The 144179-nt window shown below is 37.9% G+C and overlaps 4 protein-coding genes and 1 long non-coding RNA gene across 9 annotated transcripts; 1 reads left to right on the top strand and 4 right to left on the bottom strand.

The window, feature by feature from the left end:
- Nucleotides 1-4123: 4123 nt before the first annotated feature.
- hoxc12a (homeobox C12a) lies at nt 4124-7117 on the bottom strand. The gene is made up of 2 exons (XM_077219062.1): nt 6493-7117; nt 4124-5737 (listed from the first exon to the last, which is right to left on the bottom strand). Exons 1-2 carry the CDS (start codon nt 7073-7075, stop codon nt 5499-5501), a joined length of 822 nt encoding a protein of 273 aa, XP_077075177.1. The 5' UTR covers nt 7076-7117; the 3' UTR covers nt 4124-5498.
- A 6647-nt stretch (nt 7118-13764) lies between these two features.
- On the bottom strand, nt 13765-17559 carry hoxc13a (homeobox C13a). Its single transcript, XM_077218345.1, has 2 exons — nt 16694-17559; nt 13765-15010 (listed from the first exon to the last, which is right to left on the bottom strand). The coding sequence occupies exons 1-2, from the start codon at nt 17355-17357 to the stop codon at nt 14754-14756; spliced, it is 921 nt and encodes a 306-aa protein (XP_077074460.1). The 5' UTR covers nt 17358-17559; the 3' UTR covers nt 13765-14753.
- A 23128-nt stretch (nt 17560-40687) lies between these two features.
- On the bottom strand, nt 40688-83338 carry LOC143725715 (uncharacterized). The gene is made up of 3 exons (XR_013198312.1): nt 83250-83338; nt 83044-83131; nt 40688-41058 (listed from the first exon to the last, which is right to left on the bottom strand). It is a non-coding gene; the product is annotated as an uncharacterized LOC143725715 (long non-coding RNA).
- calcoco1a (calcium binding and coiled-coil domain 1a) lies at nt 54506-74590 on the top strand. 2 transcript variants are annotated; one of them, XM_077218343.1, is made up of 15 exons: nt 54506-54786; nt 56071-56223; nt 56310-56412; nt 57778-57980; nt 63680-63892; nt 64085-64233; nt 66168-66237; nt 66323-66478; nt 67206-67460; nt 67544-67669; nt 68005-68100; nt 69459-69546; nt 70478-70731; nt 71942-72033; nt 72666-74590. In XM_077218343.1, the coding sequence occupies exons 2-15, from the start codon at nt 56092-56094 to the stop codon at nt 72691-72693; spliced, it is 1965 nt and encodes a 654-aa protein (XP_077074458.1). In that variant the 5' UTR covers nt 54506-54786; nt 56071-56091; the 3' UTR covers nt 72694-74590. The 2 variants fall into 2 exon arrangements, with proteins under 2 accessions (XP_077074458.1, XP_077074459.1); XM_077218344.1 differs by lacking the exon at nt 66323-66478 and having other exon boundaries at nt 54600-54786.
- A 1343-nt stretch (nt 83339-84681) lies between the features above and the next one.
- Nucleotides 84682-136924, bottom strand: rarga (retinoic acid receptor gamma a). 4 transcript variants are annotated; one of them, XM_077218087.1, is made up of 10 exons: nt 136697-136924; nt 124414-124706; nt 93725-93873; nt 92731-92872; nt 91521-91580; nt 89100-89263; nt 88348-88524; nt 88029-88233; nt 87704-87862; nt 84682-86855 (listed from the first exon to the last, which is right to left on the bottom strand). In XM_077218087.1, exons 2-10 carry the CDS (start codon nt 124580-124582, stop codon nt 86500-86502), a joined length of 1581 nt encoding a protein of 526 aa, XP_077074202.1. In that variant the 5' UTR covers nt 124583-124706; nt 136697-136924; the 3' UTR covers nt 84682-86499. The 4 variants fall into 4 exon arrangements, with proteins under 4 accessions (XP_077074202.1, XP_077074204.1, XP_077074203.1 ...); XM_077218089.1 differs by lacking the exon at nt 91521-91580 and having other exon boundaries at nt 136697-136887; XM_077218088.1 differs by lacking the exons at nt 124414-124706; nt 136697-136924 and adding an exon at nt 107154-107851.
- Nucleotides 136925-144179: the final 7255 nt, after the last annotated feature.

Genomic DNA, 144179 nt, shown 5'->3' with positions numbered 1-144179 from the left:
AACGTTCCTTGTAATCTATATTTATATTTATCAAATAGGCTATTGTTAAATATCACGGGTGGATAATGCGAAGAACCTTGCTAAATATGCATCGAATGTTCTTCAGAACCTTATTACTCCACTGATAATAATTGTCATTATTTGCGTTGTGTTCCATAACATTTTTTTTAAACTGGACTGAAATGCAAATGCCACTTCAGTTACACTGCTTACACAATCTACCAAGATGTTTACTTCAAATTTGTTGGTCAAAATGATTCGATGACAGTAAACAGAATGGCATTTATTGCGGAAACCAGATTTCCGACACATGGCTTGTTGATGACAAGATAAAGGTATGTTCTCAAAACAAAACTACTAATATGACACCGAATGTCTACGGCACGACTTTGTTTATAAGCGACATAGCGTTTTTACATGACAAAAGGCCAGTAGCCTACCTTAACTCTCCTTTTTTTTTAGTTTTTTTTTTTAGATATGGCCTTACTAAAACCATTACATATTAGGCTACTCTGCTACATTGGTAAAAACAAAGTAAATATTTCCAGGACCTTACTCCACAAAGCTGATTCACTTACACAATTAATATCCAGATATTCGTTTAATATCGCTTTGAGGTTGGATCCAAGATTAGCAAGAACAAACGTTTGTAGACGAACATCGAAAATGTTTTTGTTCGCCCCGTCCAACAAATAATTTTAATTTAGTTAAAGGCTTCGAGTATAGATAATCTCTTAAGATGGGTGGTTGTGTTAAATAAATGTGTAATATGAATTGTTGTTTGCATTGCTGAAATGAGTTGTAATGTTTATGCATAGGCTACTCAACGCATTATTACAAAAATAATTGGTGGATTCGATTAAATATCTGTTGTACGTTAACTTCATATTAATGATTGAATTTCGTCTACACCAAAGGTATTGGATACTTGGTTCCTATATATGGGACACACTAACTTGACCTTCAATTTGTAAGTTGCTCCCGCCCACTAAGACAGGGCTAACGCGAGGGGTGGGATCGGAAAGAAGGCCCCAACATTCCATAAACAGTCAAAACAATAGTTTGCAAAAAAAAAAAGAGCTTATTTTCTTTAAAAGTGAATAGTTATAACAAGCAGATCACACATTAGCATTTTTCTTTAGTATTAATTAACGTATTCAAAACGCATTCATTAGTTTCGCGCTGTTCTGCATATACGATAAGCATGATGCATTATTTTCAGTTTATGTCTCGTTTCTCCATAGAGTTGTGCCATTACGCTGCATAATATTCCCCATATAATATTTTCTAATCTCTTAAAAATAACTGCAAGGGAATGCGTTCTAGTCAAAGCTAGTCAAAACTAGTCAAAGCTAATATGTTTAAAAAAAGAAACATTCATACAATAATTATGCATGCTGTAGTTATTTTTATATTATATATTTTTAGTTTTAACGTCGTGCTGAAGCTTTAAAGTAACAGAAAAATGTCCCATGGCTTAGGCAAACTGCATTTAAAGACTTGTTGATATGTTAAATGCTTGAAATGTTTTATAATCCAAAAGCAACACGTCAACATCCTTAAATACATATTATTATGAACACTCTGAAAAGAAGGATTTTATAGGCTATTTATAAATAAATAAGAAAATAATGAAGCTTTAATTGTCAAATTTCTTGTTTTGAAGTCAATAATAACAAAAAAAACGGCAGTAACTGGCAGACGAAGAAAATAATATAATAAGGAACTATTCACCCACGTCATTATTGCCCAATATGTATCGTTGCAACAGAAGATACGGCCCAATTAAAAATGTTATGCAGAAGGTTTATAAGACATTTACAACGACAATTCAAACAAAGAACATTATTAAAGTAATTTTAAGCCAGATAAATTACAAATTAGAACACACTACACTACAATTTGCATTAAATTGATACGATTCGTATTCGGCACATTCGGTTTGCCAATAACTTTTTTTAAGATGACCTTTTTTTAAAATCAGATGAAATAAACGTGAAAGGAGGTATTTTGTCCAGTGCGGTGTCAGTGATTGTAATTTAAACTATAGGCCTATTCAACGCTACCAAGCAAATGTTGACACTGCTTAAATACAGAAGTAACCAAACCGCTGAATAAACTGTACTAAAGTAGCCAACATACTAGCACGTTAAGACGGGCATATACACGTTTAAAGAGAGTGTGTATAAAACTACCCATTGTCAAGAAATATTGATCTCTCTCTCACCGATCTCATGAAAGTGCGTATCTATACCACGAATGTTATTTCTCGTGCGATTTAAAGGCAAAAAATAGTTTTTGTGTGCATATAGGTACGCACTTTTATGGCGTGTAATACGCACGCACTCCACACCACACCACTAATCCTACCCAAGGGGTTTTCAGTGCGTAGCATATGCACGCAAAAAAATGTTTTGGTGTATAAATGGCACGAGAAATAAAATTCGTGGTATAGATACGCACTTTCATGAGATTGTGTTGCTCATTTACATTCAAGCCTCCCTTTAACAGACATATAGACACTCTAACAATCTGTGTGCAGTATAAGCGACGCCAGAATCGACTTCTCCCGTCTCCGCACTTCTGTGATAGGAGCAGAGCACTTAGTGAACCACATGACTACACAAGTTTTGTGTGAAGGGCACTGAGGTGCTCAATGACCTCTGAGCCGGGGAGACGAGTCGTCATAAACAGATTTGGCCAGTCTCAAAGTCAAAAGCGCCGCAAGCACATAAAATGCTATTGTTACGATTGCAGCGCATTTGCTTTAAAGGAAGCCAATAGACTTGACACTAGCCATTCCTAAGACCCACTTTATTTGCATTCTAAAGAACCATCAGTGATTCTCCATTCATAGAATGTAGTTTTAAAAAGAAGTTACAACAAATTCATGTTACATCGTTTGGTTGAACAAGGTAACCTCATGATGATCAATCTTAGATTACAAATTGATCCTAAAATTCAGTACAAGAAATTCTAATTCCTTTTCTTGAGCAATTAAAAGCAATTAATACTATGATTATAATCGCCTATCAAAATCCTAACAATCAAAAAGAAAACGCAATCCTCTCACACTAGATATTTCAGTAATGAGCAATGAACTAAAACGCCGAAACACGGTCCAAAACGTCTTTAACCATCCAGAGTTCCAAAATAGGCAAGCAAAGTATTGCATGTCCAGCAGTTAGTCCTCATGGGGCCCTGTTTCGGCGTCTGTTCCATTTATCCACTAGGTGGATGTCTTTAACATTTCCAACCACTTGATAAACCATATCAATATTGGTGCACATGTGGCCATGTTGGCAAACATTCAGATTGCATTTTCAGTTTTCTCCTGAGTGTTAGAAACAGCAAAAGCTTTTTTTTGTCTTAACCATATAGCTACTGAAATAAAGAAGAGCCAATATGGTCAAAATAAGGATAATGCGATGAAATGTTCCTGAAAACGGTCGTTTGAGCGCCTGAAGTCGGCTCTCCTGCTATAGTGCATAGCAAAATGTGTTAAGGTAACACATTTATCAATTCAGATAACACTCATAGGCCTTCCACATCACGAAATAAGTAAATAAAATGAAGTTTAAAGACTTTATTAATCAGAAACTGTAGGTTACACATATATGGATACATTCATGAACATTATTTACAAGACATTTTGATCGCAAGGTACAAAGGAATGCGACAGTGGAGCATTCACAAAATCACACAGAACAACACAGAAAAATTATACATCGGAGACAATTTCACAAAACATTTCAAAGAGGGGGAAATGTGACGATCCTTTTTATATAGTTGTTGATGTCATTCATATAATTGTATTTTCTATAGATTCACAAAAATAGGGTTTAAAGCAAATGACAGTCGTCAATCTGTCAGACCACCAACAACAACAACAAAAGAAAACAAAAACGTAGCACCGACTTCTGCCAAATTCCTTTATAATATAATAATAATACTTAATAATAATAATAATTATAATAATATAATAATACATAATAATACTAATACTTACAAACGAATAAACTACTTTAGATTATACAAACTTTTAACCAGTTACGTGTCCATATTAAAACGTTATTTTCAGTTTAAGGTGTTTTAAAATAATACATGCGCCTTTTGAAAAAAAAATATAGCCGGAAACATTTGCTTTTTTACCTTCTAACTACAGTCATTATCATCATGCAGCAAATATTAACTATTTCACTGTCATATAATCCATGATCTGAGTAAATAATGCTTCTAATAACACAATGTTTCCCGCTAATTGGCAAAGCGGGCTCGTGAATATTGGGATATAAATCTAATCTCTTCTGTTCTGTATGATTTCTAGTTTCATTACAGTTATAAATTGATGCATCTTTTTTGTTTTAATTTATCATTGCGCGTCTTAATATTACTTAACCATGCATTTCTCTCCCAGAAGCATTGTTGTTGAGAATTAATTGAGTAGACCTATAAGCGAATATGTCCAAATAACGCAGATCAAGGGACGAGCTATCCTTAATGGGAAATTTGTGCCGGTAAAAATGCAAATATAATGGAGACAAGTTTATCGTTTTTCACTAGGTAGGCTATATCAAGAATAAATATTTTATTAGCAGGAAGTCGCGTTTGTGCGGCTTAGCTGCAGGCCTACTAAATTATACTTTGGCCAATATCTAGTTGTTGAAGTAGGTAATCTTCTCACATTTGTCAGAATGACATTTCACAAGCTAGATCAAAGTCTATTCATAAAAGCTGTTCTGTAATTGCAGTTTAGTTCTCAAGGGCCCAAGATATGAGTTGGGTCACAAACTTTGTGCCCGTGACCGTGAACGTGCCATAGAACACGTGGCGATGACTGCGGACCGGAGATAAGACGTTGATGGCTTAACGCGTCTTATTGTTGAGGACTGAGTTTGAAAGGCTCTTTCTTAGCGATAACTGGCTATATAAAAAAAACATAGTTGGAAGTTTTACGAACAGTTAAGGATTCTCGTTGAGACAACATTTGGAGTTTCAGTCATTTTTTTAAGCTTAGAACACTGATCATGGCACGAGTGTGTTATAATTTGAAAAGATCTTTTAACACTCCGACAATAAATATTTAGCGATCATTTCAATATCATTAAGACTGATAAGAAAACATTTTACTGTCCGAAATTCTATCTCACAGCTTATGTTTGTCTGAATTTCTAACTAGCAGTTTATTACTCAAAGTAAGTAAAGTGAGAGATGACTTAGACAGCTTTTTACTTTCAAAACTTAGACTAAAACATTACCATGTACATGCCCACAATTGCTGGGCACAGACCCTCTTAAATAAACACTAGACCACATAGTATAAGTAGACTTTTGGAACTATCATTTGGTCGCGTACCCATAAATGTTTGAAATTCTTATTCGCGTTTCTGAATGCGTCATGGGGCAAGACTTTCAGAGTAAAATGGGCCAATGGCAGATTCCCATTGACTAAATACTGCTGTTGGACTAGCATTGAACAATGTATATTTTGTGCCTCTTTAGAAGAAGGACAACGCCTGCTCCCTTAGTAACAGTCTCTTTTTCTTCATCCGCCGATTTTGGAACCAAATTTTAACCTGTTGGTCGCTGAGATTGAGCCTGTCAGACAGCTCCCTGCGTCGCTGCCGGGTGATGAACTCGTTCAGCATGAACTCTCCTTCAAGCTCGGCCAGCTGCAGTTTGGAATAGGGCTTTCGCTTCTTGCGGGTCCGGGTGTGCATCGGGTACCACGGGGCACCTAGAGGAGCATAGCACGGGTTCATGAGAGAGCTTCAGAACATCTTAGGCCAACACATCAAAAACATCAAGCCAAGTAAAATACAAATTTCTGGTGCATTTTATTTTGTGAGGTTGTTAATATAACCATTAGACGATTCAATCACAATCTGAAGTGTGATGCAAGCTGTCGATATGACGAATTTATCTGTTTACACAGAAATAATGTCTTAGAACGTTTTACTGTTCTAGTTAAATGTACATTAACGCGGTAATTGTCCTTTTTGTGAGGACCCTACTTATTTAGCGGTTTCAATGCATATTAAATGCACGGCAGCTGATATTATTTCAGTTTACGAGTCATTCAAACACACGTCCTCTTTTCTCTGAACAGAGCAATTGTCATTGTCCAAATCTTTTCTTCTTACTAAAATAACGTGAAAGCTTTAGCAAAACCTACATATATCAACAATAACTATGCTATTTTAAACTACGCCAAACATTGGCAACGGGATTGTCGAATTTTATGATGTTGTGTTTACTGGTTGTATAAATGACTGAGCGCTTAAACTGGTGAACGTGGAGCATTTTAGGGCAACCCCTAGTGGCCTTGAACAACCACGCAAGATCCATGCAGGAAAATCATAACAGTCGCCAGTGAATGCCTAAATAAACAGTCATGCAAAATAAATAAATAAATAAATAAGCTCGAGCAAGACATGTGTACTGTGTGCTTCTGTTGCCTTTTTCAGTTGTGATTAAGAGCGAGGGACAAACCTCCACTGGCGATATTGCTTGCGTGGTTTCCTTGCGATATCAGGGTTTGTGGATCGCCTGCTGAAGTCTTTCCTCCTTCGTTTAGCAATGAAGAACTGGAGTCGGACTCCAACGACTGACAGGATGGCGGGTCTTGGGTCAGATGTTCGGTGCCATAATCATACTTTGAGAAGGTGCCACTGTTGCCCATCCCATTGTGTATCCCGTGATCAGACGATACTGATGTATCTCTCGCTCGCTCCTCTCGTTTGAGATTGCTGCTCTCTGAACACGGCTCTCTGGTGTTGCTGGAATTGCCATAATAACATTTGCTTTCCTCCAGTCGGGTTATTTCACAAGATCGATTAAAAGAGGGGTTAATGGATACGGGACTGCTAAAGTAAGACTGAGGATATCCATTGCACGACTCCGATGGATTCCACGGGAGAGAGCAAACATTGTCCCTTCTAGGGTACGAGAGAGACGGTAGCCCCGCCAGCTGTCCCCCTGAGGCTCTAAAATTCGGGAAGTAAAACCTGTCTCCAGTATGGATGTTTACCAAAGGTCCCACAAACCCAGGATTAAGAAGATTATGCTCGCCCATTTCCGCGGGCCAGACCAACAGCTTCTAGTTTATTGCAATCTGACATTTAACGTAGTTAAACCTGGAGGTGCACCTGATTGGTCATCTCCACGTCACGTGCCGGAGCTTACTCGAATACTAGAAGGTACCACCCACTTGGTCCATTTCAGACAAAACAAAACATTAACTTCTGTATAACGGGTTTTATATGCTTTTTAAAAATACTATAAAATATCTTATTAAAAATGTAAAATCTTGTTTTTCTTTTCCCCTAGCTCAAAGGTTCTTGACTGATCATCTTTCCCTTTCCTGTTTAGAAATATATAGAAGTGTCCCTAGCCTCGTTTAATCTTTATTACGTGGGAAAAATAAATAAATAAATAAATAAACAGAATAAATAAAATAAAACACATTTTCCCAACAAGGAAAAAGCTCTTTTCCCCCTTAAAGCAGACGGTGATTTTCGCCATTATTTTCAAACAAATTACGGTTGAATTCAGTGTCATATAAAGATGTGATGTTCATCTTTTACAGGCTTGTTTTAAAGAAATACTGATGCTCAGTGCTAAACTCCACTCATATTTACTGTAGTGGGGTCAGCAGGTTGAAACCATTGGCTCCGTAAAAGAAGATGATATTCTATAAGATTTTTTTAAAAGACCGTAGCCTATATTTGAGATAATATGCTCTAGTACACCTCACATGAACAACTTTAACAGATACATCCTATAAATACTCGCAGTGAAACTCATGCAGAGTTGTAACACATCTCGCAATTCTTTTATTTGAATTTTACAAGCTGGCAGAGGGCATTAAAATGATTCTGCCGCTCCAAATACACCACACTGGATCACATTAATTGATTTTTGATTGTAAATATATAAAATACAAGCACATTTTCCTTATATCAACTGCAACGCCGCGTTATTGTCACGTGTATTATTTGAGAACATAATGAAGCGAAAATAAAGATTAAGATGACAAAAAGACAATAATAACAGATTAAACCCTCTGTCTCACATTGGTGTGTTTAGGTAACGCAAAGTTGATAGAAGTGCTATTCAGTGTTTGCCCAATCTTTCAAGCCTTTTGTTTGGTTTTGTACTGTATTTTATTTTCCAAGTTAATAATTATAAATAAATACTCTGAGATTTTCAGTCTAATTGTATTTAGTGTCAAAAACACCGTTTTGAATTATATAAATTTGTATCTCTGCTTTGGAAGTGTAATGCAAGTAACCAAAGGTTGTCAGATGTGGATACAGCTGTCATATTTAAAATATTTAAAAACTAAGTAATAAATACATTTATTTTTTATAATATTCGGATTGATAGCCTATATACCGCCATAACATTTTTTTTGTTTATGCGTTTGCTTAGCCTCTCGCGCACATGCTCATGCTGACATATATTTATGAAGGTGCAAATTATATTTGCCTTCGTTCACTTTAAATCATTTGTATTTTCCTTGTTTATTGCACGAGTCTTTGAGAAACGGTAACTTTGCGTCTGCTGGCAATCTAAAGCTTGTGTCAATGTATCTGATTCTGTGTGGGGGCGTGTTTGTAATTATGATTAGAGCAACTTGTGTATTTATTCATTTACTTTTTGTGTAGTCTACTTTCAAATAAAGCGACAAAGGCAAAATAACCACAAACAATGTTAATCTTAATGGCGAAGAATATCTAGGCTAAATGCAAAGGAAATCCGATGTTCACCTCATTACAAATATAACAGAGATCAAAAAGAACCAAAATACTACAAATGTTGTCCTCTAAATTGCCCAAGGATTATTACTTCCAAATTTGAGGAGAGACACGTGCATGTTTTACGGCTAGACTACTCCAGGTTCATGTAACTAATTAACATGCTTATGTATTATACACCACATACATATACATTTTAAATGCTATCAGATATTTCACTAAAATGTCAGGACTTTTTTGTTACTATAAATTGAATCACCAAATATGAAGCTATAGAGACATTTAGTCACTATACTTCGAGAGAACACTCATGCTAATTATTCGACTATTCAGTTGTGACATCTTCTTAGTTACTTCTTATCAGTTTTTAGTAACAATGTTTCATTATTTCCACCCAAGAATAAAACAGAGTACAACAAGGTGTTCAAAGAGTAACTTCTTACACTGGAAATGAATGACATTTCAGCAACTTAATGTAGTCCAAAATAAAAATAAAAAATTCGCCCCAACCTGACTGTCTCAAATAATACCGCTTAGACGTAACACTTAAAAGATTATATTTTCTTACCAGAAGGATGGCCAAAGTTGATATCTCCAAAATCTCTGGAAAATGACTAAAATAGTTGTTAGTTCAAGGTCAGTGTCTAGTGCACTGTCTGCGCCGCTGTGAGATTGCTGTCTTGGAATCTCTTTCCCGTCCAGACAGGGCCATAGCGTAAACAAAGGCCTTTTTATTGTCTTTGATTTTGGAAGACAGGTTGGCTCAGTAAATGTCCTCCGAGGCCAATTTCTTGAGGAAACAAAAACGTATACATTAAAATTTGAATTAAATGCAAAATTCCTGCTCAAGTACTTTAACTCAATTTGGAGAAAGGATAAATGTTTGATGATATAATTGGGTATTCTAATAGACTTTAAAATCTAATAGGCCTACTAATAATAACGCTAACTACAATAGTAGATTAAAATTATGACCATAACAATAAAAACACAGCTTTATAAAACAACGTAGAGAATTAAAGACACAACTTTCAGAAAAAGTGTGTAATCACACAAACTTAACTAATGCGTCTGCACTATTGCATGTAAGCCTATTATTATTATTTTTTAAATAACAGGTAGAATTGTTGTTTAAATTAAGTGATTATAAACTGAGCTTAAATAAGACAATAGTATCTTAAGTTATTAAACAGAAATCAGAATGTTCGTTGCACCACTTTCCGGCGTTTAAAAATCGCAAACCTGACCTAAGATTCTGTTTATATTTATTTATATTCTATATTTATTTATTATTTTGCTTTCATGGACTGTGCACCTGGTAATATTCTACGTTTATAAAGTACAAATAGAAAAAAAAAAAAAAAACATTACAGACACAAATCTGGTTCAAATTGGAAGAGATGCAATGCATCTTAAATATTATACATATCATAGGCCTATAATATTCAGCACATATAAAATAATAAATATATATAATATACATGCGGGAATTTAATCAGCCGCACTAACTAAGCAAGACTAACTTGCTTTCTAATATACAGTTTTCAAATAAACCTGGCGTTGTGTATTATAAATATTGATGGATCTTTGAAGAATTGCTTTTGTTCCTCTCGTGTAAGGCGCTTTGGATAAAAACATCTGCTAAATGCATAAATGTAAAGGTCGATATAGTTTACTCAACAGAACCCATAATCATACAATTCAATGTGTCCTGTATGCGTAGCATGCCTTTTCGTAAACACAAGCAAATTCATCAAATATGTAGGCCTACTACAAATTTCTAGTTTGTTAGCTAGGCTACCTTATTCTTAAATTAAACACACATACTCAGTAAGAGTACGTGTGCCAGAGAAAAATGTAAAGACCTGTGCAAAGCATGTGTCTTCGTGTTGAGTCTACACACTGCTCACTTCCTGATATTTCCACCATACGCCACCAGAGGTTATCAGCCCCCTTTCTGCTCAACCCACTGATCTCTCTCTTCACATTCCAGCTGCTCAGTTTAGAAGCGGCGAATAAAAGAAAACCCTACGTGAGCGCATATGTTTTGCTGAACAGGCCTTTTGCACGGAACATAATTTGAGTAACATATCCCTTGAAACCATATAGTTGTGAAAATAGTTTATTTACACATTTATTTCTCTCAAATTCGGTATGAGTGCCTGCTTTAAAAATTGATATGTATGCATTTAAAAAAATATACATACGTTAAATTTACGTGTGTTTAAATAAATTTGAACAGTAATATAAGACAATGGGCATATAAGTGCAACATCGTTTATTGTTGTGTTTACAATTAATAAACCAATGCAATGGTGAGAGTAAGACCAATAATTCTAGATCGATCCATAACATAAATAATCAAATTATCCGATTTCTATATTAGAATAACACCTTTTGTCCTATGCAAAACCTGCAAGTATTATTGTAATTCTAGTCAAAAAATGCAACTCTTTCTATAATTTTTAATAGCAAGAAATAGTGCCCAAAACCAACAGGTTTGAACTAGCCTGCAAATAATTATGAGAAATACAGTTGTTTAATCAAGTTAATAATTTGTATTCTAACTTTAGAAATCTAACAATTTAATAAATTAATTGTAGGCTACTTTTTTTGTTTTGTTTTTTTTGCCGAGAACATAAATGATCAAATAACTACATTCGGCATTAAATGAAAGAAAACTAAATTGTAAAGCGTGCTGTGACGCTCACGTGAGTTGTAAGAAATATATATTTCAAAAAAGTAATCTTTCCCCCCCATTGCTCATAATAGTTTTGCGTATTTTGAATAGGCCTTGCGCCTAACCAGACAGAAAATGGTAGCTTGACAGAACAAGTGCATCAATAAAAGACGATAAAATAAATTCATAACGTTCTATATTTATAAATGACCTACTCATTTCCATATTTAAAACACCAAGGCAATGCGCATACTCACTACAAATAAACAAACTAGCCGTACCTTTCGACGTGACCCTGTGGAGGATGCATCTCTCGATATTTGGTAAGAAGTACCCATCATTCCTCGGCGCGCCTATGGAAATAACACAAGATGACATCTCTGAGCACTGTCTTTTGCAGACGTAAATGCACTACCTGCCTTCGTGGTCAATATAAACTACACCTCATGATGAGAGAATACATCCATTGGTGGTTTAAAACTTATACGGGAAAGGGATCGCGGAAGAGAAAAATGGTCAAGTAAAACGGGGTACTGAAAATGTACTCAGTGTACATTTTCACAATGACAAGGATATTGGATAATCAGAGCATTTTCCTTTTTTTATGTATTTATGGTATGTCATTAACTCTCGCCGTCTAGACAGGGAAATAACACCTTGTTTGCCTGAAAACAAACCACGGGCAGTGGTGTCCAGCCCCTCTGTTTATTATTCACAAGACTCTGTGATGTCAAGGTCAAAGCGACTGCATAGTCATGGTCAAGGGTAACGCGCGATCACGTGACGTTAAAACACACGGCTTAACTATCATGCAGTTAACATTAAATTTCTCGGTTTTCAAAGTAACCAACTTCAACAAAATATACAAATTATGCTGATAGTTGAATGATGACAAGAAAGTTTTACCAGTTACAGGGTGTGTGCTTCATACGTGCTATGAGGGCTTTTTCTTATAATGCTTCTTATATTTAAATAACTCATATATACAAATCTACAATATAACTCTGATATACATTTAATAGAATTCCTTAATTTAGACAAAAGGGGGTTAGCGACGCCTTGTTGTAAAAAAACTAACTTTAAAAACAGATATTTGCATAAAGAACGTCCAATTATTTCTTAATTATACAATTGAATTAAAAAATAACACTGATCAATGCGTTATAACAACGTGTTTTTACATTGCTTTAACTCAAAATAAGAGGCAATTTTTATAAGTTATACAAGATTCAACAAATTTTTAAAGTCAATTTAATATAATTTAAGTTGTGACTCAATTTAAAAAATGACCTAAACATCCAAGTTTATTGTCTTAGAAGTTTATGGCAATTTTTGTTTTTACTGTGAATAGGATGTTGAAGCATTTAAATATGCGTTAAATACACTGCCACCAGCATTACATTTTTATGGCGTGTCATGACAAATAGTATTTAAATGTACACATTTTACATTGTTTCAGGCAGCTTTATTTACCAACTATTGAAAAATGTATATAATATTACTAAAATACTAATGTTATTTTAAAATTAAATTCTTTTAAGCAATGAATGAATGTTGTACCTCCGAACATACCGCCAGAGCCGAACGGGATAGTCCTCATGAACCAGTACCAAACTGTGAAGAACAAACTTATCTGAATGTTGTCGTGGCATATTCAGTGTCATTTCATTGAAGATTAGCCTTCTTTCACCTTTATTCTTCAAAATTAATTAAACTGTATAAAATTGTAGTCCGAGTAAGACATACGGACCCTTGCTTAAATTGAATGATATAATACTGAATATAATTATAGCGAAGAATTGCATTATGAGCCCTGTAATAAAGTAAATAAACACTATATGTCTATATCGTTACAAATAGGCTAAGTGCGTTGTTTGCTTTATGAATAAGCATAGTGGAAGCCCGCTGCGCGAGCATTCTGATTCAAAAGATATTCAGCACTTAATTTTAGAGATTAATGTTTTTCCAAATATAACATGTAAGAGTCAAAAGTTATCTAATCATACTAGACCTTTTCTCAATTTCATTATCTTGTCGTGTAACCAACATCTATGAAGGTTGTGCATATTTCTTACGTATTTTAAGCAAGCCCGAGTATCCTGTTGATTAAGAAAATTCATCCTCGCAACGGAAATACAGGCACTGCGCTTGTTCAACAACCCTCACTCTATACTGACACACAAACATTTAATCTAAGAGCTCATTTGAAAACTCTCACTTATAAGGGACAGGCAGATATGCATCTGAGGCGACCATAAATGGGCCATGCACCGTTGTCATTGATAATGCATTGATTCACAATAAATATGTAGGCTACTCAACAAATTCCATTGTCATTTTTATTTACGAAATATGTCTCAATTCATTATTTTAGGAATTGAACACCACAATACAGTTCACATACTGCACGAAAAGAGATACAGACAAGTTGTGTGAACAGCTCCAATGCTTTACGATACACATTTCTATATAAAAACAAAACGGCTGTGCATTAATGTTTAATACTAAATGATTTTTTAAAAGATTACAATCATTCCAGTTGCATGGCAGAGTCAAATCCTTCACTGCTAATAGGGGCACATACAAATGATCTTGAAACATTCCTTTTTTTTTTACAGTCCTGTCATACGCAAAATCTAAATTAAATAATAGAAGCATTAAACTGTACAGTTAACATTAGCAGCCATGGTTTACCCTCGGCATTAAAAAGCAATGTATCCCACAGTGAACCATTTAGCTTTTGAAGTCTCGCAGGCTCATTCTAGCAAAATCTTTTGTCATCTCCACGAAAAACAAATTACGGTTTCTATTCGTGACTCAGTTCAACTTTTGCTTTAGCCTTTTGAGAGTTTATACAAGTCTTGATTCATCCAAAGTGTCCGATTGATTTTTTTTCTCTTCTCGTGCGTGTTGAGCCTCTCGAGTGTTTTCTGCTGGCTGGCTTTGACGCACATGAAGAGATGCAGAAGGGTCGCGTCTCCTTTCATTTTCAGATGCACGTAACCCATGTGTCTCTTTGATATTTGTGTAATTTTAAATATTTATTATTTATATATGTACATTCATAGAAAAGGACGAAGTTGAAATGTTTTTTTTTCTTTATTTTCACAGTTTTGTATCATATACCCAAAAAGCCAAAGAGTGAGCGGTTATGGTACTGTGTGCATGTTTTAAATTAAATAAAGTGAAAGAAGACAGGTTAGGCTTGAGACTGCCCGGATGTTCTTCATTCATGATTTCTAAACAGAGGTAAATATCAGACTTTCTGGACGGAAGAATATAAGCTGGCGGGGGAAAAAAGTACGAAACATGCATCAAGTATGCATGTGATTATTAGTCTTGGATTTACTGACAAACTTTTTCTCCTTCACTCTGCGGTTCTGAAACCAAATAGTAACTTGGCGTTCTGAGAGGTTGGTTGTCGCAGAGATGCGTCGTCTCTTGTCTTTGGTGATAAACTTGCTTGCTGCATACTCCTTTTCCAGTTCCTTCAGTTGTAGCTTGGTGTAGGGAACACGCTTTTTGCGCCCTCGCCGATAACTGCTGACTTCCGGCTGCAACGGAACAACATCTGAAAAACAAAAAGTGAATAGAAGCATTATTATACTAGTGGTACTGGTGAAAGTTTTGCTCAATTTGACACCATGGGGAAACACTGAGTTATGTATTTAATAAAGTATTTAATTGTTCCGTCAAATGATTTAAATATATGGGGCAAATAGGCATTTATGTTCCTATGTGAGTTTATCGAATCAAAAATGATATAAAAAAATAATATTAGCTACTAATATATATATATGTATGCTGGTGAAAAGACGAAATCATCCTCAATTTAAAGTATTTTTAAAATTGAAGGTTTATGACAGGTGCTTGTCAAACAAATAGGCTACTCAGTTACAATACAATATACTGTTATGTACAATCACGTGCATTTTAATTATAATGTAACTTCACTGACGCTCAGCAACATTCATTTCCCAAAATCACTACCTCACTGTGGCATAAAGGTAAAATAAGGTGAAGGATATTATAGGCTCACCTGGCAGCTGAAGCACAGACACATTCAGATGTATTCTATGATTTTCTCTGTCATTACTAACATTTAGGCTACACAAGAAAGAGGCATGTCAACTGCCCTTCTATCAGAAACGTATTATTGTCTAACGGATCCAAACAGACTTTAACTGTAAATAACTGGTTTGGACTATGTATAAAAACAGAATGAGCACAAGTACTGCATTAAAAAGCCGATTTTTTAATTTGGTCTCTATAGCCTTATTTGTGGTTATTTCAAAATAGGCTACCTGTGTGTTACTGTGACGACCTCGGGGGTGGGGGGAGGGGGGGGGGTAGCTAAACCGGTCAGGGGCGTGTTGGTGGTGACAAATATTCACTATAGCCACTATAATGCGACAGTAGCCTATATTGAGTTCTACCAACATAGTATTGGAATTTTGTAAATTTTGATTTGCCACAGCTGAGTAACAATAGCCTACTGAATGATCGAGTCATATGCAATATTTTTGCCCACAGCTAAAATCAATAACTTGACTACAGAACGTCAGCTGCTCTTAGAAAAAAATGCTGCCCCATGGAATTCGCTAAATGTCCATAACAGATTGCGGGTCACCACTCCCGATCACTGCTGACAAAGATTTATATGCGTGGTACAAATAAGACCTTTTATTATCATATTATTATATTATTATACGGGAGGAGCAAAGGTAGGTAATATTGCCATACCCCAGTTCCAAATTGCGTGACTTTCCTGCCTTTAGAATCCCGTGACTCAATAATATCCGAGTTAATATATGACTATCCTCTGTAACCAGATACGTCACTCAAACATTGTACTATTTTATGTGAGATGGATTAAATAAAACATATAGGCAATTCTAAACTCATTCTTCTTACTTGTGTTTAGGATTTGCTAAGCCAATTGAGCATTTCCGAACTGTCACTTGTCAAAAATGAATAGAACAAAAATTGCACATTTGACAGGTTCATGCAGACTTTGTGGGTGCGCAATCGTAATGCAATATGTAGAGGTTTAAGTTCAAATCTCTTATCAACTGATGACTTTTATTCAAGAATATATATCGGAACATTTCATTAAGGTGAATACTCTGCATGTTTAGTTTACAGTTGGAGAAAAAAGGTATAGCTATCATAACAGGAAGTCGTATTACCCCTGTTATGCATGTTCTTAGATTTTTTCATTTTTGAATGATTTCACAGGTGTGGTAAGACATACCTGGAAACGGAGATTTCCAAAGATGAGAAGACTGTGTTTGCTCCTTTGAACAGTACACCTGCCCATCCCAGCCATTCGACAGAGCCCAGTGTTGATAGCCCTCCATGGGGATCAATGCATCGTGACGTGGCTCGGGATGCGCGCTAATACTGGGAACCACCGACATATCTAAATATCCTGGAACCGCCTGGTACGAGCTGGCAAAACTCGGGTAGAAAGCAAACTCTTTTGCCCTGCTGGAGAGCTCCTCCGTGGGCAAAGCGCTGCTCGTTTCTGCATATTTTTCTGCTGGATGGTATGAACATGGTTTCTGCTGCAAGTTCACGTTGTGCGAGTGAGATAATCTGCAACCGTAGTAAGGGTTTCCAAAGGGGTAGCCATAACTCAGAGAGGCGCTAGATGACGTCTGAGGAGCGGGACACTGTCGCCCGGAATCTGGGGAAGATATATCCGAGTACACGGATCCCTGGTGAGTCGCTATGGTGCCGGAATGCCGCCCCAGCGCAGGGTGTGAAATCAGTTCCCTGCAATGAGTCGCAGGGCAATTCCCGCTCAATCCTTCCATAATTTGGCTTTTATTTTGATTATTTTCATTCGGGCTTTTTTCATACACGTACATCAAGGTGTCCGCCCAGCGTGGATGCAGGACCAGCGAAGTCGTCATATCACGGGCTGCCGATGCTTTTTAAAAGTCGCCTACTCCAAGACTGATACCTCATTTCCAACTACATTTTACGCACACGCATGCGCACGACTATATCCATGTGTCCAGTTCATTAAAGCGCAGGCACGTGATATGCTAACTAGCCCGAAGAGACTGGATTGTGGGTGGGAAGAATAATCCCTTTAAACAACTACTGGCTCACGTTTCACGCCTGGCTTCTAAGGTTTTCTGTGCCCAGGCATTGGCTAAGAGAGTTGGAGACAGCCATTCTTAAAGGGGAAGGCTTCAAGCTAAGTGGAACGAAAACAACCTCAACATTTCTGCCGACAAACGTCTGGACACTTAGCAGTATGCACTGTTTCATTATTTAACCTCCTCCAGTATCAACATTCTGAAACGTCGCATATCTGTATACAACATATAAATACATACATGGGCTACATAAAAAAAAAGCATACATATATTCTGTAAAACTCTTTATTTATGAATTAGAGTAGCACCGCACACGATTAAATTCGTATTAATTCAGAAATTTGTCAGTTATTTTATTGCAATAAAAGCAGCTGATCGTCATTAACCTGTATGAGTGGAATCGCGTAAGTTGCATTTTCATAGAGGGAAAATAGGCCACTTGCGTTATTTGCTATAGGCTACGTATGAATTAATCTTCTGTAAAATCTTTTTTTTTTAGAAACAAATAAAATAGATAAACAACATTATAACTAATAATAAAAATAAACAACCTGCAAATAAAAAAAAGCCAGACAGAATCAAACACATTCTACATAGAGGGAAAAGGGTATTTGTCATTTCATGTAATTTTCATTTTGAAACTAATGGCTCATTTGCGAATTGTTTTTCATCACTGTGTATGTTTTTGTCGAACTTATGAAATAATTTACCAAAAGTATATTCAGTTACACAATTGCACTTTTAATTATTTCCATACCGTCCAACATTTAGGGCCGCAAGTTGATGTGCAGATGTGAATAAACGAATGACAATCAGCATAATATGCCTAAAAAGGTTAGAAATTAAAGTATGGATACATTTTTACATTCTTTAATAATACCTTTCCCTCCCACTGACTTGTGTTACAAACTGTTCTCCGTCATGATTACACAATGCACACACACACACACACACACACACACACACACACACACACACACACACACACACACACACACACACACACACACACACACACACACAAAGAGATTTGCGTTTTCCCAATATGGTAGTAATTTACTCTGTTATGCCTAATTTTTATTCTTATTTAAATAGGTTGTAGAATATAACAGAATATTTAATTAAACCCAGCTAGTTGTCATGACAAGAATAAATGCATCGCCCTGGATCAGAAGATTTTCTTCCGGTCTGATGTTGCACATTTACAATGCAACGTTTCAAGAGCAATGAATAAGAGTGCCATTCCCTGTTAAAACATTCCTCTGCTATTAGTTTCAAAAGTGTAGCGACGAGGCAGAGAGAGAGAGAGACGGTTCTTGTGTATTACAGGTATAATTTGAACAGTTTTTACTTTTCAGACAGTGTTGTGTGTTGTGCGTAAGATATAATGTTTATGAGTTAGTTCATTGATTACTCCTATTTGCAAAGATAAATCCACCGCTGTCTTCACAGACTGAAGAATGGACAATTCTTACAAATGGCAGCTGCATGGAAGTCCAAGGTCAAGGTAAAAAACGCAGACAAACAAGGTCGTAATCAGAGTCTAGACAGACAAGAATGAACTTCACACTCGTATGCATGCAAACTCGCTGTAGTTTGAAAGGCTTTGAGATACAACTTGGGAAAACGGAAAAGAAACTAGCAAACAATCCAAAGTAATTCCTACGTTTTAAAGTGCATCGGCAACTGTTACGAATAGGAAGACAAATACGACTAACAATGCAGAAATCCCCTTCCGGTGAATCTGCTTTCTTCCTCTCATGTTTCTGTGAAGAGTTCCTCTATATGACATGTTAATTATGGAGCTTCTAGCTATTATCCAGATTTGTTGACATTCAGTGAGCTCGCTACAAGAACCATGTTTTTTACAAAACACAGAACAATGTTTAGGCGAATGCAGGGACTTCTTTACATTTGCTTCATCAGAGCAACAAATTACGAATGTGAAAACAGAAAAATGTAAAAGGAAGAATCTGAATGCAAGAGATTTTGGTTGAACACGTGTTACCTTATTTTTTATATTTGATGTGAAGTTGGAATCGCTTGTGTAGTAAACTAATTTTCCCTGGATTACCTTTTAGATAATTTCTCTCTCAAGTGTATTTTGATCAATTTTCCACCAATTGCAATATCAGATTTCAGCTATTTAAAAAGTAGATTTCAACAATCAAATCGGAGCTCGTGTACAATCTTAACTACCACCGTTATAACCAATTTAAGAAAACATACCTCCTCTTATAATAAAACAAAATTCCAAGTGTCATGAAACGTAATTCTATTCATCAATGAAAATAAATTTCTATTATTTACAGCACAGCTGCAGCTAAAATGTGTTTGAATCATTTCAAATTCAACATCGCATTCCATGCGGATCAACGTTTTGCTCCGATGTTATTGCTTCCTGTACAAGTTGAAAATATTTAAAAACACATGAATCTGTTTGAATAAAACAAGTTGGAATAACCCAATATTAATGAATATATTTTAAATAGCACTATATCTAAAAAGCTCTGTTGACTATTTGTGCTGTTCCTGTCTGTTGATAGTCCGAAACATGCATTTTTAAAGCGACTTGTGTAGTTTACAACTACACATTAAAGGCGTCCCCTCTCTAACACACCTATTAATAACTCTGCGTATTGTAATCTCGGGCTTTGTATACTTCACTGACCAGTTTTTTTATTTATTATTAAATGTTTGAAAAGTAGCCTACTCGTCACCCTCTCTTTAAAATATTATGCACATTTTCATGGTTAAATATATAAGTCTCAATATAGCTACCTTACAGTTCCGTATAGCAAGTATACAATCAAATTAATGAGCATTGTTTGAATAGCAGTAAGAGCGCTAAAATGGCATAAAGGTTCCATCGAGTCTCAACACACGGCGCCTTTAAAACGGTGACCACAGTGTCAAACTGGAAGAGGATTTAGTGAGTGTCCCTGTGTCTGCTGAGAGTGAGTTTGTGTCTGTAAACTAGCGCCTGTGATGAAGCACCTTTCTTTCTTGCATTTTTTATTTGAATGGCATTTTTTTTCCTTTTAATAACACTGATGAATAAGACAAAACAATTAGGCTATACTGAAAATGCAATAGAGATCTAGCAAGTTTGTTTTATAAAGTAACTATAAAACTTTAGTCTAATTTCATTGCTCTGTTTTGATGTATTGGTATGGTACGTGCATATGATACGCATGGGTAGGATTAGTCGTGTGGGGTGCGTGTGTAATACACACAATTAATGATGTATCAAATGCACGCAAAAACTGCGTATCATATGCACGTAAAAACTCATTTTCGCGTATAAATTACACGATAATACACAATGCGTGCTATAGAGACGCATTTACGTGAGAACAGGCTGATGTATTAAATACCAATCTTTCAGCTACTGGCATACTTAGACCTGTCGTGCTCTCTTATCCATCTCTCTATCCACATTGTGCCCAAATCTTCATTCAGATTTATACATGAGCATGTCACATAACAGAAAAATGAAGAACGGAAAAGCATGAACATTTTAACTAATTTTCTGACATTAAAACAGGATATTTATATAGGCTACTAGAGCTCAGACTTGAGTTGATCTGTATATTCATCATTCATGTAAAAGAAATAGTTCTGGTTGTCTGAGGTAAAGACAAGGAAATCTGTCATTCAGGGATTTGGGAGCAGCATTGTTGTGTCTGTGCGTCTTACGTTGTCATGGAGTGGGTGAAAGATCGATTGCAACATCAGTTAAAGCTCGCTAGACACAGCCCTATTAAAATGTGGCTTCTATTCTGGTTTCTAATGCATACAGAGACCATCCAAATATTCACGTTCTGTAGTTTAGTCAGATAAATATTACATTACGATGGGTAGATAAATCATAGCATCACAAATTAGATTCAATCACTCTTTTAAAAAAGTGTTTTCTGAAATTGATATAGGCCTATAACGTCTAAATACTATTTCCACCCTTTTTAATTATTAATAAAAACTTGTCAAATTGCAAAGACGTGAGTTAAAAGTACGTACCTGCTCTACAATACCTGGTCTACAAGTGAAATCGATGGAGATAACTTTACGCTAAATATGGTTCAAACACAGCAGATTTTCTGTATTAACCAAGAAAGAATGAATTTCCCACCAAAATACTCGATGTTTGCATAAGACAGTAGCTATATGTATTTTGAACGAATGTGTTCAAAAACGCAAACGCAACCTGTTCAATGTGCCAATAAGCACTGCATCAAAAAATGTAATGTGCTCAAGGCGCTTAAAAGCTACACCTTTGTCTCTGCATGCACATTCTTGCGAGGCTGCTGCAGGCCTTGTTCAGGAATTGATTCTCCTATGAAAAAAGTCATCCTGCAGAGTGCAGTGCCAACGTTCATGAATATGCATCAATGTCACTGCAGTGCCACAGTGCTCCTATAGTATGCGACTATACCAATAGCATTCGATTTAAAGTTTAATCTAAAAAAAGTGGGTTGATAGGCTAGTTGAGTAGGAAGTATTAAAAGAAAAAATAGTAGTTCGAAACTAAACATCTCAAACGCTGTTTCGTAATGACCTTTTTTCTTATTCCAGAAAGCAATAGCGTCCCCTTGAAGGAACAAATCCGTATTAAATCTCGCATAGTTCAGCAGAATATGACTTGCGTCGATTCAGCCTCGGTGCAATGCGGTACAATTTGTGGTTTATATGAAGAACAGCACGAGCAAGTGAGATGACAATTTAAATCTGCGGTCAGGCATAATGAGAATGGTAGGCTATAGTAAGAAATGGGAAGGTAATAGGCCTACAGACCAGCATCTTCGTTTTTAACAGAGGTGCACGATCAGATTTCTTTGTTACATATCACCCGCGTTGCAATTATGTATCACTATATAGGTTACACTGAAGTGAGAATGCAAAATCTTATCAAAACCAAAAAAACAAACAAAAAAAAAAAAACGAAAAAAACTGATTATGTAGACTGTGGACTCAAAGCATGTTTTCTGTTTTGCCGGTCCATTTATGTCGGTGTAGTAAAACTGGGAATAACATTACAATCCAAAAGCACTGACTCAGAGGATCTCATGCACGTTTTGACAACTCGTACTTGTGTAGCTTCGGAATTTCTACGTTACTCATTTTACCATGTCAAGTCCTTTAGATTCAGAGGGCTCCATTACAATGGCAACTAAAAGTCCGTTTGTCAGAGCGTCTCACAAAATGTCTCCCCCACTTTCAGGCACGTCTAGTCGGAAGTCCAAGTTCAAGTTAAAGGAGGCGGTCAGTTCCTCTGCAGACATGTTAATTGCGACAGTATGTAAGTGCAACTTTCTCGGTTTCTGACATCTTTTTTATTAAAATATATTGTTAAGATGGTCAAATAGACTGCCCCCCCTTCATAAAGGCCCTACGGAATATAGGCTAACATTGGGAGAAGGCCCATGCCAGAAGTGGGATATGAAAATTAACCTGAAATATGAGCTAGAATATGGACCAATTTCATTATAATTTCATTTTTATCGGTTTTGTGGTAATTTGTAGCTTAAAGAGGAAAAAATTATGTAGCCTATAGGCCAAGTAACGCTGCGAGATCTTGCTTTATGCGTTTTTAAATGTTGGCTATTGTTTCAGAATATTTTATATTTTATCTGTAAAAGAAAAAAAACCAAAACACTCCAGCAACGGAAAAACACCACTTTACTTAAAGTTCTTACTTTTTACAAATAAACGGGCCTTATTATATTATGTATAAAATAGTATCTGATATAGCCTACGCATATACCACGCAGGCTAATCTACTAATATGGAATGAATTAAACATATGCTAAAAAAAATAGGCGTTTGTCATGGCTCGTTGTTTTTCACCAGGAAAAAGTAACAGACGTTTGTTTAGGCTAAGCTACTAAAATATATATTTATTTTACAACAAATATATTGAGCTTTATTTTAAACGACCAAAACTATAGTGCATATTGCGGTTTAAACACTGTGGGTGAATAGTCGTCTTTTCAACTAAATTCAACAATTAATTAGAACAGCTGCGAGTTATTTTACGTTTCACTATGTTTTTTTCTCCCGTAGCAACAGCTACAAACAGCAAAAGAGCTTGCATTTCCACAATAACTTGCTAAAATTAACATCAGTTATTTTGTGTTATATTTCACATGTGTTCAGTCATCATTGGAAAAATATCCTTTTTGATTTACAAACCGTTATCAAATTATAAATGTTTCATAAACGTATAAAATAACCAGCCTACCTAGATAAGAACCATATAGTCGGAAAATCTCTTTAAACACTGTTTTGCTGTTTATCTAAAATCTGCCATCTATATGCATGCGATGATTTCGCCTACGTAGTGCTGTTGAGTGCGTACGTTTTCACACCTTTCTCTACTAAATTTATAACCCCCTTGCAGAATTTAAATAAATAAGTAGCACGTTATTTTTAAAGCTATAAGGTACACTCTTAAAAATAAAGTTTCTTTATTGGCATCGATGCTTTACACAACCTTTGCACAAAAGGATCCTTAGATGATTAAATTGTACTTCATACATAAGAGAGAAAAATGGTTATTTTAAGAACTGATCACTGAAATGTTTTTGGGGAACCAAATATGATTCTTCTATGGCATCATGGCGAAACTCGGTTTTTGGAAGCTTTAGGTTTAAGAGTGTGCATAAGATATCATACATATTTCCCACAAGACAAATTTTACACCGATCATCCTGAACAAACGTTTAATATTGTTTTCTAATATGAATGTATGCACCTTTTATAGTTGACTATGAGTCCCTCAGTTGTGAAAAGCTGGATCTCAGCCACTGTTGGGAAGAGCTCAAAAGTACAGAAAATAGTGGAAAACCAACGTAATAGCTTACGTTGTGCAGTTCTAAAAATAAAAAAGATCCCCCTTTTTATACACTCAATGTGTGTACAGACTTGCAAAGAGCTGAACGATGGAATGTTAAAAACATTGATGAGAACAAAAATCAGGCATATTCTGACAGTACTGAAAATCTCTGGAAAAACAGCCCAAAAATCATCTATTGTTCAGTTACATCTCAGATTTACAATTATCCCTATGACGCTTCAGAGAGTAAAGGAAATTATGTGGACACATAGTGAAAAGTGGTGGTCATTCTGGCCTCAAATTCTTCACTGGACACAATTATTTTCGCTATAGGAGTAGGCTACAGCTTCCATTGTATAATTTTTATTTTTTAGTATTCTCATAGGCCTACTGTGACGCGCAACTTATTCTTTGTATTCATTTTCTATATTTTAAGTATCTGTACAGTTAATTCTAGCTTTAAGGACAAGGACAAAATAGACGTTTTTATACTAAGAAACGCTGGGTTACAAAACATTATTTGAAGATGCATGCTAACGGCATCAAACCCGTTCAGAAGTCATACTTTCACCACTGTGCGGCCACCTCTGACATAAGTAGCCAACATATTATTTATCCTATATTTTGTTACTTTATAGTACATGTAAACTATAAAGGGAAGCGAAATTGGATGGTTTGTTAGGCTATTGTTATTATTCACCGCTGTAATGAAGTGTACCTTCGAACTAGGTTTAAAACATGTACCTCAGACAAAAATAACGCAGCTTCTGAAATCACCATAAAAATACGGACAAAAGTATGTTTTAATCGTCTTAATATAGGCAAATGAATCCAAACAGACAATTTGTTCTCCCTCTGCATTTTACATCGTTTAACAAAATATGATGAAGGTCAAGGCACAAGTATTGCCAACAAAAAAGCATGAAAAACGTGGTTGAGTATTTGCATTTGACTTGGAGTATAGTTTAATTGATCTTCGAGTAGCTACAGAAGTAAAATTACTTTTCTCAAAATCTAAAAAAGTAAATGATATAGGCCTAGCCTAATTTTCACTAGACAATACTAAAACAATACATGCCGTTTTCACGACCATATGATGATGTTGATATTCCATCCACATAATTACGAATATACAGTTGTTAATAAGGAAGAGGAGGATCACAATCAAATCTCCGGCATATATGTATAATTGAGCACTAATGAGCACTTAAGTTGTAGCTCTTTGGACATCTAAATTGGTGTATAAAATGAAAATAAAGTTAAAATCGCACTAGAACACTAAAATTATACCACATTTCAAACTGACATCAGACAGAAATAGTCAATAATTCGCACGCACCACACTAGTTACCTAAACGCATGTTTATGCAAGGACAAATTACGCATTTTTGCAAAAAATAGCATTTTTGAACAATTAAAAATACAGTCGGTTATTATATTAAATGTATGTATTACACATACAAAATCGATACGCCCTTTCACAATCGATTTATATTCGGCTGGACAGGGACAACAAGTAAAGTTCAAGTTCAAAGTCTCTCACAGCAGACAGCCAAGGAGAACGCGCAAGGAGACCCCTTCACCTCTAACAAAATAAATCACAGTAGGAATGCACAACTTTTGTCTTGAAGTTTTAAAACACGTTTCTAAGTGCAATATTGTTTTCTTAAACTCTAGTAGTTCAGTTGATAAATTAGAATTCCAGTCGTACCTAGAAAAACATTTTAAAAATACGCGTTTGCAATTTAATAACAATATTTACAAAAAACGTTCAGTCACGTTCAGTGGTGCATTAGACAAATTTCTCTCACCGTGATCCAAACAACAACTTTGGATGTGTTATTTTTGGCCCGTGCATGCTACCTAAAATTGCAGCTTCACAAACCAAATAACGGTCTATTAAACTTAAAACAGTAAGTGATACTCATCACCTCTCCAAGTTTAACAACATTTTATCATTCAAAATTCAGTGTTTAAGTGTTCCCCGTTTTCTCATTTATAACCAATATTTTCAAACGTTATAGGTCTTGTAAAAACATATCTCAATAAAAAGTGTACTTATTTTCTTTTGTTTCCTTGCATTAGATTCGATATCAGCATAAAGAGACCACAATTTGGAAGTTACAGTTCAAAATCTTTACACTTTAGTGATATCATGGGGAGCCACGAACGTGAAAAAGTCGTGCATAAATCCGACTGATTTTTCAAATAAAATTAGAAATAAAATAAATAACTTAAATATTTTTTAACCCATCATGTTGAACAAGATTATTCATGATTATCCATCCAATTCGGCTGTTCCACTAAACTTCTTCTGAATAAACTTCGCTAAACAGCAATAAAAAATAAATAAAAAAAAGGTTTGACAAGTTTGATCAATTTGCACCCGAGAACATTCAAAGTGTTTCTTGAATATTTCTACAACACCAGAATTCGCATTCGCAAATTAGAACCTGTTACAAATATTTTAAATGATGGAAGATAATCACATGCAAAAACATATCTTGATATTATTCAGTTTGTAGCTATACAAAGGCGTGGAACGGTCATCAGATAAAGCCATTCTACCCCGAGTTCCAAATAAACATTTTAACTATGCTTAAATGTGTGTGCTTCCAGTACTCCGATTGGTTTTATTGATTTAATTGGTATGTTTAAAGACCTATTCTTGTTTGGATAAAAGTTGTTTTTCTCAGTCAAGCCGTCCATAAATGCAAAGTAAATACAAACCAAATGTAATTTGAAATTAAAGCTTTTTTATTAACATATCCAGAGTGGTTATGGGGCATTGAAAAACCGCATTTTGCAACATTTCATCCTGCGTGGGATTTTATGAAGAGCCCTGCAGAAGTGAGGAGCAGTGATTTTAAATTCGCCTATATCAACAGAGCGCGCACTCAGGGTCCATGATTAATTCGGTCCTTAATTAGATAATTAACGCATCCTGCTGCCGTAAAATAATATGCATGAGTGAGATATTAAATGCTTGAAAGGCTTAACACGACTGTCGACGGCATGTACAGTCTCTGAACGCTGGACAATATAATGCACCCTACGTGACTTATTGTCATATAAAGAGCTCGGATGCTAGTGTACAATCACGTGATGGTCTGCAAAGTACAGACACCTAGAGGATGGAGACGAATCAAACACATTCTTTTAAACGTTCATGTTACTTGGCAAAACATATCGCAATATGGCCTCGTTATATTATAAGAAGGCTTGCAGATTACAGATGTGAAATGTCTTGGTATGTCCCAGTTCCTTATTTGACTCAACTATGTGGCATACTGGACGACTTTCAGAGAAAAATTTGAATACATTTTTTTCCAAAAAAAATGTACTCACTCAGTATGCTTCACCACTAAATACTGAGATGACAGTAAATGTAAGTGAACACTTCATAAGAGATGGAGCTGCAGGGCTCAGTGAAGGTTCATTTGGGTCAGCAATGAAATCAGAGAATCAGTTGGTGGTGTTTAGTGTATGTTGGATGAAACACACAACACAGACATCTTGCAGTGATCTTAGGTCGCGGGTGTTCAAGATCATTGTTGATTCGGATATGCAGTCTGAATGACTAGATGAGAGAGAACCACAAGAAGATGTACCTGCCATGAGCAATGGTTTACATGATGGTCATTAATATGGTTATTAATATATACTTTTAGCAAGCTACACCAGTTATACTTAGTTTGGGGTGGAGGTGGGCGATGGGTGCAAAATGAATGGACACCATCAGTTTCAAAGAATGGTCATCAAAATGTGACTTTGTGCAGCTTTCATCTTTCTAATTTCTAACAAATCGCCAGTTTAATAGATGCTTAAAATCCAATAAATGCTTATTTATTGGATACCCAAGCCAGTGTTCAATCTGTGGCATCACACATGAATGAAGATGCGTAACTTTACCCTCGAACCTTCCAACAGAAAATCATTTTTGAATCAATAAAAATCAGGATAAATTCATTTTCTTTTACTTAATTCAAATGGGGGGTCAGGATCCCCAAACCCCTTCAATTTGAAGACTGCACTAGAATCACACAGATAGAATTATCCCAAACATTCATCAAACATTTGCAAAAAAATAAAAATAAAAATAAAAGTAAGTAGTAAAGCTTGAGTAGAAGCTTGCACTTTTACGTATTGGTTTGAATACCATAAACTTCTGATAATAAGTCTGGGCAAAGTCAAAGTACAAACAAAATCACTAACTACACTGTAAAATAAAAAATTATATGATCAATAAGTAATGACAAAATATGTTTTACATTGCTTTAACTTAACAAAATAAGTTAAGCAATTGTTCTACTTTTTATAAGTTTTACAAGATTCAACTAATTTTTTAAAGTCAGTTTAATGCATTTTAATTTGAAATGACTCAAACTTCCTAGTTGATTGTACTTAATTTAAGGCAGCAACAGTGTAATAACTTCTTTAGTGAGAATTAGCCTTTTCCAAGCAGTAAAAATAGTTCCAATAACGCTATTCTTCATATTATTGTGGCTCTTAACCAGTGTATATTACTTTATTGTGATGGATGGTTTTGACATGGAATATATTATAATGAAAATAAAAGTATTTTTAAATGCTTTGCAACATTATAGGATCAAAGCACCATGAATGTTGGATGGCAAAGTGTGATAACCTAGGGGTGTGTTTCCCAAAATCATCCTTACGTTGAATTGTTTTGGTAACTTGCGACATAGTTGGCTTTGGGAAACACACCCCTGGTTGGTAGTGCACAAGAAGGTTCTTTATAAAACCTGGAGAATCTGTTAACATTCGTATACACTTCACTTCACTCTAAATGCCATGAGACCAAACACTTTGAGCTGCAAGGAAATGATGTCATATTTTTTTATATATAATTGAAAAAAAAGAAAAAAAGAAAAAAAAGAAAAGAGTTTTAACCATTGATCAGGCAAACTCATTGCTATTGTCATTGGTTAAATTAATGTTGCAGTGTCAGGTAGGGTGGATGCTCAAACAAACCGATGTTTTGATAGGGCTACAGAGTCACAATGTTTGTACTTTGACGGCAGAAATAAACCTTCAAATGCATTACTTAATGTTGACTTTGTATTTTGAGATGGGAGAACATGTTTTAATTATTTTTTTTAAATACACTCTTCAGTTAAGAAAATGAGCAACTCATGCAATCATGTTATTGTTATGAAAAATGAGCACCATTTACAAAGAAAGAATCAACACCGCCACAGCAGCAAATGCTGAAGAGGACTGCTGTGAAAAAAGGCTGAATATAGTTTTCAGCTCCGAATTTCAACCTATAACATGTTCAAAAGAAAAAGAATAAAATAAGAATGCATCTTAACTCAGTTCCATTGCTGTACAAGCCTTTGGCCACTTTGTGTGTCGCTGAATAATTTTAACCAGTACACTGATCCTGGAGCTGAACTGTCAAAAAATTAGACACTTAAAATATGGGAAGATGGTATACATTAGGAAAGAACCTATTTTGTTCTTTATTTCTAGCAACATAATGAGCAATAATTATTTAGTGTACAAAATGTGATCTCATAATGAAATAGTCTATGATTATATCATCTCTGTCTGCTGAGTGGTCCATGTGGAACAGGGAGGTACTCGCATTTTGGTCTCAAGCACATTTTTTCTGATAGTAGCTTTACTGTGAAGCGATCATTTTAATGGCATTGTATTAATGCACCTTACTAGCAATTTTATAGGATTTATATTTTTATAGATATTTTATATCTATAAAAAGCAAGATAAATGACCAGGGAACACAATAAAAGTCCCTTTAAACAAAAAGTGTGATAACCAAACAGCTTTTACAGAGGTTCTTGGCATCAATGCATACAGATATGTATCACAAAGAAACACGAAGTAATAATACACTTTTTAATGTGTTGTTCAAAATGGTGACAAAGATACAAGACACCATCTGCCAAAAGATGTGTCTCTCAAATTGTCATTTTTGTTGATTTCGATGATTCTTTCCCAGTGACATGCACTTGAAATTAGAGCTAGAGGGGAGATTTCATGCAATGGGGAAGTTTAAAAGTATTCAGTTGCTCCACAACCCTTTATACTAACCAGACTACTATTCATTTGCATGATAATAGATAAAGGTGGTCTAGTTATGATGACATGTCATCTAAGAATCTATATCCTGTTGTAAAGAAAAACAAAAACCCCAACCCAACAAATCTGTTACGATGGCTTTTATTGAGTATCCAAACAATACCTTTTTTCAGTTTGTAGAGCACCTGAATCAAAACAGCACAGATTCTTCTTGTTCACGCCACAATTTCTGTGCTTCAGTTAGAAAATGCATTGAGAGATTAAAGCTACATTTAATGTCATTAAAAATGTGAGATGGAGATAGTGAAAATCGTTACGCAGCACGTTTGAGCTTAAGCAAGAACCAATGAGGTTCATTCTCATTTATTTTGCAGCACATTTGAGCTTTTGCAAGATCCAATGCGGCCACGTCCACACGAAGCCAGAGCTTTCCCGATCTGATCTTTTTTTACCTCGTTCTAAAAAAAAATCCGTAAACACGGCGCCGTCTCAAGAAATATCTGCGTACAAACGAAACCACTGAAACCGACTGAAACCGATGTAGTATACATGCCAGACCAGTATGAGGCGCTGTATTTCTGACACAGATACACTAAAATCAGAGAAGAAGACTTGCGCATAAACCTTGCACGCTGTATACAATAATATTAGGAACACTAGCTTCTTTTTTTCTTTCTTTTTAACCAAGAACTTTATTGAACAATATGAAAAACCATAAATGGCCTGGTACAAGATAGGAATGAGTCACGATATTCGATTAGTTAGCATGACGCATAAAGCTTGCCACAAAGAACCAGCAAATAGCCAAATCATTATGAATGTGTCAAATATAGCAAGGAGACATTTTAATTATTTATTAATAAACTAGTGTTTTCTGTGACGATGCTGACTCGCCACCTTCGCAGTAGGTGAAGGTGCTTATAGAGATAAATGCACACTTCATACGGATTATAAGAGAGTTTTCTGTTTCTTTTCGTTTTGAATTGTTTTGATTAAAAGTAGACATTTCAAGCTTAGATATATTTCTGAATTTCTGTTCATTTATGAGACAAGCTCCAGTTCACGTGGGATGCAAGTTATATCGCGTCGGCGCCTCCGTGTCCTGATGGCAATTGTCTGCTATATTTGCTTCTTATTTATTAAATCGAGGCAATTGGTTGATGAAACATTGATTAAAATTAAGATACAATTTATACAAAACGAAATTCACTTTAAAGAAAGGCTTCATATAAAACAAAACTTAATGAAGTGGTCAAAATGATGCGTCTCATTAATGCGCATCTTATGATTAGGCTACTCACGCTGTTCACTCTTCATATAATCAACATTTATGAAATGAAAAAAATAAAATATTATTTAAACATAAATATGAAACTAACTTTTCTTTAATGGCTACAACATGTAGGCCTACAGTACAGAGAAATTTGGGTTGGGTGAGCATGAGGGGGCAGAGGTGCGTTTTTTGAATAATAATAAAATAATTCCCAGCGATCGTCGTATATTAGGGTTAGGTTAGGCTTGAAATGCCCATCCCTACAAAATACGAAATGTCTTAATCAGACAAAATACAAGCATCATAGCATAAGAAAGAAATATAAACAAACAAAGAAGTAAAATAAAGAAATAAAATACATTAAAGTAGGCCTAAATAATAAATAAAGAAATAAAAGAGGCTCAGTAGCTACTGAAGCATGAACTCAAGCAAGTAGTCGCAGTTGTTGTTGCTGTTAGCCTACTGATTTAGCGCGTATGACTAGTCGACACGTGGGGTGATGAATCATCGTTTCACAAAATATACGGATTGGCCATACACACGAAGACGCAAGGGTGTTGTTTTCAGATTTATCCACCCTGGGACCCGGTTTCAAAAAACAGCGTTTTCAGTCTCCCAAAACGCCGGATCCGCCTGGACGAAACGCCGATCCGATAAAAAATTTGTACGTATACAGCTAAACACGTCTCCGTGTGGACAGGGCCTGAGGTTCATTCTCGTGTGCTACGCAGCGCAATTGAGCTTCAGCAAGAACCAATGAGGTTCATTCTCATTTATTTTGCAGCACGTTTGAGCTTCAGCAAGAACCAATGAGGTTCATTCTCGTGTTATGCAGCACGTTTGAGCTTTTGCAAGAACCAATGAGGTTCATTCTCGTGTTACGCAGCACGTTTGAGCTTCAGCAAGGACGAGTGAGATTCATACTCGTGTTACACAGCACTTTTGAGCTTCAGAAAGAACCAATGAGATTCATTCTAAAAGTTACGCAGCACGTTTGAGCTTCCTCAAAAGAGGTTTGTTGTCCTGCATCAAGCAGGTTCGGTTGAGTTTCTGTTTCTGTTCCCTGATCAATGTTTATATGTTAATAAAAGCCTAAATCAAATCAGTTTATCATATAAAACGATCGAGTCTCTTCGACTAAACCACTTCGATTCGCTAGATTAGTTTTATGATCCCTTTATGAACTTTTTGAAGTGTCAAATGGCGCTTTCCATTACCAATATCAGCTCAGCTCAACCCGACTCGCCCGGCTCGGCTCGCTTTTCGCTCCGTTTTCCATTACAGAAAGTACCTCCACAATAGTACCTGGTCGTCATAGAGACGCCACAGGAACTACGCGACACACACCCGCTACCTACACACACACAGGACAATGGAGGAAATCGAGTGTATGCTGTTTGATCCTCGGGATGTGCCTATTTCTCACAGCAAGAAGACAAACGTTGTTTCAGGAGAGGCTGAGGGCAGCAAAACGAAACACTGCTGAAAAAAATAACTCCGTCTGGCGCGTGCAATGATGACGCAGTGATTAGTGACGATTCTCTCTGACCAATCAGCAGTCTGCAGTGTTTTCATGTCACATTTTAGTATCGCCTCAGCCCGCTCAGAACCTCGCCAGAGGTGATACGAAAAAAAGTACCCGAAAGCAGGTACAACTTTTACACAGTGGAAAACCAAACAAAGGCGAGTCGAGCTGGTACTGTGTAGTGGAAAAGCGCCAAAAGTGGTAGTTGCATAGCTGCCAATGGAGTGACAGAAATCTCTCAGATTTCATCAAAAATATCTTCATTTGTGTTCCGAAAATGAATGAAAGTCTTACGAGTTTGGGACGACATAAGGTTGAGTAAATGATGACAGATTTTAAAATTTTGGGTGAACTAACCCTTTAAAGATGTGTATCAGTATTTTACACTAATAGACAGCAATTATCCAAGCATTTTATATGACAATATTGCATCTGACTGCAGCAATCAACCCAACATCACACTGTAGTGTTAATCAGTCTACACTTATCACACTTCCCAGAAACCTCTAGTTTAGAAACTAGTCTAGAAACCCCACGCAACCATGTCTGACCCACTCCTTTATAGTCTCCTGTCATGTCTATACCAAGCATCATTTGTTATTCCACTCAAAATAAAATACTAATAACAAAAGACTTCGTTGTCATGCAAAACAGTACACAATAAGCTTTTGGAAAATTTTGCTTGGTTTGTGCCTTAAGTAGTAAAGGCCAGGCCTCAAACCCAAGCCAGACTGCTGAAGTACTCAAGCTAAACCTCTGGTTTCCAGCTATGACCCAATGAAGGAAAAATGTCTGTTTGAAACAGCTCCATGAGAGGCAACCTGGTGTGATTTCTCCTGTTTCCTTTAGAAATGACTCTGTATTGTACCTCTATCTTTTTTGACACCTGTATGTGAGCACTGATTCAGTTTCCATTACAGCATTGCCCTTTTGTTAATTAGTCTCCATCTGGTTCCAGTTAAAGTCACTGATGTCACCGCTCCCCATCCCTATACACCAGTCACTCCAGAGAAACATGGAAAACATTAGAGCCGCCTCTAATTAAATAACCAGGGAGCGTTTGTCACTATCTGTGTCTCTTGGCTAAGCTTGGACTCCCACTTATAGACTAAAACATTTGGATTAGTTGCAAAGCCACATGCAATAGCTTGCATTTATTGGCTTTCCACTCCCACACAAACAGAGGAAGAGAACAGACAAAATATGGCTATGTATATGCATTACATTTATTTATGGATCATGGATCAATATCTGTGGTGGTGATCTGGCTATTTTATGTTTCATACATCTTCTATATCTGGATGGTACTTGTACCATATATAATGGGATCATGAAGCACTTTAATATATATAAAAATTTCACAGGGCTGACAGGGCTTTACCAGTTAAATGAACAAATAATGAATTTGTGGAATGCAACAGTGAATTTAATTTAGTAGTCAAATTGTTAAGTGTAACAAATACCACATCATTAGAATAGACTTGACTATAATTTTGCATGCATGACATTGAAGACATTAAAGTAAAGACAAAACAATGCAAACAATGGATAATAATGTAATTGCTACAATTCGCTTGGCTTCTCAGTGCATACAATTTTAAATCTGTCAAACTGTTTCAATAAAGATTAGCTGATAGTTCACCCAAAAAAAAGAAAATTCTGTCATAATTTACTCACCTTAGTGTTTTCCCAAACCCGTAAGGCTTCCGTTCATCTTCAGAGCACAAATGAAGATATTTTTAACAAAATCTGAGCGATTTCTGTCCCTCCATTGAAAACTACGCAAGTAACGCAACTACCACTTTGTCACGTCAAAAAGTTCATAAAGAGATCGTTTAACTAATCCATATAAATCGAGCGGTTCAGACCAAATTTTCTGAAGAGACACGATTGGTTTATTTGATGAACAGATTGAATTTAGGCTTTTATTCACAAATTTTCACATTCACATTAATCCGCCAACATAAACAGAAGCTCAGCCGAATCTGCTTGACACACGAGAATGAACCTCATTGGTTCTTGCGGAAGCTTAAAACGTGCTGCGAAAAATGAAAATTCTGTCAGTATTTACTCACCCTCATGTTGTTCCAGCCCCGTAAGACCTTCGTTCCTCTTCGGAACACGAATTAAGATATTTTTGATTAAATCTGAGAGCTGGATCACGCCTCCATATTCTTTAGGGATTGACACTTGTTCCCCGAAAAGTTATTAAAGACATTGTTAAAATAGTCCAAGTGACTACAGTGGCTCAATCTTAAGTTTATTAAACGACGAGAATGCTTTTGTGCGCAAAAATAACGACTTTATTTAATCTTTTAAATTATTTAAATTTCCTTCGCTGTGGGCCTCGAGTCAGTTCACTAGTGTAATAGCGTAAGCTTCTGTTGTTATACGTCACACGCATCACACACGACCAGTGTCGGCCAATAGTGAGCCTACGTATGACGTAGCTCTACGCTATCACACTACGTTAACTGACTACAGGCCCACAGAGAAGGAAATGAATAGTTGAAATAAAGTCATTATTTTTGCGCACAAAAAGTATTCTCGTCGCTTGATAAATTTAAGATTGAGCCACTGAAGTCACTTGGACAATTTTAACGATGTCTTTAATAACTTTTCGGGGCTGGTAAGTGTCAATCCCCTTAAGCAGCCTATGGAGGAGTGATCAAGCTCTCAGATTTAATCAAAAATATCTTAATTCGTGTTTCGAAGATGAAAGAAGGTCTTACGGGGTTGGAACAACATCAGGGTGAGTAAATACTGACATAATTTTCTTTTTTGGGTTAACTATCCCTTTAACACGATGGAGTGGACATGCGCTTAGCTTTCATTTACCATAACTAATGTGCATGTTGATGAATGTTTATGTGTGATTTAAAGTCTAAATTAAATCTGTTAAGAAAAGGGATCGTGCCTCTACAGAAAATTTGAAATAAACCACTCAATTCATCTGGATTATTTTTACGATCACTTAATGAAGTCAAAGTGGTAGTTGTGTAGCTGTCAACGGAGGGACAGAAATTTCTTAGATATCCTTAAAATATATTTATTTGTCGAAGATGAACGAAAGTTTACGGGTTTGGAACAACAAGAGGGTGAGTAATTAATGACAGAATATACATTTTTGGGCGAACTATCCCTTTAAGGTCAGAATTACTTCCTAACGTCCAGAGGGTGAACCATTACAAGTAATGGCTGATATCAGAACCAGTGTCAATACATAAAACTGCTCTTACATTATAGGTCAAGACACATTAACTTTTATGTGCTGCTCATAAGAAACAACATAAAATAATTTTAATTTTAAAACAATTAAATGTAATTGTAAAATTAAGAGTTCAAGCCCAACATGTGTAGCCTCTATTCTTTTAAGTAGCCGATTAGAATTACTAGAAATTTAACAATATAAGTGCAATAACTAACAACATTAGTGACTGAATTGTAAAGATACATTCATCTTAACGCACACGATTTGTTCTGGAAATAATTCCAACAATGATCATCTCCAGTGAAAAGAATGAGGACATAACTTGGGGATCAAACAGTTGAAAGTCTCAATATATGAGAAAGTCTAAATTCACAATTTTGTCAGAGCGGCCAAGGATATAAACATTTAGCTTACCGTTTAAGTTGCAAAGTCGTTTGTTGACTCTCCTGCAAGGCGGCTAATTCCACATAGAATCCATTAAGTTCACATGTTTCTAGGCCGCTGTAATTATCGCTAATGATTAGTCTCTAGATTACCAGATTTCATGCCATCGAATCTTATTTTCGTAACAATCAGAGTGACCTATAATCATAGTGTGCATATACGTAAATAATTACTTTTACTCTCGGACGAACGGAAAAATAGGAAAACAAAGCCAACACACATTTTCACTAATTTCTTCAAAATTTGATCAGAGACATTTAGGCTGTTTTTTTATTGCATTATAACTTTACCTAATGCAGGTCTATCAAAGAATTCATAAACTCGATCTTACAATGCTTATTTGTAATTGTGCGTTTTGTAGTTTTATTCAATGAACGCATCTCTTGTGCGCATGTGTCTTGTCATTTTAATACAGTGAAACCCCAATCATTTTAATATTTTATGTAAACACTGTTTTCTTTTCTTTTTGTAAATTAGCAGTTTTTGTTGTACCTATTAACTCCATTAAGCCCCACAGTAGATATAAGTAATTATTTTTTCATGTCATTTCAGAATTATCACCGTTTTTTGTGAATTTAGTGACTGATCTTAACAAATCAGTTTTGTTCAAGGCTTAAGCACTTTTTATTGTTTAATTTCTTGAAATGCCAGAAGAGAAAATGAATGCTTGCTTATGATATCGTATGAGCTGGCTAATACAAAAGCTTATACATCTTCAATCCCATGTAGACAAACCAATGGACCACCACAATTTCAAAGCAACAGAATACAGAAAATCATTTTAGCTCGTATAGAATTGGGCCTGTATTATTATACATTTCAATAACATGTAAATAATTACTGTAAATAAAACTTATTTTAAAGCTGTTACTGATGATTTTTTTTTTTATTGTTTGCAACAGACCAATTTGTCATGAACGTGTTTCTTTGAAGAGGTATTCTAAATATACAAAGGGTTTTTGGTCCAAATGTAACCACTCAAAAGCGTGATTTAATCCAGTTCCACCACATATAGTCGTCTGTCGGTCCATGCGGTACAGTCCACTTGTCTTAATGGCTTTTCCTGATGGCTTGCTGTTCTCAGGTAATGACATCTGGGTGTTTACTGTGCTGACTGGCTGAGACCCGCCGCAGGCTGAATGAGTACCTGAGGGGTGGCTGGATGGCGCGGCAGGCCGGTTTATGAGGAGGGATGGTAAACAGACAGCAGCGATGGCCAAAACCAAGGTCCTGCCCTTTGGATCGAGCAAGTCTGAAACCGGAGGAAAGAGCCAGCCAAGCAGGAAGCAAACGCAAACTCATTCCAGCCAAATCTGAGTATAATTTACATCTAGTCCTTAATAATCCATTATTCAGGAATGTGGATTTCCACAGCAACCTTCCAGTGAAAGCACTATAGTTGAGATGTTCATTAATATCATCATTGCCGCATTCTGATGTTTTTTTTCCCCACAGATGGATTTGGTCTAAAATATGAGGGCATTCAAAATCCCACAAGACTCAAAACTGGATCAGATCCAGTTTCACTTCATACCTCCTCTCTCATCCTTGTGATGTTAATCATTGTCCCACAGTTACCAGTGTTCTTTTATCACACAACACTTTTATAGGAAGACATAATGTTTGGCAGTAAACATGTCTCAAACAACATGCTGCTACGTTTGTATGCCAACAGTTCCTGAAACCCACATGAAACTAATTACATCATCCACCATTCTTAAAAAAATGTTATGCCGTCAGAAAGAAAGATCAACGGAGAGACAGACAGATAAAGAGAGGCAGAAAGACAGGTTTGCGACGTTAAGCTTAGATCTTCTTGTTTGGTATATTCTCCTTGGCACTAAAAGTCATAAAAGGCCTTCAGGTTTTACAATGTCATGTCCAAACGCAGCATCCCCCACGGCTTCTCTTTCCCCTTCTCTTTCTCTCTCCCTCCCTCTGAGCTACCATCACCTCCCCCCATGCTTTCTTCCTTCATCAGTCGAAAAGACAAGCAAATTCTTACTGCTGAAAAGCACTGAATATTGTTGAAAAGTACAGACTGGAAGGAATTTAGTGGTCTCGTGTTTGTGTTCCATTGACTTTGTTGACAGTGGTCAGAATGTTCTAATGCATGTGGCACAGATCGAACGATCTCAAAACCGCTTTTGCTACTGATGCCTTTCCAAGAACACATCAGAAGTGCCGCTTATGGTGCCAGTGCGAGTCCCTTTTAGTGTTTCTTGCTGCTTTTGAACACTTATTGTTTTAAAAATGGCAAACAGAACAGCTAAAAAAAATCTTCAATGTTGACAAAAATGTACTTTTCAAAAGAAAAAAATTAGTGTCAAACATTGTCAAAGTCATTCTTTAAAGCTGACATTCTGATTTATTGTCTGCCTTTCAAAACAAAAGACTCAGAGGTGACCAATAAATCCGTCCGTACTTTGCTTCCTCAAGCTATTTGTCCTCTTGAGTTGTAAAACACTCTAAGGCAAGCCCTACTTGAACCAGAGCTGAGAACATATAGCATCCACCAATTATCCTGTCTGTCTGCTTCTCTGCTAATTATGGCTTGCCTGCTGTGTTTGCGCGAGTGTGCGTGTGTGTCTCTTATGGACAGACGGGGGCTAATAACACCATATTTTTTGAAAAGACAGAAGGCCTCTGGCCATCGCTTTCAACACACATGCCACACAGGCAGTCCCACCCACAGCACTCAGACCTGTCATTGATGGCCATCCCCTTTCCCACTCTTAGACTCTCCGCAGCTGTGGCCTAGCGTGACAGAAAAGTGCAACAAATTACTTTGCTACCGCTTCTAGGGGCAAATGTCAAATATCACTCCATATTTACCAGAATGGAGTCATGCACAGACACTTACACAAGGATGGGTATTTTCTGTGCAGGGTGTGGATGACATGTCAGCGAGAGAGAGAGAGAGAGAGAGAGAGAGAGAGAGAGAGAGAGAGAGAGAGAGAGAGAGAGAGAGAGAGAGAGAGAGAGAAAAACTGGTTTCCTTTTCTGGATGCCATCCAGGTCTGTGCAGAGTACCAGGCAGCTGTCAGTAGGATTGATGAGCCCAGCTGGTGAAGATGTGCTGGGTGTCAGCAGGGCAGCAGATTTTAGCGAGGCCAGAGAGCACTCGCCGCATGAGTTAGGTGTGATCTGAAGAGGACGTGATTTAGAGTGCTACGACGGGGCAGGTGAGATGACTGTGCGGCGGATACTTTGCTGGTGAATCAGCTGAAAGTCATTTCAAGAAGAGGGGGGTGTGTGCAACGGTGAGCAGAGGTCAGGTTGTGCGCTTGTGCGTAAATACGCGACATTGCTGGAGGTGCAAAAGCTCTGTGCAGAAGTCCAAATGTGACCCTGGATCACAAAACCAGTCTTAAGTAGCACGGGTATATTTGTGGGAATAGCCAACAGTACATTGTATGGGTCAAAATTATCAATTTTTCTTTTATGCCAAAAAATCATTAGGATATTAACAAAAGATCATGTTCCATGAAGATATTTTGTAAATTTCCTACCGTAAATATATAAAACATTTATTTTAGTGAGTGAATGCAGCACGATCGCGAACATAAATGGACAACTTTAAAGGCGATTTTCTCAATGTTTCGATTTTTCTGCACCCTCAGATTCCAGATTTTCAAATAGTTGTATCTCGGTCAAATATTGTCCTATCCTAACAAACCATACATCAATGGAAAGCTTATTTATTCAGCTTTCATGATGTATAAATCTCAATTTAAAAAAAAATGACCCATAAGACTGGTTTTGTCATCCAGGGTCACAAATAAATGGTAAATCATTGTGGATGGTGAAATGCTTTTTGCACTGAACGTGTCTGCCAGCCCAGGGGCTAGCGAATGACTAAAACATTAGCAGGAATCCTCAGGGCTCTCACGTGCTCTCCCATCCCCCTCTGTGCTAGGCCTGTGCAAACACACATACACACACTGAGCCAAAATGGTGCCCATTCACATGCACACTTTAAAACATCATGGCCTCTCTCCGGCTGGGGAATGCGTATCCGTGCGTTGCTTCGCTCGTATACACAAAGTGTCTATTTAGGTGTGTGTCCTCATTCCAAGAGCTGTAAAGATGCCATTGGCATCTCGGCCCAGAACACTGAACCGAGTTACAGGTGTTCCTTTTAACACAGTTGCCCTAAAAAATAAAAAAAAACATTTTATGACTAAGCTTGTATGGAGGCCTGGGGAACCAGAAGTGACACAGACCCACAAAACAAGTTAAAACCACGTACCCAAGATCATAGACACCAAACACACACACACACACACACACACACACACACACACACACACACACACACACACACACACACACACACACACACACACACACACAGAGAGAGAGAGAGTACAATTATATGAGAGTAAAAATCTCTCATATAATTCACAACATATCATCATTCTCTTGAAATGTTGGTCAGAAATTTTTATGTGAATAAATGGTGTGTGTAAATCATCTTGTTTAATGAGGTAAACATTGTTTTTTTCTTCATACTGCATAACTAGTCTTTCACTAGTTAAAGTGAGCCGTTCACTCTACTTACTCTTCTTTTTACAGCGTGGTTGAAAATGAAAATAAAGCCACAATGAATCTCTTTGTATTTTTAACACAGACATTTGCATTTTAAAGGGCATCGTGATGAGTTAACTTAACAGTTTCTATGTACTGTTAAATTATTGCCTCTAATAATTATCAGTGATAAACTGCCTGAACATTAAAAAGAAATACAAATCCATTCACATTTTTATGACTGGAAAAATTATAGTGTGACATTTCAGAGTCATTGAGCTGCAGCTTACGGGCTTATTTTGGAAAGTCAAAGACATCTCAAATGCTTTGGCAGTTTGTAATTCGGCCGCGGTTTGGGATAGCTACAGTAAGATGGCCTCGACAAAGTCCTTTTTATTTAACACAAACTCTTAAATGAAAAATGTTGCGAGTAATACCTTGTTAAAGGCCTATAAGTTGACATGAACCATGGGTATAGTCTCAAAGAGTTGAGAGACAAAAGAGTATTATTTGCAACATGGCTCATTTCATTCACAAATGTCGGTGTCCAGCTAGGAATTCAAAACTTTAAGACTCATAAACAGAAGAAATAAATATTTTATATTACCATTATTACTACCACCCCCCCTTCTACTACAACAACTTCTGCATTTATTACAACTATTACTTTCACTACTACAACTATTAATAATAATAATTACAATTTAACAACTGTAAAATATACGTCTCAAAATACATTCCTGTAGATATACACACACTGAAAGAGTTGCACTGGAACTGTATTCTGCAGAATTGATGTGTTCATATGGTTTGTGAATGTTTCACCGCCCTCTGGCGGCATAATGAAGTATCGCAGTACGCTGCCCTTGCCCAAAACCTCCACTGCAGTTGTTCAACAACCCTGTTCTAGAAATACCCCCAGCAATACACATTTTGTATGTCTTCCTATAGTCAAACATAACTGAACGGACTCATCAGCTTGCTAGCAGAGACTCAAAGACCCAAATACGGTGTGTTAGAGAAAGCAGACATTCAAAGTGTGTAATGTTGGGAGGTGTCCCATTGCTCTACAGCAATGTTGACATGTCAGCTGTTTGACAATCTTTTATTTTACTCCACAGTTATAATTAAATCAAATTAGTTTGCATGCAAAATGTTCAGCATTTCATGCTTCAGCCTTTCATGTTCCTGCATGTCAGAAATGCTGTTGCATTCATTTCTTTTAAACATTTTAAAAGTTTGTGATTACTTTTTTTAAGCAATTCAGTCCATTATTGATACAGTTTGCTTATTTGTGCTAGCCATGTGCTAATAAAGCTAATGTATTAACTCATAAATAATAAATATTTAATCAATTAGAGGTGATGGATATTAGTTATATTTATGTGTGTATAGTTTGATTCAATCGTTAGTGGCACAAAGGATGTATGTGAAGTGACACTTTCGGGGACTACTCTTTCACATCACTACTCCTCAAGAACAAACACCATTAATGCAAAGACAAATGAATGTATCAAATTTAATAAATGTATTTTGGCCTAATAAAAGCACCATACCAATAACATTATAGCTCACAATACATTCACTTTCAGCGAGAATCTGTTCACTTTTAATTAAGTAACACTGTTTTTCATAATTCATCATTTAGAATATTCAGGCAACTGATTTCAGCCTGCAGTCCTATAGTGAGACTATAGGTGGCAGCACAACACCTGAGACATCAAGTACTTTTCTCATCTGACTGAGGAAACTAGAACAGGACGAAAATGTGTGCTTCCCTGCTACACAGTATTTCAAATTAGTAATATGTCTGAATACTAAGAACTCATGACAAACAATACAAAAAATTACCCTGATGATGTGATATTCTGAGATCCTGAATTGTTTGCAAATGGTGAAAAGTCTTGTATTACTGTTGCAGCACCTTTTAAAATCGATTACTGACTGATTTTAGATTCCTACTATCACTTTTTTGAAAAGTTTTTAATACTCTTCTTATGCCAACCCCAGCATTGTTTCTTATGCCAACCCCCAAAAAGTATGCCTATTTGCCTTTTTGAGGTTCAAATGGTGCAAAACGTAAATGTGTCTCATATGTCTTTAATGTTTGTGTCTTTTTTGAAGGGGCATCACTCACCTTGTAAGCACTCTGGAGCCATTTCAAATTAATTAACAAAATTACCTTCAATTAAAAAACGGCGCCGCAGATCTGACAATTTGGGCATTCATCAAGTCAGTGAGTGGCGCTCTGCCTAACAGGCTAGCAATGAGAAAAATGAGCAGTGAGGAACGAACAGGAAACGCTGGAAAGACCGGGGTGCTTTTTACCCCGCATCTGTCAATCTATCTATGCTGTTACAATTCAGTGGCAATAAATGAACATGCAATCCCGAGCCCCATCACAAATGCCACCTTGTGACAGAATACATAATAAATGGTACCTAAGAGGAAATATTCTTACTCACACACACACACACACGCACACACACACACACGCACACGCACGCACACACACGCACACGCACGCGCGCGCGCGCACGCACGCACACACACACACACACACACACCAAAGGAGGCATCAAAACAGCCAAAATATGGAACAAGGAAGGAAACGAATCTCAGTGGAGATGAAAATAACTGATAGATAGAGAAAATGATAAAGAGATTAGATGTAGGGAGAACCGGTAAAGAAAAGGGGAGGAGGAGTGCAAATGAGGTGAGAGAGGAAGGGAAAGATGCGATGAAGTGGGAGATAGAGAGATGATGATGAGAGAGGCCGTGTATGTGTGTGTGTGTGTTGGGCTGGGAGACTGTAGAGGAGATTTATGCTAGTTGTATAATTTCTTTCTCCCCATCTCCAACTCCACCTCAGGCACCGGCCCACCCTCCCTGAGTCTCCTGCACCACACACACACACACACACACACACACACACACACACACACACACACACACACACACACACACACACACACTCACACACACACACACCTCTCCTACCCACCCGCACCGGAGCCCGTGATTAAGATTCAGGCGGGATACGACTGCAGCACTTTGCAAATGGAAGACTAGACATAATTTCCCTAAAATGCTGTTTTTTATCACCGATTTCCCCTCCACCAGCCTCCCACCGCACGATTGATAGCTGATGGCACCTCTGACAACTTAACATTTTTATGACCAGATTTATGGCCTATCTGCTCCTGCCTTTTTATAGCTAAAACTCTGTAAAAATGCTTATTTCTGTGATAAGGAGAGGGAGGGTGAGTGTGTCTGTATATATGCATCTGAGAGAAGGCACCAGGCTAACGTATATTTGTCTGTGACAAGCGGAGCCACCGCATTGCAGGCTGAGGAGCGAGAATTGGTGTCGTCCTGGTTCCTTCAGGCTCTGAGCTCCACTGAACCCGAACTAGAACATTCTGTGAGGTGGCCAGGCTGCAGCTCTTTGACAATGGCGGGGTGTGTTCAGAGCAAAGGAATGCCTTCAAAGGGAGGGTCTTTCGCTCTGCATGAATTACATGGCGTATTCACTGAAATCTCACAGAAATTAAGTGGACGCCTGGCCAAACTGACTTTGATTTTGCTGATATAAATCACTTTTACATTCATTGGACTCCTCAGGGAGATTTACAGTTCAATCAACATAGTTTTATAGTGAAATTTAGGGGACTTAAACTTATACCGAAATACTTGCTGCTGAATATGGAATAGTGGCTTGAGTGTCATCCTTGATTCTTGGATTTAATCATCAGTGAATCTCTTCTGTCTTATTGTTTAATGCATAGCATTATTTTGATTAATTTTGCAATACTATTAAATTCTTAGGTTCTGAAAAAAACATGAATTTGTCCTATTATGGTTTCAACACTATAATTCTTTTCAGTTATTGTAACGACTGGTGTTTGTTTTTAATTGTCCATTTAAGCATTCTTCACCAGTAGAACATCATCAAAAAAACACAGATTACCCAAATGTGGCATTCATTTGGACACTCTTTTAATTGTGACAATGAATTTGATGAAATGTCCGATTTCACCGTAAACACGACAGACATTAAGTGCAGAGTTTATGTGGCTAAATCTTTATGTGCTCACTGTTTATGTCTCCATGGCAAACTGCTCTTTTTATGTGTCAGTGGAACCAACATTTCTTCCTGAATTGGTGAGGTATTGTTTATGTGTTGGCAGTGCCTTACTGAATGCCGCTGGAGAATTTCCATTTCTCCTACAAATCATTCACGTGCACAAGTTGGTGCTTTTTTATCCCTTCTTTTTTTTCTCTCTCCAAATTTTTATGAATGCAGATGTCCACATATATTTGTTTATATTATATCACCATGCTGAATTCCAACAGTCATGGCACTGCAGAAGCAGTGTTAGATTTACCCGCAGTAAAGCACCTCTCACATTCAGTTTCCATTCTTTCACTTACATTCATTTCTCTCTGCATACATACCTTCCTACTTATTTTTTACATTTATAATTTATTACATTTCCAAAATGACATTCCCTGGGAATAGAACCCATAACCTTTTCGTTGCTAGCACCATGCTCTACTGCTTGAGCTACAAGAACGTTACACGAATGTTAATGCTCCTCTCTTCTCTACTCAACTCCATCCCTATTTTCTTTGCCACAGTGACTGTTTGAGGACCTCAGTGTAGAATGATGCTTCCTTACCTCATCATAACCAGAAATCATACACTGAGGTTTTACAGAGGATTGAGGTCCAGTCACACTCATTTTCCACACGACTCTTCCAATCTATCTATCTATCTATCTATCTATCTATCTATCTATCTATCTATCTATCTATCTATCTATCTATCTATCTATCTATCTATCTATCTATCTATCTATCTATCTATCTATCTATCTATCTATGTTTATTTTCCCAGGGGCTCCTTTATTAGTCTAGGTCTATGAGTACATTTAGCTTTAGCATGATGAAAATGCGCTCAGTGTAATTGTAGTAGCCTAAATGCTTTCAAAACCCTGCAGGGTTGGTCTTTTTCTTTTCTTTTTTACGTTTTGTAATTGCAGAATCAACACCTTTCTGTTTTCATCTCTTTCCTAGGCTCAAACTCCCTGAAATTTTCCATCACTCTTTTTCCGTTCTGGGTGTCTAGAGAGGTGGTGGGAATTTTACGAGAAGGAATCTGAAAACGGAAAATGTGTGCTTTTAAAGTGCTCAAACCCAACAATCTTCCTAATGCAGTAAAGTGGAGTGTTAATGTCTTCCAGAGCAAAACTCTCAACACTGATGTTGTACATGGTGGCCATTGCTTCGTTGCTGACCAGCAACAGTTAACAGTGCATTGAAATGCAGTTCAGTTATTAAATCAGTTTAATGTCCTTGATGTACATTTAAACATGTGGGATATGTTGAAAGTCATTACTTGGAGGATCAACTTAACCTGGATAACACAGGTGTGCATGTGTGAGAAACAAGCTTGTTTGTTTGTATTTAGCCACACAAACACTGCAAGCAGCTATGTGTGTGTTCACTCTGTACATCAAGTAGATCTGTAAGTGTGCCCTGCTGATTACCTGGCTCCCATTAGGAACCCCACTGATCTCTGTCGGGTGTAAAACTGAATCCTGGAGTTCACCCAAGGCATTCACAAATGTGTTTGGCCTCCATGCTTGCTCTCATTTTCCTTAAAATCTGGACAAGTACTTGCTGGTCTTAATGCCGTAACAAACAGGAGTGCTGTTCATACTCACGATGATTGCTTTGTGTATAGCAGAATTAATAAGGCATCGTTCTGTTGGCAGTGAAATGTGCCTGACTGAAATGCTTCTAAACTTCCACTTCTCCAAAGACAGAAACATATGAAGTATAATGCACTATATCAGTTATACCATGGTTGTCAGCCGATATTAGAGATTTAAATGTATCGGTATCTGTTGAAATTGGATATTTAATTGATAATGTGCATGCTCATTTCACTTTTCTAAGTTAATCTTTAATCATTCACTTAGCTTAATCTTTAAAAATTAATAAGACTGTTAAATAATATCTATTTTTAATTCTGTACATTATAATGTTTAATTGTACAATTGAAAATTTTATCAGAATTAAAAGTATTTTAAGTATTAAGTATTAGTATAGCCATTTATTGGTTAACAAACATGACATTAAAAATAATTCATAAAAATCTTGATTAAATTTTACAGGAGTCATATCGTAAGAAATGTGCTCACACTCTGGTTCTATTATCTAGGTGTGTTAACATTATATTGTACTGGCGGGGCATCTTCACACCATACCACAAATACAGTTTGTTAACATCAGAAATGCAAATGCATTAACATGTCAATGCTGCTTTTTCTCCGTCCAAGACCACCTGGTAGCAGTTGCAGTAAACTTTCAATTTGTTTTAAACTCATTTCACAAACAAATTCTGTGTTTACATAAAAGTCTAAAAGGCAAAGAAGCCTCATTATAGATCATCAAAACCAAGAAAAAATGAAAAAAATTGAAATATAATGTTATAAAATATTTAATATTATAGAAATAGTATATTTTTATTTAAAAGAATATAGCACAAATAATACACAATAAAAGTATAACAGTTCAATCTGTCTTTCCCCATGTTTCAAATCTGTCTTACGATACATGATGAATAGTTAGTACACAGAACTTAAAGCAGAAGGCTCAAACTGCTTCCATGTTATTCCAAACACAGCCCATGTCTTGGATAAAAGGAATATTTTCCATTTTGCCAATGTATGCATTTAAAATAAAGCCTTAATGATTGACCCTTATAGAGGGTAAAGGGTGATTAAATGGGGGAAAAAACAGTTATATCCTTGGCAAACATAATCATAAATCAGGCTCTCCGAATTCCTATAAATCATTTGACATTTGTTTCAAATCCATCATTAATGAGGATTCACTGTATTAGTATGTTTCGTGCATGTTGCGTGTATGTGTAGTTGCTTATTTGTGTGTACAAATACCTATTTAAGGCCTGTTTTGTCTGGCTGAGATTTTCCAAAGCTTGCTCTTTAGGATGTTCCTCATTAGTGTGAATATTAATGCGGACAGAAAAAAAGGGGAAGGCAGTAGGACAGGGAGGAAAAATGTAAAAGGAATTTGGAAGAGCTTTTTAAAGGGGCCATTTCATCTGAATCGTTATTTTTTTGCGGTCCTCCCAAGGCTCGTAACTGGCGGTCTATGAAGAGAGACAAGCCGCAGAGGGGCTTCATTTAAAACCTAAAGGTCACAGCACAGAGAAAGGTCTCCAGCTCAGCCAAAAATATAAAAAAGTGGAGGTGGAGAAAGAAACTGAAAGAAAGAGAGAGAGAGAGAGAGAGAGAGAGAGAGAGAGAGAGAGAAGGGTACTGAGGGTGGGTGCATGTGTAAACTTATACAAGGGGTAAATGACAACTACTGAATGCAAATGTATTCAGAAAAAAGCATACAGATATCAAGCCAAATCAAACACAAATCAAGCCAAATGTAATGACATAAAAACAGAAGAAAAAAAAGACACATTTTGAAAACATGATGAAGTCATTAAAGCAAACAGAACAATGTATTTTTCTAACGAGCTTATGTGAATCAATTCCATCCAACCACATGAAAAAAATTCTCTTATCCCTATTTTGTCGATCTTCGTTTCTTTCACATGCAATTATTTTTCTGGACAGCACTTCGGAAATCGAAACGTTGTTAGGAAAATCTGCGCTGGAGCCATCGCTTAAAAGTGCATTGGCACTCTGCCTTTAATGCAGGTACCTGGCAGTCATGCTTTTCCAGCTTGGTTGAAACCCAGAGTCTTTGTCAGATGGGAAATTAATTTTGCTGTGTTCCATCCCGTGAAAAAACTTTTCCATTCAGCAATTATACGCCAAGAACAAAAGCCACCTTTACATTTTCAAAGCAAATTGCTTACACTCTTACTGCCATCACTTTTGAGGCATTTAGTTTGCTCAACAGTTGGTGTTCAAGCATAGGGCATTAGCAATGGTTGTCTGTTGCAGTGCAATCTGTGCCGTTTCTCCAACCACCATGGCAGCTAGTCCTTTACACACCGCCGTAATCAATCACTTGTTTATCTGTGGGCTTACTTAAATTACCCAGTGAGTACACCACACAACACCACAAACCCAGAAGAGCAGTGTGAGCCAGACGACAGACCTTGATCTAAAGCCCTGCACTCTGCACTGATAACACTCCGGCTTCCCCTTTAATGTCCCCAGCACAGAGAGATGCACCAGGCCCCCTAGTAAACGGAATGCCCCTGCTCGCTTGTAAAAGTAGGGTCCCTGGAAGACAGAGAGAGAGAGAGTGGGGGATGGGTAGGATCAGGAACGAAAGGGAAGGAGGAAAATCACACATCCAGGAATTAACTCCCTCTATCCATTGCCTGGATCAATCCCCTCTGCAATTCCCAATCCGCCCCCATCTCTCTTAAACTCATACCCAATTCCAATCATGGCCACAGTAAAGCTCTCTTGTAAAATACCACAATGCGACCTCAGACTTCAGTAAATTAGATGCCGGTTGGACCCCTTTGCTTTGAAATACAGCGCAGGTCTGCCTGGAGCAGCATTAAAACTGAGGTCAGCCCAGCCACTGCACACAAGAGATATTCCTCCTGCCATAGCGGTGTGTTTGTACGGAAGTATGTTTGCAAACCTCATTTAAAGGAGCCGAATGAGAGGCTAAAGCCTGCCAGTTTGGCATCGGCTTTGTGCATGTTTGTCAGTGGGTCTGTGCGTGCGGGTCCCTGGCGAGGGTGTACCCAGTATGCGTCAACGTGCTGCTTGGGCCAGGCATGGCCACCGATCAGATGGATGATCAAACTCTAATCATTCCCTCACGACCCATCCCGGGTAAAGCTGTCATTAATTTTGCGGAATTACATCAAATTGGAGACATTCTTTATGCGGCCCACGGCCTACAGACAGTTATACGATGGGGACTGCTGTGCTAAGCAGATGGGGCAGCTTGGCCGTGCATACTAAATACTGCTGCCCCCCTTCATGTTTCTCCCTTTCTCTCTGGCACACCAGCTCTCTCTCTCTCTCTCTCCCCGTCTCTTCATCTCTGTCACTTACACACTTCCCTCTCTCTTTGTCTTTTACCCTTCTGGGGTCTTTGATTGACTTTAAGATTTTACTTTACCTGTCTTCTCCCTGTCCTTCTATAATTCACTTTAGATATTTTTCATCAGTAGTATCCACATGCTCTCTTTCCAACAGGAAGGACTATATGTTCAGGGTGTGGTGGGTATTTGTTACTTACGTTTACACCTACCCTCCCAAGAAAAATGGCCCGCCCCAGAAAGCCCGTTGTCAGCTCACTCATGTTGCAACCAAATGCAAGCTACTGCATGTCATCTGCATTCACTGCACTCATTCAGACGCTAGTCTGTCACACAAGACAGAAGATGTCACTTCTCTTTCTGAGAAACATATTTTATCATGCATCTATTTTTTAATCAATAAAGGAATTTTTAAAGCAGAACACCATCATAACATTGTATCAAACTCATTTGTGCAAAATCGATTAATCGCATCTAACATGAAAGTTTTTGTTCACATAATATGTGCGTGTATATTATTATATTTATATATATTTTTATATATCTCTCTGTGTGTGTATACAAATATACACAGACATGCGCACACACACACAAATATATAATATATATAATAATATATATACACGCATATATTGTGTAAACAAAAACTTTCATGTTAGATGCGATTAATCGTGATTAATTGATTTGACAACACTAAAATAAATCTTTCGAAAATTTTGGGTGTGTGAGATTAGAGTTTAAAATGTTCTTAAATGTAAATGTCTCTTACACTCATCAGGGCTGCATTTATTTGATGAGAAATACAGTAAAATCAGTAATATTGTGAAATATTCTTACAATTTAAAATCTGAAGGAATTTAATTTTTTATTTTAATATATTTTAAAATGCAATATATATAAATATTATAGCTGTGATGGCAAAACTGAATTTTCAGCATCATTACCCCAGTCTTTAGTGTCACATGATCCTTCAGAAATCATTCTAATGTGCTGATTTGCTGCTTAAGAAACATTTATTGTTATCAAAGTTGAAAACAGGTGTGCTTAATATTTTTGTGTGGAACTGTGACACATTTTTTCAGGATTCTTTGATGAGCAGAACGCATTTTAATGATTATTATTATAATGAATTTGCACTATAAGCATCATAAAGTTACGATAAATTCTGTTCGGTTCAGAGATTGAGTACACCAAACATGTTCACTGACTTGCCAGCTGATAGTAGCCTACCCATCAAAACATGGTAGATTCATGTTAAAACAGGTTACAAAGGGCTGATTGGTAGAAAACAATTCAAATTACCACAAAAACTCAATAGGCGTCATTCTTCAGGTTTTGCACTGCAGTATCTATACAACAAGCATGAGGAATCCCTGACCAGGTTAGTAATGAGATGATGAAATGACTGGCCAACATAAGTCTGGCCTGCACCAGATCTTCTCATTGATCTCCTCAGAAACACTTGACATGAAGCGCCTGGGAGGAGGAGAGAGGTTAGGAGTGTCATGGGCCTGAGGGAGACTCGTCATCAAGCAAGGTCGGTAACACACTGTCTGTGTGCCATCAATCACACGCCTCTGCCCTTCCCCCCTTCCTGCCTGCCTCTCACGCAGCCTTCCACGCATTTCAGCCAGGCTCACTCTGTTAAAACAATCTCAGCACCTTTATTGGGCTGCCTCATTTACTGCCTGCATGCAATTACAGGCTGAGGGTGGCCATCTTGTTTGCAGTGCATGGCTACGACTACCTTCCTTGCAGGGCAAACTGGTTCTAATGTCATTATACATGCACAATCAAAGTGACAATGCAAGCTTTATTTCGTTTTCTAACACTTTCTAACAAATGTGGGGTCCAAAAAAGGGGAAAAACAGTATGGTACGATAGAATATACAGAAATAGATGGAAACGTTTTACATGATATGTTAACAAATTAAAATACATTTACAAAAACACAAAACAGCGCACAAGCCAGTATGAAGTGATCATATTCCCCAGGTGGTTAAATAGGCTTTCAATTTTTTTTTTAAATCAATCAATCAATCATTGTTTGTAATAAATTACATTGTCTTCTCTCTATATGTAATGTTCACCAGCTCGCTTAACCACACATCAAATGTTAAAACCACGTCCAGTTTCCACCTCTGAAGAAACCATCTCTTTGCAAGAACTATAAATAAGGAGATAGACTGGCGTTCATTCAAGGAGGGTTCTGAAATAACCTCCAAAATGCAATCGTGTTTGAAACAATCTCCTTTTTCAGTCAAAATGATCAGTCCAGTACCTGTGAAGTTTACAGCATGTCCATTCAAGGTGATGTTTTATCAGTGGTTAAATCATTTGATAATTTTGAAGCTGATTTAGAGGACTCCAAAATGTGCCGGCAGTGCAATGGACAGTGTAAAGATATTAAAATAGTGAAATATTCACTTAAGCCCTAAATCCTTAACATCAAAGGCATGTGAGTCAGCACTTCATTTAGAATGTATTACTTTGACTTCTGACCTCCTAATATCACCATGAGACCAGCTCAGTTTCTATGTGTTGTATGTGCCAAATTCCTCGAGAAACTTCTGCGATAAATATTCATGCATTTAATAATGCCTCGAATATGAAAAATAACATGCCTGGCTGATCCAAGCTATTACTCAGGCTATATAGAAAAATAAAGTGAGTTTTACTTGTGTATCAGTGTCTTTACAATTTACATCAGAAAGATAGTGACATGTTACAAAACTCTATTTGAAAATGTATGGGCATTCACTTTATAGTGTCAATAAAGAAATGTTTTTTTTTTTAAAAGGTTTGTGTGATTAAACCTAACTGTACTATCATTCAATAATAAAAAAGAACATTATATTTTTATAAGTAGTAATATTCAAAGAAAAATCGTACAGGACAATGCACAGCTACACCGCAGCTCTTTCCTGTTTCCTAAAAGTACACTGCCATCTTGTGTTCAAAACGAGAACATGATCAGACAACTAATGTTTTGGAAAAGAGGTGTCTCCTCGGTTCTTTAAAATGCTAAATATCTCCATTAACTATTCATGAAATATATAATACATTTATTTCACCTCTTTATTACACAAACTGAGCTACCAGTTAGCCTTAGTGTTAGAGACAAATAATTGTAGGAATCATTGAAAAATGATAGGCATTTAGCATCTGCTTTTCAGCTTCATGGCCAAGTATTCTAGTTTCAAGTTTCTGTGAGTCAGCAAATGAAGAGTGCTGTTTACTTCAGCTGAATGTGTGTCGGCCTACTGAGACTGCAGGAATCAAAGCATAACCCTGAAAAGACATTGCAGGCATCAGACAAGTATGTGAGAGATATATGTCCCACGCAGGTGCTTTATATTATGTATGCGAATATTATGATATTAGCCTATATAACATGTCTCTTGGAAACCAGACACATTCGAATCGCTCTTCTGAACCAGATCTTTTTAATGAATAGTTTGAACGATTTGACCGAACGATTTGTTCGCAACGAACCGAATCAGGTCGAGTGATTCTCGAGTCAACCGACTCACTGAACCAAGAGCTGTCTATTTCTGACATGTCAATTTTGTAGCAAGCCAAGAACCCACGAGTGAGCTGACAGTGTTTACCAAAGATTTGACTGATGGGGCGATATATTATTACTAGAGTACAAATAGAATATACTGCGAATATGTTGACTTGATTGTATAACACTTTTATTAACACAAATACATGACAGAGTTTTTCACTTTTTATTTAAGAGACGTAAATAATGAATCACTGAATCGATGTTTCGAACTGTTCGAAAGAGCCTATTCGCGGAAATGACAGACTAGTTCTGTTCATTTCGCAATCGCGTTGCTTTTCACCATGCGTGTTTAACGAAAACGTATCGCATTGGCCAATAGTTGATTGACATGCACATTTAACCAATAGAAACTAATACGATGAATCCGATGAAAAATGTGAACCAATCAGAGCTTCGATCGATGTACTGTTACCATGACGTTTGACTTCTCACATCGACCTTCAAAGCATTCTCATTACAGATGGGGATTTTAGTTTTTTTGAGCGTCTGAGACATGATTCAGAATCAGTGATAGAACTTCATTTCCCACAATGCAGCGTGCCTCTCCAAAGCACCCATGCTTCTGTTTTTGTTATTGTTGTGAGATGTTCGTGGCACAGCTCATCTCGGCGAATGTGTCGGTGTAAATTACACTTGTCATCAGTCTCATACATGTTTTCTCCTATATGACCGAACATCGTTTTTCAAGAGGACATTGTTCTGATTATCTAATCTAAATTGGGTGAGTTTTGTTATACGACGTTTGCGGTTTTTCCACAAAGGAAAAAAAAAAGAAAAGAAAAAAACTGCAGCACGTTCAATAGCACGCAGTTAAAGACAAAGCATGCCATGTTTATAACATCCAATCCCATGGAATGTGTATTGACGATAACAATGTTATAAGGCTGTCATGTTCTCTTTTTTAACTGCTGTAACAAAGTGTCAGATCTGCTTATGCATTGTTTTTCTTCTTCTTGTCACGCTGTACCGAGTAACTTGAGAGTTTCTAACTTTGGGCCTCGATGGCTATCCACGATTGTTTGCAATGCAATGAAAGATTTTATTTCGTAAGTCAGCAATTATTATGCCGCAACAATCAGGTGTCTCGTGTCAAGTAATATTAAAAGTACATTAAAATAAATGTTGTGTTTATCTAGTGTTTTTTTAAACTATTTTCACCATTTATTTTATCTTAAACGACTCATATGATGAGGAATCAAATTATCCTTGGTATTTATTTTAAGATAAAGCTTGCTACTGACCACTTGAGTTAAGCTGCAAGTTTCTGACATCAGACAGATGACGTCAGAAAACGTCCTTGGTCTGTTCATGGAGAGTCTAAATATAGAGTTTGTAGTTTATTATAAGGTGCTGCTAATGATGGGCCCACCTGTCATTACTTGTAATCTATACAGTTCACACAGTCAGTCACAGCTTTTGTGGCACCTGACAGCCTGTCACAAATGCTCTCTAAGAGCTGATGTGTGTGTCTGGGGTGAGAGAGTCTGCACTCCTCATCAGTCATCCGCAGGAACTCGGCATCTAGTTAAACATAAACAGTACCTCTTCATTTGCACAACACATTCACCTCTCCCCTACTCTCCTCAGTAAGCCTCGATAATGATATCCATACAATTTTCTGTGGACTAATTAAATCCTGTTTAAAATTCCTTTTAAAGTTATGTATATTTGTGAATTTGGATAGAGACAGAAAAGGCATACTTATAGATAGAGATAACTACACGTGTAGATACATAAGTAACTTGTCTTTGAACTTTTTCTTAACATCAGGATTTTAGGATAACATTTAACATACCGTATTTTGTATGTATTATGTCTTTTACTAAGTATGTATTAAGTTTTTAAAAAAAACATTTTTAGTAACTTTGTTGCAGTTCATGGGCCATTTTTTTGTAATACTAATATTTCATGTAATGACGTCATAAAACTGCATGCATATTATTGGAGAATGAGAAAAATAGTTTTAGACTAAACATTTCCATTTTAATTTTGAATGACTACCTAGGTGCATCACGATTCTGTTGCCATGGAGAAGACATGGGGGGTGGAGTTTCGCAATGTCGGAAGTTGCTACTTCCCTCAGAGCAGAGTGGACTGCCACTACACCATCAACTCACAGCACACATGGGCCAGCAATGACTGGATTGGACTATTTAAAGTAAGAGAGAGCCATCTCCAGGATTTTTCAGCACTGATGTGGCTCTTTTGCTCAATTAAAGTTGATCTGTTTTCTTTTACCCTCAGGTTGGCTGGTCATCAATCAAGGACTACCATACGTTTGTGTGGGCAGTAGCACCATCCAGCTACAAAGAGGGGACCTCCGTGAACTGCTGCGTTAATTTCCAAGGTCTCTGAAGCATTGATTTTGGTGTTCAAGCCCTCTCGAAAGTCAGCTGATGGTCTTAATACAGTATGAATAAAGAATAGTGTGCTTTAGGGACATTTAAAGAAGCTAATTACAGTTTCTTGCATTGATTCACCCAACTGCAGGGCTCATGAATTCAGTACATTAGCAAATGTTTGTCCTCAGATGACCTGTGAAATAGATAAAATGCCACAAAGGATTTCGCCTGTAGTTAATTATCAGAAGGGAGGAGTAGGATGCTCCCAAATTATCCTAGATTGACTTGCTTCTCTATAAGTTTTTTTAAACAATAAACCTAAAATGCTTGTTTTGGCAATGCTTTAAAAAGAATGAATTTAGATATGCAATTTATTTTTAAAAGGTTTTACTATGCTGTGCTGTAGTGTGCATTATCATAAGCATGGTAAAACCCTGTGACAGCCCTTTAAATTGTTGTGTATCGTGTGTGAACTAAGAAACATGTCTGATCAGTGTCTAGTGGGCCCTATTTATGCAGGACTTCCTTATAACCAAGTGGTTAACTAATCTTTAAGACTACCTAATGACTAGCTTATTTCTGAAAAGCACATCCGTAGTAATTAAACTGCAAGGCGTGGGTGCGCTATATATTGCTCTTTTAAAGTAACATGCACTACCATACAGAAGTTTGAGGTTGATTCTTTTATGCTAACAAAGGCTGCATTATTCATTCAAAAATAAAGTAAAACGAATAATATTGTGAAATATTACAATTTAAAATAAATATTTTGCATTTTAATATATTTTAATGTGCAATGTATTTTCTGTTTGGTGCTCAAGTAACATTGCTGATCATAATGTTGAAAACAGCTGCTTATTTAAACCCGTGATTTTTTCAGGACTCTTAGATAAATAGTATTTTCAAAAGAACATCACTTATTTTAAATAGAAATCTTTTGTAACATTGTAAATATCTATGCTGTCACTTTTGATTTAATGTATCCTTGCTGAATAAAAGTATTAATTGCTTTCACAAAAAAACCCTTTCTGACCCCAAAACTGTGAACAGTAGTGTAAGACCAAGTTTTTGCAAGTGCATGTGAAAGTATCATCTGGGCTGAGATTTGCACAGTTCAGAATGGCAGCATTGTATTTTGTGGTGAATATTGGTGATGGAGACAGAGTGCGATTAGGAGAAGCCAGATGATGTCATCACCAGTGGCCCTGGCTTCATGTGATTGTGTAGGAAATCTTTAAACTTCTCTCACTATGGATATATTCAAATACAATTTGGCTATATTAAAAATCTGAGACCACACGACAATTGTTTTGTTTATAGTTTTTTTGGCCTGTGTTTGGCCTTTCACAGCATCCTTTTTCTCTCTTCAGCGTCCTACCTACCAGGGCCTAGTGCTCAACAGTACCAGTTTGTGTATGTGGATGGAAGGGGAGAGGCTTGTTCTCGCAGCACTGCCTTTACCTTCTCAGCCCCAAAGCCCATGGAGGAGCTGATGACTCTGGAGGAGGAGGGCCAAGGAGAGGAAGTGGGCGAAGACATGTTGCTGGTCATCCCCAGAGCCCAGCTATTGCAGGTCAGATGAACTCAAAGAATATGTGAAGACTGTAATTCAGTCCATCATTACACAAATTATATGTTTCACAATAAGACAATGCCAGATCCTAGTATAGCCAGTTGGCTAGGGCTGTAGCATTCTCTCCGTATGCATGATATATGTAAGGGATAATCCACGGCTGGCTGTGCTAGCCATTTTAAAGGATGATGTAGAGGCAAAGGACCACACAACACGTGCATTCAGCAGAGTGCATTACAGTTGTTTAATGCACAGCTAGCCGTGCATTATCCTGCTTATACCATGGCCATTTGCCAACATTAACAAGTTATTGATATTTGCAGCACAATATTTGACCAGAAAGGTAAAAATAATGGTTAATTTGGTCAGTTACGGCTCATTAGATCTAGCATTCTGCCCACTTTAAATCAGACACAGAGATAAAGCAGTGCGGTAAGATTACATTTATAAATAAATGAATTATAGCATGTATTTTAATTAATTATCAAGACAGAGAGAGATAAGCGTGTGAATTGCTTGTGTCTGTGGAGCATCCTTCTACTAATAATTAGGCTTTCTATTTGGTGATACTCCCTTGTTGCTGAGAAATGATTCAGTGGCGAGGCTATTTTATCAATAAAAGTCGCAGGGCAGCATTGATAAGTTTCTGCTCTTCTGAATGTTTTTGTGTGTGTAGTGCGATTTCCAATCGGTGTGTGTGTGTGTGTGTGTGTGTGTGTGCACTTAAATGAAAGCAATACATTAATATAGAATGGTGATAAAATATATATATATAAATATTGGTAATCTGATACAGGGGTGTGATTGTAAGCATGAAGCCTAAATGATAATGGTCTCTCTCAGGTTTTATCACAGTGAAAAAATCACAGGGGGTGGTGATGGCGCAGTGGATAAGACACATGCCTTTGGGGTTCGAATCCACTGTGAGACACCAATGTGTCCCTGAGCAAGACACTTAACCCCTAGTTGCTCCAGAGGCGTGCGACCTCTGAAATATAGCAATTGTAAGTCGCTTTGGATAAAAGTGTCAACTAAATGAATAAATGTAATGTAAAAAGGCTTTTTAAATGAATGCATCATTTCGCTGTATTTTTGATTAACTTCCAGTTTATAATATATCTCATTCTTTTTTTTTAAGCAAGTCAGAAAGGTACACAGCAATACTAAACTACAGTGTGCATACAGTACTACAATAAAAAGGATTTTTCATACTTTTGGACAGCTCTGAGATGCTTGTTTGTCCAAGAAAGGTTAAAAATAGAAGTCCCAGTGTATTGCTACTTTAATCCATAGATGACTGCAGAGCTCAGACAGAGAGTCTCCTTTTAACATTTCCACAATGTGCAGTTTGTTGTGTGGTTTCATAATCACATGAACAGCTTAGAGCTTTCCAACCAAATCAGTAATGCTGTTTTGTTACTGATATAGTATATGTGAAGAACACATTTAAGATAATTATTTAAATTATATAAACTTCACAAATTTTAGGGCTGTGCAAAAATATCGATACAGCTTACTATCGTGATCATTTTTTTCACGATAGTGTATGATATTCCAACCTCTAGCTACTATCGATACTTAAATTTTTTTTTAAAGTTAGCGGCTTTAAAATTACGTTAACATTTCATCGATGAATGACCTGCTCAGTTCCTGTAGATCGCTGACTCGAAATCTACAAAGCTTAACAGTTGTGCGTCAGATACATTCATACGGCCAAGCGGGAGTGAGCATGGTGGAAAATATGAGCTTGTCGGCTCATATTCAGCTTGCTGAGCCGACGTGTGGGTAGGTGCACTTTGGTGTGCGATATTACGATTTTGATTTTTTTACACTCACGGGACACTGCAATTCACCAAAGTTCATTATTCGCATGTGCTTTAAAGCCTTGCCGGTTAAACATTTCATTCGCATGCTGATGCGCTGTTTTAAAGGGGTGGTAAAACACGATTTCACTTTTCTAACTTTAGCTAGTGTGAAATGTTGCTGTTTGAGCATAAACAACATCTGCAAAGTTACAATGCTCACAGTTCAAAGCAAAGAGAGATATTTGCTTGTAAAGAAAAGGACTACAACAAATGGCTGGTATGGACTACACGACATTCCTCCCGGATTAGTGACATCAGCAACCCTAAAATGTACATAAACCCCGCCCCCGGGACACGCAGTCCATGTTGAGAAGAGGAAAAGTTGGTGTATAAGAGTAAATTTGTGAGTCAGCTCAAATTTTAGCATCCTTCTTTTCACATGCAATAAAAAGTCACTCTGTGTGCATCTCACAACAGTTCCTATACTAGCAATTTATAGATTATCATGACAGAATATGCTAATTGAAGATAGTTAACTCCACATAAGCAACATAAATTCATCAACTAACCATTCAGAGACGTCCTGTTGCATTCTACATGTTGTCACTTCTTGAGTCTCTCCATCTTTGTCTGACTCTGTTTTAACATTAAAGGCAGAACAGTTTCTGTCATTTTAGTGTGCGTAAGGTAATCGCAGCTGCTAACACAAGAGCTCTTGAAACCCCGCCCTCTGAGGCAGCTCTTTTGCATTTAAAGGGCCAGACACACAACGGTGCGTTTTTGCTAACCCTCAAAAAGTGACAACTTTAACATGCTATATAAACAGATCTGTGGGGTATTTTGTGCTAAAACTTCACACACAAACTCTGGGGACATAAGAGATTTATTTTACATCTTGTGAAAAGGGCATTTTACCACCCCTTTAAAATGCGCTTTTCTGAGCGAGTACATGTGAAGCTCACAGGCACTAAAAGCCTGTCAAACAGCATCTGGATTGTTATACATTTGAGTCTAGTTGCGCTAATACTCAAATATGTACTTACATGGTTTACATAAACACAGTTCGTTATGTCCAAAGTGAAAGCAACCGTTTGAGAGGAAATTGGGTGCACATCTGTGCATGTATGCATGTATATTAGATGCGTCGCATGCCGGTCTTAAAGTGACAGCAGGCAGCCTAATAGTAAACATGCTGCCGCTTGTCCTTAAAGGGATAGTGCAACCAAAAATGAAAATTCTGTTATTTACTCTCTAATGTTGTTCCAAACCTGTATTAATTTATTTTCTTATGTTTAACACAAAAGAAGATATTTTGAAGAATGTGGCTAACCAGACAGTTGCTGTTCCCCATTGACTTCCATAGTATTAAAATATATTATATGGAAGTCACAGGGGACAGCAACTGTTTGGTTACATATTCATCAAAATAACTTTTATTTTCAACAGAAGAAATTTCAGTTTTATACATTTTGTGGGATCTTCATTTTTAGTCAAAAGTGTTCAGTATCACAATATGCACTTCATACATTTCAGTGCGTTACTGTTCAATGACACTGCAATTCAAATAGCTTTGCGAATAAATTGGAATGGAAGTTTTTATTTTTCTGCGAGTTATCAATATAATGTGATACACACCACCACACAAATTTTATTTTTTACATATATTTTTTTAAATATTGCAATATATTGCAATATGTATTGCAATATATTGTATCGTGACACATGTATCGAATCGTGAGGCCCTTGCCGATACCCAGCCCAAATAATTACATTAAATGATATATTATATCATTTATTTGATTTACTTGCAACAATAATGCCATGTATTCACAGTTATACACAATTATATAATTAATTAATTTGTTTAATATTTTATTTACCATATAAGGTAAATAATTAAACATTTGAATCGATAGACTGCACCATAGTACTGAGACAGCTCTCATCAGAGTCACAAATGATTTGCTCTTATCATCTGATCGTGGTTGTATCTATCTATTAGTGTTACTCGATCTTAATGCTGCATTTGATACCATTGACCACAACATTCTTTTAAATAGACTTGAAAATTATGTTGGCATTAGTGGAATTGCATTAGCATGGTTTAAATCATACTAATCTGAGTCTGACCGTTATCAGTTTGTAGCAGTAAATGAAGAGATGTCTTATCGATCAAAAGTTCAGTATGGCGTACCACAAGGCTCAGTACTAGGACCGTTGCTGTTCACTCTGTACATGCTATCCTTAGGAGATATCGTTAGGAAGCATGGCATTAGTTTTCAGTGTTATGCTGATGATACTCAGCTCTATATTTCTTCACGCCCTGACGAAACTTACCAATTTACAAAATTAATGAAATGCATAGCTGATGGATTGCTAGTAATTGCTAGTAAAAAAATGGATTACTAGTAATTTTCTACTACTTAATTCTGAAAAAACAGAGATTCTAATTATTGGACAAAAAAACTTCCTCACATACTAACCTAGAATACTGTCTAACACTTGATGGCTGCTCTGTCAAGTCTTCGTCGTCAGTTAGGAACCTGGGTGTGCTCTTTAATACCAATCTTTCATTTGAAAGTCACGTGTCTAGTATCTGTAAAACCGCATTTTTCCATCTTAAAAATATATCTAAATTACGTCAAATGCTCTCAATGACGAATGCGGAACAGTTAGTTCATGACATCAAGGCTAGATTATTGTAATGCTATTATGGGTGGTTGCCCTGCACGCTTAATAAACAAACAGCTGGTTCAAAACGCAGAAGCTAGAGTTCTTACCAGAACCAGGAAGTATGACAATATTAGCCCAGTTCTGTCAACACTGCATTGGCTCCCTATTAAAAATCGTATACATATTAAAATATTGCTGATTGCTTAAAAAGCACTTAATGATTTAGCTCCCCAGTACTTGAGCGAGCTCTTAACACGTTATAGTCCGTCACATCTATTGCGATCTCAAAATTCCGGCTATTTGAAAATTGACTGCTGGCGATAGATCCTTTTCCTATTTAGCACTAAAACTTTGGAACAGTCTTCCTAACACTGTCCAGGAAGCAGACACACTCTGTCAGTTCAAATCTAGACTAAAAACACATCACTTTGACCTAGCATACACATAACACATTATAGACTTCTATAGTTCAATGTTAGGCTGCATAGATTAGGTCAGCCAGAACCGTGAACACTTCCCATTAGTCCTGATGTACTTGTTACATCATAAGAAGGATGGCGTCTACGCTAATGTTAGTCTCTCTGTTTATCCCGAGGTTAACTGCAGTCCGCTGGATCCAGGCCGTATCTGGATCTGATGAAGGACCTGCGCCTGGACATGACGACAACGCAGTCCTAAAGCCTCAACTAGTCTCTCCCCTATGGAGGCCTCCTTCCCTTCCTTTTACCTCTGTACAGATAAAACATTGTCAGGATAATTCCGGTTCACGTGGCTATGCAGAAGCGATAAAAAATTCTGTATTATACATTTTTCAAGACTTCTACCTTGGAACCTATTTCATGGTTTGCGTTCTCGAGCCACCAGGCACTGTTTTGTTCAAATGAGCGGCCGGATCGCATTAAGGGTTTTCTGTTAGAACGGTGTCGTGTTAGTGGCTCCTAAGTTAATAAATAATGATCGTTGCGATGGAAGTGAATCAATCAAAACTAACTTTAGCTAGACAATAACTTTATTCTAGAGCTGCTGTAAATCCAAAACAATCTCTGTTACTTTAATTTCCTATTATCACTGTAAAGCTGCTTTGAAACAATCTATATTGTTAAAAGCGCTATATAAATGAAGGTGACTTTACTTGACAGACAGACCTCATTTAAAACTAGGTTTTCTTCATTTGTATTTTGTATTAATATCTGTATCTTTCTCTGTCATTCTTCCAAACAGAGACGTCTGCAGGAGTGTTTGAAGGAGCGTGCTGAGCTGCTCCAGGCTCTTGAAGCAGCAGACCAGAACGTGGAGCAGGAGAAAGGCAGGAGAGAGAGAGACAGAAGCTCCTGGGAGCAGAGCCGCAAGGAGCTGGAAAGGAAGATCGGCGAGCTGAAGGAGGAAGTGAGAGAATATATAAAGAAAGTAGAGCAGATGAAGAAGAAGCAGAAGGTAGTGTAAACACTCATTCCATCAGCCTGTGTGGTCAGCCCTGGGTCATGGTTTTGTGTATATTTTGTCTTTACTGTGTTTACTGTGGTGTATATGTTCACACACACACTGGTGGAAAGCTAACTGCTAAATGATTTTTAGTGTTACAGTTTAGTTTAAATACCTCACTACCATCACACCTCTCTCTTTTAGGAAGTTGAGGATTTAGGTGAGGCCCTTACAGAGGAGAAGAGAGCCCTGCTAACTCAAAAAGAAGCTAATGAGCAGCGAATCAGAGAGCTAGAAGAGGACATTAAAGTACTGACCCAGAGAGGACTGGAGAGAGAGACTGACTTAGAAAGGTGAGAGGGTTTGTGTTTTCTACTCTTTGAAATATTTTTGAATCAATATCCAGCCCTACACATTTGTAACAGATTCGATTCCAATTAATTTGGGTGCATTTCAGTCATAATGAACATTTTGCTTTACATATGAAAGAAATTTCTTCTCTGTTGATGCTTTAAATTATGCAGTGCAGCAGTTGAGACTAATTCAAATTGATAACCTGTGTTTTTGAGGAGGTATTCATTGAAATAATCAGCTCATAAGAGACACTAATTTCAGAAATCAGGCTACACTTGTTACAGTCATGATGTATTATATGATTATGTATTATATATGATGTGTTTTTGATTAGCGATGCACTGAAAAGTTAAAAAAAAAAACTTTTCGGCCAATATAGTTTTGGATGGCCAAAATCATTGGTACAGTTTGCGTTTCTCTGATGACGCGTTTTGACTGTGTCAGTGTCTATTTCATGCAAAAAATATAAGCTACAATAGCGTGGATAAGCTACAACAGGTATATGTCAGCAGTGTAGTCGAACTTCACTGTGACCAAATATGATGCTACAGAAGCAATATGTAAAATTTGTTCTGCTGAAAAATCGAGAAGCTCCTATTTGTAGAAGAACTTTACTATGACGACACACTGAATAGCATACCGAGTTCAATGACCCATATACCTAAATTTTATTACCAAAACTTTATTTTCGTTTTATCGAAACCAAAAAAAAATTCATTTCAGTGCATCACTATTTATGACTTACTAAAATTAACACATGAGATTATTTGTTTGTGATTCAAACTACATTGATTGTGTTGTATGTTTGTTTACAACTAATGTGCTAATCTCTACTAATCTTTATTTGACTAATCTCCAATACAACTAATGTGCTTATCTCTACTTGACTAATCTCCAATGACCACTTCTGATCTGATTTCCTTAAGATTTTCTTCGATTTCATGAATACACACTGAACATAATTTCATATGACTAAAGTCTGCACACATATTCTATACAATTGTCAGTGCATGTTGATGACTTGAGTATTGAATTGTTTTGTTGTGTTAAGCTGTCCTTCTGAAATGTTTAAAATCATTGTTTAATTTGTACATGTTATATAAGCAAGTAGTTCTCCTGTGTTCTCTTGGACACATCAGGACATGATTGTTTCATATATTGTGGCCATATTCATCTTTGACTTCCTCCAAATGTCATTGATGTGATTGGATTATATACAAAACACATTGGACCCCTTCTAGAAGTCGGTTTAGTGCTGTGAACAGGGTCATATTAGGTGTCTTCGACATCGGGTGCAGCTGGATGTAACCGATCGGCGAGAGTTGCCTCGTGCAGGTGGGGAGGAGCTGCAAACGGAGACGTGAAGTCGGACACTTTCTGGTTACAGTAGTGACCGCTCACGTGGTGTTTGCATACTTTACCACAGCTGAAGTGAAATAAATGCAATATATTCGCCAAATACACAGATGTTTCAGACACATTTTCATTCAATACTTTATGTACTGCTTCATACTCTGTTTGAACAAGAATAAAGTTCAACATAAGCCTATAGCTACTATATATGAAGTGGAGTCGACGTTTTTTAAATCAGTTTTATTTTGATAAACATGACACAATATAAAATTGCGACTACATGAAAGGAGTGTTTACTGTTATAAAAAACTGATTTGTGATCGTTGTCATGTGTTGAATCCGGCCAACCATGGAACAGCTGTGTGTGTCGTCATCAGAGCTACTCTCGAATCGCTCTCGCGGTACTTTGGCATAAGTCACGTCGGCGCTGTATCAAGTCAGACAAAATTTTAAACCGGCATGCACTGCTTCAAGTCAGCCGCCGATCGGTCTGCGCAGAGCTGCATGAAGTCGAACAAGCATATTTGTCTCTTTGAGTCACGTGGTTTCATTGGTTCTCCTGTGTGCTGTTTCTGCGTAGGATGAGGGAACGGGCCAAGAAAGTATCAGCTCAGAAGAAGGAAGATGAGGATGAACACGAGAACCTGAAGGTTTCTCAGCTAACACTTGTACACAAATAAGCATAAACACAACTGCGTGGTCATTCTTGTGCCATTGTTTTGTGTATTATACTAGTTAAAGATGGAACAGACAGAGAAAGAGCTGCACAGTCTTTCATCAGAGTTTCAGAGTCTGAGAAGTTTACTGGCCCAGAGAGATACACATGCTCTACAGCTCCGAGACACCATCACCACCCTCACACACAAACTCAACACCGCTCACAGGAAGGAGGTAACACTCCAGCAGTTTTCACATCCCAGCTTTCACATTGGATATTCGTACACAGGGTGTATTGTCTCAGAACAGATCCTTGATGCTATTTATCCATGAAGTTCATGTTATTAATAAGGGGTTTGGCTGATTAGCGTATTCCGTATTCCCTGCTGGTAGAAGTTGTAAATACACCATATGGGGGCAGAAAGCATGTCTTTCTACTTTGATCATGTCTTTGAGAAATATTTTTTTCTCCCAACATATAAATATATTATATTATAGTGTACACTACTTTTCAAAGGGTTTGGCATGGTTATATTTTTTATTTCATTTTTAGCATCACTAAAATTTGGCATCAGCAATTTAGCATATTTTTAGCATCACATGATCCATCGGAAATCATTCTAATATGCTAAATTGGTGCTTAAGAAACATTTTTTTTATCATCAATCTTGAATCTGCTTAATATTTTTGTTGGAAATCATTATACATTTCTTTCAGGCTTCTTTGATTAATGGACTGTTCAAAAGAAAAAAAATCTTACTGGCCCCAAACTTTTGAATGGTAGTGTATGTTTAGCAATTCGATTTTTATTTATTTTTATTAAATATCAACTTCTAATTGGTCACATGTTTTAGTCAGCATGAAATGCTGAGAACTGATGAACTGAGAAAAAAAAGAACTGCCTCCAGACTGACAACATTTTTTAGCATGACACGATTGTATCTGTGTCATTGTTGATCAGGCAGCCAATGAAGTGGCATTGAGAGAACTCCGAATTGTTCAAGAGCGCCTGAACGTGAGTGAACGCTGTGTGGAGACTCTGAGGGGGGAGCTGAGAGACATGGTCGCTCAGAGGGACACCACACATGCCGAGCTCCATCAGGCCCGTCTGCAGGCCGCACAGCTCACACTTCAGCTGGCAGATGCAAGTCTGTCTCTGAGAGAGGGCAGAGCCAACTGGGCACAGGAGAGAGGGACCCTGCAGCAGAACACTGAGGTACGTGTAGCAAAAATTATTTTTAAAAACACAAAGGCAACTTTAAAACGGTCGTTAATTGAAGTGACTGCATAAACTGTCAGATGGACAAAGTCCGCCTGGAACACCTTAATGACGAGATCCAGCAAAAGGAGGAGATGTTGCAAGAGGCGAGGATGGAGAGAGAAAGAGCAGTAGTGGAGCTGGGACGAGAGAAAGACTGCAATCGGGTATAACACATTTATTTAACACATTTCTTTGAAACAACGACATGTAGGCCTAGCCTTATCTCAACTGTAAAGAGTTTCAAGTTTTTCAAGTAAGTTTTTCATCAATATTTTTAGTGCCATCTGTTTCAGTGTTAACAGCACACGATGTAGGAGTTAACATGGTCAAACCACATATTTGCTTACATTTGATTAGTGACCTAGAATGACCAAGGCCATTTACAGATTTATATAATGTAAATTAAGGTATGAATTACATTTGCTATTCAATGTGAATCTAAATATTTAAAGACATGTACTTTATAGTACTCTTGGGAAATTTGTGTTTGTGTTTTCAGGTTCAGTTAAGCGAGACTCGTCGTGAGCTGCAGGAGCTGAAGGCCAGTCTCAGAGTGGCTCAGAAAGAGAAGGAGCAGCTGCAGACAGAAATACAGGCACGATCTCTGCTGTTCTCACAAAACTCAATGGTGCTATCATATTCTCATCAAAGCCTTCTTTAAAGTCTGGTTCTCACAGGTCAACCAAAAACATTCCCATCAAAGCCATCATTAAAGTCTGGTTCTCACAGGTCAACCAAAAAGTTTGCTCAGTCTCAGCGAAGTTGTCTTCGATTTATCTGTAAACAACCCTCTCATTCACATGAGCCTGAAGGCATAACATAAACATGCTGTTGTACCAGTCCTAACCACCAGATGCAACCTGTCTCTCAAGAGAATGTTTTGCTCTCTGTGTGCCTGACAGTGTTTGGCTCCTTGTTTAAAGCAATATTCCACATTGTAAACCCTTAGATTGGATACCGAGCAGGAGAGTGGGCAGATGGATTTAAACACAGAAATCTGAAGCTTGTATTTTTGGTAGCCTTTGCATGAATTCTTAAGTAAATAAATCTTATGTGAGCTATAAACTCATCTAATGATCCTTTCTAGGTTGAGGAACATCTGGTTAGTATGTTACATATGTAATGGCCATGAATGGACTTTGCAGAACATCAACATAGGCGTGTGGTCATGCATATGCAGTTATGTGGCATTCCTTTATGGTATCCCTGTTGGGGGTACCAAGTGAAAGTCACTTTACATGTTTTGCTAGTCATGATGTAAGGTTAAAATTTGAATAAAACTTTATATAACTCAGAAGAGTTATATATGCAGGCTAATGTTGTTATGTTTATTCTTCAACATAAATTTGTTTATCTTGAATGTTTATTTGCTTTGCTTTATTGCTCTATGTTTTCCAACTGGCCGTTCACTGTAAATGCATAACTGAAAATACATTTTCCGTTCTGTTAAGGCTGTGACACACCAGGGTCACATCAAATAACTAGCAGCAACGAAAGTCAACTGTGTTGCAGACGTGTAAAAACACACGGCAAAAACTAACCTGGACAAATGCTCACTGATTGCTGACTGCTGGCTTGGTGTGTCACAGACCTTAATAGACTAAAAATTACCCAGAATATTTAAAATATAGTAAGCTACGTTTTTAAACAAACAGGAGTTTTACAAAGATTTTAGGTAGGGGTTTAACAAAAAAATGAATGTGTATTACTTGAAAAGGTGACCAGTTTTCTCTTTAGCTGTGCTAAAATAAGAAAAAAGGAAACTGCAAATGGATGTAACAATGAATGAATTGACAAAAAAACAACATTTCAAATACAAATCTACTTATACTTAAGATGAGTGCACTCTTGATTTAGGGACAGGATGATGGACAGTATGGTATTTTAAACATAACAGTGTGACATTATTTCATTCTATACAATGTAAGGTTTGTTAACTGTGTGTGTGTGCAGGAAGTGATGGAGTACAGCCGTCAGCTGGAGAGAAGGTTGGAGGTGCTGAGCGATTCTAAATGGAGTGAGACGGCCCTGCTGCAGAGCAGTGAGTCACTGTGCTTTCTTTAATTCTGTACAAACATCACTACACAACGACACTATTGTGAGTCTGTCTCCTTTCTTTATTGCCCTCTCACAACAATACCACAGAACTCCAGGCGGCAGACAGCCACATCATAAAATGCCACACACCACTGCACAACACTGCATTATACGGCCCTGCACAATGACAAGACTTCACCACCGTACAACACAGCACACCCACCCCACCTCCCGGAAACACACAACTCTGCCATACTACAAAACAACATAATATAACACTGCTTTATTTGAGACTCATTAACTTTTACCTCAGACCGCTCACACCTGACATATTTAGCACAAAAATTGAACATTTTCACACAATGGCAAATGGCAATCTACAATCTAATTGGTTTGCATTACACAATTTCTAGTAGTAAAGTCGAACAGGTTTTTGGCCAGTGCAACCTTCAAAGTTGTTCACACTTTATGCCCATAATGAAAAGTCACAACAGCAAGCATTACACAACAGTTTTAGTTTTGCAAATCAGGAAAATCGTACAAAGCAGTAGTGCTACACAATAAAAATATTTTTATTTTTTTTAAATCAAGATTTGTTTAGTGTCAAAAATGTTATATTTACATTTGCAACAGTTAAGCTCTATAACTACTTACAGACGTCTGTTGCATGAATGCAATGTTGACTTAAGCGTGTTTACATATAAAGGTTTGTCATATTGTTTGCTCTCTGTTTAATTAAATCAGCTTATTTTGAATGTGTAGCTGACATGAAGAATATGGTAAATTCTACAATATTATTTTTTATATTTAATGTAAGTTCTATTACATTCACATAATTATGATATGATCACAATCAAAATAATGAAAATATTAAACAAAATAATAAACACTTATTAAGACACTTGTGAAAGCTCATCTCCCGTTCCTGGTTTCAGGTCAAGCAGAAAGCCCACTGCTGTCAGATTCTGAGGATGAGAACCCCGAGGCCTTGCAGGACGCACTCTCTTCTGGGACTCTGAACCACTACAGTCTGTGTGAGCAGCCCCAGGCCGACCTGCTGCTCCCGGCCACCCCGCCACCCTCTCCCAGACACCCCTCCAGCATGAACACGGTGGTGATCAGCCAACCTGCACCCCTCTCATCTCCACACCAGCCCAGTGCTCACACACACACTCACAGCTCTGAGTCGGTGAGGGTTTGTCATTAAGTCATCGCAGCATATCCAAATGTGATATTTTTATGGTTACATAAAAAACATTTAGATAAGAATTGGCTCACTGTTTGTTTGTTTATATGTATGTGACCTCACCCTCAAGGCCTCTTCACATCAAATCTGATGTGACAAAATGACAGAAAAGAAAGAAGCTATAAAATATTTGATAATTTGCACTAAAGCTATTCACCGATGTAAGATGCTGAAAGTTTTTGCATTACTTTACAAGCAACGTTGAGTTCTGGAAAGGTGCTAAAGTATACCATTTATTGTTATTCATTTATTCATTTTTCTGACATCCAAACAATAACCAACTCTCTGGATACCGAAGTTTTCACTGAGTAAAATTAGATTTTCTGAATGCTTTAACCCTCATGTTCTGTTCGGGAAGTGTCTGCTAGGGAAGTGAAGGATTTCAACACCCTTTATAAAAAGGCATACTTAAAAATTACTGTGCTTGGGGTCTCAAAGACCCCGATATAAAACGTAATTAATGCAATGAATTACCACAAGCTAGTATTCTCCGAATGGTGTACAAACTCTTGCAAGTTGTTCACTTTGTTTTACTGTATTTTTATTTTATCTTTCTACAAAGAATTTTTGCTAGAACAAAAACAAACAGCGCAATTACAAAATACTTTTACTTTTTAGTTTATGATAGAAATTTTATGATACAGTTAGATGGTTAAAGCTTCAATAATATCTGTATCCACCTAATTTTTAACATATGAGCAGGCACAGCCATTTCTAACCTAAATGTGACTGGCTTCTGGTGTCAGTTAATTTACCTGTTCAAAACAGTCCATTATACTGCTTTATATTGGTACTTATATTTTAATTCATTATCATATTTATAAACACACTGATTTATTAATAGCGGCAAATGAATCGAAAGTCTTGCACATTCACAGAAAATATCTTACTTCCATGTTGAGAAATAAGGTGGATGCTCAGGTTGGATTAGGAATCTGAATGGGAAAATCATCTCGAAATGAATCATTTTTACATGTACATCAAACAAAGTCTCAACAGAGAATGAGAATCAACGTAGGCTCAGAATAAAAATAAAACTTTAGAATATTGCACTTTACATTATGGCGTTCTAAAAATTTGGTTGTGCTTGTCCTTTAGACTTGTAGTGAATAGGCCCTTTATTCATGCATATGTGACTGTGTGTGTTTTACAGGAGGAGGAGTATGAGGCCGCTTTGTCAGGAGGACACAGCTCTGGAGAGGAGACAGCTCTTCTCCTGCCTGACAACAGAGACGCTACCCTCGGGTACAGCACGTACAAACACACATTCACTGTCTATAAACCCCATCAGTCACACTGTCGTTATCTGTGACCTGCAGACACAGGCTCAGATAGATTTTCACATATACTCTTACACAACCCACATGAGTAAATATGTCACTGTCGCAAAAAACATTCGGCCCTTCTCTCTTCCCAACGCCTCGCTTTATATCTCCCTGTCACAGTCTGTCTCTTTTTCTGTCTTTGCACACTCACACACGCTAATGCAGGCCTTTATTTATGGTGACAGTCCGAATATGGTGAGGAGATGGAAGTTTTGAATACCACCTCATAAAATTAGTGAGGGAGAAGAGAGTGAGAGAATGGATAGCGGGAGTTCTGTGAGGGGAGGACAAGAGGACAGATAAGTTGACAGGAAGCTGTAGCAATGATTTACTGAGAGGGTAGTCAGCGCTCACCGGCCAATTTTCAGCATCATTAAAACCCTTTCTCCCTCACTTCTCTCCTTCACCCTCTTTCTTTCTCTCCCTAACTCTACACCTCCACCCCCCTCCGTCTGTTTCCCTCTCTATCCATCTCTTTCACCCTCAGCCATCTATAAATGCACCATTTCTTCCCAAACTCACGCTTGTCCTGTTGTGTGTGTTGTCATGCAGAGATCTGGCAGAGAGTCCCCTGTGGTGAGAAGCAGAACTGCAGGACCGGAGGGCCAGTGAAGCCTGGATGGCTTTGCACTAGTGCAACACGTGTTACGAGTTTTGTATTTAGAAGCATTTGCGCTTTACATTATATTGTATTTATCCCTCCGAGTATTTAAATATGCAATTTGCTTTTCACTTTATATGCACTTAGAATATGCATAAGCTATTAGACCTCTCTATGTCGCACGCAGTTTTACGGTAACTTGCACGGACATGTTATTTTACACATATCAACTGACAAACAGAAAGTGTCTGTAACGAGTAGATCGAGGGAAAGGATGTATTTAAGGCAGAGGAAATAATGTGTGTGTTTCTGTGTGTGTTTGGGGTTGTTTATTTCAGTCTTGATTTTCTTGTGTTTTATTTAGTTTGGTCATAAGGCTTGTATGGATATAACAACTATCATTAATCTGCATCAGCAATAATGTAAAGCACAATGTCATTAAGATCTTTTCAGGTTTTAAATGTAAGATTCAGTTTGGGTGCTCTTCGTTTTGTGGGTCTTGTGGTAGAAGTATTTTGAAATTTTGTTTGTTTGAAGAAAGACTGTGTGAAAGTTCACACATACAATTGTGCAAATGTGCAATGGGCTACACCAGCGACTGATCCTTCTGTTTAGATGTAAGAGTAAAGAGTGGCACTTTTGATTCCTTTCATAACGTTTACCGTCATCCTTGTATAAAATTCATATGCGCAAGATCTTCTTTGAAGGAAATCCACTTGAGCATGGAGACTGAGGGTATTAGGAACAGTTATTTATAGAGAATGTATTACATTTAATTCCTCAAAATTTATATTTGGTGCTTCATCTTAGTTTCCTGCATTGTATTGAAACACTGTTTTACATTAAGGATGAAATTACCATTTGTATGCAAAATGTACTTAGCTTAACTACTTAATGTTCCTCTTTGGGTAGGAGATGCATTAGAAACTTTTTATTTTATTTTATGGAATGAATTGAACTGCTTTAAATTGTGCTTCACTAAATTCAAGGAATATCATGTTTAATTCAATTGGATGTGTGATGGCTTCAGGTTGATCATGTGGAGAACATTATTTGGCCGTATTTAAATCATTTGGTGAAGCTCATTATCTGAGGTAAAATTAAATTTTAATTATATTCACAGGGAGAGTATTTTAATGCATATATTTAAAAGTGAAATAATGAAGGGGAATATTATGAAAAGGTATCACACATTAAAATGTTTTTTTGTTTGTTTTGTTTTTAATGTTTGAAACATTTTCCGGTTGAGCTCACTGTACTCACAGACCTTCTGTTTGGTTGATTTGTTCTTGCCGTTTACTGTAGGGTGAAGTTTAAATAGCACCTATATGTTATTTGCCTTTTATACAACATGTCATAATCTGTATTGACTCTAAAAGTGATGTTACCATTACACCTCACTGAAACAGCGGCCACTTTGTATTCATCATCCTACTGTATTTGTATTGTGCACTGGTCACTGTACTTTAGAGAATCTTAGTGTATCTGAGATTGAGAACAGTTCTCATTTTCATGATACACTTCACCTGAAATGTAACCTGAAAGCTTAGTTTGATCACCCAGTAGACGCAAAAACCTTTGACAGCAAAAAATATCATTCCTGTTAGCCACTATACTACAACCGTAAACCTGTTTATGGCAGGGAACATGTTAAGATTAGTCCTAAGTAATGGTTGTCCACTTTCATGAGTTTCAGTAATGTTTAAGAGACATTGTCTTTCAGAACGCAAGTCATTTCAGGGCAATACAGTCAGAGAATTTGATTTATTGTTTGCATTTTATGTAGTTATTCCTACTTTCACTTATCTAACTTGTTTTTAGGTTATGTCGTTCTGTTTAGGATGTGGGATGGGTTTCATTAAAAAAAATAATGTAATGTTTGTTGTATGTCCATGTGCTCTTCTCAACACTTCACAATAAGGTTAATTCGTTAAACATTATTTGCATCAGGTAACAAACTAAAAATGTTTTACTGCATTTATAACTCTAGGATCATATTCATTTATAAATACACTATTGTTCATTGTTAATTCATGTTTGTTCATTATACATTACCTAATTTATACAACTTGTTGAAATGGTAAAATGTATATGCAGAAATTAACATTAACCTAGATCAGGGACACACAGTTTATCTGTACCATTTTGGATGATATTAGAGTTTTTTATTTTATTTATCTGTGTTGGATATTTACTTTTTCATGCTCATTTCCCCAATTTTTACATTTAGATACATTTGCTGTTGTCTAATGCTCACATAAAGTTAATTTTTAAAAACTATTTTAATAACACTTAAATGTAACTTTTAGCATAAAAAACTAATAACAATTTTCTATACATTGCAGTGTTGCAATGCAGAAATTCACTTGTAGCATTTTAAACTTTTGACTTGATTTATTTATTAATTTTTATAGGCAAAATAGTATAGAATTTTAATATCGGCCAGTTATCGGTTATCAACCGTAACATGAAAATAATTATTGGCTTATTGTAATTGGGTAGAACTATAATATCACTGCATCCCTAACCAAGATGAATAGATGCTGTAGACATTTTGTTCATTGTTAATTCACAATAACTAATGCATTAACTGAGGTTAATAAATTAACAAAACATTATTGTAACAATTACAGTTAAATTAAAAAAAAGTGTATTTTATTTTTAATGGAATTAGTTTTTTAAACTTTGTTTACAACAATGGTAAAATCCATTATCACTGTTTATGAATTATTTATGTCACAGTTATATCATTTTACTGATACAGTACAGGGTCCTACAGTTAGATTATGGATGCACTATGCAGGCTTTGATTTACCTGTAAAGATACTTGTGTAGAATTGGACCATTGCCCCCCTGTTATCCTCTCTTGCTTTTTAACAACTTTTTGCTGACCTTCACCCCATTTTTTCCTCTGTTGCTTTTCCTATGCCACTCCCTCTCTAGCTCTCCCATGTTTTTTTCTCTTCTCCACACTCACTCCCCTACCAGCATGACGGGAGATAATTATAAAATCAATGGAGCCGGGCTGCCTGCTTTACGGCTGCCTCTAAAACCTTAACAGGGAAATCACTGTAGGATTGATGACTCCTTCACTCTTTATCTCTTTTAATTAGAAATGTAAAAGATATGAAGAGCCTGGGGCCACAGCAGTGCACCCTGCCATTACAACATTCTACCTGCTCTCCTTGCTTCCTGCCTTCTCGCTCTTTCCTTTTTTTCTGCCTTTTCATGTCTTTTAGGAAGCCAATGCCTAGGTTTCCTGTAGAGAATGTCTAACATATAATCTATCCTTCTCCAGAACACCTCCAGCTAGAATCTTTTCTCTAACATTAGAAAGGCAAAAAATACTATGGGTCATTTTTTATTTTATTACGAGTTGATTGAGCGGCATTAAACCAGTGTATGATCTCTTGCTGGGCAAGATATTAGAAGTCATTCTTTTCTTTTACATCTTTATAAATTATTTTTGAGTTGTTTCTTTCTCTTTTTGTCTGAACGCTTTTATTCCTCACTCTCATTCTGAATTTACTTTGTGTTGCATCTTAAAGGGTTAGTTCGCCCAAAAATAAAATTTTATCTTTGGTACACAAATTTAGATATTTTTGATGAAATCTGAGAGGTTTCTGAACCAGTCATAGGCAGCAATGTAATTACCACTTTCAAGGCCCAGAAAGGTAGTAAAGACATCGCTAAAATAGTCCATGTGACTACAGGGGTGCAAGCTTACAGTTGAAGCGAAAAACAAACAAAAATAACAACTTTATTAATCTCAATATTAGTAATTCTTCATATTTACCTTAATTCCGAAGATTAACGAAGGTCTTACGGGTTTGGAATGACGTGAGGGTGAGTAATTAATGACAGAAATTTCATTTTTGGGTGAACTAAACCTTTAATTTTTTAAGTAATGTTTGCTAAACTTTGATGCATTATTACTAAATAACTAACAATTCAGCATTTTTGTGCTATGGATATGAATGATACCTCAAATCATGGGCTGCGTCTGAAACTATTGCTACCTTCGGAGAATGCATTCCAATTAAGGTATCAAGACACGTCCGAACTCAAAGTTAGCTTCACTTCCTGTCTCCTAAGATACAAAGATATATCCTAAGCATTGATGTATCCTTCACTGCCTTTGACATCCCACAATCCTGTGCGTTCCATTCTGTGACAGTTGAGCTACAAAAATAAAGTTGGCGAATGAAAGTTGAGGTTGGTGGTCAGTTTGTGTGTAAAAGTACATTTTTGACAAACGTTTTTCACTTATGATGTCATTTCTAGCCAGAAATTACTATTAGGAAAAAAATCTATAAAAAGGGCTTTTCGAACTGCGCTTAAAGGACCAGTTTTGCGGTGTTAACTCCGTATTGCGGTGCCAAACTTGTACAGTGTGAAAAGATGAGGTGTTAGAATGTTACAACTAGATGCTTAGCAACCGACAACCAAGCGTGTGCCTTATATTCACGCGCTTTGGGTAGTCACGGAAACACTGCACGATATAAACAGTCGTTTCTGCATATAGGAAAAATGTCAAACGGTGATGGAAAACATAACAATTGGAGTGAAGGAGAGACTGTTTCATTCTTACCTTTTTATACCTAAAAGTTGATATTACAGTCAGCAGCAATGTGTAATATGAGGACGCGCAATGCTAGAGCCTTTATGTAAACAGGTCGCATGCTGCGTTTGTCCAGGCAGTGATTCTGGCACCGCGAATGTACAAATACGGACGTTAACCAAGGGTTTAGGAATTTACAGTTTGAAACATCAGCTTATGAATACCCAGAAATAATTGTTAACTCCGGGTAAATAATTGAGCAGTGTGTAACGTGAAGCAAGATAAAACACTATTTCGTTTACCTGGGGTTTACAATGACCCAGGGTTAAATATTTTAAAGGGGTGGTTGATTGCGATTTCACTTTTTTCATTTTAATTAGTGTGTAATGTTGCTGTTGGTGCATGAACAGTATCTGCAAAGTTGCTGCGCTGAAAGTTCAACGTAAGCAGAGATATTGTCTTTTAAAAATCAGGAAGTTTAATGCCTACAAAAACGACTCGGGACTACGAGATACTTCCCGGGTTTTATCCGTAACTAACCCATAATCAACCCTCCCTCCGGAATATGCAAAAAAGGGGGCATGGCCATATTTCTGCTGCTTTGTCGAAGAGTTATAGTGGAGAACAGTAGCCATGCCGTCGAAAGTGTGTTATTTTCACCCAGCTGTCAGGTCTTCTGTGTTCTGGCTTCCTACGAACGCTGTAGTTCGTCAACAATGGCTACAATTTATGTTTGATTATGTTCCAGAAAATTACAATCGTAATTTAGCTCTCTGTGCTGCGCATTTTACGGAAGACAGCTTCCAGAATCTCCACAAATTCACTGCCGGATTCAACAACAAACTGTTACTAAAGCATGAAGCAGTTCCAACTTTAAAACCAGAGGCAGCAGTTGTTGGGCCACAACCTGTAAGTAAGACTTAATCATTTTAAATGTATTTGCATGTGTAACGGAGGCCAGCTAGTAGTTGCTGTGCGAGTAAACCTCACTCCTCTGAGCTCAATAGGTGCTCTGGCGACAGATGCTAGAGGCTGCAGTCTTTAGCCTCCTTGTTAGAGCGCCTGACTCTCATGCCGGAGACCCGGGTTCGAGGCCCGCTCGGAGCGGGTCGAGTGGGACCCGGGTGAAGGGGGGTTACATTGGTGCCGTGACCCGGATGGGAGTGAGGTTTAGGGGGGTGAGTGTAACGGAGGCCAGCTAGTAGTTGCTGTGCGAGTAAACCTCACTCCTCTGAGCTCAATAGGTGCTCTGGCGACAGATGCTAGAGGCTGCAGTCTTTAGCCTCCTTGTTAGAGCGCCTGACTCTCATGCCGGAGACCCGGGTTCGAGGCCCGCTCCGAGCGGGTCGAGTGGGACCCGGGTGAAGGGGGGTTACATTGGTGCCGTGACCCGGATGGGAGTGAGGTTTAGGGGGGTGAGTGTAACGGAGGCCAGCTAGTAGTTGCTGTGCGAGTAAACCTCACTCCTCTGAGCTCAATAGGTGCTCTGGCGACAGATGCTAGAGGCTGCAGTCTTTAGCCTCCTTGTTAGAGCGCCTGACTCTCATGCCGGAGACCCGGGTTCGAGGCCCGCTCGGAGCGGGTCGAGTGGGACCCGGGTGAAGGGGGGTTACATTGGTGCCGTGACCCGGATGGGAGTGAGGTTTAGGGGGGTGAGTGTAACGGAGGCCAGCTAGTAGTTGCTGTGCGAGTAAACCTCACTCCTCTGAGCTCAATAGGTGCTCTGGCGACAGATGCTAGAGGCTGCAGTCTTTAGCCTCCTTGTTAGAGCGCCTGACTCTCATGCCGGAGACCCGGGTTCGAGGCCCGCTCGGAGCGGGTCGAGTGGGACCCGGGTGAAGGGGGGTTACATTGGTGCCGTGACCCGGATGGGAGTGAGGTTTAGGGGGGTGAGTGTAACGGAGGCCAGCTAGTAGTTGCTGTGCGAGTAAACCTCACTCCTCTGAGCTCAATAGGTGCTCTGGCGACAGATGCTAGAGGCTGCAGTCTTTAGCCTCCTTGTTAGAGCGCCTGACTCTCATGCCGGAGACCCGGGTTCGAGGCCCGCTCCGAGCGGGTCGAGTGGGACCCGGGTGAAGGGGGGTTACATTGGTGCCGTGACCCGGATGGGAGTGAGGTTTAGGGGGGTGAGTGTAACGGAGGCCAGCTAGTAGTTGCTGTGCGAGTAAACCTCACTCCTCTGAGCTCAATAGGTGCTCTGGCGACAGATGCTAGAGGCTGCAGTCTTTAGCCTCCTTGTTAGCGCCTGGTGCGTGTGCTTGGCTGAGGAGCCACTGGTGCGAAGCTACCATCTGCGGGATTATGACTGAACGCCTCTAAGTCAGAATCCCGCCTAGAAGGAACGATACCGCAGCAACCCCGGTTCGAATCCGGGTCACGGCACCAATGTAACCCCCCTTCACCCGGGTCCCACTCGACCCGCTCCGAGCAGGCCTCGAACCCGGGTCTCCGTCATGAGAGTCAGGCGCTCTAACAAGGAGGCTAAAGACTGCAGCCTCTAGCATCTGTCGCCAGAGCACCTATTGAGATCAGAGGAGTGAGGTTTACTCGCACAGCAACTACTAGCTGGCCTCCGTTACACTCACCCCCCTAAACCTCACTCCCATCCGGGTCACGGCACCCATGTAACCCCCTTCACCCGGGTCCCACTCGACCCGCTCCGAGCGGGCCTCGAACCCGGGTCTCCGGCATGAGAGTCAGGCGCTCTAACAAGGAGGCTAAAGACTGCAGCCTCTAGCATCTGTCGCCAGAGCGCGTATTGAGATCAGAGGAGTGAGGTTTACTCGCACAGCAACTACTAGCTGGCCTCTGTTACACATGTATAATTTTTGACGTATAATGTTTTACTTTTATCAAGGACGTAAACAAATGCCAGCGCTGGCTTTAGTAGCCACTTAGTTATGCTATTTCGTGTGTCTATGACAAACGCGTACAAACATTTTCGACCTGAATTTGTAATTATGTACTTATTTTGTGAATGTATTTTCCATGTATACTTTGACGTAATTTTTCGATTTGATCAAGAACGTAAACCAATGCCAACGCTGTTTGTTTGGTAGCCAGTTAGTCCGATGCTATTTTGTGTGTGTAAGACAAACGTGTATAAAGTTCAAAAAATCGTATGTAATCGCAACAGCAAACTTCAGCTGCTGTTATAAGATGTTTTAACGTTCTGTTGGCACTTTAACACAGTTGCCAAATGTACACCTAAAGGAAACGATACACCGAGTAAGTTTTGTGAATAGATAAATGGTTGTTCATTATATCGATAAAACAATAACTTTAAAAAAAAAACAGTATTACTCAGTCATTTATATTCAGTTATAGAAAACCGTATCTCAAAAGCTAACAAGCAGCAGTAGCATTTTCAAGTAACAGAAGAATAAGATATAAGAATAATAATCGAAATTCTTATATAATAATAGTAGAATAGAATAATAATAATACAAAAATGTACCATTCAGAAACGTTTTGTAAGAGCCGTGTTTGGGGAGGTTCTGCTTGACTCTCTTCATTGCCGCTTTCTGGGTCTGATTCTGGCTCAAACTGATACAGCAGTATTGACACCATTATTTACATTCCACCGGAGCACATGCAGCTTTCGGCTGTAAAGGTAATGGGCGTGAAGTTTCCGGACTACGTGCACTACGCAGTTTAGCCAAATACAACACACCGGCCCAACTAACCAATCTGAGCCTATTGTCTGTTTCTGAGGGAGTGTTTCATAGAATCAGGAAGTCAACCGGTCGTTCAAATGACAGCGGCTTACAATAAAGGTGAAATTTTTTTCACGCGTCAATTTTTTTTAGCGTCGAGCTAAAAACTATTCTGAATACATTAGCAATTGCATAGCAACACCCTCACAACCACCTACTGTGACTGCCTGGATCCTCGAGCTGAGAGTATCAACAAGATACTGCAAACATAAAACTGACATTGCTCAATGCATGCCATTGATTGTTTTCACAATGCAAAATTAAAAACAAAATAAAATGTTATTTTTCCCAGACACCTTATTATAGCAGCTTTGATGGTTTGATACAAGTCTGTGTTTTTCACTAGTATAATATATTGAGAGCAATATATAAAGCACACGGTACAATTGTGTAATTGTGACTTTTCTCAAAATTAATACTTCACTTCTTATTTTTGCAACATACTTTCTTATTGTTGACACATTACATCTCACAATTACAACAATATGATTTTGTAGACCAACATAAATTCAGTTTTTATCAGCCACTAGTCACATTTGCAAAAAATAAAGCTGGAATTATGAGATGGTAAAGCTGTAATTCTTTGTATTTTAAGTCATAAATAAGAAATAAATTCACAGATTTCAAGTTGCAGTTGTTGTGAAATGTGAAAATGCAATTATTTTTAACACTAGGGTGAATTTTATTGTATAGGGGAGACAAAAGGGCGCAACAATCGACCACAATTCATTCTTGCAAACTCCATGGCAGCAGGTTTTGCCAAGGCATGCACAACTCCACTAAAAAAAATCAGTTCTGTTTATTTTTTTAAAGGTTTCATTGATAACCATTTAAATGGCTTTAATCAGAATGAATGGATGAATCTCTCCACATGTGCCTTCTTTGTTGTTTTTGTAATTTGAACAACTGCGGCCTAGACTTTTCATTATTGCTATTTTCTCCTTCATTTAACTCTCATTACTCTCAGCACTATGCACTGAACACCAAAGGAAGCAGAGCATGTTTGCCATGGATAGAAAAACATGTCCTGCCTCTTTAAATCCATCAACTCAGCCTATCTGCCTTGTGTTCCCATGGCAACATCTCATTGGGATTGGATATATGGGGCTCTTGTAAACCAGTGTATAATGCATGTGCCTTGTTTTTAATCTTAGCCCTAGTTTATTGATCCTTTTAATGAAACTTAATTATAGTAATCTTTTAATTAAGAGTACCATAGCCCTGTTTACTACAATACCCTTGAGCTATGAATAAATAGATTTGTATATCGTGAGCCCCTTTGTGCTCTTTACAAATAAAGTGGTCAAGTCTGAATCCCTCAAGTACTGTGTCCATGCATTAATTCAAATACATGAATACATCCATATGGACTTGTGCTTTATGGGTTTTGAGAATATAAAAGCATGCTTAAAAAGGGTGTAGTCATATGTCTATGATCTCCATCATTCAGGTAATCACTTACAGATACACCTGAATAGATTCTAATTTTGGTTGGTATTATAATATGAAACATATTATTAAATTAAATATGCTATCCATAATCAATTATGGCTGGTAAAAAAAGACTACATTATTTTAACGTTATTTCAGGCTAATGTAACCAATTAAAAATATTTAACATGTTATATATTTCTTTTTAATTATCACATAATTATATAAAAGATTAAATTATTTCTTCTTAATTAAACTACATTTTCACAATAACCTCTGCCCATTCTGTCTCGTGTCTAAGTCTTTAATGCTCCTGTATGAGTAATGCAGGGATGTTTCTTTGTCCTCGGATAATTACTGTATGACACATGCAGACAAATGAGGGCACACTGGCAGGATCCATTAGTTTTGGTCTCAGTAGTGTTTGTGTGTGGTTAGCGTTTGATAAATTACAGTTCTCTAGCCAGCAGGGTCATTAGAGAAAAACTGTGATGCGCGATCGCCCTCTGTTGGATGAATTAACGTAACTGCTTGTGGATTTGGATGTTTCTTTCCTCACGTTTAACACACCTTGTTTCACTGTGAATAATGTCAGCTAAAATTCGGCCATCGTTTACTCACCCTCGTGTCGTTCAAGACAAGTATAATTTTCTGGAAACAAAAAATAAGCTGCTTTCCTTTTTCCTCCGTAGAACATCATGACCCGGGCCTGTCAAGTTTGAAAAGGTTCAGACAACATATAAAATATAATGAATATACTCCATACGATTAAGCCACTATATTTAAAAACTTCTAAAGATAATTATAGTACTGTGTGAAGTACAGACCAAAATTGTAGTCGTTATTCACATCAAAATCTTGCTTTAGCTACTACAGCTTTCTTTCAGGATCTTCTTCCCCGAATTTCAAACTTGATGCATGATGACGCGTAGCTGATTGACGTCATTAGCGGATTTTCAGACTCGTCAGATAAATGGCTTAATTTAATTTCTTCACACATTTTGCTTACATGAAACCAGTTTTGCACTGTAATATTGTTACATATAGCTAATATATGCAAATTTGGAATTGAGAGTAGATTAATTAGATTCGAATCGTTTGAATAGTTTACACAAGCCTCTCCCCAACGTTCATCCCGGACTGTGCAGTCACTACACGACCAGTCAGTTGGCGGCAAGTTGAATTAAAAGTCCTTTGTACAAATACAAATGCGTGTATGTATGTTTATAAAGTGTAAAGTGTATTTCCAGACTACTTTTTAAATATACATTTAAATGTAAGTTTTATGCACTCTTTCCATGCTTTCTGTGTATTCACTGTTATACGGTAGGGGGCGCTATTACAAAAGAAAAAATAAGCAGAAACAAGTGATAGTGGTGGATAAGGTGGATAAGCAGATATATATATATATATATATATATATATATATATATATATATATATATATATATATATATATATATATATATATATATATATATAAACCTCAATCGTCAACATTAAACAGCATTAAAATCTAAACTGCCTAATGTTACCGAATGAAATGTCAACCTAGAACGATGGGACTGGGCAAGCTTTGGGAGTGTTGATGGACTAGATGTACTCCATCTATGTAGTCTTTCCAAAGACGCTATTTTCTCCGCTTTTAGCTCAAAATATTGCTTTTTTTAGCAATATTTCTTAAGGGGGTTCTTAAGCAGAAGGTCTGTTCTTTTTTTCTTTGAAAGAAAAACTGCATGTTCAGGTGTTCATAGAACAAAATATTCTAGGAGCCAACTTTTGTGGAAATGTTCAAAAATCCTAGCAGTGGCTGGCAACTATTTTCAAAAACGCTGGCGGGGAAAGTTAAATATAAAAAAGTGTGTATTTATTTAGTACACTCGTGAATACACATACATTTAGATAAAAGGATTTTCAATGATTGGATGGACAAGGGAACATTAAATTATAATGTATTATATACATCATAGTAATTTTGTGTAATACAATTGGCATACATTGAAGCTAAATCAAATCTTTCTATTACACGTAATACAGTTAAAAATATTTACATTACTTATAACATTAATGAGAATCACGGGCCCTATAATGTGGATTTTGGGGTCAAATATCTTTGTGAGATTCACGTATGTCAATGGCAGTGAAAGCGCATGCTTGTCAGTAAATTATGACAGAATTTTAATATTTGGCTGAACTATTCCTATAGTGTATACTAGATGAATTAAAGTACTGTAAATGAATGACAAGGAGAGTGAGAAAGAGAGTTTCTCAAAAAAAGTTTATTGTGCCTCTTATTGTTTATATGGCTTTTTATATAACAATTTGTTGAACAAGAACAAAGGACTGACAATACATTAGCCAAGTTGAGAGAACAAGAAAAATATGACAAAGAGTTAATCTCAACATTCCGCTTGCTATACGTGTGGCTGTGGCACAACTCTGAAGGAGAAGAGGTCAGTATGACAGCTCACACACTCTCTGACAGCACCAGCGTGATGACATTCATTTAACAATGTACTACACTACAGCTTATTGAGTGCAGACATCCTCACATTCAACACACAAACACACGTGCACACACACACACACACACACAGCTGAGTTCTGGTCATAGTCGTATTGCTTGACTGAGACTGATACCTTTTAATGTTCAGTGGCACACGACCACCAAATTGCATACTGTGTGTTTTTGGCAATAAAATGGACTAAAATATTAGATAAAATTAGAAAAAGAAAAACCCACCAAATCTATTTCTAAGATAAAGATGAAAGTTCTGCAATGACTGTGTAAGATACACAGACTTATTTCAGTTCATGGTGACACGGCGGGATTTCTATAACCTAACACATAAATATTGCCTTTTTCTAGGCTGTAGCCAGACAGCAAGCGTTTGGTCCTTACAGAGATGCCCTGAGTCTGAATTTCATGTTCTTTCTTTTTTATAGCAAGAGTTCTAAATATATATGTAGTACAACAAGCATGCTTTTCAAGTGTGTGTGTGTGTGTATGTGTGTGTGTGTGTGTGTTAGTACAGGTATGCATTTCATCATGATACATGAGATTCGGAAAATCATCCAGATGCATTTGTGTAGCTATCCTGAATTATCGTCTAGGCCGATTAGGTCAAATTCCGCGATGACACGTGCACCATTGTGCTCGCCGTTTTTTAATTTGACTCGAGTGCTGTATAACTTCAGCCTGAGCGCTCTGAGTGAAGCAGGTCCAGTATGACATCATGCGCATGATGCAGAGACGGTAATGGACATGTGGAAATGGGCTCCCTGACAGGAGTTGAACCCTAAGAGCTGCAAACTTTGGCACAGACACACCATTCAGTTGGCAGCGAATCATATGACGTAATGAAAGCCAATACGCAATGGCATTCCCCTAAAAACACGGATCATTCGACGGGAGAAACCCAGCCACTGAACTGATTATCAATGACATCTAACGCTGAGCCAAAGTGCCCAAGAACCCAACCAAGCAGCTGGATAAAGACTCAGCAGAGGTCTGCCAGTTATAGCAATCCGATTATCTTTCTGTAGGTCTGCCGAGGAAAGCTATCCAAACAAAACATAACTAAGAAAATAGAATACAGGACAAAAAATATATATATGAAGGTATATATAGATATGTATGGGCTTATTCATAAAATGTAAAGAGAACAAACTATCTCAAGGCTTAAAAAGTCAAAATGATATTCGAAAGCATCATCATCAACAACAACACCAACAACAACAACAGAACAAAGGATAAGCATTTTCAGTTTTCATCCTGTATTTTCTTTTGAAAGAACTTGCTTTGAACCCGTTGAAAGTCAGCTGTTAATGGTATACGTCCATTTGGCTTCTCCTTTTCAAAGCAAGCAAACAAGTTTTATAAAAGCGGCAGTCTGAAAAGCCAGTTGTTTTGTCTTTCGCCTTCCCTCTCGTTGGAGAGGTCCTGAGAAGAGGTTTTTTTTATCTGAGTTTCCTCAAATTGACTCACTAATGTCTCTCATCGTTGACCGGGTGGGCTGAGTTAGGAGTGTCTGTACAGGTAAGGCTCTGCGTTTGCCCTGGAACGAGAAAGCTTCCTCATTGAGCTCTTCCTCCATGGCTCTTTCTAGACACATCCACATTGGGTTCCTGGCCGGCCCAGGCCTCTCCGTCACTGTCTGTGCCCCTCTCCTCCTCCCCATCGTCGTCATCGTCGTCCTCCTCCTCCGGTGAAGGCTCGCTGCCGTTCTCTGTGGCCCAGCTGTCGTCTTCGTCCTCCTGCTCTTTCTTCATAGTGAGCAGGGCGGGTGGAGGAGTGGGTGGTTCGGGCTCTGGTTTCTTCTCTGTGGACTCGGTCTGATCCTCGAAGGCCTCTGGGTTTTCCAGCATCTCTCGGATGAGAGGAGGCATGGGGCCTGGGATCTCCATCTTCAGAGTTATGGCCCTTTCTGCTCCTGTTGTACACAAACAGTTCCTGTCAGGATGGTGTCATCTACATAATAGTAAGAAATAAGGTGGCGAGTGCAAAAAGCAGAGAGTAAAAGCCCATTCGAACTGATTTTCACACCATTTTTTTGTCGACAATTTTCATTGATTTACTTTGGACCCCGTAAGGTGCAAAAATGTGCAAAAACTACTTTTTTCCCCACAATGTAAGTTGATTTTAATTATTTGTTCTATGATATTTACATATGCATGACGGTTCAAAAGAAATTAATAAATGTATTCATCAAGGATGCATTCAATTGATAAAAAGTGACAGTAGAGACATTTATAATCCTACAAAAGAATTCTATTGTTTTTTAATTTCTATTCAATGTTCCACTAAATATTAAGCAGCACAACTGTTTTCAACATTGATAATAATAAGACATGTTTCTTTAGTGCTAAATCAGAAAAGAATTTGAACGATAGTTTACATAGTGTACACTATTTTACTTCCATTGTTCCATTCCATGAGAGTAACAATCTGTTACTCTTTTAGCTGTGTATTTGCCATTAAACCATGAGTATTCTGTCATCTGTGTTGTCAAATGAGTTGTATTTTGCATTGAGGCAAGTCAAATCTTGCATTGAAGCATGTCAATGAGCCTGACCAAGTGCATTTTGCGTTTGTTTAAATATGCAAACTTTTCTCAGAGGCTAGTACATATTTGCGTTGCCCTCTGTGTGAACACCATTTGGGTGAAAAACCACGGTCAATATTGTTGGTACTCTTGGTATGAATATGCCGTAAGTTCCCTATTTAATTTAAAAAGCAGCCTTTGATCTAGTAATGCTGTTTTTTGGCTAGTAAACTGACCTTTGGTGCTGATGCCACGTAGATCAGTGATCTTCATCAACATCCGAGGGAACATGTAGGGTTTGTTGGGTCGGCGGCGGCGTGCATAGATCTTCAGAGCCTCCAGTAGGGGCTCCTGAAGACGATCTACACGCTCAGGCTCCTCAAGATCCATTCGGTCTACAGAGAAACAGGTTAATATCAGTATAGTAGTGGCACCATACATTTTTTAGGTGCTTAAAACTGTTTCTGTATACTAACTAAATTTATGTTATAATGAGTACACTTTTTCTGTTGCTTCAACTAGATGGCATCAGTGTTGCAACAAAATTGCATTGTGTAATACCTCCACAAATTAGGCAGATGGCGCTGAGGAGGCCAGTTTCTGTATCATCCATCTCAAGGGGCAGAAGCTGACCAGCAAAGGCAAACACCAGGTCAGTGAGCGGGCCGAAGCCAGCATTATGCATCTGAGTCCGGTTGAGTGTCAGTCCATCTGAAAAGGTCATTGTGTCCTGGTCCGGTGTGTATCGTGTACAGATTCGCAGCATCTACAAGAGACAGACATTTATATATAAATATATGAGGTAAAATATTATGTGAATGTGACATTGTAGATGCATGGTCTGCATCAAGGTGTGTTTCTTTAAGGAGGGCACACATACTAGAATGTCCAAGCAAGCTGATTTAAGGAGGGTGATCTGATCTGCGATGGTGAGGGTGGTGAAGCCCGGAAGGCGTTTGGCAAATTCCACAATTTTAATGATGCACTTGGTTGAAAGCTCACTGAATTTGTCCCATAGGCCCAAGTCCAGCTGAACACGGTGGTCCGAGCTTGAGTTCTGATGAAAAGAAAATGAGAAGATGAGGTTAATATACTGTATTTATGCATGAATATACCATGGAATCAAAACCGACAATTCTTATTTTTTTTCTTATTAGTACTTATGATTTGTTTACCATATTGTTTATCATATACTCATTCTCATGTCATTCCAAAACCATTTGAATCATTCTCCCATGGAACACGAGGTGAAAATTTGAAGAATGTACAAAAAAAAGGTAATTTCCATCTGTTCCTCACACCTTAAAACTATATAGCCCACTTTTAAGATAGTTTTATTGTTCTTTTTTTGTTATTTTGGATCTTGATGGCCCCGGTGTTTATTTACATGAATTATATTGAAAGTCTGTCCAGAAAATCCTTCAGAAAGAATTTCACAGAAAAAGTTTGAAACAAAACATAAGATTGAGTAAATGACTATTTTTATCTTTTGGGTCCACTGTTCCTTTAAATTATGTTTTCAATAAAGGAACATGTTTATCACACTACATCTGACATGGTCAGTTTACACCGCTATAAATAAATTCCACATTCCATTGCTGACAGATTCGCTCATTTTCAGAAAACACTCACTGTGGTATATTTTCCCAGCTGGCAGAGTGAAGGGAAGGTCTCTTGATGTGCTTTGCTCACTTTGTTGACCAGCTCCTCCAGTTCCCCACTCAGCTCGTAGCTCTCTGGCGGAACGACCTCATCCTTCACGTCTTTTTTCTTCTTATTTCGATCATTGCGCACAGCTGAAAGTCACAAAGAGAGGCTTCCTTAATACTTCAATAGTGAGTCAGGTTTACTCACAAACCGCCAAACTATGATCTTTGCACTTGGATGTGCAACCTAGTGAAACTTTACAAAGTTATGTTCCAGAAAAAACATCAGATGATTTAATCGGGTTTATTTCCTCAGAATGTCTAATCAGGCACACTGCAACACATTGCTTAATATATAATTATGGGGAGCAGGATTTTAAATGTGCTAATCAGGTACTCAGCTAAGTGACAAATAAAAATGTATTGTTGGCTGACTAATGAAAACATGTCCAATTTACATTTCACACCAAAATATATACACTATAAACTATTGTGCCTTTCATTACTGAATTGTATTGTTTAATACTGTACAATGACTATTTTAAATAATGTATTTAAATCATAAATTAACTACAACAAAAAACAGCTTGACATACAGTCTTGGTCATAATTATTGGTACCCTTGGTAAATTTGAACAAAGAGGCCTGTGAAAATAAATCTGCATTGTTAATCTATCTAAACTTTCATTAAAAAAAAAAAAATTCACAAAAATCTAACCTTTCCAGCACAACAATTGAAAATGAGGGGGAATCTCAATAAGAAATAAATGTTTTTCTCTAATACACATTGGCCACATTCAAAGGCACCCTTTTATTTAATACTTTTTGCAACCCCCTTTTTGCCAAGATAACAGCTCTGAGTCTTCTCCTATAATGTCTGATGAGTTTGGAGAACACCTGACAAGCGAATAAGAGACCATTCCTCCATAAAGAATCTCTCCAGATCCTTCAAATTCCCAGGTCCATGTTGGTGGTTGTTCTCTCCAGTTCACCCGACTCATTTTCTATTGGGTTCAGGTCACGGGACTGAGATGATGGCCATGGAAGAAGCTTCATTTTATGCTCAGTGACACATTTTGATGTTTGTATTGGATCATTGTCCAGATGGAAGATCCAACCACAACCCATTGTAAGATTTCTAGAAGAGGCCATCAGTTTTTTTGTTTTTGTTTTTTTGTCTGTTGGAATTTGATAGAATCCATGATTCCTTGTATCTGCACTAAATGTCCAGGACCTCCGGCAGAAAAATCGTCCCACAACATTAACAGTCCAGCATTATATTTAACTGTGGGCATGGGGTACTTTTTATCCCTGTGTGCACAAAACCCATCTGGTGGGTTTGCTGCCAAAAAGGGCTTTTTTTGTTTTGTTTCATCTGTCCATAGAATCCAGCCCCCTTTGAAGTTTCTGTCGTGCCTGACAACGGAATATGTTTTTGGATGAGAGCAGAGGATTTTTCTTGAAACCCTCCTAAACAACTTGTGATTAGGTGCTGTTTTATTTATTTATTTATTTATTTATTTATTTATTTATTATAATAATATAATAATTATAATAATAATTATTATTATTATTATTTAGGCTTTCTGACCCCAAGATTGAACTATTTTCTGCAATTCTCTATCTGTGATCCTTGGAGAGTCTTTGGCCACTCAAACTTTCCTCCTCGATGTACATTAAGTCATTACAGACACACTTCCTCTTCCTCTTTCATAATGCCATAATTCCTCTTTAATCAAATTTCTATTTATTGGAACTTATTAATTATCGCCCTGATGGTGGAAATGGGAATTTTCAATTCTTTAGCTATTTTCTTACAGTCACTTTATATTTTGTGAAGCTCAATAATCTTTTTCTGATCATCACAAATATATTCTTTGGATTTACTCATAGTGGTGGATGATTAAGGGAATTTGGCCTTTGTGTTTCCCCATTTAGATTCCTGTGAAACAGAAAGTCATGGCTGTATAATTTCATGTTCCTAGTCACCCTGGTGTGCAAAAAAATATTCCCAAAAGTATATGGGAATATATTTCAGAAATATTTTACTCATAACAATTTCTAGGGGTACCAATAAGTGTGGCCAATGGTTTTTTTTTCTTAAAATTTCATAATGTGATTTTCTCACACTTTAATTTTTTTTTACCTAAATGAAAGGTTAGATTTTTGTGCAATTTTTTAATGAGAGATCAAAAGGATAAAAAACTCAGATTTATTTTATTTTTCTTTGATCATATTTACCAAGCGTGTCAATATATCTGACCACAGCTGTAAAGAACATAAACATAAATACATAATTGCAACAGAAAATGTGATTTCTTGTCATAAAAATGCCACTAAAAATAAGCTCATATATTTACAAAAAATATACTTTCATTGTATAAAATTTATGTAAAATATAATTTACTTTTTTCCATTGATTTTGAGGTGATGTTCTTGACAGGTTTTGTAAGATTCATCTTGTCACCTGTTAGAACAAACTCAGTTTAACTTAGATAGCATTTATCACTTGGGCCCTGTCCCAAACGGCACACTTCATATGCACTTTCGGTCTTGTGGACTTAGAGTGGCTGCCGTGTGTCCGCTAAGTCCATGAGACCTGAGGGTGTCCCATTTGTCACTTTGCGGGCGATATGCGCCCTCGATGCACACTTTTGCCGAGCACGCACTGATGCGAGCTCCGCATCAGACTTCTTCCCGACAGTCAAAGCGGCATTACATCACTAAAGTGCAGACTCAAAGGAAGACCGCGAGTGCTTAGGGTGCCATTTGGGACAGGGCCTTGTTGTGTTATCGCATCTCTCCAGATTAGGATATTAAATCCTAAACGTAATCACTAATACATGGAAAAATTACCTCAGATCAGACACTGTGGGTGTTTTGGTGAGTTTGACCCAAGGGAGAGCAGCCCTGCCAGCCCTAAACCCCCTCCTCTCTTTCTCTCGCACCCCCCCCCCCCTCCCATTCTTTCCTTCCTCTCAGGATATCCAGTAATAGCAAAAGCACAATGTGATCCCAGCCCCTACACACATCCCATACATATAAACGCACACATACATGTCCCAGTGGACACATAGAGGGCCAATGTGCCACTCTCACCGTGACATCATCGTCGTGACCCTGGCAAATGAACAAACACATGCCCCAGACTCGCTCTTTCAACCTCGGGCTATTGTCTTTGTTACAACACAAATCTGTTAGTGCCAAGTAATAAAGTGACTAGAGGAAAGGCTACCAAAGAAATCACACCTACCGTGGATGGATTGATGTGGGTGAAATTGCAGACACGAAACCCATTTGTGAAGTGAACATTCATGTTGAGCTCTAACCTCTACGCTAACCAGCTTTATTGGTTTGTGTTTGAACTTTTATTTCTCTTTTGTGTCTTCAAGTGTCTCGACTGGCCGTTTACAGTCATCTACAGTTTGTTTATGCCAGTGCTCCGGGTCTCAAGTCTCATGACTCTAAATTTGTCTGTGTGTCTCTGGGTTGTATGTCTAGCCTATATCAGTGTGTCCCGTCTATCTCTTGTCCCATCTCTATATTTGTGTTTGTGTATGTGGGTCTTGGCCGAAGACCAATAAGCTCACGTGCTTGGCAGAGCCCTGAACACTCACCTTCCTTGGACATGCCAACTTCGAAGCACTTCTGCAGCCGGCAGTACTGGCAACGGTTGCGTGTGACCTTGTTTATCTGGCAGTTCTTGTCACGGTGGCAGGTGTACACCATGTTCTTCTGAATACTGCGACGGAAGAAACCCTACAACCGACATCCAAGAGAGAGAGAGAGAGTGTTAGTAGGTCATGTGAAGAGTAGGTCAACCACCTTTCCTCTCCTATCATTTCTCTTATACAAGCTGTCAGTATATTGTTCAAAGTTGCTGATCCAGACAGATCTTATGCTATTGACGTAATATTCTTTTGTTATATAAATGGTCAAAAATCTGAAAAGCTGCAAACAGCTTACCATTGGTTTAATGAAACTAACTGGGCCTGTGCACACAGAATGTGTCATTGCTTCCGTTAAATTCTTTATGTATGTAAATATGTGCTTGACGGGGATTTTCTTCAGTGTTTTGGTAAGATAACGTCAAGTTACTAAACTAAAATAGGTCTTAAGAAGCTTTTTTCAACACATAATTTTATTACATTTAAAAGCAATAAGCTGCTTGAAGCCTTAACCATAGTTGTATTTCACCACAGTGGTAATTAGTACAATACATATTGTATCATTTAAATAGTAAAAATTACTATTGCATTTCCTCTCATTGCTTTAATGTACTGTTCACATTACTCATATATTACATCACATTACTGTTCACATTATGCTGATAGTGCATGAACTGTATTCTTTTCAAGTGACATTTTGTGATTTTATAAGCATTTTTGCTCCTTGCACTACAAGTTCCTCTGTCAGTCTTAGTTTCTTGCTGTTGACAGATGCGAAAATACTTTTTTTAGTATTTAAGTATTTTTAATGTGCGAGAGCTGAACCTCCACGCTTCTCTGTATTTTCAACATTTTCGCCAAACATCAAGACAAAGTTTCTAACAGACTAATGAAAAACATGAACATTTGCCAGGCCAAAGGCGACGAGAGTTCTGCTGTTTACCTTGCAACCCTCGCAAGAACTGACACCATAGTGGTACCCAGAAGACTTGTCCTGGCAGACGAAGCAGGGCTTGTAAACACGAGGCGGAGGTGGTGGAGAAGGGGAGCTGGGCACCATCTCCTCCGAACTGGTGCTCTGGGTCTCCACCGCTGAAGAGAGATCAACAGGAGACAAAAGAAAACATCAGATCCTTCGCTTAATCACATCACTTCACACTATTTACACAACACAGGAGGATTTAATGAGAGGGAGATATTAAACGCCACATGGAGAGAAGAAAAGATTCTCCCGTGAACCTTTTAAACCGTATCCGATTTCAAAGACCCATGAGTGCTTTGAAAATCATCATGATTCCTCGCTAAACCTTTTTCATGATGCCCCCGAGCAGAAACGCACAAGGCGCTACCCATCACTGCTTTTTAAATCTGTTATTGTATAAGAAGCATCTGCCAACTAGTTAAAAAGTCAAATCTAGTTAACATGTCTGTAGAATTCATCTCCCTTAAGTTCCGCCCCCCCCAGCCTACCCCGTCCTTAGGGGGTCAGGATTTTAGGGGATTAGGCTGGTGATTGACACTGGAATGAAAAGAAAACACAAACAGTTTAACACTAGCCAACAGATAAGCGGAGCCGATAAGAAAGGTTGCTCATCTCTGTCACATAGCCTGGGGGAAAAACTCCACCCTGCACTTGGGGTCTTGCACGTGGGACGGACTAGTGTCTCATGTCACACTAATTCTGATGTCAAGTCTTACTGAAAGTAATGACTTTGAGATATCACACCAGATCAAACCCTAAAAATAATTTTTCCGCAACAAGAACAAACTTGAACTGAATTGAGCTGAATGATGACACTGTCTTCTGTAGCGCTGCTTTATAGCTGAATCAAATTAGTTTTATAATTGCTTTGAAACAATCTGTATTGTATAAAGTGACTGACTTAACATGACTTTTTTTTACATTTTCACATGCCTAATAGTTTCTTTTAGTGACCCTTGGTCAGTCAAAATCCAACTCCCCAGCCCCCCTTGCCATCTTTTGACACACAAAACCCTATTTTTCTCTTGTTTCCCAGCCTTAAATTCCTCAGTGCAGTCCTGCTAGGTTTTAATAGAGGCCCCTGCTCGTAAGCTAGGCCTATAAAGGTGGTCTCATGGCTGGACTGGAGGCCCTAGCCCGGCTGGCGGGGTCTTTATTAAGACTCAGACACCTCAGGCTGCCATTCACACCACCAGCTGTAGCCTGAGCTAGTAAAAAAAAGGCCCAATCATAAAAATAAAATAAAAAAAAACAGGGAGCCTCTAAACTTCTAACTTTTATTGCCCCACCTTCTTCAGCTACCTTCAATGGAAAGCCTAAACTCAACCAACAACCCCTCCCCTCTCCGTCCCACCACAGGGTTCAGCAAAAACCACCAGCTTGGCTTTTTACAAGAGTTTGGAGACTTCAAAAGAAGAAAAGGGGGCATAAAAAGAGGAATTTGATAGAAAACAGAAAAAGGGACGAGGGTGGAGGGGGTGAACGAGGAGAGGCGAATAGTCCTATTTAAGGTCGAGCTCACATACAGTAGGGCCTTCTGTTCATGGTCATGGTTACAAACAAATCACTTATTCTTCAAGTGAGAATGAGAAATACACAAGCTTTCTGAGTATATGATGTAGTAAAAAAAAAAAGCTAATTGCATTCGAACTAGCAAAGTGCATGACATTTGCTTCCCAACTATTCTGCAATGTCAAGTTACTTATTTGTTACCGCTCAATTTTAATGTTCACAAGAGGAATTTTGCCATAATAAGATCTAACTTAGTTTTGTCATGATTTTGGGAACACTAACTAGCACATTAATATCACAATGAGTGAAAAACTAACGCAAAAAGGCTATCAAAACACAATAGGTCACATTAACGTTATAATTCCTGTATAAACCCCCAACATGTATGCTATCTCAACACATACGTGTTTTGAATACTAAGTATATGCTTTGAAGTAAATGTTGCACAGCAGGATCAATGCTCTCCCCTGAAACTAGTGTGGACTCGTTTGTTTATATAGCAATACTGGCAATATGCTGGTAATGACAAGCCCCTGAAAAGAACCGCAAACTGCATGTGGCGTGAAGGAACGGCTACTGATTGACACCGTCTGAGTAGCTAGGAGTAAAAAAAAGAATGGGAGGGGGATAAAAATCCATCAGGATCTCTCAACAACCCGAGACGGTTCCTGCCGTAAAAACCCCGGTCGCTTTCCCTCCCTCTAACACCTCTTCCCAAATATCAGTCAACACTTCTCCCAGGGTGCACAATGGGATGGGTTCTTGTGTCAGCCCGGAGGCCCTCTCTGCTAAGCTCTCCTCTGTTAGGGAAACAAAGCGCTCTGAAATGAGAGGCCTCCTTATCAGCTCTCCAGCCAGGGACTTGATTTGCATCACAATGCGAAGGCAGAGGGCGGATGGCTGCTGATGGAGGGACAGGTAGAGGCCGACTGCAGTTATCAGTAGATGCTGTTCATTTCCTGCCTGGTATTGTGTTTCTGTCCTGAACTGGTCTTTATGTATCCTCTGTACATAGGTATTCCAGGTGGACCTTCCTATGCTAATCCCAGTGTCAACCTAGACAAAGTGCCCCTGTGGTAGCAAAACAGCCATATCTACAAGCAGACACACATAATATATGCCAAACACACACACACACACACACACAATGATCCTATGCTGGCAAAATATGTACATATACACGAAACATTTAAATATTTATATCAATTATCATTTATTTTATTACTAAAAGTATACATTTAACATAAAATATTTTTAAAATAACTTGCATTTAAAATATTTAGTAAATAATAATAAGCAAATAATATAAATAATAACATTTTATATTTATAAGAAAACCTTTTAACTCTTAAATTAATAAAGTAAAATAAAAATATTAAGAAAAATATTATCAATAACATCTATTGTTAGGTACACTGAAGAAAATCAGAAATTGACAGTCAACTTCACAAACAATTACAAAAGAAACAGCAAATAACACTAAATTAAATGTGAAATTTTAAGGTAGAAAAACTTCAAACTTGGTTACACTTTATTTTAAGGTAACAGTCTAGGATAATGCTTCCTGTAACCCAAATACAGTTATGCCTATATTTGTGTGTATTCAACACACAAAGTATATGGTGCAAACAGATGGGTTTCTCTACTGTATACTGTGGTGTCATTTTTTAATATCAGAAAGAAGGAAGGAAGAGAGGGTGTATATATTTGCAGGTTATCATATTGTACTTACTCAAATAAGTACTGAGTATTATCAATTAACAACATGTACTTACTACAAAGTTATGTTTATGGTTAGGGTTTGGTTTAGGGTTAGTTACATCTAATTATGGGCAATTAAGATCTAGTGGGTAAGGTTCAATACCCACAATGACGGGCAGATGCACATGCATACAAACTATAATTTCAACATTTTCTTGTTGCCCAAAAAAAAAAAAGAGTAGTCTAGGTTCAAATCCATTTCCTAAAAAAAAGACTTTGGTAACAATAAACAACTTAGGTTGGCCACATGGGTAACAGGAAGCGAGCTGTGACCTTGAGTTTCTTTATTTTGGTTCAGTCTAGAAGTCCAATAACAAGTATACAAAAAGCACAAAATAACAAGTGTCAGCCTCATGTGTTTTAAGTGTTGCAACACTACTTTTAGCTGAGCCGCATATGACGCATTGGCTGCGGAACAACTATTCTTTCACAATAGAAGAGCAGATTTTGTGTACGTGACTGAGGGTGTGATTGAATCTTCAGTGGAGCACTGTTCCCAAATCTAGTCTTGGCATGTGAGCGTGTGTGTGTTCAGTTCTGCATGGGCGCCCGTCCAACGAGTGTCTCTAAAGACTCCCATTTGATTTGCAAATATAGTTCTCTGCGTCTCAATTCCTCTTAAGTATTTCAGCGTGTTGGGCGTGTATTTGCGTGTCGCTCGCTTTGCATTTCTCAGAACATAATCCTGCTTCCCTCCACTGAAAGCTCCATGATTTTGCTTCGCCTCAAATTACAACCCCATACCGCAGAGTTGGGTGGACAGACTGCTTTGTTGTGCGTGCAGCCAGTGCGGCAGACGGGCCACAGATTGGCCAGGTTTTTTGGAGCGGTGTGATTGATAGACTGACTGGCAGGGCCCCCTCTCTGCGAGCGGTGCCTGATGGGCAAGGACACACAGTCCACCTGGCTGCCAACTTCATGATGAGGGGAACCGACTATGGCTCTATCTCTGCTTCTGTGTCTCATTGCCCACGGCTTCCTGCCATCACCCAGATCCTCCTCACATGCTGTTGTCATCGTACCACCTTATACTACACAACCCCATTTCCTTCCTCTCTACAGCATCACTGTTTCTTTCCGCTGGATGTATTCTCACTGATTGCAGACTTTATCTTACTGCAAGCTGTTTTTCGACATTTCTAAATTCACATATTGCAGTGAGATCTTTTATTTTTGTTGATTTATTGAGATAAACAGCCATTTAAACAGAATTGAATTCCAGATCCTATTTTGCCATTTACTTGGCAAATTGACTTTAAGTCCAATAATAATAATAATAATTTGGCTAATGGAATATGTTTTTGAACAAACAAAAAACTCGAAACTTTTTATAATTTAAAAAAAAATTAAATTAAATTAAAATAAGTGCTGAGAGGAACAATCGTTCAAACAAAGATTTGAACAATTTCCAGATAATATTTTGTCAATTACTTGGTAAATGGCAAAATGATACATTTACAAACTAAACTAAGCTGACAATTATTTTCATGTAAATAAAAGACAAAAAAAGAAATAAAAAGGAAGACACTTTGATGTACTGAGAGAAACAATCATTTAAATGATTTCCAGATATTATTATTCCATTTACATAGCAAACGTACAAAAAACAACAAAGCTAATTGCACCAAATAACACCAAAAAAATCCATACTCTCCCTAATCGACAAAATAAGAATTAAAAGTCTGACCGGAGCTAATAAGCTGACAATTATTTTAATGTAAATAAAAGACAATTTATTTGTACAGAGAGAAACAATCATTCAAACAAAGATTTGAACATTTTCCAGATTCCTAAAATGTATGCTAATGGCAAAAATATTATTTTTGAACACCAAAAAATCCATACCCTCGCATATCGACGAAATAAAAAATAAAATTCTGACCAATGCCAATAATAAATAATTGTTTTCATATAAATTAAATTGAAAAAAAAGTTTATTCGGGGTTTACCTACCTCGTAAAATTACTTAGGGAGGGCAGTTTAAAAAAAGGTCGTCTCTGCAAGACAGATGCAGTACAACATATGTGTTAGTTATGGAGCTGAGAGGTGTGTGTGTGTGTGCTTTTATTAAAGGTGCTGAGCAGTAGCAGTTGCTGTCAACAGCTGTCTGTGAGCTCATTACCTGATCTCCCCCCTCTTCTCCTCCCCTTTTTCTTCTTTTTACCTCTATCCTTCCCTCTCATATGCTTCATCCCAGGCCTGTAAAATAGGAGTAGTCCTCCTTTTTTCCTGTTGCAGTAAGGCCCTTTCTGAAAGGAAGCCCTGTGATAAAACTGGGCTGATATCCAAGAGATGGCTCAGAGGGAAATACAGAAAAAGAGAGACAGAAAGATTTACATGGACCCCAGACTGGACAAGGCTGGAGGAATTTACATCCTCATGTCATAACCAGCACACAGGCATGAATACATACATGAAGACATATGCATGCAGTTAACATTCTCAGTCATTGAGTCGGCCAGGATTAGGTATTCTATAGGCCAGCGCCATCACACAGGGTGAGCAAAAGGGCAGCAGGTATGAGCAGCCTTCTTTCCTGGGATGGTTCACTCAAAAATTAACAGTCTGTCATCATTTACTCACCATCACGTTATTCAGAACAGGTATGACTGGAATAAATTTTTATTTATTTTTTATTTATTTTGCCAGTCAATGGGGTCATTGATTTTTAGGTGAATTGTCCCTTTAAACTTAAACTATATGCAGTCAATGCTGACTTCTTACATGGCAGCATCTCATAGATCCCATTTAAGACATGTCTGGATGAAGTCTGGATGAAGGTGAGCCAGCATTTGGCCTGAATGACCCCTGAATGAGTGGCGCTCACACATCAATGGACTCAGAGAATCAATCGCCCACACTTGAGTCCTTCCTGGATTACAGGCAATCAGACACCCTTTTAACTATGGCTTACACAGATAGTGGTCTCTCTATTATACCAAATATGTCTTTTTTTCTGGTCTGGTAACCAGAAGGTTGCTGGTTTAAGCCTCACAAACTCCATTGATCTTCTACTTGGATCCATCATGCCCTTGAGCAAGTAATTTAACCTTGGGTTGCTCCAGGGGCTTGTCTCTATAAAAATGTAATTTGCAATATGTAAGCTGCTCTAGATAAAAGCGTCCACTTAAAGACTAATTAATTAAAAATAAAAAGTTTCAATTAGAATCAAAAAGGTTTTTATAGCCCAAAGCCATAGGGAATCCTCCATAAAGACCTTTTTAATTCCCTAGTTCTTTAGGAAGCCATCTATTCTGTGTGTGGTGTTTTTTTTTTTTTTTTCAAAGAAACTAGAACCTACTAGAAATTGTTTTAATCTCTAAAGAACCATACAGCCAAAATAGTGCTGGAAAAGAACAAATGAAGAGTTTATTGACTAACTCCAAACACAGCCCATTTAGTAAACCATTTGAGCGACTTTTGTCCTATTCCTCTAGTAGGACTCCATCCAAACAGACAGTGAGGGGTAATCACCGAACAAAGACCGGAATGAAGGCCTGATTCAGAGGAGACAGATTTCTGGTACAGACATCCAAATTTGCAACTCCACTGAATCTCCAGAACCCCTACCAGGCTTCATCTGTGCTGTCAACCCCTGAGTGAGAGTGTCTCCTCTAATTCCTCTCCACTCCGATGGCTGGATGCATCCTCCATGGACACAGCCATTGATCAAGCCAACAGGCAGCGAGACAGCCTCATCTAACCAATATCTTTGATCTTCTGGTCCTTGAAGACTTCCTCTCACCATCTGTCTGTGCTCACCTGCTTTAAGACAGGCAACTTAGCTTGAGTCACAGCCTGAGGTGTCTCTCGGCTCAGAACTGGGGCAAAGGAGCTCCTTGTTTGGCTCTTATTGCTTCCTTCCCCAAACAATAGAAACCACAAAAGTAGAAGCGGACAAATTACAAAGACTGCCACCATAATCCTGCAAAATTAAGTTTTGGAGTAAACTGCAGAAGTTTTGGACTTGCTTGGGTTTCAACAAATTGACCTGATGCCTAGTTAGCAAGCAACTTGTGTAGTAATTGCATAGGCTCAATGCTAAACTTTGCTTTGCATAAGGAGTGGGCCCAACAGAGTTGTGGCTTCCTGCTGCCTAAATTATTTGCGGCTGATGCTCATAGTAGCTGAGAGTTTTTTGTATATAAATACGGGTTCTTTCACTATCAGTCCAACAACCTGGCACACTTCTGTTCTTTTTAAGGGCGAGTCTGTGAGAAACTTCTGCTTTGACTATAGGGGAAATTACAATATGATGTGTGCTTACGTGAGTGGAATTTTTCACTTTAGTGTGGCAGCACGCCTTCTGTGACTGCCCAAGATGTCAGGGTGTGGATGGGCACACTTCGTGGAAACTGGCAATTGCGAAGTTTCAGAGCAATAGTGCATGCGGTTTGATGTCCTCTCGAAACCCCGGAGAGCAACAGACAGATCTCACCCGTAATCGTGAAGGAAGTCACCTTGAGAAACAAATCTAAACCACAATGCTCTTTTTATTTAGAGCCAACACAGCTTTTCTAAATGGAGCGTAGATCAGCCGAGCCGTAGACATCATCCACCAGACAGACGGTGTCGTCTCTGCTCATACTAAACACTGCGCTGAATCTTCAGACAGCAGATGATCGTTTAAAAAGATGGATGTGTGGGGGTAAAGTACAGATGGTCTGCCCTAACAAGCATCCTGGAGCTCTTGTATCCATTTATCTTTTATGGCTGATTTAGGAGGGCCTTTCACCTTCATCTGCATGTACACATAAAAAAAATAAAAATAAAAAAGTAAAATACATGAATGTGTCTTTATATTATTTTACATGTCTTTAAATTTATATTCAAAGGTGGTGAATTGGTAATTCAAGCGGCGCTTTGATGGCAGTAGAGATGGTGCTTTGAAGCGGATGATTTTAAAAGGGAAACTTCTCTCAGAGAGTTTTACCCTACTGACAGTTTCAGCATGCTAAACCACAGTACCTAAAAATCTCAGAGGTGTCTTAAATCCACTTTAAAGCATTGCAGATAGAAATACCAAAGCAAAAACAAAAAGACTAGATTAACTCAGTTAGTGAATGACTAGCTGACCAGCCTTGCCCATCCCTAGACCCATCGTACAATAGGATGTTTTTTTGTGAGAAGAGCTACAAGAGTACATGAGATCACTGATAATATCAGTCTGAAAGTACTGATATCACTTTGTAGGCTTGACAACAATGTGCAGATTTTCCAAGTATCAAAAAGCATCGAGATAACATTGAACAATGAAACAAGACTCAATACCAGAATCAATGTCTCATGAGAAGCATCACCTTATCAACAGTGCTGCTAGACCCTCAACCTGATTCTCATTTTAGATAAAACCAATGATTAACTGACGGGGAGATTCTACGGCCACCTCTGCAGAAGAATGTGGGGGGGGGGGGGGGGGGGGGTGTTGAGATATATTTTCGGCTAACATTTTCACATAACAGTGAGCCCTAGTAACGACGGAGCCAAGCCGTCAGTCAACAACACACTGGTAACAGAACTTCCCTCCTCACACTGAGCTCACACATGGTTTCAGACTGACAAAGATCCTGCCAACGCCTCGCCCCCAGAGAGAAACTGCCAACCAGGCACTGGAGCACTCAGTAAACATCCACTAAATCATTGGACAAAAGGGAGGTGATGTCCAAACTATGACAGCCATTGAGCCTCACCCAGAGTTTTCAATCCCATGATGCCTGGCCTTGTTTGTGTCTCTCAGAGACCCATGAAAGTGAAGAGGAAAGATTGGCTAATTAGCAATGCTTCCTGAATAGAACATGGGACAAATTTGGACTGTGCAATGGCGTGGCTTGACCGTCGAAGTAGTCCTGAAATCTACAACAAGGTGTTGAACTCACCCTAATTGTTTGAACCAAACAGAACCATGAGCTTGTTTTGGATCTATCAATTACACTGTCTCAACATTTCACACAAGGTCTAAAATTCACCCATCCCTCAAGCAGCCCAAAACAGTCATTGTTGCTGTTCTACGAGGCGGATCTCTCTTATTTACAGTTCCTTGACCCTGCTGGGATATTATAAACTGCCCTTACAGCAGCAAATGGATTCCAGCGGCACACTGTGGAATCTCAGCGGCCACGTCAGGCCTCCTCTCTTGGGTTTGCCTTCAACTCGCTCTTAGACAGGGATCAACGGACATCCACACACAGCTACTGCACCACCTTTAAAATCATCAAAAACACACCGAAACACCTTATGCATAATGCATGGGTGCAGACATACAAGATATAAGCACAAAATGACAGCACAGATACTGTGGGTCTTATGAGATTCGACATTTGAAAACTCACGTTGTGCAGTGGATATGTAATTGTGAATGCTCATTTCCTCTATGTAGATCACCTTTGTTGTCATCTAACACTCACTAATCATTTAATAACACTGTAATATTTGGCAAAAATAAAATTTTTATAATGTACACTATAAAGAGGTGATTTTCACTTGTAGCATTTAAAAATGAATGATTTTAGTGTTATATTTTAAATTTATTTAGACAAAATATGTTATCGGTTATTGGCCATAACATGAAAATAATTATAGGCTAATCAGTCAGAATTTTTATATCAGTACATCCTTAGTTTACACATTTACAAGCCACACTAAATATCCTGTACAGAATTGTGTAAGCGTGAATATTTTTAGAGTTTATTAGGACATCACACAGAAAAACACCACTGAGGGCTAAAACACATCAGAAGTGATATTCCTTAGCCCAAAAGCTAGAAGGGACACTTGCTTATGGGCTAAAACGTCCTAGCAATAGAGTGCATGATTGTATAACACAAGTTAACAAGTAAAAGCATTATTCATGGCTTGTTGAGTACTAACAGAGTATCTCTCTATTGTTGGACTGGGAGGCAATCAGTGTGAACCCCTCACAGCCACCACTTTTTCCTATTTCCTCCAACACACACGCTGAGAGAGACACACACCCACAAGCATCGAATCAATCAAGGATCATTTTTTATTCTCCTGCCTCGTCGGGTGCTCTAATCTTTTAATTGAATCTTTTTGTAATTATAACGAAATAATTGAGCTCTTCCATTAATACAAAAAATGAGAGAGGGCTACATGTGACAGCGGACACAGGAAGCCCTCATTTCCCTGTCTTTCATGCACAGCTCTGTTTCAGAGAGCTTATCAGACTCTGATGTGGACAGCACACTTTGCAGAAAACAATGGTGTGTGTGTGTATGAGCCCGAGTGATCAGGACAGGAAGACAATCCTGAATTCTAGTCCTCATTTTAACGCAGTAAAATCTCAAAAGTGTAGTAAATTAAACTTCCCAAAAGTCTAACAAAATGGTGAAATGTTAGTGTTGCACATCATTTGCAACCTCTTAGCAAATAAAAAAGGGAAATCAAGAGCAGACGTGATGCTATCTTTCTTAGGTATAGATTACTAAATCACCTGTGTACTTCCCTTTTTGTAACATATGGCACAATACATTCAAAGATTGCGTAATAAAAAAGCTCTTTCAGCTCTCTTTCCTTTCAGGGATGGAACAACAGCAGCTCACATAGTCACGTGAGCCGACATTGGCCCGTGCAAACCCTCTCCATAACCCCTGACATTGAATTTTTTTAAAAAACTGCAAAGGTCTTGAACTGCTGCACATAAAAACAGGAAAGACTGGACACACTGACAGTAGCCTGAGATTATCTTGCTTTTCACCTCTAACATGCAGCAGGGGTTTTGTGAATCGTGCAGGGCAATGCACGTGCAGACCCTACATTGTCATCATGGTTTACTGTGTGGTTCAAGTTTCCTGGAAGCCATTACCAAACAAAAGACTGGCACATTTCAATCACTTTGTTGTGAAAATAAAAGCAAAACATCTAAATGCAATACACACATGTACAATTAGCATATCAAACACATAAGAATATCCGTGTATGTTCAAAGTAAGATGTCTTTGAAAACATTTGAAGTCTCCTATACTCACTAAGGCTTCATTTATCTGATTAAACATACAGTAAAAAAGACTGGAAAATAGTATTTCAATTTCAAATAACTTTTCTATTTTAAGATATTTTAAAATGTCATATCTCCAAGAACTCCAGTCTTTAGTGTCACATGATCCTTCATTAATTTGAATATGCTGATTTGGTGCTTTAGTGTCACATGATCCTTCAATAATTTGAATTTGCTGATTTGGTGCTCAAAAAATATTTCTTGTTATTATTAATGTTGAAAATAGCTGTGCTGCTTCATATCTTTTTCACGATTATTTGATGAATAGAAAGTTCAAAAGACCAGAGTTTATTTGAAATAGAACTCAAATAAAGTTTTTACTGTCACTTTTGATTGATTTAATGCCTTCTTGCTGAATAAAAAACATTATTGAACAGTATTGTAGTCACATAACCAGCACAATCCAGAATGTTTATAGAGTTTATGAAGTCTAAAGTCAAGAAAAGGCGATTACTTGTGGGCTAAAATTCAACAAAATGTAAAAACAAAAAGTAAAAAAAATTTTTTTTAAGTGGCAGTTGCAGAAACATTTTTTTTTGTCAGAAGTAAACGTTCTTCTGAGAGATTACTAGGTAAAAAGTGCAAAAAAGTGCAAAAATCTCCCAAAAAAAATTAAGTCTTAGAGAAGATTACCCAAAATGCATTGCAGCTGGCCTGTAATACTGAACTAAAACATTGATTAATCTGGTCAAAGAGGACAATGAAAGGCAGCTACTGAGTGTATCCTGTGGTCGGATAAACTAGTCTTGTTTACAGAGGTTACTGGGCATGGTGGCTTGTAACAGTACACCGCTTCTGCTCTTCCCTGAGGGCAGCAGGATCTGTCCAATTGCCTCTCGACCTCCACTATTTGCTGGAACCAGGAAGGAATCCGAGCTGCAGCAGTGGCGCATTCGGAGGGCTCGTTTTCCATCGTGGGCCCTGACTGTGTGCTTGTGTAGCGTTGGTGAGACATGACTGATTAAATAAACAGATTTCATCTTGTTATCATCAGGGTTCTGGCCAAGGAGAAGAGGCATTATGGACCTCCCTCCCTCCCCTCCCCTCCTGGTCGAGCTCAGACAGGGCATCTGTCTTCATTAAAGAGAACCCAGTGTGGCTGACAGCCACTGAAACGTTGGTGTCTTTCACGATTAATGAAGACAGATGAGTTGCCCTCAGAGGCCGAGAAGGAGGAACAAAAAGCAGAAGCTTTGACAAATACAAATGGAAAACAACAAGAGCGGCGTGCATTTTGGGAAAAGGGTAACGGCAATGTTTACCGATCTGGACATCTGAGTTCTTTTCCCTCAGTGTCGCATTATATTGCAGTATTACTTGTTTTCCCTTTCTCTCAGTCTGGACCCTATTATTATGGACCCCAGTTTTGCTAAAGCAGGACTGTTTTTAGAGCCAAAGGCTCTCTAAAGTCTGGAATGGGGGTAGGAAAAATAAAATGATTGAAATTGGAGACAGAGAGAGAAAAACGAAAAGCTGTCCAGGTTTCAAGCTCTCATACTTACTAAACTTTCCACTCAGTATATTTAAGCCAATTCTTTACTATTTATTTCATGCCGTTTGCAATTTGGATTCCAGTCACAGTCTAATCACCCAACCCGCTTTTCAATTCCCAATCTAAGAGTTTTATCAGTGACACATACTTGAGTAATGTCCCTCTCGTTTTTTCCCCCACTTTTACGCTTGTTTGATGCTGTTGTGTGGGCTGAGCCGTGGTCAGGCATGCTGGGATACCAGAGCTGTCAGCCACAATTGTGAAGTGAAGAAGACAAATGCAATCTGCATGACTGAAATTATAGCACAGTGTCAGGTTCCCCCCCCCACCCACTTCTCTCTCTCTCTCATTCTCTCAAACACTCTCTCTTTCATCTCTCCCTCTCACATTACTTCCTTTCTGTTTAACTTTTCATCAACTGACAAGGTCAAAAATCAGGTTACCCACACTGTTGGTGAAACCAGACTCTGTTCGTGACAATCATGGAAAACGATCGACTCAAACAGCATCTCAAACGCAGCTTGATAAATGCAGCTCGAGTGGTTCATTTGGCACCGAGGGTCAACGTGAGATCAGAGGCTCCATTTAGATGAATAAGAAAAGGCACTTACAGCGTACACTAGCCGTCCCTGTCCAAGCGAAAGGGTCCAGTCCGGCGTAGAAGGGACTCGCCTTCCGAAGCATGCATGCACCCCGGTTGGTGACATCGTAGAGTTGGCGGGGACCCATGCCCAGAGCCTCCATACAGTCGAACATGATGCGTCCCTGTCGCCCACCCGCCTCCGATTGCCTCGCGTCACCAAAAAAAACAATAACAACACCCACAGCTACGACAGCGCTAAATCCCCTGCAGGAATTCCTCTACTCAGGATATACGTGCTGCCTGATCCCGCTGCTTTTGCTCTTGTAAGCGTTTCCTCTCTCTCTCTCACGCTGCTTGTTTCTCTTTCCCTCTCCGGCTGATCTGTGGTGCTGGTTGCTCGGGGTGAGCTGTTCCTAGCGTGTTGTAACAGACCTAAATAACAGCCCCACATAGCACTCGCGGCTCTCAGACACACTGGAGCGAACCAACTGCCTCAGTCCTGCGCACACAGAGGGGGGTGGAGAGAGAGAGAGGGTGATCGAGAAGAAGGGGGGGGGGGGTTGAGAGTGAGAGAGAGAGAGAGAGAGAGGGTGGAGAAAGACAGAGAGAGAGAGATAGAGAGACAGAGAGAGAGAGAGAGAGAGAGAGAGACAGAGAGAGAGAGAGAGAGAGAGAGAGGGCCACAGGGAGGGGCCATTTGTGTGTTTGCATTGCCAGCTCTGATCTGGTTAGAGGACAAACTTTTATTTGATTCTAGCTGGCCTCTTTTTGTCTCTTTTGTGATTCATATTTCAGTACGCGCTGCACACAAACAGGCTCTCTTGCTTTGCGCACCTCCCCCTTTTTTCCCTTGCAGTACATATGAGTCCCCCCCCCCACCCCCCGAACCCATCCCTCAGCCCCGTCTCTAATCATAACCACATTAAAGTCCAGAGCAAGCGAGAGAGAGTGAGTGAGAGAGAGAGAGAGAGAGAGAGAGAGAGAGAGAGAGAGAGAGCATTGTGCAAGCAGCAGATGCCAGGGCAAAATTCTCGCCTTTGTCTCCACAAAAACAGAGTAAATGACTGATGGCCGCTGCTGTCTCTACCTCATTAAGTATGTGGCGAATATTCAAAGCCCCCTCTGGCCCTCATAGAAGCTTTTAAAAGAAGAACTTTATTCAGTTTGCAGGGAGAATCCATGCGCTAGAGGAAGCCAAGCAGGAGACCAACAGGAAGATGAACTTGGGAAGGAATGTCAGGGCTTGTCTTGACACTTGCAACGAAGACATGATGAATTTGAGTCTCTTCCCATGGACTACAGTCAGTAGACAGCGTCAATTTCATTTGACATGCCTGAAAATGAGGCTGTGAGGGGGTAGAACCATACACTCGGTTAAAGCTGAAGTTGCTTACTTAGCAGATTAAACTACAAAAATTTGTCATTCACAGAGAGTAAAACAACTGGGGAAACATGGGCTGTTCTAAACGAACGGCCGATCTAAATGATGGATTTAAATAGTTAGGGTATGTTCACATTTGGCAAGTTTGGCTGGATTAAAATGGACCCTGGTGCAATTGCGGTTCATTGAACGTGTGAATGCTGCTATCCAAACCCTGGGTGCACACCAAACAAGCGGACCGAGACCGCTGAAAAGATGGGTCACGGTCCGCTTCTAAAACCAACTCGGTTTGAATGAAATATGAATGCAGCATGGACCAAAGACATGCAAACGAACCAAAAACAGGAAGATGAGACCCTAAAAAGGACAGAATGCTCACGCATATCGTTTTTTTCTCGTCATGTCGTGATGTTCCCCATCCCAGTTCGATACAGGCATCAGAACCGTTTCTCCTCGCAGCAGATTTTCGCTTGTGTGTGTGACGGAGGAATTTACACATTTCACAAGCTCTTCACGAGTTCTCAGCTGGTCAAAATACCATTATATGTAGGCTACGCACAATTTAGCCCAGCACACAGTATTGTTTTGGATGTTCTGTAAGTTCTGTCTCAAAATTGGCACTACGTCATAAAAGCCGACCAATCAGGTTGTGAACACATCCCTATGCCTTTAGGTTCTGTATCTTGGTTTTGTGATAAAAAAACTCAGAACGCTAAGCGGACCAGGACTATTTTTTTTTTTTTTGGTCCGAACCAAGCGAACCGAACTACAAGTGTGTACACACCCTAAATATCCATCTTACTGGTAGCTGACAGCATTATCTAATTAGTCATATTTAATAAAACAAACATGCAATCTATTTCTGAGTATTTTTAATGAGCTCTCTCCAGAGTTCTGCACAGATTCTGACCGTGTCTGGACATGACATATGATCTTGAATGGGCTATACATTCATCTCTCACAGTCTCATTATCATTTGTGTGTAATGAAATATGATGTCTACATTGACAATAGTCTACTGGTTTAGCATCACAAAACCATATCAGATATGATTCTATGATTCTATTTTTGCCAATCAAACTTAGTTGATTTCATTCCTGCCCCAAATACTTACTAAATAAATAAATAAATACAATTTAAAACAACAACATTATTATTATTATTCAGTAAAACTATTAAAAATTATTAATACAAAAAATTAGATGTAAGTTCTGTTCCTCACAGCCTTATTATCATTTGCATGTAATTAAATATGTCTACCTGGATGATGATCTATTGGTCTACAAACCGTTCCTGTCCTAAATATTTCACAAATAAATCAATTATTTTTAATATGTAGCCTATAATTTAATATTAATACAATAATAATATGATAAATAATTGAAAATATTCAATTATTTATATTCTTTTTAAATATGCTTTATATATTCTAATAAATTTAACATTTAATTATTTAAAAACTCACTTAGATGTAACCATACAGTACAACCTTTAAAATTAAATGTACTTCTATTACTCATAGCCTTGCTTTCAATCAAGTACAAATTCAAATGGCATCTACACTGACTAATCAGGTCTCCCACACTATTTTGACTAATGACCTTTTTTTTTTTTGCATGACCTTTCAAGCTGTTCAGAATCATTTAATAGATTGCTGGGATAGATTTCCATTTCTATATCAGATACCAAGATTATACAAGCAAGCAATTATACATATTGAAGCCATTTGCACTCTCATAAGATGTTACTGTGGTGATCTGCGGCAATTTTTACTCTCCACAATATCTAGCCGAGTAAATACTTTAAACCAGACCACAACTAGAAACTTTTCTGGAAATGTTTTTTTTTTTTTCAGGTTGTCATGACCATGGCCATTGGGTTTGGTGTACAAACACTAGATCAAGTAACAATCAGCTCAGAGATTACCAGTCAATTCAACAAGTTCTTGCCATTCACCCCCCACAATCCTAATTGCCCCAAATTACTCCCCCTACCCCTAATAAACCACATATATCTCCACAACACAGGCAATCAGCACTACATGACCTGAAAAAAAACCCTAATGAAATAAATAGCTCTGCCAGTGTCAGTGCCAATGGCTTTCAATGAGTGAACAGCTGGGGAGTGGACAGAGCCATACCAGGGTTCAAGTCAAGCAAACAGCTGAACACAATGCCAGGAGCAACAGCGGTGCCTGCGTCTCGGCCTTGCCTCATCCATCTTCACCCCCCTCCCCACCCCCGTTGGCCCGCTGCTAGTGGTACGGCCCAGCCGCCTAAGAAAAGACACCATTTCCTGTCAATCTGCTGGTCGAGCTCTCTATAAACACATACTGCCCTTCCTTCCAAATACACTCACAATCTCCCACTCTGTGGAATTCTGCTTTTCATTTTCCCAAACCCCCTTTGCGTTTTCACACTTACAAAGAAACAAAGAGTCCTTCTCGGAGCACGTCGGGGCATGCGCAGAGAATGGTATTCATTAGGCTGTTTATTGATCTTGTGGCTCTTGACTTTGTTATGGTTCTCATTTATTTTCTTTAGGCGACCCTCATAGACACAGACAGGAAGAATGAGTGAGAGAGTGAAGGAGGGAGAGAGAGAGAGAGAGAGAGAGAGAGAAGGAGAATATGAGTGGGGGAGAGAGTGAGTGAGAGAGAGAGAGTAGGGCACTTTAATGGACCTTTTGTTTGAGCAGACAGTAAAGTACATCAATTGTAACACTGAGGTTCTTCATGTAATTGTTGTGTCATAAAGGCTGGGGGTGGCAAAAGAACAAACAAAAGAACAGATCAAAAAGTACAATGGTGGAATTCTAATAAAATCTAACACATTTTTAAGATGGAGCAAAACTTTCAGCAAAATATCTAAAAATCTAAAATAAAAATAAAAGATCACATCAGTTTACTTGAGAAGCATAACTACATAAGAATTAAGCTTTGGTTTTAACTCATTACATTTTTTTATACTTATTTTAAAAAATAAATCTAACCAAATATATTGAGGTTCATGCTTAAAAAACTAATTAAAGATGGCTTTTAAAAAAAACACCACTATTCAAATGTTTAGGGTCAGTAAGATTTTTAAATGTTTTTGAGCCTGTTGCACACATTTGCATTTATTTTATCATAAAACAAACAAACAGTAAAAAACGTAATTTGTGAAACATTATTGTAATTTAAATAAATGACTTCTACTTTAATATATTTTAAAATGTAATTTGTTCCTGTAATGATCAATACTCCTGTCTTCAGTGTCACATGATCCTTCTGAAATCATACTAATACGCTGATTTCCTGCTCAAGAAACATTTCTGCTTATTATCAATGTTGTGCTGCTTAAAATATTTTTGTGGAAACTGTACACCTTTTTTTCAGGACTCTGTGATGAATAGAAAGCTCAAAAGAACAGCATTTATTTGAAACAGAACTCTTTTGTAACATCTCTTTTGTATCAACTATTTAATTGTCTATATTTAATATCAACATTTATTTATTTTCATTATGATGCTGAAATCTAACAAAATATTTGGCTTCATTTAATGTTTTTCTTATTTTAAGCATAATTAAGTTTAATAATAATATTTTTTAAAAAAGCTTAATTTAAGATAAACTCTGAAATGTTATTTCAATATTAATTTCTAATGCAGTGTTGCTTCTCAAGTTAACTAATCTTGTTTTAATAATGTTTATATGTTTACACTTAAAAACAAAATAAAGATACAGAAAGCTACTACTTTCAAGTTTTCATTTTCAAACACGTTAAAGCTCGTGTTTGGCTTTAATATAAAATTATCACAGACTTTTCCTTCAGGTCCAAACCACACTTTTCTTCATCTCTGTTCTCAAAGTTTTCCACAGCTACACTTCTTACTGTTGAAATTCAATATTGTGGTACTGCTAATACTGTTGGCTCCTCTGTGATAAACTGATTTTTTCCTCATGGATAAAAGCGCCTGTGTATTGTCATTCAGAGACATAAACTGTTCTAACTCTGCGATTTCTTCTCTCCCGCTGAAAATCTTTTGTTAGAAACTGTTCAGTGTAGTTTGAGAGGGGAAAAAAAGAGTTGACTTGGACATTTAATCCAACTTCATAGCGCTGACCCAAGTTCCTCCCCCTCCCTCCCTCCCTCCCTTCCCCAGCCAAGGAGGTTGAACTCCAGAAGAAATCCCCACTGGGCCACTAACTTTCCCCCAACTTATCCTGCTCTCCCTCCCTCTCTCTCTCTCTCTCTGTAGCTCAAGCTATTCTCCATCTCTCTCCACTCCCTCGTTTTCCTTCTGTTTTCAAACTTATACTCATCCAACGCTGCTACGGTTTTTAAACAACCCAGAGGAACATCTTTAAAGACCGTTTTGTTAAGTTTTGCTCTTCCATACTCTCTCTCTCTCTCTCTCTCTCTTTCTCTCTCACACACACACACACGATTCCCTCCTTCCTGTCATGTGACAAAACTCCGATGACAAACAGACCCAGAACTACTAGGAATCCATCTCACTTAGCTGGCTCCCTGTCATCTCTGCTTTCCAGGCCAGACGAGCCGCACCAGATGAGCTGATCTCAGGCATCCAGACACCAAACCCAGCCTCAGAATCAGGTTTAACATGCATGACTCAATGATGTGGACCTCAGACAGCAGACACAATGCATTAGAGATATTAGCCAGGACTGGTTTGCTAGTGTGTGGCCTCAAAGGAATGAAAAATCACAAAGGAGATCTCTTTAATATCTCAACTGTTTCTCCTAGACAGCGATGAGATTAAATGGAGGGCAAATTAAGCCTACTGCTTCTCAGAGTTTTATCTTGAGTAAAAAAATCCTTTCAAAACCTTTCATGTTGTACTCGTGTCTATTTGTATTTACAAGGTATTTTAGGACATCTGGGACCTAAATAGTTTGCCCACCTTTATGTCGTTACAAAACTGTATGACTTTCTTCTGTAGGAAATATTTCAAAATAAAATTCTCTTTTTGGCCATACAATGAAAGTCAATGGGGTCCAATGTTTTTTGAACACCACTGACTTTCAAAGCAAGCCAAAAAAAAATTAAATAGTGCTTTATACAATTTAAATTGTTTCAAAGCAGCTTTACAGTAATAAACTAGAAAATAACAGTAATATTGTTATTATGAAAAGAATACAATTTAAGCTGTAAAGCAGCTCTACAAAGACAATAGTTTCATTATTCAGCTCAATTTCATTTTATTCTCATCCAATAATGTCAGTGCAGTCAAATCGATAATATTACTGAATATTAAGTGTATTTTAAACTAAAATTTTAATTCAAAATATCTTCAATATTAAGTCAAATATATATTTTTTATGACAGAATATTCATTTTTGGGAGAACTATACCTTTAAATGAAACATAATTAACTCCATTATGACCTCTGCAACCTCTCCATTAGCAACCTCTGAGTAAGAAAATTTCCCCTGGGGGAGGAAATGTTTATAGGAAGGATTGATTGAGCATGCATTGCCTATTCTGCTAGTTTTTTTAAAATCTGTGTATCATGTTATACAGCTCAGGAAGTTTGTGCAGAGTGTAAGCAACAGAGAGTCATGTGTTTCTGTGTGTGAGATGTGTCCAGACAGATTGCCGGCGATGACAGAGACACAGAACACCATTTCATTTTAGCTCCGTCTGCGCACGCACGCCTCAGATTACCACAACTAGTCCTTGTAGCTCCCTCAGGAAACAGGCAGATGTTGACACACATGCAAACACACATTTTGAGTCATGAAACACACACCTTTGGCACACACAAAACATTCTACAACATTCAATATCAACAGCATGTCCCTATGCAAAAGTATGCATGTTTAAACACATTGACACATTCCAGAATTCCTGGCATATGAGCGACTGTAGCCTGTAGCAATGCTACTAACATAACTACATATCAGTAATGACATTGTAATTATTATTATTAATAATAATAAAATCTTGTTCAGATAAATAAATTAAATAATAAAACAACAAAAGTAAAAAAAAATAATAATAAAAAAATAAGTTATAGCACCAGTGCTGCTAACACCAGTCAAGGGGAGTAATTAAGTCAAATTAGTGATGCAACTAACATAACTATATTTTAAGTAGTGTGATAATAGCTCCAAAATGTGTAAAACATTTATAAATAATAATAATAAATACAAATAATTCCAAAATTTGCTAAAAAAAAAAAATAAATTACATGTTTTATATATATGTAGCCTATAATGTAATTTTATTTATTTTTTTTAGCACGTTTTGGAATTATTTTTATTTATTATTATGTTTGGAGCTTTATATATGTGTGTGTGTGTGTGTGTATGTATATATATATATATATATATATATATATATATATATATATATATATATATATATATATAAATAATTTCTTTTTTATCAAATTTTGTATATATACTACACAGACACAATTTCTAATGAAACAGTTAATTCACACAGATCATGCAAATTAATGGATTAAAAATGATTCACTGATCTAAGTCTCATTGCAGCATTTTAAATATTTAAAGTTTATAAAAGTTCAAGTTAAAAATATTTCAAAAACACTAATCATTTAAAATAATTTGTTATGTATCTAAAGTAGCGTGACTGAAATGTAACTATTTAAAACTCATGAATAGCTTGAGGCATAACAGTATTCACCAGTACTGCCTCAGTCCCAAAACTCCCATCCCAACACCATCGGACATTTATCATGGCGTCCACCTCAAGCAATATCGTACACATGTTTGGCTCTGAGGAGACATGAAATCTTATCCTGACATCTTACTCATACACACAATACATCTCCCCGAGAATCTGGAAGTGTCACTGGAAGACCAGACCAGAGGGGAAAACAGCTAGAAGACAGGCTGTTCCAGTCCTCACTCAGCCTCCTCGTGTTCTGCACCGCATAAAAAAGAAACAGTAAAACTTTTCACAAACTTATCAAACTTGGCAATCTCTCAAACAAGCCTTCCCTGTGCCTGTTTCTTTCTCCCACCCCCCGCCATTTTTGCATGCCAGTATTCTTGCTTCTTTAGCATTCTCATGACTTTTGACATGAGGTATTCGAAACTGGAAACCACATGTTTTGTAGTTATGATCTTGACTGGCAAAAAGTTACCCAATCATCCCCCTGACTTTTAGGCCACACCCCTTAACACAAGTTCCCTCCCTAAATCCACTAGGAAGCCCGTCCCATACCCGATCGCCATGGCAGAATCCTCATACTGCACGTGCCCAGTCCTGCCTGTTGCAAACATTGAAGCTCCGCCCCCTCTCAACGCTGATCTCTTTATCTTCATCTGTCATCTTGCTAAAATACCAGTGCGCTCTTTACCTTTCAATGCTCGCTCACACTCTGTGCCTCCTCCTAACACACAGTCTATCCCATCCACTATATAGTCTCTCTCCCAGGAACGGTGGGATCAAGGAAGGAAATCCACATAGGAGAGGAGGAGTATAGAGGGGGCAGAGGGGAGGAAAGTAATCCACCGGATTTTCGGGATAGAGTCAGTCGAGCTGAGATTCCATTTGTGAACAATTTGCAAAATTCCCAAACTGAGCTCTTAATGACCTGGCAGAGAGAGGCCACTCCTGACTCTGTCTCCCACTCCGACTGCGGTTACGCCAACTCTCCAAAAAACAGACAAGTGTGGGAGTCGCTTGTGGCCAAAATATTAACAAAGACTTTATGAATTCCCTTTTACACAAAAGGCCCTGCATTGCATGTGTGATTACAGCAATACAGACAGCAAGCATACTGGGGAATAAAAAGCAGAACCGTCCTCTATCAATGACAAACGACAAAGCACTCTGTATATATTTATACGTGTGTGTGTGTGTGTGTGTGTGTGTGTGTGTGTGTGTGTGTGTGTGTGTGTGTGTGTGTGTGTGTGTGTGTGTGTGTGTGTGTGTGTGTGTTGTCTTCGTGACAGGCCAACATCAATAGGTCACTTACACAAGGAAAACAGTTTTAGCCAACAACAGCCAAATATATATATATTCAGGCATTGTTTTAGGCTACTTTCAAAATCCTGCTAATAGTTAAAAACACTAAGTTAGTGTTCAAATTAGAACATTAAGGGTCCGTTCACACAGAATACGTTTTTCCATTCCAATGCATCACTTTTCCATTGTTTTCCTATGTAAACGCTCTAGACGTGTGTGCATGACCGTTGCGTTCGCGTCTCTTGGATCTTAAGGTCCTTGTACACTGAGTCCGAAATTTCGTATGCGTTTTTTCGTATTCGTGATTCGGTGGCTCTGAATTTTCAAAACAACATTCAAAATGATTGCTGCGAACCAGATCCGAATTTTTTTATGACGGACGAAAGTTTCGGAGGCAGTGTATAAGCGTGATTGACAAAACATGAAGTCGTATTTACATTTTAACGTGTGAAAATTTTGGACGTGACTTTCTGACTCAGTGTGCAAGGACCTTTACGCATGACACGACATTCTAAAAATCTGGCGCTCAAGTTTAAATAAGTTTAACTTTTAAAAAGCGCATCTCTAGACCTTGCACTTTTTTTTTCGTTCTGACCTGTGTCTTGTGTTTTTAACAGCAAAAATGCCTTCTGTGTGAACCGGCCCTTACACTACAAAAATTACTTATTACTAATGACTAATTACTTTTTAATTACTCTTTTTTTGTGATCAATCTTTTATTTAATTGTATTTTGTCTTACTGGACTGGCACTTTAGGTTATAAACAAGGCAAAAACAAGTCTGCCAGATCAGTAAGACAAAATATACTTATATTCAAGATCAAATGAAAACTAATCTTTTTATATTTGAGATATTTTAACTGGAAAACAAGACAAACAAATACTCATTAATAATATGATTTTTTTAAATGATTAATAACCAATAAAGACTAGATTTGGAAAAAGAAATGTTTTCATTGGGATACATTGAGATGCTCTTGTGGGTGACCTTGACCTTGTGCCTCCATGTCCTCAAAAGTGATTGTCAGTCATGTTTCAGAAGGGGAGTATCAAACTGCAAACTTGTATCCAATTCTGGCTCTACATTTTTTCCACTTTGAATATTTTGTTTCAATCAGAAAATGTACCACGTTAAGATGTGACATTACTATTATTAAGATCTAAGATATTAAAATGTGTTGCAAAATGAATTCTCCATCATATTTCATTGCCAACTTCATCTGCTTCCAGCCAAACTAGACTTTAAAATTCAAGTCAAGCCAAAAACAATGTATTGGAAAATGCACAATAAGAAGAATAAGATCCTTAGATAACTGATTCATCCACCAGAACGTTTCAATGTCTGACTGTTTACAGTAGAAGTAAGTGCTGATGGTGATGAGTGAAAGAACAGAGAGGAACCTGGCAGGAAAGCAGAGGTGGAGATGAAAGATGGTGGAATCTCTGAGGAAATGGAGAAGTGTTCAGACACACGCATTGCTCTCGTTTCATTTTGATCCCTCTTGCACACAAACTCATGCCAGCTGCGAAAGAAAGCCAACACTTTAACGGGAAAATGTTTCGGTAAAAAAATAATCTGATACAATAGTGCTTGTGCCTTGGCCTTTTAATGACACAGACTCACTATTTTCCTCTTTTCTGAACACATCTCCCTTTCAATGATCCTTTATTCTATGTGTGATCACTTAGGGCTGCACAATTAGGATTAGGCTATTTAATTTATTGATTGATATTAATTTACAGACAATTGCATAATCTACTTTAAAATGACTTATTTCAATTGTTAGATTAAAAAAAAGATTAATTTTGCTGTTTGCTGTTTTGATATATGACCACATGAGACAGAAACAGTAAATACATTTGTGATGAAATTATGAACAAAAAGCCAGCAAAGTGATTATGCTGTAAAACTCCAATTATAATAAAAAAGCTACTGGAATATAAATCCAGTTCTAATTTACACCATATCTACACCTTGTTTTATCGCAGTGTATATTGGGTGTTGCCGCATCTACATTGCAAGTGAGTGGCAGAAAATTCAAAACTTTTCACTTTGGTACTAAAGCAGAAAGAAGTAAAACATAAAACAGTCATTTGCAGATCAGATTGCAAAACAATCTGGTGATGGCGCAGTGGATAAGACACATGCCTTTGGTGTGAGAGACCCGGGTTCGAATCCAAGTGTGAGACACCAATGTGTCCCTGAGCAAGACACTTAACCCCTAGTTGCTCCAGAGGCGTGCGACCTCTGACATATCTAGCAATTGTAAGTCGCTTTGGATAAAAGCGTCAGCTAAATGTAAAATGTAAATGTAACATTTCTTCATGAAGGCCATTATTGAAAGGTTTATACACTAATTTAAACGTCTCGGAATGGCTGCTGCAGCATTCATGCACATAAAACACAAGTCTGTGATTGGTTAAAATGCTCAAACTCAGCAAAAATCAGGTCACAAATAAATAAAAAAACGTGGAATGCTGTAACCATCACTTCACTAAGCATTGCAACCAGAATCATATTGGATTTATTGTGCAACCCTTGTCATATAATGTTTCAATTTGACATCTCCTAGAGCTTTTGAATCAGTTTGTCATATGCAAATGCATCACAAGATATGGTCTCAATTATATAACCGTGCACAAAAGCACTTTTACAGTGCAGTAAGTAGGCACATATTTATGCGTTTACAAGTGTGTGACTGTACTGATCTATTCCTACAGCGAACAACAAAATGTTTGCCTTTCTCTCGATGGCAAGCTGGAACAAGCACGCTGTTCTTTTTTATACAATACAAATGCCTTCACACAACAACTTGGCCCTAGTCGCAACAATAAAAACTCAAGCTCAAAAGCCAAAAGGAAACTAATATCATTGATATGTGCAGCAAATAAGCGAGAGAGACAGCTGGACCGTGCATGGCCCTAACAGGAGTATTAGATTAGAGCCACACGGTCTTCGTCTGGTTAAAGGAAATGACCAAGCAGCCTTTCAAAACATCCCTCTTGGCGGCTTGGAGCAAGGCCTCCTCCCCTGATTGGTAAAAGGTTTCAGGAGAGTTTGAGGGCTCAGTTGAGATGCTATCACATGGTAAGTGTTGGTAATGGGCTTCCAACAGTTTGTTTGAAGAGCTCCGATAATGACAGGGATCAACTGATAGTGGCTTCTGCACGCCGGCACGTAAGACTCCCACACGGAGACTCCCACACAGTGACCGGTAATGCCACATGCACAGCTGCTTTATAAACTCTGTGTCAAAGAAACGGCACAGCTCCAGAGATGGAGATAAACCTCTGTGTTATATGATATAAAAAATACAGCATGCTAAAAATAAAATAAAATAAAAAAACAGCAGGAGAGAACCAGAATTGCCATGCTGGACCAGGACTGCTTCATGGTGTAGGGTTGAAAAAAAAAAAACATATCTTCAAATCAGACCAGTCAGTGTATTCCTGAATGATTAGTCAACTAATCAATCTTAAGAAAGCCCTATATAATTAGGCTGTATTCACCTGACACCAACCGGATAACTGACCCCGAAGAACTGCACAGGCCCAGTAATTATTGTTATGACAAATGCTGAAAAGGAAAACTGATAATTTTGCCATAAAACACTTTAGATTAGGATTTTCTAGCTTTTAATTAACAACGTCTTTTGCCTCAATAAACTCCTAATTACTGCTTATTAATAAATAGTAGGGTAGTTAAGTTCAGGTATTGGGTAGGAATATAGATTATGGTCATGCAGAATAAGGCATTAATATGTGCTTTATACGTACTAATAAACAGCCAATATCCAAGTAAAATGCATATGAATTGGAAAAAAGTTTTTTAAAACAAAACCACCATTTTTTGCGGAATGTAAAAATTGTATACAGAAACAACTTTCACTTCATTTCAATTTATCAATTCATCCAAGCAAGTTACACATTGAATTAAAGCTGCAGTCGGCAAGTCTGGCAGATTGAGTGGACTTAGGCAAAATTTTGAATGTTTACAACTCTCATGCCCCTCCCCCACTATCAATGAATATCCTCCTACCGAGTTCGTGCTCGTCCGTGCGTGTGCACCAGATTTTCTGTGAACGCGCCCGTCTCATCAGCATCCATCAACACCATGGAGTATTTTGTTATTGTTGTTTTGTTATTTTGGAGTAGATTGTTACAAAATGGATTATCCACCAATTAAAAGTAAATAAACGCTACTGAAACGCTATTATTGCTGTATGGTATATGTGGCAGACATGGTCATTGTACATTGTTCTATTGCTTATATAACAGAGCTAGTCACATAGCACATACAATAACAGTAGCTTTACTACTGTTTTTACTCTCGTAAGAAAGATAGAGTAGCATTGATTCTTCCAAAAAGCCGAACTTTATCCCTTCATCTGGACATGTTTATCCACCTAACGTTACATTCACACGGATTTCAGTGCAAACAAAGCTAACGAACCTGCCCAACAAGTGCTAACGTTAGCTATCCATACCAACACATTTGGGCAAACATACTTAGATTACTAACATAACACTAAGAAATAAAGTAACTGTTTGATAAAGCACAATTACCTGTCGAGAAGAAATGTTGAAAGCTCTGCATCCAGCTTGAACCCAATTAAATCACGTAACGTTAAATCCCTCCACCTTTCAAATGCCGATCCGATGTTGATCCTGGTTTATTTACGGGCACGGTCGCTTTCTTTCTTTACTTCTTTCTTTTCAGCAGGTGTTCTCTTTTCCTGTGTTGTTTTTGACATCCTAGCTCTTGAGGTTAACCGAGGAATTGGAATATTTTCCGCCATCACTCTTCCTTACTGTGCGAACTTCAGGCGTGTGCATTTGATTGTAACGTGCGCGAAGGGTGGCGTGTGCACGACCTGTGATTGACAGTCAGATCTCACACCCCCCTGCGCTAATTGGACCCGATGATCCAGGAGCGGTGGATTTTTGCAAAACAAATAACACGCTCCAGGTGGAGTTAGAAGCTCAGGGTTTTTTTTTTAAACCACTTAATTTATATTGTTCTGTCGGATTATAGTGTCGATTTCACTGAATATGATCAAAAAAATGTTGCCGACGGCAGCTTTAAACATGATATTTTGATGTAGAAAGCCTTTTCTACAATTTTCTTGTAATACGTCCTTCAATAAAACTGCAATGTAAAAAAATAAATTCTAAGTTGTAAATAACTTAAACTTTGAAAAATAATTTTTTAAAGTGGTTTTATTATTTTTAATATTTTTTTATAATTCTTCCCTGTAGTCACAGCCCTATCAAAACAGTTGGGAACTGCTGGTGTAGAAAAATGTGTCCCAGTTTTTTTATCTGGAATAAGGATCTGTCTCAGTTGATCCGATCACAATAAGACAGATCAGTATTTCAAGGGCAAGGTCTCTGATTTTGAGACTACATTCCTGTAGCTCATAAAGTAGAGGATGGCGTTAACAACGCCATGGGTTCGATAACAACGCCATGGGTTCGATTACAAGGGAATGTATATTTGTCAAACGTATAAATGCAAATATACATACATCACTCACTTCATCATTGTGTTACTGCAAAAAAAAATATATGCCAGCTGTCAATGAGTTTTGTAAGAGCTCTGTGCCAACTGCACATCTTCGGAAGGTGCTTGAACCTGTCAGCATATCTGCCTGAACACACTACCTGACTACCTTCTCTGGGAAATTATACACACCGGTCTATGGAAGAATGCAGGACTAACATGCAGATGCACTCAAAGACAGGGCCTTCAGTATGTTGGGTCTTTATGTGCTGGGAATTTTTGCAGTCTAGCCGACAGACAGCTCTGACAACAATGAAGAGGCCTGTTAAACCAACTCCTGCAAAAACAGCACCGGGACGATTGCTCGTCTGCCTTTGTTTTCCCCAAGTCTCAGAGCCAGGGATGAAAATGGCTCAGTAAAACAACTTGTGACATGCCTGTCTAAAAAGAATGTCAAACAGCGTCCCCAAAAGCAAATTAGGGCCTCTGTGGTCTTGACTCTCACCCAATTCCTGGCATTGCTTAGGGCCCAATGTGCTTTTAGATATGCAATTGGCCCGAGCAAGGCAGAAATTGTTTCCAGTTCAAAAATGAGTTAAATTTGCCTTTTTAAAAGTCACTGTGGTAATTCACAGTGACTTTTAAAAAGGCAAATTTAACTCATTTGCAACTCATTTTATTTCAGTCATTCAATTTCAGAGTAAAGCAGAAAAAAGTAGAAAAATAGAGTGGGATGTCATTGGATGCACCCTTGCTGAATAAAACTTATCAAAATTGTTCCCAAAAAAGAGTAATGACCCGAAACCTTTGAACAGTACTGTATATCAGAAAGGAGCCAGACTGAATGTGGATTTGCCAAAACAATAGCTATTTGTTAATATTATCCAATAGTGACATCAGCTGAAAGGTTTCAGAGGAAGAATGCATTTTATCCTTTTGACCAAAAAAGATTGGAAGTAAAACAAGAATGTAAATAAGGTTAAGGTTGCAACGATTTCCACAAAGGCAATTTCGTATTCAGGCCGTCTGCATATGCAAGGGGAAATATGTTTCTCATTTTCATGACCAGGAAACAGAGAAGGCTTGTTTATTGTGTATCCATCAGTGTGTTTTCACAGCAGGGTGTGTTACTGGATTCCACCGCACCAGGACGTCATCCCCAGGTGCTTCCATCACCCCTCCCTCACTCTCTTTCTGTAAATACCTATTGGATTAGGTGGGCAGCTGTAGGGGGGGTGGGTACTGATTGACATCTAAAAGGCTGGAGTGTTGTTCAGACTTGCAGAGGAGTAAAAGAGGCACAGCAGGAGATGGCGAGTAGTGTATATCTGTGTGTGTGTATGTTTTGAGGAGGGGGAACACATAGTCTTCTGCTTTGTTGTTGCCATCCAAACCCATCACAGATTCTCCCCTCAGGACTTGAGATGAGATTTCAGATGTCTGTGGCTTGTGTTTTCCCCTAAGCTACTGTCTAAACAAGAAAAATCCACAGACTGCTCACATTCTTGCAACACACTCTGGATCTAAAGAGCCAGTGAATGTACTACACCTCAGCTAAAAAAAAAAAACCTAAAAAAAAAACCGATTCGCTTTTCTTGAAAAACTCTGACAGCTGGTTTGTGAAATACGCTATTTTTCTGGTATGCTATAAAATGTAAACTTGACATATTAAACCGACAAAAAGTTTTTTTTTGCAGCATAAAATATCTGTTAAACTGCTCTTTTCCTCTTTCTCTCTCTCTGTCTGCCATCTGTTGTATCTCTATCCTCTCTCACACACTTTGCTTCTGCAGTAGGATGTAAAACAGCGCCCCCTGTGACAGCAGAAATAAAATGCTCAACATTTTCTCTCTACAGGGTCAAAATGCCTGTATAAATGCCTTTTATCCAGGGAACAATCTAGCTAGCTATCTAGCAAACATTTTAAAGATTACAGTTATAGGACACTTTCAGTTGATGCTCAAAAAATTATTTAAAGAGACAGTTTTCTTTTTCCTCTTACTTATTCACTGCAAAATAAGAATGTTTCTGATAAACCATACTACTCATGCTATGTATACTTTAAACATTGCATGTATATGCTACTATTTCTACCACAATGTGCAGCATCCAACAATCCATACTGCACTTATGCCACAATCCACAATCCCACAATTCTAGTCTGAATTCAACTGAATGTGACAACAGCCATACATTTTAAGAAGCCATGTAAAAAATCATATTTTTATAGTTGATTTTTTTGTTGTGAAAAGTAGCATGTTGCAGGCATGATTAAAAAGACAAAATAAAAAAATTCAAATGTAGGAAAAAAACTAAAACTAGACCTCAGAAGTGCCAGAAGAAACACCCAAAACAAAATCTTTTGTAAGAATCTAATGTGATTTTTAATTTTTAAACTATTTAAAAAATGTAATTTTTAACAATGTAATAACCTAAAGCAGAACAGGAACAATACTCACACAACGCTGCCATCTCTTTGGGAAGGTCCGCCCCAAACCGCCCAAACAGGCTACTATTGGCCAGCAGGTCGAAGGGGGAGTGGCTCCGAATGGAATTGAAGGCAAAGGGGTAGACAGCAGGTGGGAAACCGGTCATGTGACCCACCTGCCGTTCCCGGTTGGCTGACATGGCGACGGTTCCTTGCCTAAGGCTGGTCGGGCCTGTCGTGTGCTTCAACGGACTGTGTGACAATGTTGGCAAACTTCTCAAATATGCGTCACGGCTCCGCGTTCACTAGTACGGCAGGACGTACCTTCAGGAGGAAACATATATGGTAAGTAAAGCATTTGTAGAAAGAATAATAAACAGTAGTAAAAGAGTTCAGTGAGTTCAAGCAGCTGCACCACATCCACAAACTGCACATTTACTCACTCTCGTGCTGTTTCAAACCCCAATTACTTCGTTTTTTCGTTAGTCACTCCCAGTAAATTTGAGAGCACTTGTGACTGGGTCACCTGCTTAGTGGGTTAAATGGACCAGTTAAATTTGAAACCAAATCACTCAGACTGGTTTTGTGAATTAAGTCAGCTGATTCATTGAAAAGAATGACTCAAAAGAAAATTGTGTTCACTTATTTTACTCATTATAGAGTCCACCTAAAAATGAACATTTTGTCATTAATTATTCACCCTTGTGTCGTTCCAAACCCGTAAGAAATTCATTCATCTTCGGAACACGAAGATAATGAAATCTGAGAGCTTTCTGTCCCTTCATTGACAGTTACGCAACTACCGTTTTGATGCTTCAAAAAGTTCATAAAGAGATCGTAAAACTACTCCATATGAATTGGTCGGTTTAGTCCAAGTTTTTCTGAAGAGACTCGAGCATTTTATATGATGTTTTTTTCACATTGGTCAGCGAACATAAACAGAAGCTCAACTGAACCTGCTTGACGACAGAGAACAAACTTCACTGGTTCTTGAGGAAGCTGGATGATGCGTAACACATGAGAACAAACCTCATTGGTTCTCACACGTCGAGCGAACATGCGTGAGCTTCCGTTATCATAACTGATGTGTGAGTTGATGAATGTTTATATGTGAATAAAAGCCAAAATTCAATCTGTTCATCATATTAAGCGATCGTCTCTTCAGAAAATTTAGACTAAACCACTCAATTCTTATGGATTAGTTTTACAATCTTGTGAAATTTTTTGAAACGACAAAAGTGGTAGTTGTGTAGCTGTCAACGGAGGGACAGAAAACTTCATTTGTGTTCCGAAGATGAACAAAAGTCTTACGGGTTTAGAAAGACAGGTGAGGGTGAGTAAATTGCACAGTTTTTTGGGTGATCCATCCCTTTAAGGAGAGTCCAGGCCTTCAGTCAATACGTCTTTTCCTCATACAAACCTATCATATGGCTTCAGAATACTTAAAATAAAGAGCATAAATCATACAGATCATCTGCATCCTTTTTGAAGTTTGAAAGCTCCAGCTGCATTCACTGTAATATTGCATGGAATGTGTGACTAGTACATTGTTCAAAATGAAATTAAGGTGTGGAATGAAATGAGATTGAATAAATGATAACAAAATGTTAATGCCTGGTTGAACTAATCTTTTAAGAACCCCTAACATCACACAAACAACAATCTGAGAGTTTCTCACAACAGTTCAGCAACAACACCAGCAATCACTGCAAAAGAGCGCTTGTGTGTTTGAGATGAGGGTGGATTCTGAGGGAAAACAATGGGGTGATATGTAATAATGGAGGGAGGAAAAGAAAGAGAGCAAAAAAAATGAAGGGAAGGTAGGAAAATAATAAAGTTAGGTTGAGGCAGGAGAAGAGAAACAGAGGGAGGGCAGAAAGAGAGCGCTCTTGTCTGCTCCTATTTGAAAGGTGTCCAGACGTTTGTGGTGTTTCCAGGCTATTCCATATGATTTAAACCACCCAAACTCCACAAGAAAGAGCTTCTCTGTTAGTGCTGCCAGTCTCTCAACCCTGCACGACCACAGTCGGCCCTCTCACAGACCTGAGGCCCCAACGCAGGCTCCGTTTGAGAAGATGAGAGCTGGAAAGGAACTGAAAGAGAAAGAGTGAAAGGAAGAGGTGACTGAAACTGTTCTGCACGTTTCTATTCGATTTCTCTCACAAACACTTTTTGTATTCATTCTTCCTAACTTTTCATGTACAAGCAAGGTCAAAAATGAAACCAGAAACTCTGTAAACCTCAATCAGTTCTGTTAGAATTATGCTTGAAAGAAGAAAGCAAGATTCCTGGATCCTCACTGAATTCTGTTACAACAAATTCATTTAAAACAAGAAGGCAACATTTCAGATGTCTTAATACATAACGTTGTTTCACTTCTCAAAAACGTGTATCTTATTTTTTAGATATTTGCACTGGAAAACGCAATGAATGCAAATCTCTCTTATGCAGACTTTTCAATAAGACAAAGCCCATCTTCATCATCACTATTGAATGCTGGGCTGTCCCCTTCCAGTTTTTGTTCCTTCTCCCTTGAGTGATTTTTATGAGTGGGTGGTGCTGGCGGCTTGTTGTTTAAATGTGGTTTGTGAAAAATGAGCTGAGCCAAAGAATTCAGTGCTTTTTGGAAGTGCTGTGATTTGTGAATCAGGGTAAGAAGAAAGGGAAAAATTGTGCTCATGAATTCGGCATAAACATAGACCGGGCTGAGAGAGAAAGAAAAAGGGAGACTGATTCAGTGACGGAGTCCGGGCACTGGGGGGCACTAGGGGGGCGGCACTCTTGCCAGGAAAGAAGCCCGTGCTTTCCAAAACACACATTCATACAGTCTCTTTCTCACTGTCGCATAAAAACACTTGCACCTGAACACATAGTATTTGAGAGAAATACTGTGCTCTCTTTCCATAACAGCTCTACTGTAATCCACACAATGAAACCTAAAGAAACCTCTTTCCACACAACACACACACACACACACACACACACAAATTTCATAGCTGGAATTTTAAGTATTCTAAATACACACAATTAAATTATATTTTCACACTTTTAGGATGATTTGACAAATTTACAGCTTGACTGGAAATTACACACAATAAAAATTGTAATATTTGTTTATTGATTTTACTTTCTCACATATTCATTCATATTTCATCTCAAGCTCATCATTAACACTGTTAACCAAGTCCAGTTTCTTACATTTTAAAAAATGTTTTTAAATTGTTTAAAAAATTGTGCAAGGTGCCACATCTGTAATATTTTGAGGGGAAGAAATATATAATCATATAAATCATTTTCACACAATTAATAGGCTAATGAAATATGGACTTCTTGTTTAGATAATCACCTTAAAATGTAATAATTCTTTTCTTTTTTTTTTGTGTAAGGCTGAAAACAATCCATACAAAAAATGCATTTGAAAAGTAGCAAAAATCAGTGATGCAGGTATAATTAAAAAAACAGTCATATAACAAAAAGAAAATCCTAAACCAAACAAACAAACAAAACAAGCCCCGGGGGCCGGGACATAATAGCATACAAAGAAACACCCTAAACATTTTGTGTGAACGTAAAGCAAAAGCATTTTTTAATGCACGCTCAAAAAAAAAAAAAAAATTCTCTCCAAATGTGCCATTTTCTTCCATGGCTCCAGTACACATCTGTCTGACACACACACACACACACACACACAAACACAAACACACACATATACACACACACACACACACACACACCGGCCTCTCTGGTTCTGTTTCTTTCAGCAGAGCCAGTTAATTACAGCCTACTGCTGCAGGCAGCTTCAAACCACCACTAATTTAGAGTTCCATTACAGTAAACTCTTCCACATGTGCATCCAAGCTAGGGTGGCCACGTCTAAGGAAGCAGCTCTTCAGATAGGCACACGCCCATAGCCAGCCACAACAAGGCCTTGCCATCCCCCCCCCCCCTCTCTCTTTTCCTTCAGGTCTGGTTTTCATCTGAGACTGTGTGCCCTCGAACCCATCCCTGCCCACATCGCCCCCCTTCCCCAAACCCCCTCCCGCTCCAGCTGCGTCCATGACCCCTCAGAACTGTTCCATATGTAACAGATATCATTTAGAGCTCACCATTCAAAACCACACATTGCCGTAGTCAACGTGTTTACCCCGGAGACTGAGGCAGGACAGAATAAATTCTTCTCAATTGCAGCAGATTGAAGCCGCTCACTCTCGGGCCAAATGCTCTATTCGCTGAATTGAAATCGTTACTGTGAACTAAAATGATATCGTAATTATGTTTTCCACACATATCAGTCAAGGTTAGGAAATATTTGTTATATATCCACCGGGAATGTTACCAGACTTCTATTTGATTTGAAATGCTCCAAGGCATAAAATATAATCAGATATCATTTTGTGCTATAAAACAGTCAATTAAGATAAGAAAAATATAAGACAAAAGATTATATAAGACAACAGACAAAAGATAAATCTTAAAAATCGTTTATTTTTTTATATTAAGCCTCAGATTAAAATAAAATTAAGATTTTTAATTTATGTTTTTAAATAATGTATTTATTTAGATATTTACTTTTTTAAGTGTTATTATTTTTGTATTTATTTTAAATATATATATATATATATATATATATTTATTTATCTTATAAATTATTATTTATTTCAAATGTATTTACTTATTTATTCAAATTTTCATAAATGTTTTTTTTTGAAGATATTTTCGCATTTTATTTTGAATGTTTAATTATTTTTTTAAATGTATTTATTTATTTTTAAATGTTTAAAAAGTAAGATTATTGATCACAGAATGGAAAATGAGTTGTTCCAGCAATTAGAAAAAAAAGGTATGAGTACGTATTGGACTAAATACAGCATTACAAAATTGTCTAAATAAAAAAAGAGTCTACTGGAAATACAATATAACTCTGGCTCTCACTACAAAGTTTTAGGGCTTGCATTAACTCTAAGTCTTCTGAACTTTTGACTCTGCCAGTAGTAAGAACATCAAGAAACAAAATAAAGAGAATTTTGGGAATAAAAGGAAAAGCTGAAGAAAGGAAACAAGATGAACGGCGAGAGAGAAAGAGAGAGAGAGAGAGAGAGAGAGAGAGAGAGAGAGAGAGAGAGAGAGAGAGAGAGAGAGAGAGAGAGAGAGAGAGAGAGAGAGAGAGAGAGAGAGAGAGAGAGAGAGAGAGAAAACATCAAAATCACACCCAAAAAAACTTTTACAGGGAGAGAAATAAAAAAGCTGCAAAATAGTGGAAAGGAAGGGGGGGAAAGGAGCCAGGGAAAATCCAAATCTCATGCAACCATTTGAAAAGAGGGGAACTGATTGAAAAGGGATCTGTGTGTTCCTACAATTTTCCCAAACACAATAATGAATTAATAAAACACTTGGCGTCTGTGTATTTTCATGAGTCACATCGGCAAAGAGTTTTACAGAGTATGTTCTGCTTTTATGGCAGGCAGGCTGTGCAGAAAGTGAGCTCATTTTAGGGCCCTCGCCCTCTCTCTCTCTGGCAGAAGCCCCCGGGGCGCAAACACACACACACACACACACAGGTATAAGTACCTACACACATGTTCTCTTATTACTGCTATTCTCTGGCTGACCCTTACACACACACGCTTATTCAAACTTTCAGCCCGCTCTGGGTTGAGAGAAGGGCAGCGGCGGGCACCCACCGCAGACCCGACCGTCACAGGGATTATAACAACAGGCCGGGACTTTCCAAAACCCTGATTTCACCATCGTTTCTACATTGCTCCTCACAGAACAAACACATCATTAGCAGAGCATGCTGAGGCCTATTAGCCACAGAGAAAGAAAGATTAAGCGAGAGAGAAAATGCTCCTGGCATGGTTGGGTGATGCGCTGTGTATCTCTGACAGAATCAGCTCTATGTGATTCATGGCTCCTCGGGGCAGGGCCGAGCCGGGGTTGGTGACGTCTACTCTCTGAAGTACTGCAGTTTGCCACTGCGAAAGGGTAAGCAGGTTGCGTTTAGAGAAAAAAAAAAGTATCCATTTCAACTCTGGGGAGAATTGCCTCTGGCGAATCAAGTGTCCCTACCGCCGAAGGTATCACATTCTCGCTTGGAAAACAACCATTTGAGACCAAGTCGAGCCGTCACAAAAGTCACTCTTAACTGGTACACAAATAAAAAAGTCTGAAAAAAAAAGAGCCATCACAGGAGGCATTAACCGTCGGAGCCGATGGTGAGTTATTTTTTTCCTCCCTCAGCTTGGCTAAAACCGCAATCCATTCTTCCTCCAAAGCTGTGACGGATTTGGGATGGTACAGCGGTTTGGGTTCATTTCCTGTCTACAACTCTGAATATTTCCACTCCTTCATTCTAAGCTCACGGCGCTCTACTTTAAACGGTACTTTAACTTTCCACATTAGACTTCCTGCTGTCGATCAGCGCTATGAGGGATTGACACATCCGAACGTATACACTCAAACACCCCCAGAAAGGCAGCGGAACTGTATAGCGGAGGCCACAATAGTGGGGCGTATGGATTCAGATCAAAGTCTTGTGGATGAGGGATCTGGAAACTTCTACAAGAGGCATCAAGCTCACTTAAGGAGTACGTATAAACTGTTCCATTCCTTAAAAAAAGCAAGGAAAAACGAGGAGAGAAAGACACTTTCACCTAATCAGACTCATTGGAACCCAATGGAACCGGAGCTCAAAAATAAAGGTTCCGAAAGGGGGTGATGCCATAAAAGAACCATTTTGGGTACCCCAAAATACCTTTCAGTAAACTGCTCTTTTTTTTCTTAGTATGAATAGCATTTGAATAATCTAAAGAAGCCTTTTGCACTATAGAGAAAATTTTGTGCAATGAAAAGATTCCATGGAAGTTAATGGTTCTTCTCCATCAATCCTAATAAATAACCTTTATTCTAAGTTGTGTATGGCGATAGCAACACTAAGGATAGGGGTTTGATTCTCAGAGAACACACTAAATTAAAGGCACTGTAAAGTGAAGGTGACATGACGTGAAGACCCATACTCAGGATTTGTCCTCTGCATTTAACTCTTCCAAGTTAGTGAACACACACACTCTGCAAACCGTGGACACACACACCCGGAGCAGTGGGCAGCCATTTTTTCTGTGGCACCCGGGGAGTGATTGGGGTTTAGTTGCCTTGCTCAAGGCCACCTCAGTCGTTTCCTGACGCTATTGAGAATCGAACCCGCAACCTTTGGTTTACAAGTTTGACTCTCTAACTATTAGGCCAGAACTGCCCAAAAGTACTAAAAAGAGAACAAACTAAAAGTACTAAATGCTTCACAAAAACGCCTCGTATTTCAGAAGCAGTCTAACAGTTTAAATACGCTAAAAATGTAAAAAAAAAACAGAAAACACAAACCACATCATTTGACCATAAAAATAAGAGATCTGCTTGTAGCTTGCATATTGTCTGTGGAAAAATAATTGTCATATCCTGCATAAAACACAAGCATATGTGTCCAAGGGATGTTTACAGTAAACCTTGATGGTTAAAACTAGTTGTTATGCATGGGAGATATTACTAAAAGACACAGCACAATGTGCTGTAACCTTGAAAGAAATCTGTGTGGAATCAATTAAAGAAAGATGTTGGGAGACGAGACGTATTGTGTGGAAAGTCTGCGGCTGAGGAACCTCCAGGCGTTGTGGAGGTCACATGGTCAGAAGGAGGGTCAGAACTGAGTGCTGAAGGTTCAAAGGCCAGACGTCATTAACACACACATACAAACACACACAAATGCAAAAAGATAACTTATTAACGACTCATTTATTTATCTTTCAATATTTTTTTCTTCATCCCCTATGAAAGCACCACAGCAGGGGACATTGGTTCCAGTCCTGTCAAGCGACATTAATAAACAATAGTAAAATATAGCCTCGCCAAATTGGACCGCTGCAAAATTAAACAAAGCGCATCATTGTCATCAGGCAGTCATTTCCGACAAAGCCCTTCATAAACCTTTTTATTGTGGGAGATAAAACTGACACGTTCGAATTCCTCTGCCTTCTGACATGTCAAATAGGAGCACAACATTAAGAGTGATAGATGATCTTCTGCTTCGGAGTCACATATCCCATCAATTAAAACCAGTCTGACACTGAGCCCTTTCCTGGCACCCAACAAACATTCTTCACACCCAATCACCGTATACAACACTGACAATGCCATAATATCTATCACACCACTATAACATGCCCCTCGGTAATAATTTAAAAAAGTGTGTACTGCCACAGCCCCAGCTGTAAGGCTCAAGTACACTTCATTCGCAATAAACCATGTAAGCTTTCTATCTTAAATCACACTGCCTATTAGGCAGTGCCTAATGTGCATATCATTTAACGCTGTCATTTAAAAAGTTCACTCTCTAAACTAAAACAATCAATACAGTAATTGTAAAACACTAGGTAAGCTGAAGAATTCTGAGAAATATGTATTAATTAGAAAAAAATATTAAATTTTATTAAAAATATTAAATATTATTATTTTTTATTAATTAAAATGTTTCTATTTATTTTATATATATATATATGTATATTATATATAAAACGTTTTATATAAACTATTGTTACTATATAAATTACTTTTAATTCTTTTGAAAAATATTTATAAAATATTATATTTAATATAGCCTATAATTCATAATATTAATTGTGAATAATTAATTATTAATTAATTTTATTTATAAAACATTTTAATAAATAATATATATACACAATGCAATTTTTTTTTTACAAAATCAAAGTTGTAAATAAAAGATATTATTATTGTACGTTTTACAAGAATATGCTATTTCAGTCATTTTTTCATGTTTAATACTATCTGTTACTTAAATATTCTTTGTAATTAATTGTGAAATTTACCTGCAAATGAAAATTTTATTTTGATATACTTTTATATATTTATTTTTATTATACTCCAAAAAAGTATTTTTAAATAATTAACGCCGGTGTAAGTCAATATTACACCAAAACTTGGATTCTTAGTTTCTAAATTCTTATTGTTTTTAAATAAATAAATGAACAAACTTCCAAGGTTTGGACGTGGTTGTAACACATGGAAGACCTAGAGAGAGAGCAATGGAAAGAGTGATGGGATAAATGGAGTGGACGAAAGACTGTTCTGACAACTCTGTTCCATGATGTGATGTGGACAAGGTGAGCGCAGGCACATTGCAAGAATGAATAAACAACATAAAAACAGAAACTTTTTTTAAAGACCCATAAAACTGCTGAACGGAGAGGAAATGAACACGACCAGTGAGCTTATTTACGCTTGCAGTATGCAGTATTCCTCTAGGAAACGGGGTTAAATAATTGGTTAAGGATCAGAGCATTAACATGATCGCCGCTAGATTGTAGTTGTGGTTTATTACGTAGCGTAATCAGACAAGAAATCACATTTATAAAAACAAACGACATGGCCTCTGAGCTAAACTAGCCATTTCAGATGAACACAGTTTATTTAATCAGGGCAATAGAAGGTAATAGATGGCGCTCATTACAGTAGCACAGGCACGGGGAAGCATTCACACTCATGAGTATAAACACACACTAGCTTAGACACATTAATAAAAGCCCTGACACACACAGGAACTTCTACAAGCAGATGTCGGACACTCATCACACACACAGCCTGACATGTAAAGTCTTATATACGCACACAGTCAAAGAGATACATCCCTGCACACCTGCAAAAATATACAAGGGAAATAGTGATCTGATGGTTTCCTTCATAATTACAGAGTACAGAACAAAATCCCCTCCACCTTCCCAGATCCTCCATAAACCACCTGTTCAGCTCCTCCCTGCCACTTATATTCTTTTGCCCCCCCAACCAAGATTCCTGAGAGTCAAGGTTAACCTCCTGGATTTATGATTCCAAGTCAGAAAGCTGCCAGATGAGCTATGAAGACTGAAGTAAAATTGGGATCTAGACAGATTGACAGACAGTGTGTGTGTGGGGGGGGGGGGGGACTTACCATGCATGTCTTCATGAAAACATTAATTTATTCATATAACAACACGCATGGTCCAAGCAACAATTCAAACCTATACATGCATGCAAAAAACAAAGAGCCATTCTGTCAATCATAAAAAATATATATGAATAAACTAAAAGATCCAGCAAGTAACTCTGAAATTCTAATACTGCGGTTAGCATTGGTTGATATAGTGTGAATAAAGACACATTTCACTGTCACTCAAAAGAGAAGGAAAATGCACTCAAGATTATAATGACAGCAGTTTACCCAAACACATTAAGACACTCCCGTATTCCATTACAGTTACTGTGCCTAAGAGATCAGACTCCACAGTCCCGCTGGAGTCAGAGTGGGAGTTTTGGTTTTGGTGGAACGTGAATATCTGGTTTGACAATAGTTTGTTTTTCCTTGTCTCTGCTTCTTTTGTCTGAGTTCTTGTAAACTCATGTTGCTGATATGTGAGACATAAACAGCTCAAGACAGAATAGGACTGGCCCATTCCTTTCTCACTTAAAAAAAAAGGAGCCGTGCATACATTTGTTTGTGCATGTGTGGAGTAATTCTGTTGGTTTTAATGTTGTAAAACGCGCTCAGACTTCTCCTCAGCCCCAGATGTGTGTTTGGATGTGAACATTCTGTCACATGTTAAAAGAAGACCTCATAAATCACAGCTGGCTTTGACACTATTTAACACTGTTGGCATTAACTTTAAAAAAAACTTAAAAAAAACGTTCAACTCATGAAAGTCTCACACACAACACATTGAAAAGCAAAAGAAAGCAAATTCTGAGTGAGTCAGAGAAAAAGCACAAAGAACAGGTGCTGCAATCAATGCAATGAGTTTCACAGTCCTCTAAGTTCACCCATCAGGTAATACAATAGAAAGAGTAACACAAAAACTTCTGTAACCACACTAATATGTGAATGTGTATGCATTTTGTTTCTTTTAAAAAATGGAAGAAATGGAATACTTGTTCAAAGTGATTGCACTGTACAACGCCAATTTGCAGTTGCTACCTTAAAGGTTCACTCAAAAATGAAAAGTGTGTCATTACTTGCTCACCGCTATGAAATTTTATTTTTTTCTGCTGGACACACAAGAATATGTTTTGCTAAATTTCCAGGTTGGTCTTTTCCATGTAATTATATGAACTGAATGCTTTCAAACCTCAAGAGGGATGTAGAATCACTAAGAAAAGATCATAAAAGCATCCACATGACTCATGCTCTTAAGTCTTCGGAAGCCATATGATTTAAAGTTTTTAACTGACAATGTTCCAGTGTCTGGACTATTGAGGCAACTCAAGAACCGGAACAAATAATTCAGATCGGTTTTGTGAATTGGATCAACCAAATAGTTTACAAATGACTACTTTTCTCATTACGAGCTAGGGCAGATGTCAAAATGATGAGTGTATGAAAACTTTTATATCTGCTCCTTGCACAGTCGCTATCAAATGGTTCTAAGTTGTAGGACTGTATATGGTGAGTTTGCATCCGTTTTGAGGTGCAACATCTTCAGTCACCATTCATTCACTGTTATTGCAAGGAAACGACATTTTTAAAAATGTTATCCCCTATCCATTTAAAGAACTAAACTACACTTCATTGATGTCTCCTAATGTATCCAGGTTTATAACATTAAATCATATATTTAACTTGAAAAATAAATAAAGGTTAATTTAGCTGTTACCACATTTTAGGTTAACTGACTTAACGTTTCTACGTTGCATGAGATGCTTGTGAAAACACCTTTCCCTTAATTACAAGTTGTAAGTACACAACACTTGGGTTTTGCACACATTAATCTTAGATGTACAAACACACACTTCAAACTTGTAAGCCACATCACAGGGCTATTGCATTAACACAACACTTAAGGCAAGAAAGACCTGTCAGAGAAATGTTTTACGTGTGTCATGGTACAACTCAGTAGGAAAAGGTATGCGAAGGACGAGAAACGTAACCAGTCGTCTCTTCACACACATCGCGGATCGAGAAAACACTTGCACGCCAAACATCAAAGCCGCACGAAAATAAATGAAAACACACGCACAGCGCACGCGCTACAATTAGATGAATTCAAGAGAACCGAGTCGCGCGAGCGTAGCGAACGAACGAACGAACAAAACGTTGCGAGCGATCAATACGATTCTTTTATCACTCTCTCGCTTCTCTTTCGCACCTACTCAAGTTTAGTTTTAAATCACTCCGGTTTCTCCTTGGTTATATGTAGCATATCTGACAGACATAAGAGAGTATGCAAAACTTATTCAAAACATCGTTTGATCGGTTCTGTGAAAGTTAAACTCACCCGTTGTGACTAAAATCCGCGAGGAGAAGGAAAGCTCGCGCTCTCAGTTCATCAGAGTCCCTTTCACACTACACGGTCGTTTCTTTCTTTCTTCTTCCTTTTCTCTGCCTCTCTCTCTTTCTTTCCTCTGCCTCTCTCTCTTTCTTTCCTTCCCTCCCTCCCTCCCTCCCTCTCTTCTTTTCGTCTCTCTTAGAAATAAGTATGCGCTCTGATTCATGAACCCTCTCTGGGTCACGTGACTCCACCCTTCAAATATACAGCACATTTTTCACAAGCCACAAAATGCCTAGAGGGAAGAAACAGAGGCAAGCTTAAATTTCTGTTTTTAATTCTCTGCCTCTCTTTCTTTCTTTCTCCCTCTATTTCTCACTTCTTGAACTCTGTGTATTCACAAAGTGACATGCACTGAGTAGCACATGATGTAGGAATGCCAATGAGTAACTCCTTAAAGTGGATACAGTTTCCCCTCAACATGAAATCAAAATTGACTGATGCATGTTCCCGATCTTATTGTGAACGATTCACTGGTGCATGTTATTCCAGTGGGGGGGGGGATGCCTTTGTAATATGCATCAAAATGCAATAACCGTGCACTAAAACACAGCATGAAAGTGTGAAAACCCTAAATGGTGCCAAAGATATAGAGTGTGGATTACGAACCCAAGGTATAGAATGAACAGTGTTACATATAAAACATGTAAACATGTTAAACATAAAAATGTATTGGATTAAACCATTAAGAGTTGAAAAGCATAAAAAGGTTAACATCCATTGATGAATCATTTCATGATTGTCATGAATAATAATAATGAATTTGTTACAAAAGTTCACAGGAAAATGGCATTTTTGATGAGGGGAGTCTGTAAATACGGGAAGTTCCAAACTTCATAGTGCCAAGGGTGTGTCCGTCTATATGCCGCTTTCTATGCGTTTTATATCAGTAAAGTGTGCAGTTTGTGTTTGAATGGAACAGTTCTGCGCTGGCTTGTTTGTGGTTCTGGGCGTTTGCCTGGTTCTTCCTAAAGCTGCCATTCTGCACTGGCTTTGGTTAAAAGAAACCCCCACAAACCTCACTATGAAGACACACCTTAACTGGCTCCTCTTTGACGGTGCCATCTCAAGCTCAGAGAGGTGGTACATCAGGTTCAGCCTTGGGTCTGTCGGTAAGTCTAAATAAATCAAATAGAACGCGCAATATACAATATTTACATATGATCATATTCTGATGTGTTTTGACTGGACAGTTGCACATAAAACAACTTTGCTGTGTACAAAGGTTCCATTCAGGTTGTGCTGGACTTAATATGAACTTCCTGTCAAATAACAGCTAAAAACATTTTCAGCATTCAAAACTCAACAAATTTTTATTTGCTAAGATTAAACCGAGCTTAGCTAAAGTGTGCAAGTAGGACACTTTAGCATGAACGGGCATTATAGGTCTCAATACATGTCAACAGGAAGTGGTTTGCTTTGCCACACAATTTTACAATATACAGCTTCATCTGCACTCAATGGAAACATATCTGTCCAAAGCAAAATATGAGGTTACATAATAGTTAATTCGGTCACACTTTAGATTAGGCTCCAATTCTCACTATTAACTATTAACTACCTTTGCTTCAATAAACTCCTAATTACTGCTTATTAATAGTTAATAAGGTAGTTGTTAAGTTTAGGTATTGAGTAGGATTAAGGCATGTAGAATATACAGATTAAGGCATTAATATGTGTTTTTTAAGTAATAATTATTTATCCTAGTAATAGGCCTGCTAATAATCATTGAATAGTGAGAACTGGACCCTTAACTAAAGTGTTAACATTTCAAATACTATTACAGTATGTGCTGTCATTCTCCGCGTGTCTCTGAGTGAGTATGTGTCTGCGTGTCAGTAGCAGGAGAGGGGTCAGAGGTTAGCAGTGTTTGTGTTGCGTTGTCAGTGAAGTGTGCTGGAGGTTGAGATTTATGATCTCTGTGTTGGGAGACTGCAGAGTGGAGGATAATGAAGATAGATCAGACTGCTATCTCTCTCTCTCTCTCTCTCTCTCTCTCTCTCTCTCTCTCTCTCTCTCTCTCTCTCTCTCTCTCTCTCTCTCTCTCTCATCCTCTCTTGCTCTCTTTCTTTCCCCCAGACTACCTGTGTATCTCTCAGTCTGTCTTTCTGTCTTTGTCCTTCAGTCTTTCACATTACATTTCACTTTCACCTGCTTTTATTTTAATTTTTTTATATTTAAGTTTTTATTACAGTAATTATAACATTTCCTTACATTTGGATGGTACCTGAAATCTTAGTAAAGACATTCAAAAATTGGGTATACTGGCTGAAAAAATAACCCCAGCGAAATAAATTTTGTCTTAGTGGTATCCAAAATTATAAGAAAAAGAAAAAAGCAACATCAGTTGTAGTAACAATATAGTATGTTGCAAGGCAATGTCAGCCAACACATTATTACATATTTTTTTGTAATTCAATAAGCGATATAGGCCTAGTTATATATTTATTACTCTGCCGGTTGTTTGGGTACCAGATCCGATCAGTTTTGACTTCTTGTGTGTTTTTTTGTTTTGTTTTTTTATATCTATATACAAAAGAAAAAAACTTGAGGATAATACATTTTACTCCAGAAGTACTCTCATTCCCAATATGGGTATTCACCTGCTTTTATATAGAATTCTTTCATCTGTATATTCCTACTTAGCATGCAAAACTCAGTGTGTCAAATGTGTTGTGCGCTATACGAAAAGTCAGTAAAAATAGGGCTCAATATACTGTTAAAGTCAGCATAAAACAGAAGTTGTGATAGTCATTTCTTCCCTATTGTGACGTATATCAGAGTGAAAAAGCGTCTTGCAAGAAAAAATGTAAGACGGGTCTTGATTTTGTCCATCGGGAATTATTTGGATCGTTGTGCATGCACCTCCGAGAAGAGATGTCATCAGGGGTGTCCAATTTAGTTGGGACGCTATAGGGACATGTCCCTACTAATACCCAGCCACTACTGAATTGTCTCTTGCGATAATTTTGATCGACTGATTAAAGTGAAATGTGAAAATGAACGAAGAGTGTCTATAACAGCATTACATTTTGATCTGATCAGGTTGTATCAAAGATTTCTTTGGGGGTTTTTTGCAGCGTTGAGCATTACAACCAATTACAGACGTGTCTGTTGAGCACATGAATGCAATGGCCAATCAAAGGCATTTAAATTAGTCAACAGAAGAAATCTGCTGAAAACACTTGAGTTCAGCACATGCTCACTGACACTCAGCACTCAATTCTGCACATGCATGACTTCTCTCATCATAAACAAGTGCAGATATGTATTGTATAGATTCATATGCAGTGTAGCCAGCTTTGTTGATCATAACGGGAGTTTTTGCGTTACTGACCTAAGTCACTGTCCGTGCAGCAGGGGAATGTTCTTTGCTCACTTTCTGTACATAATTTATTTTTAATTTTAAATAACTGTTGTGTTTTTCATTAAAACAGAAATAAACAAATTTATAAATGGTTCTCAGCTTGTTTTGTTGTGCTGTTTCCTCACACACAAAAACGTTTTTAATGTATTCTATCAATCCATATTAATAATTATGAGTACAATATCAAGGGCAATAATCTACAAAAATATTTTTTGTCATGATCTTGAGCTAGACCTCTGTCCTAAGTTCTGCTTGGTTCTGTGTAAACGAAAAGAAGCATTAGAGAATCCTTACACCTTTTTTTCAGGATAGAGCTTTTTCATAATTTATTTACAGTATATGCTTTGTATTTAAAATTACTTGTCTTGTCACATTTGGGCAGCATTAAACAATCTGTGTGTGTAAAAAGCTTCTGTTCCCACTCTCAAGGTAAAGATAACTGCTTTGATCATTTTATGGGTATAGCCTGTAGTATCTCATGTTTGAATTATTTGACTAAATTTAAGTATTTGACATATAAGATAACACAGATACATTTAAAATACTAATTATAAAAATGACCTAATAAAAATGCCCCTGGAATATATGATTGTTTAGATATTCTTTCATGAAGTATAGAAAGCTGTAGTGTAAAATGTATAATAATTGTCTCAGGAACATAATAAATTGCATGAACAGTTTTATTCATTCAAGTTGCATTCAAAAGTCTATCATAAATGCACCAACACACACACACACACACACACACACACACACACACACACACACACACACACACACACACGCACACACACACACACACACACACATGTAAAATGTGTTACTCTAAGGAAGCTTCCTATAAATTCTCATTTTGTCATTGTAACCTAATTCAATCAGGTTTATGTAACATAAAACAAGGGAATGCTGTTTTTACTTAATTGAGTTACATTGACCCAATATACAATTTCAAATTGAACTCAGGATGAGGATGGACACATACAGTATGGATACAGTATGTGCACTACGACTGCACCAGACCTATAAAGGGCAGTAGTCGTGACTCCTGTCAGCTACAGGACATCTGCTCTGAAGGACAAAGAAGGTGAAAAGGTTTGTGTTGCACCTTGCTGATTGGCGAATTTTGCTTCAATTAGAAATTGTGATTTAAGGTTATTATACATATTATGTTGCATCAAAGTGAAAATCACAATTGGCATTATAAAACAAACGTACCCTCAAAAACATTTTTTTTTTGCCTATTGTTCAGTTTAATAAAATGAAATAAAATAAAAATAAAAATAAAAATACATTATTTAATTAAATATATTATCATTAAAAAATAAATGACACATTTAATTAAATAAATTATTAAAAATAAAATGAGCTAAAGTAACACAATGAATAATTTTTGTTGACATAACTAACTGGGCTGCGTTTCCCAAAAGCATCATAAGCCTAATTAGATTGTAGAGCCATTGCCACCAATGGTCTCTTCGATCAACTTAGCTCACGATGCTTTTGAGAAATGCAGCTCTGGGCAGTGGATCTGTAGTTCCCAGCATGCTTTGCAAGGGACTGCATTAGCAGAGAGTTACCATTGTGCTGAACAGTAGGCTAGTGCTTGTGATTAGGTTGTGGGTGGGCACTCAGTAATTAAGCTTAATACTGGCACCTGTGTTAACTTTTTTGACCCAACTAGCCTGGTTCATTTTGAATGACTTCAATTATATTGTGTGTATAAATATCTTCAATTTAATTGGATTAGGGAAATTATTTGTTTTTGGGTATATTTACAGCAGGGTGGAAAAGGACTTGCATCATATAAAAAAATATATCAAGCTTATTAAATAATTTTACCTTGCTGGAGAAATAAGGTTATTTCTACTGACAGTTATGCTTCAGAAAAAACAATTCAGTCAAATTCAGTTGTCAGTAATCTTAAATCATTTATTTCATTTCAACAAAACTAGTTCCCTTTCGAGAACGTTCAATCGTATTGCGTAGCTATATGCAGTGAGAAAACTCCTTTTCTCGAGAATATTGAAGCCATTATTTTAAAACACAGTGCAGCTGCACAGCGAGCACCTCTTCGCCTCAGAAGACAATGCTCACTGCCCAATATTCTTTTTAAAGAAAAAAGATGCGCTGGCCCACAACTGGCCCAGCCGCCCAACCCCGTTTATGCGCTCCCTCCGGTCTCGATGCTCCCACAGGTCATCGAACGGATCAGGGAGAGCAAGTGCTCAGTCCTCATCATAGCGCCCCACTGGAGATCCAAAATTTGGTTTCCAGACCTGGCAAAACTGCTGAAGGCAGCTCCCTCGCCTATACCACTGCAGGACCTCCTTACGCAGGCGAACGGGTCAATCTGGCACCGACGCCCAGATCTGTGGGCCCTACATGTATGGCCCATCAATGGGTACCCAGGGACCTCCCAGAGGGAGTCCAAAATACCATGATTGAAGCAGGAGCACCATCTACCAGACGCCATGCTCTTAAGTGGCCAGCGTTCGCAAGCTGGTGTGCAGCACGAAACGTAGACCCACACGTTTGTCAAGCACCTCTAATACTTTCCTTTCTTCAGGAGCTGCTGGACGCGAGCAGGGCCCCCCCACTCTCAAAGTATAAGTACATAGCGGCTTTTCACACTCCTGTGGCCGGGCCATTCCATGGGGAAAAGTGACCTGGTCATTCGTTTCCTCAAAGGGGGCTTTCAGTAAGACAGTAATAATGTGAGTTAATAAGTTAGCAGGAGACCACAATATAAACTCAAAACTAAGTATTTTGAACACAATCTTTCAAGAGCAAGCGTTTTGCGAATCCTGCGTTGAACTCCGAGATTTGAGAAGAAGTCGTCAGTAAGGAAAGGAAACAGCAAAAGTTTAGGATCAAAAGTCTGTGGTATCGTGGTAAAGATTATTTTTTAACCACTGATTCTTCACATGCTCGTCCTTGGGCAGTGGAAAAAAACTGGCTTTACCTTCACATTGTAGAGCACAGCATCTTCTCGACATGATGCTATCCAGTATCCACAGGAATCAGCTGCAGGTTTGAGGTTCAAGTTTTCCCTGGTGTCTGCCCGCCCGATAAGTGTGCAGGCAATATGCTAATGTTCCGTCTTGGCGTCACAACGAAACGGCTTATGACTCGTTTGAAAAAAACATTTATTTTATTGACTCAGAGTCGACCCTTACTTTTGAAAGACAATAACTTTATATACAGTGCACTTTCAGGTTTAAAACTTTGCAGGATGTTTTCATTCACTTAGAGCTGTAACACACATGAAAGGTAATTTTCAAAAATCCATAATAGGGGCACTTTAACCAACATTGTCCTGCCATTCATTTATACAGTCTCAATACGGAATACTAATAACTGAATGACTCTTTCTTCGAATATGCATGAATAAGCAGTTCATCAAATGAGTAGTAGCAGTCATAAAATATTACCTGAGATTTTGAAGTATGCTAACGGACACTTATCTATAAAGTCACAGTTTTGAGGAGCCATCAGATTAAATAGGCCTAAGCAACAACAAAGAAAAACAAAACCAAAAACAGAGAATTTTGAACCGCATGGCTTGTTTTAAGTTGTGAATGTTGTTCGTTGGGTTTAAATATTCCTTTTTTGAAACACCTTCCGTAAATTGCTAAATCGCAGTTTGTTATTAACACATAAGTCATAGGTAAAATAACTCATGTCTCAATCCAATAAGGTGGATGTGGTATGCACTCATCAACAATCAAGAAGTATTTAGTCATTCACTCCACTTCTCCCTCTCTTTCGCTCCTAATGGTTTCTTCTTCACAAGAGTTGCATTTGTCACTCCTTGCTATGACATCATAGCTCATCTTAAAGGCCTCTGATTCATTTTTTTCCCCTTCCTACTTAATTAATCCTACTAATTTTTTTCCGTCCATTACCCGCCTTTCCCCTCTGTTAATTGTCATAGCTCAGTGCAAATAAATAAACAAACAACATTTCCACTAAGAAGTGTATTTATTTGTGTCAAGGACTAGTGCTGGTCTGGATGGAAAGAGAAGGGGGGAAACAAAAAAGGGAGGAGAGAGAGGCAGAAAAAGA

This window comes from Siphateles boraxobius, unplaced genomic scaffold, assembly GCF_051911475.1.
Source record: "Siphateles boraxobius isolate OS27281-9 unplaced genomic scaffold, OSU_SipBor_1 77, whole genome shotgun sequence".
Classification (NCBI taxonomy): Eukaryota; Metazoa; Chordata; class Actinopteri; order Cypriniformes; family Leuciscidae; genus Siphateles; species Siphateles boraxobius.
Note: the sequence above shows the minus strand (reverse complement) of the source record. Positions and strands in the feature narration are given on the sequence as shown.

Bases quoted from the DNA above. Each gene is read 5' to 3' on its own strand.
- hoxc13a (XM_077218345.1), bottom strand. From the start codon at position 17,357: ATGACGACTTCGCTGGTCCTGCATCCACGCTGGGCGGACACCTTGATG. The intron at 15,011-16,693 runs GTATGTCTTACC...TTTGTTTTTCAG, and splicing joins TTGGAAATCTCCGTTTCCAG to ATGTTGTTCCGTTGCAGCCG.
- rarga (XM_077218087.1), bottom strand. From the start codon at position 124,582: ATGTCAGCCAACCGGGAACGGCAGGTGGGTCACATGACCGGTTTCCCA. The intron at 91,581-92,730 runs GTGAGTGTTCAG...TTGTTCTAACAG, and splicing joins AGTTGGCATGTCCAAGGAAG to GTGACAAGATGAATCTTACA. The intron at 86,856-87,703 runs GTCAGTTTACTA...TGTGTACAACAG, and splicing joins ACGTGGCATCAGCACCAAAG to GAGCAGAAAGGGCCATAACT.
- hoxc12a (XM_077219062.1), bottom strand. From the start codon at position 7,075: ATGGGCGAGCATAATCTTCTTAATCCTGGGTTTGTGGGACCTTTGGTA. The intron at 5,738-6,492 runs GTTTGTCCCTCG...ATGCTCCTCTAG, and splicing joins AAGCAATATCGCCAGTGGAG to GTGCCCCGTGGTACCCGATG.
- calcoco1a (XM_077218343.1), top strand. From the start codon at position 56,092: ATGGAGAAGACATGGGGGGTGGAGTTTCGCAATGTCGGAAGTTGCTAC. The intron at 68,101-69,458 runs GCACGATCTCTG...GTGTGTGTGCAG, and splicing joins AGCTGCAGACAGAAATACAG to GAAGTGATGGAGTACAGCCG. The intron at 72,034-72,665 runs GTACAGCACGTA...GTTGTCATGCAG, and splicing joins AACAGAGACGCTACCCTCGG to AGATCTGGCAGAGAGTCCCC.